The sequence below is a fragment of the Castor canadensis genome, chromosome 6 (genome assembly GCF_047511655.1).
Source record: "Castor canadensis chromosome 6, mCasCan1.hap1v2, whole genome shotgun sequence".
NCBI classification, from domain to species: domain Eukaryota; kingdom Metazoa; phylum Chordata; class Mammalia; order Rodentia; family Castoridae; genus Castor; species Castor canadensis.
The window spans coordinates 130,739,793-130,883,971 of record NC_133391.1 but is presented as its reverse complement, the minus strand read 5'-3'; the positions used below and the strand labels follow the sequence as shown (position 1 = coordinate 130,883,971).

Genomic DNA, 144,179 nt, shown 5'->3' with positions numbered 1-144,179 from the left:
GACCAAACCTGGGAAAAGGAGTCCCAAGCCAAACATCTAAAAATAAATCCCCCATAAAAGCCGAAGGATCAAGGGTTCATGGAGAGTAGCACACAGATTAGAGAGTTGCACAAGTGGAATGAAAAAAGAACCTTGCATTAAAGGCAGGGTTGAGAGGAGGGAGAAAGGAAGAGTGTTTCCTTCCTGACTTCAAACACTGGCCTCCTCTTTCTGCCTGTGGGCGGTGAGTTCGGTCTCTGGAGGACAGTTTAACCTGATGGCTAAACACATGGATTTTGTAAATCCTGAGTCCATATGAGCTCCGTGACCTGGGTCAGGCCAACCTTGCTGGGTTTCAACTTTCCCATCCATAAAATGGGTGAAAATAATAACTCCTTTTGAGTTGTGAAGAGAGTTAAAATTAGAGTCAAAACATATGAAGTTTGGATCACTATGTGGACATTGGCTGTTATTACTGAGGGTGTTCTTTGGGAAACTGGAGATTGGGAATCTGTCTAGTTTGGTTTAGAAAGAAAGACAAGTAGAACTTTCAAAACCTGGAAGCTGAACTCTCCTTGTAGTCTGGGTAACTGGTCCCTTGAAGCTAAAAGTTGTGCAAGAGTTAGCCTTCCACCCCCGCTTACCTCCTGGATGCCCCCACATGGTACATAGTTTTCCTCCTTTCTGCTAGTTTCAGGGAACATTAAAAGAAGCTATGTGGGTTACAGTTTGGCAGCAATGAGACAACGTGAAACTTGTAAGACTACCAGTGACTTGAGAAAGTGTCACTGATTTTCTGTGTGCAAAATGCTGTATCAAGAACCTTCACTTCTTTTAAGGTGAGAGCAACTTAAATTCCCTACCTGGGAAGAGGTGACTGACAAAGTATTTGGGGCTTTTCCATTTATCATCTCAGTTAGTCCCTATCACCACCCCAGGAGAAAGGAATCATTATTTTCACTTTGTAAATGAGGAAGCAAATCAAGCACCGATCTAGGGATAAAAAGCTAGTAAGTGACTCCTACACTATATCTCCTATAATGAAACCATTAAAAACAATGCTTTGTTCCCCTCTCTCCATAAAAATAGTTTTTTTTTTTCTCTTGAAGTATTAAAGGACCTGGGTGATTGCTCCATCTATATTCTAAACCTCCACCTTTGTGAGGTAGTAGCAAGTCACTTTGAGCCACCTAGAATGAACATTCATAAATTAAGGGGATAGATATCACAACTGTCATTCCTTGCCTGTGTTAGCTTTTTATCACTCTGACAAAATACCTGAGATAATCAACTTATAAGGAGGAAAGGTTTGTTTTGAGTCAGTGTCTGAGGTTTCAGTCTATGCTCAGTTGGCTCATTGATGGGGAAGTATGTCATGGAGGAAATGCATGGCAGCCAGGAAGTGATGAGCAAGAGAAAAAGAAGTCAGAGTCCCAATGTCCCTTTCCAGGACCCCCTACCCCCTATGACCTAACTTCCTTCCATGAGGGATTGCCTCCTACAGGTTCTGCCACCTTCCAATAGTGCCACTGTCCAGCAACTTAGCAGATGGGCCTTAGGGGGACATTTAAGACCCAAACCATAGCAGTGACTGTGGACTGGAGAAAGCAGATTTCACCATGAGGCAAGCTGGTGTTGGTGTGTGAAGGTAAATCAGTGTGCTATGGCCTGAACTAGATTCTTCTCAGGACCAGTTCATTTAGAAAATTATGCAGGCATGAGTATAGATTTTTAGTGCAAGAGCTAATGCCTCATTCAGACAAAAAAGTATTCTCTGCCCAAATCCTCATCTTTCAGAAGTTTTGCACTCCTGACTGGGCAATAGTCTTAAAGGATTCTTTATTGATTGTCTGTATCATTGAACCAGGTGAGGGAGGAGAAACCCTTGGACCTGGGTTTCCCTTTTGGTGACTTGTGTCACCTTTGTCCCAAATGAGAGAGTGACAGCTCAAGTGCAGTTTGCAGCTTAGCTCTGGGGCTTGATCTTCCTCTATCCCATCCACCTTCATACAAAGAAGGATGGGTGAGCCTGGGCAAAGGGTGATCTGGAAAGGAGGTGTGGAGGGTATTTTACCTTGGGTTCTCGGGGCCATTCATTGCTGACATTCTTTGTTGAAGGCACCAAATATCCTTTGTTCTACCAAACAATGGCTCCAAGTTCATGCTTACAAGCTGAAGAATATCTTTCAAAATGTCTGTTCTTAAGTTTTTGACAAGGATATTCAGTCAAGGCATTTTACGTTTATTCCAAATGTATTTGTTTGGATAGGAAACACATGTTCTCAGAAAAATAACTAAAGACTGCAAAGGCACATCATATAAGAAGTACACACCATATCATGCAGACCCATTTCCCATTCTGGAGGTCATCACTCTTACCTTTTTGTTCATTTTCTAGCAGTATTATGAAACAAACAAGACTGTATGGATGAAGACCTTGTTTTATTTTCTTTTTTCTAAATGTGTGTGTTCTTCACTTCTTTCTGTTTAACAAAATATCTTGCACAGAAATTTTTGTAGACCTGTGTATTTGTCCAGAATCTCCAGAGAAACAGAACCAAATTGTGTGTGTGTGTGTGTGTGTGTGTGTGTGTGTGTGTGTGTGCACGTGTGTGTGTAAACCGTACTTGGTAAGCTAAGGAACCAGGAGAACCAAGGGTCTAAGGTAGGCTTGAAACTCTTCAAGAAAAGCCAATGCTTCAGTCAAGGCTGAAGGCCAGAAAAGACCAGTGTCCCAGCTCAAGCCTTCAGGTAGGAGGTGTTCTCCGTCACCTGAGAAGGGTCAGACTTTTTGTTTAATTCAAGCTTCAGTTGATTGGCTGAGGCCCCCTACATTCAAATATTAATCTCACTCACAAACACCCTCACAAATATGCCAGGGTAATGTTTGACCAAATATCTAAACACCCCCCTGGCCCCGTCAAGTTGACACATAAAAATTAGTTATCAAAACCTGTATTATTCTTTCTTTGTTACAGGTTTTTTAAAAAATATACTTTTTGTTTTAGAGTGTCCTGCATCAGAGTGGTCCATTTTTTTTTTTTTTTTTGGCAACCAGTGATCCTACCTTGACACATCATTATAACCAAAGTTACATTATGGTTCACTCTTGGTGTGTATATCACATGGGTTTTGACAAATGTAAGATGCCATGTATCTACCATTATTATAGGGTCGTATAGAGTGTTTTCACGAAAAATCCTCTGCTCTCCACCATTTATCACTCACTCCCCCTGGCCCCTGGCAACCACTGATCATTTCATTGCCTCCATCATTTCCTGTTCTAGAATGCCATATATTTGGAATCATATAGTGTGTAGCCATTGCAGACTGGCTTATTTCACTTGGTCATATGCATTAAGTTTTCTCCATGTGTTTTTATGACCTGATATCTCATTTCTTTTCATGGCCGAATGCAATTCCATTATTTGAATATACTACAGTTTATTTCTTCACTCACCTACTGATGGACATTCACTTTGACATTTCTGAAATTATGAATAGAGCTGGAATAAATACTTGAATACACATTTTTGTGTGAACATGTTTCCAACTCATTTAGGAAAGTATCAGAATGCAATTCATTGGATTGCATGGTAACAGTATGTTTAATTCTGTAAGAAATTGTCAAAATGTCCTCTCTCCTCTGTGTCTCTCTCTCTCTCTCTTTTTCTTTCTTTCTCCTTTTTTCTTTTCTTTGTTTTTTTTTTTTTTTTTTGGCTGTACTGGGGATGGAACTCAGGGGTCATGCCTGCTAGGTAATTACTCTATTACTGAGCCACATCTTCATCCCTCTCCTTTTTCTTTTCTTTTTTTTTTTTTTTGAGGCAGGATTTCACTTTGTAGCCCAGGGTGGCTTTGAATTCACCATCCTACTGTCTCCACCTACCAAGTGATGGAAGTACAAGCAGGCACTACCACACCCAGAAAATCATTTTCTTATCTTGAGATTTAAGAATTCTTTGTATATTTTGGATAACACTTCTTTATCAGATATGTCTTTTGCAAATATTTTCTCTCCATCTGTGTTTTATCTTCTTGCACATTTGACAGTGTCTTTCACAGAGCAGCAAATTTTAATTTTAATAAGGTCCAGCGTAATAATTACCCTTTTCATTGATTGTGCCTTTCATGCTGTATCTAAAAAATTGTCATCACATCCAAGTTCATCTAGACTTTCTCCTGTGAGTTTCTCATAGAACTTTTATAGCTTTTTATTTTGCATTCATTTCCATAATCCATTTTAAGTTAATTTCTGTGAAGACTGAAGTAAGGACTTTTGTCTAGATTCATTTTTTTCCATGCAGATGTCCAGCTGTTCCAGCATCATTGTTGAAGCGACTGTCTTTCCTCTGCTTTATTGTCTTTGCTCCTTTGTCAAAGATGAGTTGATAGTATTTATGTTGGTCTATTTCTGTTCTTTTTGTTCTGGTGCATTGATTTATTTGTCTAATCTTTTGCCAAAACCACACTGTCCTGATGATGGTAGTTTATAATAAGATTTAAAGTCAAGGAGCATCAGTCCTATGACTTGATACTTCTTCAACATTCCCTTGGCTAGTCTAGGTCTTTCGCCTGTCTTATTCAATTTAATTATTGCATAATGCTATAATCTACATATAAACCATAATTTAGCTGATCTATTGATGATATTTATTTTGCATTTAGTTATTTGCTCTAACAAATGGGCCAATAGGTAATCTTATAGTTATTATTTTGTGAACCTCTGCGTGGTGTCTGTTTAGGAAATTACTAATTACTACCCAGTTGCCCTCATTAGATGTTATTCTAGTTTATGCTCCCTACACCTTCAATGACACAGAGCATCTGAAAGCATTTTTCTTTTTGCCAGCTTAGTGGTTGAAAAATGGTATTTCATTGTAGTTGTTTTAATTTCCATTTCTCTTCTTAGGATCATCTTATTATTTGCTTAAAAGCTGCTGGGTTTCCTATTCTGTGAATTGTTATTTTTTGTCATTTTTCACTTGGGTTGCTGATCTTATTTGTAAATGAATTGTAGGATTTCTTTTTATACTTTGAGATTAGGCAGATCCTTGTCTGTCATATGAAAGCTATTTTCCTTGTTTTTTCTGTCTTTTGGCCTTAAAGTTTTTTTCTCTTACGGAGTAGTTTTTAATTTTTAAGTAACTAAAGGTGTGTGGGAGGGGGTTTTCAAATGTGGCTTCTGAGTTTTGTATCCCAACAGAAAAAATTCAATGTTTTCTTTCAATTTTTTATGGCATTATGTTTGTAGGGATGGTTTTGGATTGAGTGGTAATTTGAGGAATTATTTTGTAAGACTAGGGCTAGAATTAATTAATCTCAGGTCCTTCTCCTGAGAGCGCATACTTGTAATATATTTATCTGTCCTTACTTATGGTTTCCATTCAGGAGAAAGTATCTTTCTGTTGGAGCCATCCAAAAATGGAATTCTGGATGGGGACATGGCTCAAGTGGTAAAGTGCTTGCCTAGCAAGTACGAGGCCCTGAGTTCAAACCCCCTTACTGCCAAAACAAATACAAAAATAGAATTAGCTGCGTCTTTGGAAACAGCTACCTTTCTGACCCTGAAAATGTTCATGGCTAGAGAGGGGCCTCTTCCTTGCACTGGTTGGGATAAAATCCAGACCATCACTGTCTAATAGAAATATGCAGGCAGATAATTAATTCACACTTTGCAGTAGCCATGTCTAAAACAGATAAAAGAAACAAGTGAAATTAATTTTGAAATACATTTCATTTAACCTAATCTCAAATGTTATTTCAACATACATAATAAAAATTAAAATTAATAAGATATTTTACATTCTTTTTTCATACTAAGTCTTCAATATCCAGAGTGCATTTTGGCCCCTAAGCACATCTTAAAAGATCTTGTCACATTTCTAGTGTTTCATAGCCAGGTGTAGTGAGTGGCTTCTGGCTGCCACATTGGTCAGTGTGGGTCCTGGGAGAGCCTGTTTTTGTGCTGAGCCTTGTCTGTGATGTTATTCAAAGCCTAGCTCAGTAAATGGTGCTGGATCATTTAAAAGACGGCCACATATGGATGAATGGAGAGAGCTCAGGGTGAAAAATAAGAGACCTGAACTCAGTTCTTGATACCACACAAACTAATAGAGTGAAAGCATGCAATTTATTCTTCTATATTTCAGTTTCTTTCTTTTTTTTTTAAATTTTGCTTTATTTATGTATTTTGAGTCTGGGTCATGTGATGTAGCCCAGGTTGACCTGGAACTCACTGTATAATTTAGACTGGACTCAAACTCATGATCTCCCTGCTTCTGCCTCCCAAGTGCTGGGATTATAAACATGCACTATCCCATGAGGTCCAGGGTGTTCGTTTTTAAGATGAAACTCACAAAACTTGTTTTACTCACCTTGCAGAATTGTTTTGAAGCTCAACAAAGATAAAATGTTATTTGAAGAGTTAAGAGCATATTAAATACGAAGCTGAGCCAGTCATGCAGCAGTGGCTCTTCTGCTTCTGTGTCAAATCTCCCTATCTCCTTTTTATAAGGACATTTGTAAGTACGTTTAGGGCCCTCCAGATAATCCAGGTAATCTTCAAATATCAAAGTCCTTGCTTTAGTCACATCTGCGAAGTCTATTTTGTCATGTGTGGTAACCGGCACACGTTCCGGGGATTAGGACCTGGGCATCTCTGAGGAGCATTATTCAGCTCACTACACAGCTTAACTTTGTTTTAGTTTTACCCTTTCTCTACTTTCCCATCCTCCCAAAGCAATGATTCAGTGTTGCTGCAGAAGAAGTAGAATGGGACATGACTCACATCTGATTTCGTGTAACCTCACGTTTCATTTCCTATCTTAGTTTGGACAGTTACCACTATTTTCTACTCTAGAGCTTTCACTCATTTTATACATATTTACTGAGAGCCGATTATAGTGCTAGGAATTGAACAAAGCAGACAGAAATCCTACCTAACCTTGTGGGACATGCAGGAAAGAAAACATAAACAAAACAATTTTATATACATTGAGCTATGGAAGATAATTGCAGGCTATTTTGGAAGTGCAGAGCTGGACTTCCAAATTAAGTTCCAACTTAATGTTTTTTATGTAATAGGCATAGGTATGTTTTCTTTTTTTATATGGCATGTTTAGTTTGTCCCCTGAAAGCTAAAGGCCTGGTTGTCAGCAGATGGGCTTATGGGAAGTGACTGGATCATGAGGGCTCTTATCTTGTCAATCGATTAGTCTACTTATTGTTTCATAATTGAATATACTGTTGGGAGGTAGTGGAAATTGACTAATACAGGAAAGCTTGTAACATTGGGTGGACATTCCTCAGCCCAAGAATTTGGCAGAAATTCTTCATCATTATATTTAAATTTACCTAAGAGTAGGAAACTCACTTTGGTATGTCTGAAAATGGCTGTTTTTGGTGAATTCCTTAAAATGGCTTATCAAAATAGGAATCAAGCAGAGTTGGTCACCACTCCCACAAGCAAGAAATATTTTGATGGAACAAGTTATTGCATTTTTCTTAGAAACTTGGGGCAAAATGTGAACATTGCTTTCTCTTGCTTTATATGTGATGAACTTAAGTTTAGGGAATGGTCCACGCTGGGCCCAGGATTAGTGTCAAAGAGAAGAGTGCCAAAATTGGAATTTGTGCCTTAGGTTAAATGCTATCAGGGAGATAAATGATACTTTTAAACCATTTTTCTAAGATTGCTCAAGAAATGAAAATGCTACCTTTATATACCATTGCTACAGGTATCCAGTGGAAAAGAGTTTTGCTATTTTTCTGTCTTCTTCTAAAACCTGGAGTAATGGTATGAAAAGATAGCTTGAGCAGAGCAGATCTACGATGTTGGCATGGAGATGTGATGGCACAGTGTTCAATACACATGCGGGGAAGAGAACAGTTTTTATTCTCCCAAATACATTCTTGAAAGTTGTCTTTTCAATAATTTTAAGGCATTTCTGAGGAGACATTAAGAAAATGGAGATGAAATATAGAACTGAGAGGCATGCAAAGAAGGTGTGTTAGTTCTGTCTGCTAAGAAGCAGACATCAAGATGCAACTAGATATGCAAGAAATTGGTTGGAGGGGGAAGCAGAAGGCAGGGGAAACTTCAGCCCACAATGCAGCTCTTCCACTTGTGAGGGACAAGGGATGGAAAGAAGATTGGGTACAAAGAATTTTATACTGCAGCACAATTCCAAAATAGTTTTGGCCAGGCTGATGGGGAGACCCCCATGCCAAAGTGACCCATTAGATGAGACCTATGTCCCTTTGGAATGGGTCTGGCTCTGTACCCTCACCAGCAGCCCTCAGGGACTATGACCTCTGTAGGAAGGATGTGGTGGATTTAGACGGTCAGCAGCAGGTCAAGTTTACTCCCTGTAGAAGGTGAACTGAAAGCGCGTTTCCATGGTTTCACAGGGTAACTGCTAGGAGAAATGGCTCAAGTCTTATCCATGTATTCTGCATCCAACCCTCCAGACTCAACTCCTCTGATGGTGGAACTGATTTATAGTTTTGATTGCATTCAGGGAAGTGCAAGTTTTGAGATATATGGAATGTAGAGAGTACAGAAAGGTACAGGAGGGATGAGGTTGGTCATGACAGTTCAGATAGTAGAGAGAAGGTGGAGGTCAAAATTTAAAATACAGGAACAACTTGATATTTTAGAAAATCAAAGGAGAATGATGGAGGGTGTGAATTCAGCTATGATATATTGTAAGAACTTTTGTAACTATCACAATGTACCCCTAGCACAGCAATAATAATAATAAAGAGAATTACTTTGCTTATTGGCAAGGAATGTGGATTGAAGTGATCCAAGGCTGAACAAAAAAGACCAGCTAGGAGGCCTTTTCAACAGTCCAAGAAATGGATGATGAAAACCAAATAAATCAAGATGGATGGGAAGAAAAGAATGAATTTATTAGTGAAACTGAGAGGATGACGGGATCAGTCGTCAATAATGGCATGAGTGGTGGTGGGTGATATTTAGATTTCTGGCCTGGGGAGGCAGATGGATAGATGGTGTCACTAAGCAAGATGGCACATGGTTGAGGAGAAACAGATAGAGAAAAGGATAGTAAGTTAAATTTTGCACATGTTGGATCACAGGCCCTGTCAACTATGCTTCTTGAGATGGTTTGTAGCCCCTTCAGATGCTGCTTGTTCTCCCCTGGATACACTCCAATATACATCTCAGGTGTGTTCCAGATCACAGGAAATCCATTCCTGGATATATTCAGGGTGCAAGAAAAATGACAGCTACATTTCTTTTACTGCATCCTCAGGCTGTATTAGCCCCTCTGGCAGCAGGCTGGGGCTGGAGGCATATTTTGAGCTTCTATCTACTCAAGCATGAAGGTCTTTTTCATATCAACCATTTCTAAGGCAGTTATTTATTCTGAACATTTGCAATTGATTTTTTTTTTCAAAAAAATCTGTTCCATTTAATTATAGCTCACGAGTTTGGATACAGTGTTCTGGCCTATTACAAATTGTAAAATGTTTTCATTTAGGATACCTCCAAACTATGTTATCTTTGTTTGTGAAAGTTATATTTTATCCTAATTATAGATAGAAACAGAATAGGACCAACTGAGAGCCTACTCAAGGCCTCCTTCTTATTCAACAGACATCTACTAGTTAACTCTATTTGGGAACATTTTTTGTCAACTAGCCATCTCTATGTATTATGATATTTAGACTATTAAGGTGGATGTTGCCTGTGTGTTCTTGAACTCAGACACCTTCTGTCTCCATAATTTCCCTGATCTGTCATTTCGGTGACTCCATCAGAAGGCAAGACTTAACTTTAATGAGCCTGGGCTGGTACTCAGAAATTAATGCTTTCTTTTCTAAGTGCTTAAGTCATCTGTTTAGACAAGTACTTCCTGGAATTTGATGTCAGACTCAGGAGGATGTCTTTTTCATAGCCTTATTTGATTTACAAAAGAAGAATCTTTGACTTGTCCAGATTTGACACTTAGTCCAGTCTTACGTACTTTCCCTTGTAGAGATTGGTGCCAGTGTTTCAGTTCAGGTTCCTTTGGATATCAGTATAAGACAGTGGTGAAGTGCTGGTGAACTGCCTGGGCAAGAATCCTGGCTGTGAAATTCCAGCAACTTATTTACTCCTCTGAACTCTCATGCCTTATTTAGGAAGCATCATTAATAATGCTACTACTTATGAAGTGAGTTGTTACAGAGGTTAAATGAGTTAACCCACGAAGGACTTAAACATTGCCTGCCATGTAGTGGCATTCAGTAGATTCAGTGACATTATCCCTTTAGAATTTTATTTGGGTTATTTGGGTGGACTTCTTGTCCTCCTTATTTCCTCAGCCTGTCTTCTCTCCAGTTCCCCATTAGCCATGATTATTCTCTGAGTTTAAAGACTGCTCTTTTGATTAAAAAAAAAAGATGGAGTTTTAACAGTAGAGTTAAACCAATTAAAGGCAGGTAAATTTTAACCAAATGGCTTGGGCTTCTTTTGGCCTCTATGGTGCAAACTATTAACCTATTTTCTTTCATTAAAATTATCTTTTGCTTGGTTATGTTTTGGAATTAAGCTCTTTCCATTTGCTTCTGAACTTCTGAGCTCTTCTGAATTTCACTTGTTTGCAAAAGTAATGCATACTCCTCTGTCTGGGAGACATTATTAGGTGGCAGGGAGCAGTGGTAAAAATTTAGGAGTGTTAGTTCTATAAAACAAGGACCCTGGAAGATGATCTCCAGGGTTCCTTCCTGTAGGAACATTTTAGTGTGCTATGATTCTGTAGATTGGTTAGCATTCCTGTATAAGGCCTAGATATGGGGAAAGGTATTACTTAAGTGTGCTAATCCTTGATTTCTCGGGGAGAAAATTCAAGGCTTGAGGAGTGGGAAGTTCTATGAGAGAGCCCAGGAGACTTCCAGCACTAAGGGGTGCGTGCAATCCACTCTTTCACATAGTGCCTGCATTAAGTGCAGTATCTAGGATTATGTCATGGTTTCTTAAAACTGAGCTGAAACAACTGACCAATTCTGTGGAATAAAGACTCTAGACTCTCAGTTTATAAAACTATCTCTGTAATCCATCCATTCTAAGCAAAATTCTTCCTTTCTGTGGATAAATGAATGAATGGCCTTGCTTGTGAACTAGTCAAGTTTCTTATGTACAAGGCCTTATGGAAGGGGTAAGCTTGCCCAAGAAAAACCAGACCTGGATAATAAAATACTCAGTACATATTTTACTAGCACTATGGCGATAGGTGAAAAGAAATCCCATGTGAAACTGGTCTCAATTCTAAGATGGACAAGTGGGAATTGATAGCCAAGTAGAGGGCAGATGATGAATGGAAAATTACTAAGAGAAAGCATCAGGGGTAAGGGAGACTCTAGCTAAATCCACTTTCAGGATTCTTGCCAAAGACAGGCCAATTTGGTCAGATATTGAGGTTGATCAGATATGGAATGTGAAGAGTCTCTCTAAACTGATGTAGTTGGGTTCTTGAAAAGACAAAACAAAACTGGGCTGTTTAGACATATTGTAAGATGGAACCTAGTCTCAGAGGAGCCAGAAGAAATTTGGTCAAGGAGAGTGTGTCTTGTCAACTTTCCCTCAAGATGGTTTTTGATGAATTTTCCTTTTCCCATCCATTTCAATGCATTCTGGGTAGACCTGTGGAATCTGACCACCGAGGTAAGCTGGCAAGGGATGATTCTTTGAGATGAGATGATAGGACTTTAAAATTTTTTTCTTTTATCTTACCTCCTTGTTTCTGAGTGACCTTAGGCTGCTCTTTGAACAAACAGCTCAGGAGAAATTCTTGGACAATGAGACTTCTAAGTTTAAACTAAGCCACAAAGATCTAAGACACCAAAGAGACATTAGAGAAAAACTTAGTGAGACTGTTAAAATTTAATTTTTCCTATTTTTTTGCTTGGAGACTTTATTTGAAGAAAGAAATCAGATGCTTCTGGAAAAATAAAGGTGTGGTATTTTCCCTTTTGTCTCTTAGATTTATTCAAGGGTCCCAGGAGAAGATGAATTTAATGAGAGCAGCAACACTTTGCTTAGTTAAAAGAGCAGCTCCATTTTCTTACCTCCACACTGCACTGGGAGGGACCCCTTGCCTTAAGCCCTCAGGGAGCCATGTCATTAATGCTCATTTAGAACCCAGACATACCTCCTCCTATGCGGCCTTTGCTAAAGGAAGTCATAAAACCCTTTGCAGTGCACTGTAACCCCACCTCTGCCTGGGGAATCTATGGACACCTTTTTACTCTCTCCCTCTACTTCTCCAGAAAAGATCATGATGGCAGCCTAAGTTTGAAATGGGCTTTTGTCTTTTTAAGTGCTTGGATGGGAGCCAGTTACTGCAGCAAAACCTGAACTACAAAGAGCTGAGCCAGCTGGTGAAGCTTATCCCTAGAAAATTTGAAAGTGATCTCCCATTTCTCAGCAACTGAAGACAATGGATTTTAAATCCCACCCCCACTTTTCTTTTTTTTGGTAAAAATGTGATCTTTGCCATTTCTGGTTTTAATTTGAATGGAAGGGGGATTTCCCTCTCAGGAATTTCATTAGAGTCGAGGGAGAACAGCTCCTTCTCTGAACCTCACACCGCTCACTTTCCAGTTCCTTAAAAATTTCAGAAAACACTGATTTTAATGTCATTGTTCTGGGCCTCAGAATCTTGGTGGTAAAAGAGGAAGGTAGCCTGGTTTGCTACTGAAGGGGAAGGGGACATTGGAGAGATACTTTGCCTAGGTCCTCAACCAAAGCCTCTGGAAGAAGCACCTGGCTTCTCACTCAGTTCTTGTTTGTACATTTAATTGGGTAAATGCCTGGAGACAATCTTTCCATTTGTTCTAAGAATTGATTCATAAGGCCCACTAACAAGCTCATTTCCCTCCAACTTGTCTGCTAGGAAAGTACTGATCTAAGTCTGCTCTTCTTATTTTTCTTAACCCATAAAAAATGTCAAATAAAATGGATAAATAGCTATGATTTCATTTCCATTATGCATTACTATTGAATTATAGTTGAAACTTGAGGCTGATTTATTTTAGAGTACCTTGCAGATCATTTATCACCTCTGGTCCCCCCTTCTCATAGTAGCCTCAGTAGACTTCTCTGTAGTATATGTCAGTGGGCTGTGTATCAGTGATTCAGAGGAAATCATATATGCAGAAGTAGATTGGTTGGTTATGTGGTCTAAGTGGCAAATATCAAGGCAAAAAAGCAAAAGCAATGTCAATAAATTGAAACAAAAACAAGCCAGTTGTGGTGGTGCATACTTGTAGTCTCTGCTAGAGAACAACAAAAGATAAATGCAGTGTATGGAGACAATATATTGTTGTAGTTTTAGATTTACTTTGCCCTTTCATGATCTTCTACTTTTTTTACTTTTGGGTACACCAAACTCTAGCATCATACAGAACAGGCTGCCTAACACAATACAGGCCCATATGTATTGATTAAATAATACCATCTCTATTTAAAGGTGTTCCTTGGACAGTGATTCAAAATTGGATGCTTTCAACCAGGTTCAGATAGCTCTCAATAAATTATGGACATTGGAGAGATATCAATCATATTTAAATGTTAATTAAAATTTTTTTGCATTAAAGAGATATGAATTATATTTATTTTAACATATGTATATTTATATAACTTTTCCAATACTTCATGTGGGTATGATTTAAAGCCAATAGTTTTCAAGCCATGGTCTACCATGATTGATTGAATCTGAGATCCCACAGAGATGCCTCAGGTAAGGTGCATTATAGGCTGAGAGGGAATTGAGAAGACAGGCTTCTAGGCTTTTCTGAACAGTTGATTAGACTTCCTTTTATCTGTTAATACTGGTCTGTAAATGAGGTTTAGTTGGAAGACTTCTCTTGCTCATAATTTAAAACTACTGATTTAAAATGTCATTTCCAGAGTCTTTACTTCCATTTCTTGCATGGGGATTATTAAATGTTTCTCTCCTTTTCCCATTTCTCACCACCTTTATCTTGTTATACTAGATTTCTTTTCTAATAAACTTTGATGGTTACTTGTACTACAAAAAATTAAATAAAATGGCATTCCTGTTCAGCCACCAATCTCTTGGTGTCAATCTGTTACTCTTGATGTTAAGGTATCAGCCCCTTTTTGGCTCTGGTCCTGTTACTGGCTCTGTCTCTTTTCTTGTGCTAAACTTTCTATTGCAGAAGTCTTCTATACTAGAAGAACTTCTACAACAATCCTAAAGTGTGTTTTAAAAGCCACAATCCCTCTTCCATGCAAAAAGTTTCTAATAGAAATAGATGGTCATCAGAACATGACCTTTGGAGATTTCAAGATGGCAGCTAGAGGGAGGAAGCAGAAAGCGTGCCTCCTAAAGTAAAACCTTGGTGAGACGCTGGAGATACACCTTACAGGAAAAACCACTAGAAGAGGCAAAACATTGACTCCTCCACACCCCCAGCCTGCGCATAGCATCTCCACTTCACATTAAACAGAGATGGCAGTGCCCAGATGGCTTGGGAAGATGCAGACCACAAGGTGAGCTAAGTGGCACTCGATACTCCCACAGACAATCCTGGGCCAGATCAGCATAGGCCCCTGGCAGACCAACCCCCACCCAGTGAAAAAAGAAAAAAAAAAACTGAATAATAAGCAATAGCAACAAAAAAGACACTTAGCAAAGAGGGCGGGGTGCCCTGAGCACCTAACAGGGAGCGAGGGGAAATCCCTCACAACAAGCTGGCTGGAGAAGGCAGGAGTGGTGGCACATGCCCAGCAACCAGTAGCGGGAAAGCTTGTAAAAGTGGCAGTGGGAGGAAAACTCCACAGGAGAGTGGGGAAGACCCACTTCCCACATGAGCTGTAAATAAACACACAGGTCTGAGAAAGCGGGTGCAGTGTCACCTCCCCCAGTGTGCTTGGAAAGGGGAAAGCTTGTAGCAGTGGCTGTCGTGCCCAGGAGAACTCTAAGTAAACAAAGCCTGAGGAGCAAGGTGAGTATTAAGCTCACGCGTGAAATCTGCATAAATAAAACCTCCAGCAACAGCAGGCTGACAGCAGTGGGCAGGTGAGCCACAGCCTCAGATAGCCATTCACAGAATGTCTCCAGGCTCTTTTTTTTTTCTCCCTACCATTGATGAGACAACAACTGAACCACACTTGCATGCTGAAAAATTTACTGAAACTGTATTGCATTTGAACTTGGGACACTTTGTGGGTTTTTTTTTGTTTTGTGTTGTTTTGTTTTTTGTTTTTTTTAATTTTTCCCCCTTGATGAGACAATGACAGAACTACTTCTGAGACACCATCTCCAGGATTGGAGGCTGAAGGACTAACACCAAAATATTAAGACTGAAACTTTATTGCATTTGAACTTGGACTTTTTAAAAAAATTATTTATTTTTTATTTTTATTTTTATTTATATTTTATTTTCAGTCCTCTCTCTGTCTCTTTAATGCCTGTTCAGCTTACAGTTGATTAGTACACTATCTCTCCCTGTTTATATCTTTGAAACTTCTTTTTGTTTGTTTCTTTGTTTTGTTTTTTTACTTGTTTGTTTATTTGTTTTTCCCTTTCTCTTTAACTTCTTTGCTTTCCATCTCTTCTCATCCTTCCATTCTAAATATCACCATTATTATTATTACAAGCTAGAAAATACTTAATTGCACACAGTACAGGAACAATAACAACACCAAGGGCAATGATGGGAAGACAGAAAAAACAGGGAAACTGGTTTCCCCACAGCAAAAAATTAGTACAGGAAGCAGAGGGAAATGAAGAAAACAGATACTCAGATCCAGACTCCAACAAAATGAAGATAAAGTATGCCAAAGAAACCAATGAAACCCACAAAAATAATCTAAAAGAAGAAATACTATAGGTACTCAATGAGAATTTTATAGAGATGATACTGGATATGGACAAACAAAATGTACAGGAGACACTAAAGAAATTCCAAGACAACAAAAATAGAGAATTTGAAAAAGCACAAGAAGAAATAAAAGAAACCATAGAAACATTGTATAAACACCAAAGTGAAACAAAGAACACGATTAATAAAGAGATAAATGAATTCAGGACAAGAATAGACAACATTAAAGAGGAAGTAACTCAGGATATGGAAAACCTCAGAAAAAAGAATGAAATAGAATTGCAAAACAAAATGGAAGGTCAATCCAGCAGAATAGAACAAACAGAAGACAGAATCTCAGAACTCAAAGATGAAATGGTAATTAAAGGAAAAACTGAAGAACTATTAGTTAAACAACTCAAGACCTGTGAAAAGAAAATGCAAGAACTCGCTGACTCCATCAAAAGACCAAACCTGAGAATCACGGGCATTGAAGAAGGAGAAGAGGTGCAAGCAAAGGGAATGCATAATATATTCAACAAAATAATAACAGAAAATTTCCCAAATCTAGAGAAATCTATTCCCATACAGATGAAAGAGGCCTCAGAACACCAAATGGACCAGATCAAAATAGAACTACCCCACAGCATATCATCATTAAAACAACAAGTACAGAAACTAGGGAAAGAATATAGAAGGTTGTAAGAGAGAAAAAACAAATAACATTCAAAGGTAAATCCATCAAAATCTCAGAGACTTCTCAACAGAAACATTAAAAGCAAGAAGAGCTTGGGGTGAGATCTTCCAGGCACTGAATGAAAATAACTTCAACCCCAGGATACTCTACCCAGCAAAATTATCATTCAAAATAGATGGAGCAATAAAAGTCTTCCATGATAAGCAGAAACTAAAACAATATGTGAACACAAAGCCACCACTACAAAAGATTCTTCAAAGGATTCTGCACACAGAAAGTGAAACCCAACATAACCATGAAAGAGCAGGCAGCACTAAATTACAGGAAAAGAAAAAGCAAGAAAGTAGAGAGTAACCTCAGCTTAGGTACACACAATCAAACCTTCAAACAACTAAGACAACTAAATGACAAGAATCACCACATACCTATCAGTACTAACACTTAATGTTAATGAACTTAATTCCCCCGTCAAAAGGCACCATTTGATGAAATGGATTAAAAAGGAAGATCCAACAATTTATTGCTTACAGGAGACCCATCTCACTGACAGAAATAAGCATAGGCTTAGGATGAAAGGCTGGAAGAAGATTCACCAAGCCAATGGCCCCTGAAAACAGGCAGGAGTAGCAATACTTATCTCTGACAAAATAGACTTCAAGCCTACATTGATCAAACGAGATAAAGAAGGACTTTCCATACTAATAAAAGGGGAAATAGACCAAAAGGAAATAACAATTATCAACTTATATGCACCCAATGTCAACGCACCCAATTTCATCAAATATACCCTGAAAGACCTAAAAGCATATATTAACTCCAACACAGTGGTTGTGGGAGACTTAAACACCCCATTATCATCAATAGATAGGTCATCCAAACAAAAAATCAATAAAGAAATCCTAGATCTAAAATATACCATACATCAGATGGACCTACTTGATGTCTACAGAACATTTCATCCAACTTCTACACAGTATGCATTCTTCTCAGCAACCCATGGAACCTTGTCCAAAATAAATCATATTCTAGGGCACAAAACAAGCCTCAGCAAATATAAGAAAATAGAAATTATACTGTGCATTCTATCTGATCACAATGCAATAAAACTAGAACTCAACAACAAAGTAAAGACAAAAAACATGCAAACAGCTGGAAACTGAATAACTCATCACTTAATGAGCAATGGGGCATTGATGAAATAAAAGAGGAAATTAAAAAGTTCCTGGAAGTCAATGAAAATGAAAACACAATCTACCGGAACCTATGGGACACAGCTAAGGCAGTCCTGAGAGGAAAGTTTATAGCCATGAGTGCATATATTAAAAAGACTGAACAATCCCAAATCTATGACCTAATGATATATCTCAAACTCCTAGAAAAACAAGAACAAGCAAATCCCAAAACAAATAGAAGGAGAGAAATAATAAAAATAAGAGCTGAAATCAATGAAATAGAAACCAAAAAAACCATACAAAGAATCAATGAAACAAAAAGTTGGTTCTTTGAAAAAATAAACAAGATCGACAGACCCATGGCAAACTTGACTAAAATGAGAGAAAAAAACCCAAATTAGTAGAATCAGGAATGCAAATGGGGAGATAAGAACAAATACCATGGAAGTCCAGGAAATCATCAGAGACTACTTTGAGAACATATATTCAAATAAATTTGAAAATTTAAAAAAATGGACAGATTTCTAGATACATATGATCATCCAAAACTGAACCAAGAGGAAATTAGTCACCTGAATAGATCTATAACACAAAATGAAATTGAAGCAGCAATCAAGAGTGTCCCCAAAAAGAAAAGTCCAGGACCTGATGGATTCTCTGCTGAATTCTATCAGATCTTTAAAGAAGAACTGACACCAACCCTCCTTAAACTGCTCCATGAAATAGAAAGGGAAGGAAAACTGCCAAACACATTTTATGAAGCCAGTGTTACACTTGTCCCAAAACCAGGCAAAGACACCTCCAAAAAGGAGAACTATAGGCCAATCTCCTTAATCAACATTGATGCAAAAATCCTCAACAAAATAATGGCAAACTGAATTCAACAACACATCAAAAAGATTATTCACCACAACCAAGTAGGCTTCATCCCAGGAATGCAGGGGTGGTTCAACATACAAAAATCAATAAATGTAATAAACCACATTAACAGAAGCAAAGACAAAAAACCACTTGATCATCTCAATAGATGCAGAAAAAGCCTTTGATAAGATCCAACACCATTTCATGATAGAAGCTCTAAGAAAACTAGGAATAGAAGGAAAGTACCTCAACATTATAAAAGCTATATATGTCAAACTTACAGACAGCATTATACTTAATGGAGAAAAACTGAAACCATTTCCTCTAAAATCAGGAACCAGACAAGGATGCCCACTATCTCCACTCCTATTCAACATAGTACTGGAATTCCTAGCCAGAGCAATTAGGCAAGAAGAAGGAATAAAAGGAATACAAATAGGTAAAGAAGCTGTCAAAATATCCCTATTTGCAGATGACATGATCCTATACCTTAAAGACCCAAAAAACTCTACTCAGAAGCTCCTAGACACCATCAATAGCTATAGCAAGGTAGCAGGATATAAAATCAACATAGAAAAATCATTAGCATTTCTATACACTTATAATGAACAAGCTGAGGAAGAATTTATGAAAACAATTCCATTTACAATAGCCTAAAAAAAAAATCAAATACCTAGGTGTAAACCTAACAAAGGATGTGAATGACCTCTACAAGGAAAACTATAAAGTTCTGAAGAAAGAGATCGAGGAAGACTATAGAAAGTGGAGAGATCTCCCATGCTCATGGATTGGTAGAATCAACATAGTAAAAATGTCTATATTCCTAAAAGTAATCTACATGTTTAATGCAATTCCCATCAAAATTCCAATGACATTCATTAAAGAGATTGAAAAATCTCCTGTTAAATTTATATGGAAACACAAGAGGCCACGAATAGCCAAGGCAATACTCAGTCAAAAGAACAATGCTGGAGGTATCACGATACCTGACTTCAAACTATATTACAAAGCAATAACAATAAAGACAGCATGGTAGTGGCACAAAAACAGACATGAAGACCAGTAGAACAGAGTAGAGTACCCAGATATGAAACCACACAACTATAATTAACTTGTCTTGACAAAGTGCTAAAAATATACGATGGAGAAAAGACAGCCTCTTCAACAAAAACTGCTGGAAAACTGGTTAGCAGTCTGCAAAAAACTGAAACTAGATCCATGTATATTATACCGTATACCAATATTAACTCAAAATGGATCAAGGCTCTTAATATCAGACCCCAAACTCTAAAGTCTGTACAGGAAAAGTAGGAAATACTCTGGAATTAATAGGTACAGGTAAGAACTTTCTCAATGGAACCCCAGCAGCACAGCAACTAAGAGATAGCATAGATTAATGGGACTTCATAAAACTAAAGAGCTTCTGCTCAACAAAAGAAATGGTCTCTAAACTGAAGAGACCACCCACAGAGTGGGAGAAAATATTTGCCAGCTACGCATCCGACAAAGGACTGATAACCAAAATATATAGGGAACTTAAAAAACTAAATTCTCCCCAAACTAATGAACCAATAAAGAAATGGGCAAGGGAACTAAACAGAAATTTCTCAAAAGAATAAATTCAAATGGCCAAAATACACATGAAAAAATGCTCACCATCTCTAGCCATAAAGGAAATGCAAATTAAAACCACACTAAGATTCCATCTCACCCCTGTTAGAATAGCCATCATTAGCAGCACCACTAACAACAGGTGTTGGCGAGGATTTGGGGAAAAAGAAACCCTCTTACACTGCTGGTAGGAATGTAAACTAGTACAAACACTCTGGAAAAAATTTGGAGGCTACTTAAAAAGCTAAACATTGATCTACCATATGATCCAGCAATACCACTCTTGGGGATATAACCAAAAGAATGTGACACAGGTTACTCCAGAAGCACCTGCATACCCATGTTCATTGCAGCACTATTCACAATAGCCAAGTTATGGAAACAGCCAAGATGTCCCACTACTGGTGAAAGGATTAAGAAAATGTGGTATCTATACCAATGGAATTTTATGCAGCCATGAAGAAGAATGAAATCTTATCATTCGCAAGTAAGTGGATGGAACTGGAGAACATCATTCTGAGTGAGGTTAGCTGGCCCCAAAGACCAAAAATCATATGCTCTCCCTCATATGTGGACATTAGATCAAGGGCAAACACAACAAGTGGATTGGACCTTGATCACACGATAAAGCAAGAGCACACAAGGGAGGTATGAGGATAGGTAAGACACCTAAAAAACTAGATAGTATTTGTTGCTGTCAATGCAGGGAAACTAATGCAGATACTTTAAAACAACTGAGGCCAATAGGAGAAGGGGACCAGGAACTACAGAAAAGGTTAGATCAAAAAGAATTAACCTAGAAGGTAACACACATGCACAGGAAATCACTGCGAGTCAAGTCCCTGTATAGCTATCCTTATCTCAACCAGCAAAAACCCTTGTTTCTTCCTATTATTGCTTATACTCTCTCTTCAACAAAATTAGAGATAAGGGCAAAATAGTTTCTGCTGGGTATCGAAGGGGTCGGGGAATCTGGAGGGGGTAGGGTGGGTTAGGGAGGGGGTTGGGGGAGGGGGAGAAATGACCCAAACATTGTATGCACATATGAATAAAAAAAAAAGAACGAAAATGGAAAGAAAAAGAACATGACCTTTGAGTAATTTGGATTCTTCTTGCTTTCTGTTTGCTTCTTGCATCTTAATTTTTTTGTTCAGACTATATCTATGTTGAATTACACTTTCTTTCAGATTATAAAGTTACTAGATGCCATAGAAAAAAGTGGAAAATATACAATCTGATAATAGACCATTTTTAGGGTTTAGTTTGATGTTGTTTCTTTGTTTTCTCTGTGTTGTCTTTGAGTCTGAAAATATTTGCTCTTTGTTTTTGGAATGTACTTCTCAAATTCCCTTTCTTGACTGTTACTTAAATGATATTATTTTGCCTACATAATTAGAGTATCAAAGACTCCTTTTTTCCTTCAAGTTTTAGATCCTCATATTTTCAAATTGATCTTTCAATTGGATCTGATACACTTTTTTGTTCATCCTATGCTATGGATCTCTGCTGTATTTTGGATCCAGTCATGGAAATGACATTTTTTTTAGTCTTCACCCATTCCTCATAGTTTGACCCAGTGTGGTTTCTCCTCTGAATGTTTTGACTTGCCTCTCATCTCTCACTTGACAAATTACTTTACTCTCATTCTCTAAATCTCTTTTAAGAGTTTTGTTTTGCATTGAAGTAGTACTGGAAATTTTTTTTTCTAATTTGGTTTTTGGTTTTCATATCCTATACCTCATTTCTCAGGTATTCTGTAGTGCATTAAAACAAACAACTAAAATAGTAAGAATATTTACTTTGGTAAAAAGTAACAAAGGTATTTACAGAGGGGAGACCAGACCCTCAAAGCCCACAAATTCTAGTTCTACAAATTTTCTTTAAACAATGGTGCTTGTCACTATGCCCCTAATGGAAAACTAAGGGCCAAGCAATAAATTTTTGGTTATTTTTGTATAACATGTAGTACTTACTCATAGTCATTAAAATAATTCATTATGATGTTATTTTTAAGTGAAGATCAGAACAGAGTGATCAAAATGAAGAATGGACTCAAGTATTTTCCAACTCTGGGAAGATATACACAATATAATATTTTCAATGTTTTTTATTATCTTATCATTGAGGATCCTCCCTCCCCATTTAAAACAGAAATCCACCATCAGGATTTCCATTTTGATGCACTAAACATTTTGTTTATTGTTGGTTTTTTCTCTTATCCCATTCAAACCCCTAAAGGGCAAGAATATTTGTCTTTTTGTTCACTGCTGTATTGTATCTTTTGCTTCCGCATTCCTTCCAACTGTGCCTGGAATATAATGGGTACTCCATAAAGACTTGATAGAGTGGAAAGATCAACGAATGAACAATAAAGACTCAGAACTAAACTAAGCAGGGTAATCTTGTTACCTGCTGCCATATAACAGATGGAAGAATCAGTTTACTTTGAGGTCATGCAACTTAGCCAAGATATAGATTCAGAATCCTATTTTCATTCTGTAAGTATGTTTTGCAACCAATGGAAAGATGCAGTGAGGAGAGTGTAGTTCATGGAATTTATTTTACAACTTTGACTCTAGGCCCAGATGTTTGATGAAAACAATTCTTAAGACTTCACTATATGCAAATTTGGTTAGATCCTCTAGCCAAATGATAACCATGAGCAATTGAAGCACATACTCTGTGCATTAGAGCAGCGTCTGACTGCCGGCCCAGACCTCATGGGTCTGTCAACACTTGCACTGGTCTGCTCATTTTAGAGATCCCCAGCAGCATTTGTTACTGGGAACTTGGCAAACTAAGTCTCCCTGTGGGAGCAAACTTGCTTTGGTTTCACTCCAGCTGATTGTAGCCCATTACCTGCTAAGTCTGTTAAATGTGGTTGCTGTTGTTCCTTTGCTCCATCTCCACACACTGGCTGTACTTTGAATATCAATTGGTATGATTAATAACCATATAAGTTTTATTATTTTGAATCAGAATCATTTTTTTTTTTTTTTATCACAATAAGCGTTTCCTTAAGTTCTGAAATGTTAAGGTAGATCTCTATGTCAACCATCCAGAGATGACTTGTCTATTTACCCCAATGAAGACATCTGGTGACTTCCATTTTTAACTTATCTTTTCTTTTTTTTTAAATTTGGGGACTACTCTAGTTTCAATTGTATAGGTCTAGTTTAAAAGTAGTATTTGGTAGATAAGAAATACTAGAGCAGAGACAAAAAACAACAGGTAAACTTCTATACTATCAGTAACAAACCCTTTTTGTTTTAAAAAGCATATTGCTTATTTTTCAGAAGCAAGGATGTGAAACCATCTGACAACATATAGTAGTGTTTGTTACTACCTATAGGTAGGAAAACCTGATAGGATTCCCAGTGTTAAACTAAGACAGTCGTTAGGAAGAGGTTATGAAGACTCTCACAATTGTGTGAATTTCCAAGAAGCAGGGGAGCAGATAAGCTTAGCTCTGAAAATAACTTGTGAAATTAATAATACCTACTAAACCTGTGCTAGATCAAATAATGATGGTTCTTTTTTATGTTCTGCTCTTTTGCCAACATAGGGGTACACATAGACATAATGCTTGTATGCTTTTTATATTCAAATGTATACATATGTATATATTCCTGAACACAGTTCCATTTCTCCTTTCTGGAAGCAAGAGCTTATGATGGTATATGGATGGAGATGTCCAGACCTACAATTTAGAGATCTTGGCTTTAGGTTCTGGCCCTCTGTATATGATGAGCCAATTAATTCTCCTAAGTCTTAGGTTTGTTATTATAGAATTTTGGCATTTTCTGTTGTACCAACCTCACAGGACTATAGGCAACTCAAAGAAGATAGTGTAGATATGAAAATTGAGAGTTCTGACTGTTGTGTAAATACGATAGCACGATTGGTTGTGATCACAGTTTGGTCCAGCATACTTAGAACGTTTCTAAGAAAGCAAAGGTCTGCTGAGCTCATACCTGTAATCTTAGCTACTTGGGAGGAAGAGATCCAGAAGATTGCTGTCTGAGGCTAGTCTGGGTAAAAAGCTCACGAAATCCCATCTCAATAAAACATTTAGGTGTTTGCAGCATGTGTCATCCCATTTACATGGGAAGTGTAAAAAGGAGGATCAAGGTCCAGACTGACCGAGGCATAAATTCGAAACCATGTTCATAAAATACATAAAATAAAAAGGGTTGGTGGCAGTGTGGACCCAAGTGGTAGCACTCCTGCCTGGCAAGTACAAAGCACTGAGTTTAGTGCAATGGAGTTTTTTTTTTATTATTATTATTTTTTCTAAGTTCTCAGAGGTACAATGAGGAAATGAGACTAGAAACAACACACATCTTCTTTAGACTGAAATGATATATGTTTCAGATTCTTCTCTTAAAACTGAACAATGTGCTATGATTCATAAAGAATAGATTCAGCCCACCTATGTTTGTTTATTTAGGATATTGGATGAGGCCTTGCACACGTTAGGTGGTCAGTGAACAAAAAAAGTCATTTATCAGTTTTTGATTCTATCTTGCACTCCCTACTCCTTCTTACATTTCAATATACTTTTTTCAAGAGGCATATATGTCAGTAAAACTACTATTACCATCTAACCTACTTGGATAAACTTCTGCCATCCTTCCTTATTTTTTTCATTTGATCCCCAAGATATAAGTAAATTTAGAATCTAGTAGGTTGAAGGGAAGAATGTCATGGGTGTATTTCTTAAGTATTACAAGATGAATTAAAAGTAGAAACTTTAATCAGTGTGTATGTGGTGGAGAATGTGATGGTTAATCCAATCAAGTTGGATTAAGAGATTATGAGGAAGTTAATAAAGCACACCTCTGGATGTGTCAGTGAGGAGTTTCCAGACATGATTAGATAATGAAGGCTCTAACCTAATCAATGATTTAATCCATTGATAGATTCAAAATTTGAAAAGACTATTGGGTGATGATAGGCTTGTGAAAGGTGGGGCCCAGTTGGAGGAAGTGGGCTAAGGGTGTGTGTGCATTTGGCCCCTTCCTTTGCTTCTCTTTGCTTCTCTGCTGCCAAGAGGTGAGCAGCTTTCCTTTGCCATGTCCTTCCTCCATGGTGTTCTGCCTTGCCATGGACCTAAAAGCAATGGAGCCAGTTGAACATGGTTTCACTATGCTATTTTCATATATGTATATATATATATATATTTCATCTATCTATCTATCTATATAAAACTTTGGTTATATTTACCTCCATCACCCTTTTACACAGTTATTTCTTAAGATTTTTTTTCCCTGTAGGGCATGGTGGTGCACTTCCATAATCTCAGCATTTAGGAAGTGGAGGTAGGAGAATTATGAGTTCAAGCTAGCCTGCCTAAGCTACATAGTGAAACCCTGTTTCAAAAAACCATAAAAGAAAAAGCAATTCTTGTTTCTTTTTGTGGAAAACCATGAAATGTTTGCTTAATTATTGTGTGTTCTTAGGACAGAGAAGGCAGTGATGATCCATCCAGAATGCATTGGCTACAAAACTGGGCTTCAATTAGGTGAAGTACTCTGAGTGACAGAGAGAAGGCGGGGCGGGTATGGCGATAATGGATGAGCCTTATCTCCTGAGTGGTTTGGGGAATAAGGCTTGTTTTTCTCCAAGCCTGCCCTATGAAGAATTTCTAGTCTGTTTTGAACAGGCAAATTAAATACATATGCAAGTAATTGATAACAATACTGAATTATATGGAAGTGTGTAGTCAGGGCTCAGGCTAAGATGTTTCATGTAATGATTAAAAAATGCAGTGACTCAAATAAGGTTTGTTTCTCTCCAGGGGTGAATTGTCAGGCACTCAGGGGCAACAGGGCTCTGCGGAACCAAGGTTCTTTTCCTTGCTGTTCTGTTGTGGTTGATGCTGGTTCACATCATTCGCATGTCAGCTCACAGCAAGGCAGAAGACAGGAAGTGGAGCATTTTATAGTTTATATAAAATAAAATGTACCTATTTTAAATGTATAATTGAATGAGTTTTGACCAATATTTGCACCCATTTAATCAAGACACGGAACATTTCCATCACCCTTGAAAGTTCCTTCATGCCCTTTGTACAGAATACCATCCACTCATGGCCTAATGCAGTCACTGGGGTGCTTTTTGTCACTATAGTTTTTCTTGTTCTAGAATTTCACATGTATGGAATTACAGAGCAAGCAGTAGCGAATTGCCAAGGGTGAAAATTAAAGCTGTCACTCACACTTGATTCTGTGAGAGTCATTGTGGAGTGCCAACTCCACCACGTACCTGCATGTTCTTGTTTCTTTTGCTTAGTGTAGTGTTTTGAAGATCATTTATTTTATTGTTTATATCAGTAGTTCATTCCTTTTTGTTGTTGTGTAGAATTCCATGTTACAAATACAGTACAATTTAGTTGAGTGTGATGCTGCATACCTGTAATCCTAGCCATGTGGGAGGTAGAGGTAGGAGGATTGTGAGTTTGAGGTCAGCCTAGGCAAAAGTAGTAAGACCCTATCTCAAAAACAAATATAAACAAAGGGGCCAGGTGAATAGTTCAAGTAGCAGAGTGCTTGAATGGGTTAATGATGTTGTGAAAAGGGCTTGTGGGGTGGGTGTGCAGTGGTTCATACCTGTAATTCCATTTTGCCCATTAAAAATTTAGGTTATCCTCTTAATATCAGGAAGAACTGTTTTTACTTTCTGATTCATGCTTTAGGTGATCTAAAACATCTTCACAAAACTCAAAAGTGTCAAAAGATTGTCTGTTTTCCTTTAAAATTATTACAATTTTAGGCATATGATACATTTTGAGTTACACTGACACTTTGTAAAAATTGTTCATATGTATTAATCTATGTGTATTGCAACCATCTCCGTCCGTCCTTACACCAATACCACACTGTCTTTTAAAAAAGTTTTTATTCATTTATTCATACATACATACATTGTTTGGGCCATTTCTTCCCCTACCCCCGCCCCCTCCCTCTTTCCCCCCACCCTCCCTCGCTTCCAGGCAGAATCTGTTCTGCCCTTATCTCTAATTTAGTTGAAGAGAAAGTATAAGCAATAATAAGAAAAACAAAGCATTCTTGCTAGTTGAGATAAGGTAGCTATACAGAGAGATTCCTAGCTTTGCTTCCATGTACAAATGTGTTACATAGAAGTTGATTCATCTCTAACTTTCCTTTTCACTAGTTCCTGATCACCTTCCCATATTGACCTCTGTTGCTTTAAGGTTTCTGTATTAGCTACTCTCAGTGGGGACATAACACCACACTGTCTTGAATACTGTAGCTTTCTTTATATATAAAGTAATTCTTGGAAGTTGAAAAGTATAACTCTCTAATTTTGTTCTTTTTTGGTAAAATTGTTTTGGCTATTCTAGATCCTCTGTATTTCCACATGAAGTATAGGATCACTTTGTCAGTTTTCACACAAAAAAATGCTGCTAGTATATTTATTGTGATTATGCTAAATATTTAGATCAATTGAGAGGAAATATTTTCTTAACAATATTAAGACATAGTAAATGAAGTCTTCTACTCCACATACACGGTGTTAATTAAAATATTCTTTTTATTTAATATTTTTAAAATTTTTATTAAAAGATTAGATGCTTTGTAGTTTTCAATGTACTCATCCTTGCTAAGTTAGTCTCTATATATTTTACATATCTGCCATTATTTTAAATGCATTATTAAATTTTTCCATAGTTTTTTCTTACATAGAAAGGCAATATTCATGTATTAACTTTGTATTTTGCAGATTTGATAAATTTACTTATTCTTATATCTGTTAAAATAAAATTTTAATGCTTTCTATCTAGATAAACAGTGTCAAAATAAATATTTGTAGCCAGGCTTCAGTGACTTATGCCTATAATCCTAGTTACTTGGGGGAGTGAAGATTGGGAGGATCACAGTTCCCAGTCATCCTGGGCAAAAAGTTCACAAGACCCCCATCTCAACCAATAGCTGGGTGCAATGGCATGCACCTGTCATCCCAGCTAAGGCAGGAAGTGTAAAATAGGAAGATCAAGGTCCAGGCTGATCTGGGCAAAAAGGATTGGAGGTGCGTCTCAAGTGGCAGAGCACCTTCCTAGCAAGCATTTAGCTCTGCATTCAAATTCCTGTACCACCCAAGAGAATTTTTTTGAGTTTTCTATCTAGGTAAAAATCTTTAAAATAAAATTATAGTTTTATGCCTAGATAGAAAACTGTGACTAAATATTTCCAGTCTAGGAATAAATACTGTTTACTTCTTTCTTTTATATTTATGTGCTTTTAATTTATTTTTCTTGCCTTATTAGGCAGACGAGAATCTTCTGTGCAATGTTGAATAGAAGTGATCAAAGAAATAGCGTTGTTTGTTCTTAATCTTAGGAGGAAATCATTCAATCTTCAATGCTTCTGTACAGTGCTAGCTATAGGTCTTGCACAGATTGACCTTTTAAAGCTGAGGAAGATTCTTTCTACCCCTAGTTTGCAGAGAGTATTCATCAGCAATAGTTGTTTCATCTTTAAGTGCTTTTTCTGCAACTCTTAAGATGATTATATGGTTTTCCTTCTTTTTTCTGGTAATGCAGTAAGTTGAACTGATTGGTGATAAAATGTTGAAGCCCCTTATATTACTGGGGTAAGCAACCCAGCCAGCTCCTGGTCATGGTATTGTACCCATTTTATGTGTCATGGGACTCAGTTTACTAATGTATTGTAAACAATCTTTATGTGCTTGCTCATAAAGGAGACAGATCTGTAGTTTTCTTTCATCTTTTTTCTTTGGTATCAGGGTTTTGCTGTCTTCATAAAGTAAATAGTGACATGCTTCTAAAAGCTCTTCTGAAAGGTGATATTATTTTTTCTTATGTATTTTATAGAATTTACCAGTGAAGCTATTTGGACCTGGAGTTTCTTTTATGGAATGGCTTTAGTATTTTTATTATAAATTTATTAAAAATATAGCATAGGACTCTTCTTATGCTATTTTTTTCATGTTTATTTTGGTAATTTGTTTCTTATGAAAATACTTTTTCTTATTTATTTATTTTTAAGTTAACACACAAAACTGTATATATTTATGGCATGCCCATGTGATGTTTCTATATATGTGCACATCGAGAAATGTTGAAAATAGAGTGAATGTATCTCTCTCCTCAAATATTTATCATTGTTTTTGGGGTAAACACATGCAAATCATTTCTTGTAGCTTTTTTGAAATACATAATACATTATCACTATATACAGTCACCCTACTGGGCAATAGCACACCAGAACTCATTTCTCTTATACCTACCTATAACTTAGTATCTATTGGCCAAGCTGTTCCTATCCCATCTTCCCTCCTGTACTTTCCACTCTCTGGGTACCACTATTCTATACTCAACTTTTATTAGATCAACATTTTAAAATTCTACAAATGAGTGACATCACATGGTATTTATCTTTCTGTGCATGGCTTATTTCACTTATAATAACCTTTAGTTCTGTTGTTGCAAGTGACAGGATTTCATCCTGTTTCATGACCCAGTAGTATTCCATTGTGTGTATATCCCACATTTTATTTATCCATTCATCAATTGATAGACACTTTAGTTATTTTCACTTTTTGGCTATTGGGAAAAGTGCTGTAATAAACATGGGAGTGCCATGGCTGCTGTGGTGTACCTGTGAGCTAAGACTGTGGCAGTCAACTGTAGGTAATGCTGGCTGGAACACAAGTCTGTCTGATTGGATATGTAGATCTCTGCTTGGCACTGAGGTAAGTTCAGAAGCTTCATCCATGGGCACTGGTCTGGAACCACAGCTGCTGGAATCCCCTCATATTGCATTTTAATGGCTTTGTGTTGAGTTCCAAGTTAAAGTTCTGTGCTAACTTCCCTATCCTACTCCTCCAATGAAGTCTTTATGCTCTGCTGCCTGAAGTTGAGGGATGGATGGTAGAGCAAACTCTTGGCCACCAGGCCAGAGCAGGTCCAGAGGCTCCCTCTGTGGGCATGGGTCTCAGGGCAGAGGCCACAGAGCTCTGTGGGTGTCACTCTGGTGGGCCTGACTAGTAAGGCCTGGACCCCCTCCTCTGGGAAGTAAGTACTTCTCTCCAAGTTGAGCTGTTCGTAGTTGGGGAGGAATAGTTCAAGCAAGTCTTTCCTTCCTGCTTTCTTCACTGTGTCATGGTAAAAGCAGGTACTATAATTTCTCATCTAGCTCCTTTAGATCTTGTGATGGTAGTGTGCATGAATAGCTGTTCAAATTGATATTTCAGTGGGAAGAGAACTGTTGGAGGTCTTACTCTGCTGCTACCTTGCCCCTTGCTTTGGTAGTGTCTTTCTTTTTAGGAATTTGCCCATTTTACTCAAGTTGTTGCCATTATTATAAAAATGTTGCTCACAGTATTTCCTGTGTGTCTGTCGCAGTGTCTATAGAATCTGTAGTTGTGTTCCTGCTCTCGTTACTGATAGTGGTAGTTTCTTCCTGCCCCCCTCTCCTTAAAAAATTGCTTTTATAAGTCCAGCCAGAAGTTGATAAAAGTTTTTCATTTTCAAAGAGCCAGCTTTTGGTTTTATTTATTTTCTCTACTGTTTGCTTGTTGTATGATGGATTTGCTTCTATTCTTCTTATTTACTTCCTTTAACTTAATTTGAGTTTAATTTGCTCTTCCTTTTCGTGTGGTAACTTAGATCACAGAGTTTAGGCTTCTCTCCTTTTCTAATATGTGCATTTAAAGTCATACATTTTCCTCTAAGCATCATTGTAGCTGTCCTACAAACCTTGATACATTGAATTTCATTTTTATTCAGTTCAACGTAATTTCTACTTTCTCTTCAACTCATCCACGAGCCATGTTTTATTTAATTTCCAAACACTTAGAAGATACTTTATTTTTCATTTGATTGTCTTGTGATCAAACTACATATTCTATATAACATCATCCTTTTAAATTTATTAAGAGTTGTTCTATAGCTAAACTGTAAGTGATCTGTCTTGGTGAATTTCATAAGCACTTAAGTTGAATGTGTTTTTGGCTGTTAGTGTTTCATAAATGTCAATTAGGTTGAATTGGTTTATGGTATTTTTAATTTTTAAATTTTTTCTATATATTTTATTTTTGATTTATCATACATTAATAATATGAGGGGATTTCATAATGATAATTCATTATATGCATACAGGGTTTCTTGGTATTTTTAAAGTGTTCTTGTATCCTAATCGTCTCTCCTACTCTCCAACAATTACTTAGAAGCAAATAAAATCTCCAAAAAATGTTAGATACTTTTTTTTAACAAAAGTTGGAATGTGAAGAAGAAATTGTGTAATTGATTTTTGCTTACATTCTAGAGGCAGAATTTAAGTTCCACACTCATAGAAGCTAAGAGATGTAGTCCTTATCTGGGAGCTCTTTGCTTAGTTTAAAAAAAGGGGGTTCCTACTGCTCAAAAGAAAAAAAGAGAATGATAGAAACTGAGAAAAATTATAGTCTTTACCACAATGATTAAATAGAAACATACCTGGGCCACCATAAATTCTGTAGGAGTTAAGAGGCATTACTCCTTAGTGTGGGATGAAATTGTAGGGTGGTGGGCTTTTAATGCAGAGTAGAATTTACAGATAGGAGAACTGATGAAGGTCATTCTTCATGCATAGAGTAGTATGGGAGCTTGATAATGGCAGAAACGAGCATATCATACATACTACATAGTAGGGTTAAGGGGGTTCAAACAGTGAATTACAATTGCTTCAGCAAGCAGGAATTTAGGTCTCTGAGCAGGAAATAATATGACGGAAGTAGTGCTTCAGGCTGAGTTGTCAACTGCTGCACGTTCTGAGGTAAGACATGATCGGCATGGGCTGGGGACATAGCTCAGTGGTGGAATACTTACACATGTGAATCCCTGGATTTGATTCCTAGCCTGGCAAAAAACCAAAAAGGTGAATAGCTGGTGTAGGAGTCCAGATACAAAGTGATGAAGTGTCAGTGAGAATGGAGGGAAAGCAGAACTTTGCCTTTTCTGTGTGCTGGACAATTGATGTGTGCATCAGCAGCTATCCCCATGATTGTTACAATGGCAATATGGCTTAGAGAGACACATGGGGCAGAAGGAGCACATGGATTAGTGGGTCCAGGGGACCACACATTGATAGGCAATGTGTCTTCTTAAGTATGAAAGTATGAAGATGCTGGGTTTTTTTTTGTCAGGGGAGACAGTGCTCTTTTACAATCACAGGTGCACAAGCACAGAAAGTTTTGTATGACTTAATGTCTAGTTTATCTCCAACTATGAGCCTTTTAACACATAAAAATGCTATCAGCCCATCAGAACAGTGAATAAGCCAACAGAGCCAAGTTGTCTGCCCTGCCTCTGGGAAGTAGTAAGCTTTTGCATCCTGGGGAGCACTGGGCCAGATTCCTTCCACATGGACTGGACTCTGACTGCTGCTGCTCTGCAATCTTCCCACCACTCTTCCCAGCCATTCTTCCTATCTGCTGGAAGGCATCTCCAATTCCATGCTTGGTATCCAACATTGGGGTTGAAAAATAAGGGAAATGGGAGCCAGCTAATGATTGCATCATGGATGAGTCAGAAGCACTTGAGAGCTCAGGTCTAGTTAGTGTCTCTAAGGGAGGAATGGTCTCAATTAGGTTAGGAATGAAGTAGGAGGATGGAGGAAAGACACAGCTTCTCCTTGATCTATGGGTTCTGGGTGGGATTCAAACCCACATCTCTCTCTAGACCTGCATACTGAAGTCAAAACTCCCTACATGAGTCATCTGTGGGCTGCTGATTTTGTTTCCCAGAGTTTAATTTCAAGGCTGCATTCCCTTCTTTCCTCCATCCCTTACCATATCAACCTCTTAGAAAACTTTTGGAGAATATGGTGTGGATGTATGTAAGGAAGGAAACAAAGAAGGAAGAATAGTCTTCTTTTATCCAGAAAGTTGCAAAAGATATGTCATGGGCAAAAGAAGAAGATAAGACATGAAGGCAAAAGATATACATATAATCTCTTCCACTTGTATTTCCTTCCCATGTCCCTAACATTATCTTAATCTTAAGTAGACATCATACAATTTGGCTGTGTCTTTTCTCTTTCTCAGCTCTACAGATTGCAATGTCACTTTATTGAGTTTAGGCAAAGATGCCATGGGAAGCAACAAGACCTCAACATTCCACTTTTGACCTTAGTCTTGACGCAGAAGCTCCTTTATCATACGCATGCTCTTTGGTCCTTAGGAGGTTTGTTATGGAATGGACCTTTCCCTAACTGACCTCTAGCTGATCAAAGCCAGCTTTTATGGGAAAACATCAAGAATAGCAAACTAATGAGAGCAGCACACTTGGTTAAGCAATTTTTCTCTTGGTTTTGGGGAATCTATTTTATAGATGCAAAGGAGTTCATATAAATACTGTGTGGCTCTGATTTGCTGGCATTTGGTTAACCCAAACATGCAGTTAAGCAAATGAGATCCAGCTTGCCTTCCAGCCCAAAGCCAGCTTCCTCAAACTCTGGTGTTAGCAATACCCCTAGATTCAGAGGGTTTTGCTGTGTTGAGTTAATTTATTTAAAGATGGGTTATTGAGATGAACTTCCCAGAAATGCAGCTACATGCTGGGGATCTACATATTGAGCAAGAATCAAACACATTAATATTTTTCCAAGTCACCAAATTATGCCTGTGAGCAAAGCCATGTGGTTAATTAAGTTGATGAAATAAAACATCTCTAAAAGTGAGTAAGAGAAAAAGCTATATTTTAATTTTTCCTAGTGAAATAAATCAAAGTTGATGAAAAATCATGAAACTCTCTTTGTGACGATAGAGCTTAGTGTGACAATTTTTTTCTTCTTTTGGGATGATAGTACTCTTCTCAGTCTCCATGTTATTGTTGTCTGGTGAGTGCTTTTCCTTTTCATATTCAGCTGTGATAAAGGATGTGGTCAGTCTGCACGTTCTATCCGTCTGAACTCCTATAACAGGTGGAGGCTGGAGGATCACAAGTTCGAGGCCAGCCACAGGACAATTACATAAGCCTTGTGAAAGTTGAGGGAGTGGAAAGTGCTGTGGTTTATTACAGTGAAGTTGAGAAGAATGAGATCCAAGGTCAGAGATATGTGATGAGGCATATGAACTGGAGTGTGTATGGTGGGTTCTATCTTCACTTGTTTCTCATTCTAAAACATTTTGCTTGGGCACATAATTAACTGCTACAAACAGGTTGATCACTACAGAAGGGAAGACATGACACTACAAGCCTTGGGACTAGATCGACCTGAATTTAAATCTTGGCTTTGTCACTTAAGTTATGTCTTTGGGAGAGTGATTTAGCCTCTGAGGTTAGTTTCTTTATCTGTGAAATGGGTAGAATGATAAACCTGGTAGGCTGGTATAAGGGGAAGTGGTATAGTGTACAAAGATCCTGGTGCAGAGTAGGTACTTAAGGAATGGCAGTTTTAGCTAACATGTGAGTTGATATTGTCTCCCTGTTGCAGAGACACGAACTAAGAAGCAGAAGTTGAATTAATGGCCTTCAGTAGTCAGTCCTGATGGTGAGAATGCCTTTAGCATCCTTGGCAGCAGTGGGCTGGGTTTACTTGTGTTAAAGAGAATAAAAGCTTTAACACAAAGCACTATTTCAGGACTACTTATGCTTGTCAGCTGTGACACAAGTACTGAATACAGTGAAGTGTGTGGGATTCAAGAAGCTGCTGTGCCTGCTTTTTTGAGGCAAAAATGTCTGAGTGTGGATGAATTTTAAAATATTATTTTATGCACATTTGAGTCTTGTGGATGGCATCTTGAATTGTATTGACTTAGAAGTCACTGTTCCTTTGTTTGTCCTGCAACTGCCTTACTCATGTGTGCCTGTTTGGTGTTCATTGATCTTCCTACCTATATAATTATAATTCTCCCAGGTTATAGAGTATGGAATAGGGGATTTCCTTTGTTATTATCTTGCGAAAACTTGCAGAGTACCCACAAATCTTACCCCATCTAATCCAGTCCAGCTTCTTTCAGAAAGTTCTTGCCATTGAAAAAGAAAATAGTTTAAAGTTGTAAGAGATAGTGTGGCTTCAGTGTTTGAGAAGCCCACCTTGGCTGAATTGCTAATACCGTGAAGTAAGGAGAATAAGAAACTCACTATAGCCACAGCAACACTGCTCTGAGATTTGTTGGGCAAAACATGACCACTTGAGCAACAAGTGCCTCAGGGAGTGTCGGACCCGTGTGTAGAGTTTCCTAGTGAGAGCTTTGGGAAGCCCCAGCAGCTTCTAGGGGAACAATTGTGCAGAAAGACAGTACAGCAGGAATTCTGAGAGGGTCAGTAGGGTGTCGGGATGCAATATGAAGAAGTTTGATAGTAGAACTAGCACTCTACTAAGCTTGAAGAGATGGATAAGTATATTTCATCCATCCATCCATTTGATTTCTCTCTTTAGAAAAGGCAAAATACTTTGTTACATTAGTAATAGATTGTTCTCAAGCCAAGTGTGGTGGCACACATCTGTAATTGCAGCTACTCAGGAGGTAGAGGCAGGAGGATCACAAGTTTGAGGCTAGCCTGAGAAAAATTAGCAAGACTATGAAAAACAAAATAAAAAATTGGGAGAAGGGCTGGGAGTATGGATCAAATGGTAGAGCTCTTGCCTAGGAAGAATGAGGTCAGGATTCAATTCCTGGTAACACACACACACACACACACACACAAATTGTTCTAAAGAAAAGAGATGGCATCCTTGAGTTGAAAGACTTGACTCTCTGAAGATAGGCTTATTTAGTTGCCAAACACTTTGGAGCTCAAAATCTGGGCTTTATAAAATGCTGGTTTAGGAAGAGATGATACTTCTTAGAGAAATTAGGTTAAGTGAGCTACACAAGGTATCCTCAGAACACCATCTGAGGTTCTCAAAGTCTAATCCTTCTTGTGATTTGCAAATGACTCTCATCCTTCCATTGCTATGTTCATCATTGGTTTTCTCTGAAACAAATGACATAAAACAAATACTTTGGAAAATCACTCTCACATGAACACTGAAGTTTTGAAACTGAAATTCTTTGATAAAACTGAGACAAAGAAAGGCTCACCCCTGAGTCCATTACATTAAGTCTTTGGTTCCTAGTCACAGACTCTGCTTTGAGATCTACAATGATTCTTCTATGCTATTTGGTCCCAGGTTCAGTCCATGAACAGCCATGGTGCTAAAAGTCCAGTTTACTTCCCTGCTCAGGAATGGCCAGCCTCTTTCAAAATAAAGTTAGAATGTCTCTATTTGGTGTTTTAGATCTTCCCCTTCATGAATAAATGGAACTATTTACATCAACTTCTACTGAGCCATAATATCCTACCACTTCTCATTCTAGTTTCCCTCTGGAGTGCTTTTCTCCATACTTCTCTAGCATCATTTCCTACCCGTCTTTCAAGATTGGATTCAGACAAGGGACTGATAACCAGAATATATAGGGAACTTAAGAAACTAAACTCTTCTAAAATTAATGAACCAATTAAAAAATGGGCAACTGAACTTAATAGAAATTTCTCAAAAGAAGAAATTCAAATGGCAAAAAAACACATGAAAAAATGCTCACCATCTCTAGCCATAAAGGAAATGCAAATCAAAACCACACTAAGATTCCACCTCACCCATTAGAATAGCCATCATCAAAAACACCACCAACAACAGGTGTTGGCGGGGATGTGGGGAAAAAGGAACCCTGATCCACTGCTGGTGGGAATGCAAGTACAACCACTCTAGAAAAAAATTTGAAGACTTCTTAAAAACCTAAGCATAGACCTGCCATATGATCCAGCAATCCCACTCCTGGGGATATACCCAAAGAAATACAACGCAGATTACTCCAGAGGCACCTGCACACCCATGTTTATTGCAGTGCTATTCACAATAGCCAAGTTATAGAAACAACCAAGATGCCCCACTACTGATGAATGGAAAATGTGGTACTTGTACACAGTGGAATTTTCTCAGCCACGAAGAAGAATGAAATCTTATTATTTGCAGGTAAATGGATGGAACTAGAGAACATCATTCTGAGTGAGGTCAGCCAAGCTCAGAAGACCAAAAATCTTATGTTCTCCCTCATATGTGGACTTTAGATCTAGGGCAAATGCAGCAATGTAGTTGGACTGGGACCACATGACAAGGGGAGAGCACATTTCAGTGATAAAGAAATAGGTAGAAAACCCAGAACATGAAAGCATCTGATGTCCCCACTCTAGAGTAACTAATACAGAAACCTTAAAGCAACAGAGGTTATCATGAGAAGGGGATCAGTAACCAGGGTAAAGATCAGTTATAGATGAATCAACATAAGTCATAACATGTGTACACGAAAGCAATGCTAGGAATATTTCTGTATAGCTATCCTCAGCTCAACTAGCAAAAACACTTTGTCTTCCTTATTAGGCTTGTCCCTTTTCTTCAACAAAACTAGTGATAAGGGCAGAACATGACTTGCCTGGAACTGAGAGGGTAAGAGGGGAGGGTGGGGGAGGGGGACGGGGGGAGAAATGACCCAAATAATGTATGCACATGTGAATTAAAAAAAAGATTGGATTCATAGTTATCCCACTGGAAGCTTGCTCTGACCTCTGTGTTGTAAAGAGTCTCTTCTTTTTCTCAAGTCACAGAAACTCTGTTTTCCATCTCTCTTATAATAGTTCTCTTTATACTTATCCCATAGTGAGACTTACCTGTAAGTACTTGTTAAAAACAATCTGGTTCTAATTCTGGACAACCTGAATAAAAGTCCTCAAAGGAGGGGCCTGGGGAGCAGTATTTTAACAAATGCTCCAGGTGATTCTTTTACTTTTTTATTTTTAATTAGCATACGTTAATTTTATAAGGGGGTTTGATTTTGATATTTCTATAAATGTATATACTTCACCTTGAACAAGTTTGCTCTCTCTACTGTACTGCCTTATTCCCCCTACCTCCTCTCTTCCTTTTCAAAGAGTATTTAGTGGGTTTCATTATGCTATCTTCATATATGTGTGTGTATTGTGTATATATATAGATATGTATGTGTACATATATATATGTATATGTATATATATACACATCCATATGTAACATACCTCAATCCTGTTCACTTTCCCAGTACCCTCTCTTTTCCCCTTGGCTCTTCATTCTCTGCATGGTAATGTAAAGTAGTACTACCATTATGGAATTCAGTATGGAGGTTCATGGAAAAGCTAAAAGTAGACCTACCTTATGATCATGCTATACCACCCTTCAGATACCACATATCTGAAGAAGTGTAAATCAATATACATGAGAGATACCTGCACACACCTGTGTTTATCACAGTACTGTTCATAGTAGTCAATCTCTGGAAGAAGCCTAGGTGCCACAAAACCAATGAGTGAATGGATATAGAAAATGTGCTACACACACACACACACACACACACACACACACACACACACAATAGAGCATTATTCAGCCATAAAGAAGAATGAAATTAAGTTGTTTCACAGGAAAATGGACAGAACTGGAGCTATCACATTGAGAGACATAAGCCAAGCTTAAAAGGCTAACTATTATGTGTTTTCACTGACATGCTGAATCTGGACCTGAAGTGATGATAATGATGGTGGTGATGGTGGTGGTGGTGGGACATAAACATAAAGGGAGGACTGCCTAGGTGATGCTCATTATCAGAGAAGGGACACTTCTTATCACTTTGCAATTCCAAGTGTGGTTCCCACACTAGTGCTTTCACCATCATTGGGTGCTTGTTAGAATTCAGCTTCATGGGTCCCTCACAGAACCACTGAGTCAGCATCTGCATTTTAACAGGATCCCCAGGTAATTCCTATTCACATTAAAATTAGAAACACTGTCATACCATACTTATTACTTGCTATTTTGGTTAGAGTTAATCATGCAATCAGAATTCTTTACACTTACGTCATCAGTTCCCCAAAGCAACTATTATTGTTCCTATTTTTTTCAGAAAGGTGAGACCTTGATTAAATTAACCCATAGTATGGAGAGGTGAAGAGGTGGGGGTATGCTTCATACATACATGGAAGACAGCATCATGAAACCCACCAAACTGTTTGAAAGAAGGGGGGGAAGGGAGAGTGGGAATATAATGGAGGTGGTGAATTTGTTCAAGGCATACTGTATGCATGTATGGAATTATCACAGTGGAACCCCCTCATGTTATTAATGTATGATAAGTCAACAATGAAGAAAGAAATTATAAGTATTAAATTGTTTTTTGACCTACTTACAGAAAAGGCAATTTGATAGATCTCATTTTAATAGCTAGTAGTGATGACACTGAGATTAGAACATGGGTACTTGACTGGACCCTTTCCTGAGCTTTATTTTGTTATAATGATTATCATATATGCCAATAGCTGTTGGTTTTCAATGGCAAAGAAACCCTCAGATTAAAATACATCATTGAGTTCCAAGGTTAGTATGTGATAGAATTCTGAAGAGAAACATGTGTTTAAATAAACAGTATGAACATGAGATGGATATGTGGATATGAAAGGCAGTGTGAAGAGGGAGTAAAGGAAGCAAGTGAAATTACATGGGGTCACCTCCATAGTTCATGTGGAGTTGGAAACTACAGGTATTAACTCTAATCTTCTTCCAGACTGAAAGTTGAAATAGCTTTTGTTCTCACTTACAATTTTCAGTGTGGTTCCAATCTCAAGATCTGCAATTTTAGGTTATGGTTGGAACATGGAGTTGCTTCTCTCTATTTGTTTTTAGACTGAGTAAGTTTACCCTAATAGGTTTGTACAGTTCTGTGTGTTCAAGGGCCAAAGTTTATGAAATCTGTGGGAAATTGGAAAAGTAAGGAAAGATTTCTTGCCAAAATGTTTGATACATTTGATCCTTTAGAGTGACTTAAATATGCAATGAAGACACAGCAAAGAACAGACTTTCTTCAAGGAGTCAATATATACCTACTTCCCTTCCTTGAAACAGGGTATAGAAATATTTCCTATTTGAGGGTTATAATCAACTAATTTTTAGTGTGTGGTTCACAAAAGATTGACGGTTCTCAAAAGAAGTATTTACTTGTGATTTTTGCTTCAGTTCCTGGTTTTGACAAAAGAGCTTGCTATACTTTAGCACGATAAATGTGCTAAGTGTAATGATACGTTTAGGTGTAGGAGAAACAGCAAGGTATGCCTTAAAGATGTTTAGAACTGCTGGAATAGGCTGGCAGGGGTGACTGTAGATGACAACTTCAGTGACTGGTGGTTGGAAAAGAGTATGAAAGGCTCACTGTGAATGTTCACCATGTCGCTTATTTAATAAAAGGAGGTTAGGAGTCCATGTGTCTGAGTCACTTGGCATTCAAATGCCCAGCTAACAATGTACCTATGGAGGAATAATATCCTGAACCTGTGGTCATTGTTCTGTGATGTTTTTTCCTTAGTAATGCTTCTTGTAAAATATCTTGCAATTCCAGAAAATTGCTGTGAAAGAGTTTAATTGCAACTCATTTATCTAAGTATCATACAGTTCCCTTAATACATTAGCTTTACATAACTACACATACATTTCCATAAGAATATGCATTTGTAAAGGTTATAGAAAATGGTAATAATTTCTTTAAGGAATGTAGCCAGTATTTACTTCTTTTTGTATGGTTGACTTCTTCTAAATATGAGAAAGAAAAAGCATGACTTTCAGTTAGTTCAGATTGCTTTAGGACAGTGTTCTTTAAATGCTTTTGTATTTTTATTTTGCTTTTATATAGTGAAAAAAAGAATGCATTATACATGTTTTCTGAGTGCATTTTTGAATATTAATAACTATTTCATGTAATTCTCCAGGCTTCACATTTTGTCTGGGCCCCTGCTTACCACTACCTCACTGTAAAAATTAAAGTGTACCTTTTCTGAACTCTTTAAAAGTCTCTCTTTTTTTCTTGTAATATTGTAAAATCAATTTTCCCTCAGAAAGTTTGGAAGGAATGAATAAAACCAAAGAAAGAATAAAAAGTTGGAAAGTACATTATTTAAAAACTTAGTAACTTAAGTTCCTATTCAAATTTGGATTTTGGGGAAAGGAACATGCCTCAGAGTATTTCTGGTTCTGAATTAGTCACATGACATTGGGTTTTCCTGACCCAAGAGTCTATTATTTCTTCTACTCCATGCAGATAGCCTGACAATATCATACCTTTGTTCCAGTTTCCCAGGATTTGATGAATAGTAATACACAATTTGACATTACCAGTTCACTGTAATTCTTAATTTTTAAGTCATAACAAGTGGAAACTAGAGGAAAATCCTCCATTTGTTCCAGTTTCTCAGGATTAACAGGAAAAGTTTCCCAAAGTAATTCTTCCTATTCCCATTGTCATGAACATTAAAAAATAGAGCAAATACTCCATCAGGTCATGTTACGGTTTGGATACAAAGTGTTCCCTCCAGAAATGACCCAAACATTGTATGCACATATGAATAAAATAAAAAATAAACAACAACAACAACAAAAACAAAGTGTTTCCCCCAAAAGCTCATGTATTGAAGGCTGGGCCTCTCATGCTAGCTGTGTTCAGAGGTTGGACTTTTAGGTAGTGATTGGATTGTTGTGGCTCTGACTTCATGAAGAATTATTTCATCTGTGGATTCCATCCATGGATTTGATGGCATTATTGGGAAAAGACTGAAACATTAGGAGGTAGGGCCTGGTTGGGGGAAGTAGGTCACTGGGAATGTGCCTTTGAAATATGTGTCCTGTCCCCTGACCCTTCCCCTCCATTGGGCTTTCTGTTTCCTGTCCATCATGAGGTGAGCTGCTTTGCTCCACCCGATGCTCTCCCGGCCATAATTCTCTGCCTTAACCACCGCCCAGAAACAATGGTATCCGATGATCATGGACTGAAACATCTGAAACTGAACCAAAGTAAATCTTTTCTCCTTTAAATTGTTTCCCTCAGGTATTTGTCATAGCAACAAAAAAAATCTAACACAGGTTAAATGAGTGTTGTTTCAGATATTAGCACAAGAGAAAATGGACTACTTTAATAGTGAAAACCATGGCACATAAACCTATTTGAGAAGAATGAAAAGTGTGACTATCAATAACCTTCCCTTAGAATGAATAGTTTCTTCCCCTGCCCTACTCCTTGTGTTGATGTCACAGGGTCTTTGAAGAGGTGATCAAGTTAAAATGGTGTCATTAAGATGGGCCTTACTCTGATATACCTGTCCTTATGGAAACAGACAGTCACTCAGGTAGAATGCTATGTGAAGATCAATGCAGACATAAATTAGGATGACACTTCTATAAGTCAAGGAATACTAAGGGTTGCTGGCAAATCACAAGACAGGGAGAAGCCTAGAACAGATTCCTCCTCCCAAGAAGGAAACAACCCTGGGGACACCTTGACTATGAACTTCTAGTTTCCAGAATGGTGAGAGAATACATTTCTCTCATGTAAGCAAACCAGCTGTGGTATTTTTTTATGGCAGTTATTAGCAAAGTAATGCATCAGGATAGGAGGTAGACCTTGATATTTTATTTATAGGGGTCAGTGCTGTGATTCCAAAGACCACTGAAAACCTCCATTCCCTGGACCTTAGTAAATAAATCTCAAGAACTAATAGTCTTGGAACTAAGAGTTCCAATGATGCTCTAATTTAGCGATGCTGAAATTAAATCTTGCCTAATTTCCTTTGCTGTAGAAAGAAAGCTAAAATGATAAGAATGATCTTTCAGTTTACCAAAAAAATGTGTGTTCTTATTTGGCAGTGAGATGTAGGCCACTTGAAAAAGAAGGTCCTTACTGATTGTTGTTGCTCTCATTTTTCTAGGTTGCTAGGTCACAGAAAGAGGGGCCAGTTCAAACCTAAATTATAGAAATTTGCATAATCTAATGAGATTGCAACTTAACCACTATTGTGAAGAATTATCTAGTTCATTATGCTGACAGAAGTAGGGCATGAAAGAAGGCACAAGACTGCCAGTCTCCTGGAAAGCTCTCCTGTAGGAGGGAATTTAAATGTAGTATCATCTCAACCACTGGGAACAAGCAACACCCGGACAAAAATCCATGTAAGCCAACATTAGGAATTTGTCTGAAATGCAGGTAGCCACTGAGGTGGAAGCAGAGGACAGAGAGGAAAATATAGTGTTTGGTTCAGCCCAGGGGCCTCTGGGGCAGATCCCTAGATGTGAGATGATCCTTAGATGTATGTAAGCTATATAGTTGACAAGAAAGAGGCTCTGGCCTCATTATGCCTCCTTTTTTGTGTTTTGCAGCTTCTTTGGGAAGCACACCAGCAGAGCTTCCCGGTCTTTAAACCCTTCCCTCGGGATGGATGGGAAAACATACCCCACCCAGAAGCTCCCACTCAGCCCCAGCTGGCCACACACAGAGATGAGTTGTTTCTGGAGAAGGTGAAGACCCAATTCTAGACAATTGGAAAATTTGGACTGATTTTTCATGGAAAAGAAACCTAAAAGCCTAGTAAAAGAAAGTTTATAAATAACTTCTCTTCTCTTCCTCCATCCTTCCATTCTGAGAGTTTTCTAAACACTGTCTCTTCCTCCCCACTAATAATGTCCAGGAGTAGATTCTGATTTGTGATGACAATGCCCTCCGTTGTGAGGTTTTCCATAAAAAGACCCATGTGATAAATGCTTCATAATGCAGTATATTTTCCAAAGCAATCCCCTCACCCCCTATCAACTCTATCAAGACATTAAGATGTACAACAACTTTAGACAACTAAAACACCCCAATTCTGGGTGTTCTCATTTATTTCTTGAGAACAGTCTCTTCAGCCTTCACCTTTGCAGTTGTAGTGGTCTAAACAGTGCTAGAGTGTAGCATTTTGGATCTATGCAAAGGCTGGACACAGAAATTCAAATTCAATGAAGGGTGCAAGCCCCCATATTTCAGAACATGATACATTATCCAGCCGGCTTTCCAGCAAGAGCCTCTATGGTCACCCTCTGTTTCATGCACCGAGAGGGCTGGCAGAGGAAATAATGTGAGTCATGGATGCATTTGCAATTTCTCTGAGTCTCTGGAAATGAGAGCTTTAGGAGAGACATGGCTAGGATCATGAAGATCTTGGCCTTCATGGATTCTTCACTTGCTCTAACTTATTACTGATATTGTCGATAACCTCTTGGCTTGGCTAGGCAGGTCTTCTTTTTTTTTTTTTATTATTCATATGTGCATACAAGGCTTGGGTCATTTCTCCCCCCTGCCCCTACCCCCTCCTTTACCACCCATTTCACCCCCTCCCTCTCCCCCCTATCCCCTCAATACCCAGCAGAAACTATTTTGCCCTTATTTCTAATTTTGTTGTAGAGAGAGTATAAGCAATAATAGGAAGGAACAAGGGTTTTTGCTGGTTGAGATAAGGATAGCTATATGGGGAGTTGGCTCACATTAATTTCCTGTGCGTGTATGTTACCTTCTAGGTTAATTCTTTTTGATCTAACCTTTTCTCTAGTTCCTGGTCCCCTTTTCCTATTGGCCTCAGTTGCTTTTAAGGTATCTGCTTTGGTTTCTCTGCGTTAAGGGCAACAAATGCTAACTAATTTTTTAGGTGTCTTACCTATCCTCACCCCTCCCTTGTGTGCTCTTGCTTTTATCATGTGCTCATAGTCCAATCCCCTTGTTGTGTTTGCCCTTGACCTAATGTCCACATATGAGGGAGAACATAGGATTTTTGGTCTTTTGGGCCAGGCTAACCTCACTCAGAATGATGTTCTCCAATTCCATCCATTTACCAGCGAATGATAACATTTCGTTCTTCTTCATAGCTGCATAAAATTCCATTGTGTATAGATACCACATTTTCTTAATCCATTCGTCAGTGGTGGGGCATCTTGGCTGTTTCCATAACTTGGCTATTGTGAATAGTTAGGCAAGTTTTCTTAATCTAACTCAGACTGTGAAGGTCTGCAAGGAGACAGTGGAAATAGTGTCTGCTAATTGCAGAGTCCCTGTCAAGGCATACAAGCATCATGATAGGCAATGGGATTTTAAAAAGCTAGGCACGCATAGTCCAGCTCCCATGTATACTAGTAAGATATCAGAGCTTTGGTGAGGTTAAGGAACATGGGGCATTTTGTTTGAAAGGAGGGAGTGAGAGGGGAAGAAAGAAAGAGAGAGTGAACACATAGGGAGTCTATTTTTGGCCTTATTGGCTGGGGGTGGGCAAGGGAACAGGCAAAACCTGATGATAACAAGTAGAATCTGGAAACAACACTTTTCTATTGGACCTTTAAGGGTCAAATGCATGTTCCTTCTTGATTACCAAGGGGCATAGGTAAGCAACCAAAGAGCTACATACAGTCTGGCTTAGTGTTCTCAAGTCAAATGGGAATAAATTGGTACCATTCTGCTACAGATGTGTACTTATGGTTAAAATAGACTTTTGAAACTACTGATTCTAAATATTTTATCTTAAGATATTTATTGTGCCTTCTATACCACCCAGACCCTAATTTTACATGAAAGAATGAAAGACTTACTCAAGTTCGGGTATAACAGTGCTTTTTTTTTTTTTTTTTAAAGTAAATTGGCTGGAGGCAACTGTGTTACCATGACAGCTAGATTGTAGATGTTAGCACCTGGTTCCCCAGGAAGAACCAGCATGTGGTATATAGTAGTGGGGGTGATGTGATATGTTCAGGGGAATGTAATAAGGGTGTTATAGAAATAAATTATGGTCTGTGTATTCTTTAATCTTTATTTAGGCAAGAACCTAATTCTCTCAAAAAATAAAATCTTTCTGAAACTTCCAGCTTTTGTTCGATCTACTGAGTACCAGGTCTGTATTTCCCCATTCATTCTGGCTTGTCTTTGACATGCAGAATGTGCTGTAGTAGTCTCAATATTGAATGGGAATTCAGAGAAAGTCTAAAGTCAAGATAACCGTAATAAAGCAGTATAATTTATTGGCTCAAATAAAACAGAATGTGTAAAAGTGCTTAAAAATATACATAAATATTTTTAGCTTAAAATAAAATATTTGATAGAAGGATGCTTCCTGAAGTGAGGAAACAATGAAAATATAAGAGGTTAAAACCAGCATATCAACTTTACATTTTAACTTTTGGCAAAATTCATGTAACATAAAATTTACCTTATTCATCACTTTTAAGTATGAGCTCAGTTAGTGTTAAGTTTATTCACATAACCAATTCGGAACATTTTCACCAAAACTGGAACTCTGTATCTATTAACTGGCCATGTGAGTAGTGCAGCTATGAACATTAATCTATAAGTACTTGAGCATATGTTTTCAGTTCTCTTAGGAATGGAGTTGCTGGGTCACATTGAATCTCTATACTTAACTTGTAAAAGTGCTCAAATCTCTTTCAGAAGGGTTCAACCATTTTACAATCTCACCAGCCATGTGCAAAGGTTCCAGTTTCTCCCTAACTTTCACAGTGCTTCTTATTTCCCATCAAACAAAATGATAGCTATTGTAGTGTGCTTGAACTGGTGACTCATTATGGTTTTAACTAGTCACTTCTGAGTGACTAGTGATGTTAAGCATATGTTTGAGTCCTTATTGTCCATTCGTATATCAATTGAACAAATGTCTATATAAGTCCTTTGCCCATTTTAAAATTCAGTTGTTTGTTTTTTTGTTGTTGTGTTGTATGAGTTTGTTATATATTCTGGATATCATTTGTAACCATTTTCTTCCATTGGTAGGTTGTCCTCTTGATAGTGTCCTTTGATGCACAAATGCTTTAAAATTTGAAGAAATTTAATTTGTCTGTCTTTTCTTTTAATGTTCATGCTTTTGGTGTTATAACTAAAAATCCATTGTCAAGTCTGAGTTCATGAAGATTTACCTTTATGTTTTTCAGAAGAGTATTAATGTTTTTGCTTTTCTCTCTAGGACATTGACCCAGCTTGAGTTAATTTTTTTGTATGGTATGAGGTAGGAACAACTTCATTCTTTTACATATCAAACTCCCATTTATGAGAGACAGGGTTGGGATCATGAAAGGGTGTGGCCTTCATGTGATAACTCTCTCATGAGTGGTTTCTAGTTGTATTAATGAGAAAATTCTCTTTTCTATCCTTGGCTTCTGAACTTATTGTAACTGTGTCTAGTCACAATATTATAACTAGAGTAAGAACATCTCATTTTGCGTATTTTTGGGAACATATATAAAATCTTGTAGGCCAGCATCCTAGACTTGCAAGATGTGGTGCTATAACTTTTTCCCAGATGCCATAATTGAGTTTTTAGTAGGTCATTTTATCATTCTAAACCACCAGCTTCTTCTGGTTGATGGTGTACAGAGTAAGGCCAATGGATCTTGATGGTGTAAATCTGTTTCCTCTCTTGAGCATTCCATCTCTCATAAAATTCATCACATGGGTTGACCCTAACTGTATGCAGAATCTTGATATCAAGGAAGTCTAAGACATGTAGATTACCTGCCTCTTTTATACTGCAGAGAGTGTAGAAGTAGAGAATGGGAATGAGTAGTGATTACAATTGAAGTGCTAGTATGCACAATTTTCTCTGTTATACAATGTGGGTCTCTGCACAGATGTAACTTCTATAAAAAGAACTTCCTGACCACATGATTCAAAATAACACTTCTCTTCCTTTATATCTCTTTTCTTTGTTTTAAATGATGTTTAGTTACATGCTTACTTTTTTATTGCCAGTTTCTCCCACTATTATGCAAGGTACATGGTCCTACAACAATTCTAGAAATATAATACTGATTTGTTAAATGAATGGAAGAGAGGATGATGGTCAGAGGTACAATTATACTAATCGTTAAGCAAAGTTAAGGTATTGTGATTAATCAAAGTTTGATTCCAGATGATTTTAACATTGGAGACAAAGGGAAATGCAGAAGGGACTGAAAAATATCCTAATATTTTTATGGTTTTTTCCTTTTCTTTATATGTAGATGTGTGTGTGTATGAGATATAAATACTCACTAATGCAAGAGACTGAAAGAAAAGTAAGTTTAACCATGTCAAATTTCAATACTAAGACGCTCTAGCAAAAGTTGGTGAATCAAACAAATTCATTAGCCTCCACTCTCTTTCAAAAGCTTATTCCAATGACAGGAAAAGTGTTTTTAAAGCTGTAATCTCACAAGGAAAATAGCCCTGGAGAGGAAACAACAGCAATGACACGTTAGGAACTGGAAAGCAGAAAGCTGAGTGATTGTTGACCCAATAAACCAACACAGTTGAATTTTAAACTGGCAGCAGGAAAACTGAAGAAGAAATCTGATATACAGCATGGAACCTTTATGTTTAGCAATCGGCAGCACTAGGTGCCCCTGGCAAAGGAAGGTGAAGGTAGGACTTGATCCAGCGTGGTGGGCTGAAACTCTGTGTGGAAGTAGTGTCCTCCTAGGTCCTAACCCCCTCTATGTGGCTGCAGACTGTCCTATCCCCTCCAGGAAGTGGCTAAAGGCCACTTCCAAAGTCTATAAACTCTGGACAGGGATGGGGGGGCACCAGGGACAATTTAGGGTGGGGTACCACATTGGAAATAAGAAGAAAAGTATAAGTTTACTTCCTGAATGTTAAAACTGGCAACCTTCTTTCCCAATGGTTGCCAGAATTTTTGGCTAGAGTTATGCCTTCCTAGCACAGCATCTAAAAAGTGCAAGCACAGTCCAAAAAAGATCTGGAAAAGACTGGTACTGGGGCTTCCTCAATAAGATGGTGTAGCCAGAATGCTTCACAGTGAAGCACTTACACAGAATATATACCCATTTTTGTAGCACCTCACTCTTAAAAATAGGTAGGTGGCAAGAATCATTAGACATTTAAGAAGAGCCTCTGATATGAAATCAGAGTCCAGGAAAAAATAGAAGTGACTTGAAGAAAACAGGGTCTATTGCAGGAAGATGGGAACTTAAAAAAATCAAAAAGAACAAACTTCCCTTCGTTAATATCATTGGAATTGATAAGACATTCCATTTATGAAATAAAAGTCAAGAAGAAAATCTTTCTCCCAGAAACTATGCAGCAAAAAGACTAAAAGATAGAATAGAGAGAAAAGGAAATTAATTGAGAGGACCCATTCAAGAGTTTTAGATATTCCAGAAAGTGAGAATGTAGAAAATAGAGAGAAGGAAAGTCTTAAATAATTCGTTTTGTAGTCTTGTTGTTTGAACTCAGCACTTTATTCTTGCTAGGCAGACACTCTACCACTTGAGCCAATCATCGTTTTTGAGATAGGGTCTTGCAAACTATTTGCCCGAACCTGGCTTCAAATTGTGATCTTCCTGATCTCTGCCTCCTGAGTAGCTACAGGCATGAGCCATAGGCACCCAGCAGACTTTCCATTGTTTCAGTGTGGGTATGGGGAGGGGTATGAAGGAATGTACACTCTCCCACATAAGGTAGGAGTACAAATTATTTTCAAAAAGAAATTTTATAGTACCTATTAAAACAACATATGTAAGTTACTGTGTCCAATCAGATCTCCTGAGCATCTGTCCTATGGAAGACTCAGAAATGGTTACAGAAATATATTTACAACTATGTTCAATTTGGCACTGTTTATATGGTAAAATGATAGAGGAAACCAAGTGTCCACCAAATAGAGGATTAATTAAATAACTATGGTAAGTTTATACAGTGAAAGAGTGTGTCCTCATAAAATAGGAGGAAACCTCTTTGTTTGTATTAGGTCTCTATGCAGGCAGTTCAAGGAAAATTCAAACAGTACAAATAGATATTAAGAATCCACAGTGAAAAGCAGATACCTTTAAAGCAACTGAGGCCAATAGGAGAAGGGGACCAGGAACTAGAGAAAAGGTTAGATCAAAAATAATTAACCTAGAAGGTAACACACATGCACAGGAAATCAATGTGAGTCAATGCCCTGTATAGCTATCCTTATCTCAACTAGCAAAAACCCTTGTTCCTTCCTATTATTGCTTATACTCTCTCTTCAACAAAATTAGAAATAAAGGCAAAATAGTTTCTGCCCGGTATTGAGGGGGTTGGGGGGAGAGAGAGGGGGCAGAATGGGTGGTAAGGGAGGGAGTGGGGGCAGGGGGGAGAAATGACCCAAGCGTTGTATGCACATATGAATAGTAAAACAATAAAAAAATAAAAGAATCCACAGTGCCTTGCTGATAGCTGTTATGGAAATTTAAGTAGTCCAAAACTCCTCAGGGTAATGGGTTAGTCTAAACAGGCTTTCTTGAAGATGTGAATAGGTAGGAAGTAAATGTTAGACTAGAAAAGGATATCAAAGAACATTTTAGGAGGGTAAAAAAGGCTATAGTTAGTGTGCAAAAGAGCAGAAAAGGATGGTCTAGAGCACTGGCCTAGCAAGCAGGAGACCCTGAGTTCAAACCTCAGAACCCCCCCCAAACAAAAAACAAACAAAAAGAAGCAAAAAAACCCCAAACAACAACAAAAAGGATGGGATGGTTTAGAGGTCTGATCACGTAGGGTCGAAAATCTTGGTTGCAACCTATGGTTGAGACAGGAAACCATGTGGAGAATGTTGCTGACCTGCCATTCCTTTTCTCTTAAGAGGATCAAGAGACATATATAGAATATTTTTTGGTGAACGAATGATTCAGACAGAAGGAAGAAATTCTTGATTCTTCAAATCATGGCAGAAAATCATGTAGCATTCTGTAATTTCTGCTATTACAACATAATTTAAAACAGGATAGTGAATTATCTCCCTTACATTTCTGAGATCAGGTTTTGGAAACCTTTGAACATAGTGTGCCGGAATTCCAACTTCTTACCTATTGGCAGCAAGAGGGCAATGAATCACATCCTGCCTCCTGACTCCCCATGTAGATGTGTGTCCGGAGTGGGAAGGTAAAATGAGAGAAGTTAGATCACTTATCCATTGTCATCCTTGAATTCAATGAGAAAAGGACAGTGACAGGGTATCTACTGCGCTTCTGGATTCATGGCTCCATTTTTAACCTGCTTTCTTCTCTGGGAGGCTGACTTTTGTAGACTATATCATGACTGCTATCAAGGAAAACCCTGACCTTGCACTTCCAATTAGGTTTAAGCATCTTCAGGAGATTGGCAGAAGGGCAGAGAGCAAATCTGAGGTGTTACTTCAGGTTCCCTTCCTGTTGGGTTGACTCAGGTTGGCCGGGTCTCTTTAGTACAGGCCTCTGCTCCTCAGAAGGTGGGCTATCTTTGTAGAAGAGCTTTCTCCTTTGGCTATTGCTTAGTTTTGTGTGTGTGTGTGTGTGTGTGTGTGTGTGTGTGCATGTGTGTTCCTTTTTAAATCCCTTTTCATATTATTTCTGCTATTTCTACATCTGTGACCTTCAATAAGTCTCTAAACTTTTCTGAACCTTAGTTCCCTTATTTATAAATGTGTTTGTCAACTTACTGCTGCATAACAAATGTCTGAGCTAATCAGCTCATAAGGAGAAAAGGTTTATTTTGGCTCACAGTTTTAGAGGTTCCGGCTCTTGGTTGGTTACCCCTATTGCTCTGTGCTTGTGGTGAGACAGTGCATCGTGTAGACGTGGCACACAAAGCCATTCCTACCGTGAGGAATGAAAGAGAGAGGAAGAGGAAGACACCAGGTGTTCCATGAGCCCCTCAAAAGCACCTCATAGACCCCACCTTTTATAGTTTCTATCACCTCCCAATAGCATCAAGATGGGGACTAAGCCTTTTAACTCATGAGGTTTGAAGGACATTTAAGATCTCAACCATAGCAGTAAAAGAGGTTTTTTTGGTTGTTTTTACAGAGGTGCCTGTCTCCTAGGGTTCTTGTGACAACTAGATGGTATTGTCTGTGAAGGGTTAGGATAATTCTGGAGGTACTGGCATGTTTCTTATGACCTTTAAGCTCTAGCTGTCTTTATCTCTATGACATCATTTCAACTCTCCATTCTCTCCCTGCTGATCACTCTAGCAGTTTTAGAAGTGAATTCTGCCTTTTGTTAGTTTGTATTAACAATATATACTTGTAGTATTTATTATTATACTTCAATGTTTTGGTTAGCTTTTCACCAGAAAACTTCTTTTAATTCACACTTCTAAAATATGCAGGCAATGTAGATATGCCAGCTGAAAACCTGAAAGATGTTGTCACTTATCTAATTTTCTTTATTGGGGTGTTTAATATCAATAGTGATACAGGATGGGGAAAACTAAGTTGAAAGGGGGAAGATTAGGTTGAAGAGGACTTGTTCATTATTGTGCAATGTTATCTAAATGCTGTGTTTGGGGTACAGTATTAGTACCTCAATGACTCATTTAAATATCCAAGAAAGGAAACTTGCATTTTTAAAAAAAAATATTTTAGTTAGCACAAATAAATTGTACAAAGGGGGTTCATTGTCACATTTACAACAGGTATATAATATACTTTGATCAAATCCATCCCATCTATATTACTCTTTCTTAACCATTCTCTCTCCTGTCTTCCTTTTTAACAGTTTTAGTGGGCTTCAGGGAACTCATATTTCTATGTGTCAAAGATTGACAGTTGCTGTCCCAAGTGCATTCTCTGCTTTTTCCTAAGCTGGCCTCTTTGCTGCCTGGCAAAAGGCTATCTTCTTTTGCTTCCTTATGATTAATGAGTGGCAATGTAACTAAATGTGGACAATGAAATGCGATGTGGAAGAGAGTCTGTTGTGATTTCCAAAGTGTCCTTCAAAGGAGTGGCATCTTGCTTCTTTATTCTTTTCTTTTCACTGTTTTTTGGAATTTAGACATAATAGCTGGAGTTTAAGGACCCATCTCAAGTCAAAGTTGGCAAACTAAGAATGGAAAAGGGGCAGAGAATGGGCATCTGGGCCCTGAACTGTGGATTTACCATATCAGTCTTTACCTACCTGCCTCAGGTTTCAATTATGTGTTTATGTCATTGTTGTTTTCATTTCTTTCTCCTCTTCCATTTTCTTTTCTTTTCAGTTTTTAAAAAATAATTCAGTGCAACCTCATTCTAACTAGTGAATTATGTTTCTGAATTTTGGATATAGGAGATAAGAACCTAAGGATGTGTTTATTTTTCTTGGATCCCAAGCACTTGGAAAAGTGGAATTAATATTCATTTCTGAATTCTAGTACATTTTTTTTTGCCAGTGATCCATCATACTTCCATAATATTCTCTGTCTTTCTCTTCTTATTATCTTCCTTTTTCTTTTTTCTACAAGCTGAGGTTCATGACTAAGTATTCAAAATCTGATCCTTATTGGTGTTTGGATTACAAGTACTATTTGAAAGAGTCTTTAATGCATTTCCAGAGTGACTGCCTACTTGTGGAAATGAAGTGTCAAAAATTAATAGAACCCTGCTGTAAGCCAGGGTTCAATAAATTATTCAAAGTTTTTAAAAGGATACTTATCATCATATGTTTATAGTTTTAAGGCCATAAGAACACAGAACAGAGACAGAACACAAAAGAGCCCTTCAAGTCTTCCTCTTGATGATGGTGAAATGTTGTTACAAGCTTTGCTATTGCTACCCTCAATTGTCTGTTCTCCCTGGGATTTAATGGAGATGGCAATTTAATTATTGCCAGAAGCCCACCCAGACTGTTAAAATACACTTCAATAAGAATCCTGTGAGAGAGGGAGTTGCTACAATACAGAATGGTGAACAATGAGCCTTTTTAAGACTGCAGAAGGACTAATATTATAACATGAATTCCTCAACTACGACATTACCATTTTCTCTAAGTCATCATAAAATAAGCCAGAATCTATGGGAAGTAGTGAGATGGGTGCAATGCTGCCACACAAAAGATCCACAGATGAGTGTGGATCAAGCTGACTATAATGTGTAACCATATGGTTGGAATATCAAATTAAGCAAAAACAAGAAGAAAAACAAACCCCCTAAACTCTACCAAAACAGTGGTGTCATAAATATTTGAGATGTAAAATGACTGTGTGTTTCCCATTTTGCAAGTTTTAGTGAAGGGTCTGTGTGCTACAGCTTGAAAAGCAATTATTTACAAATGATCAAAGCATTATCTCCATTTGTAATTTCATAATATCTCTGCATCTTGACAATTAGACACAGTTATAAATAAGCACTGCTTTGTGAGATGGAAGGAAAATGGCTGGAGATGGTCCCACATTGATTATTTTTGATGTGTGGGGTATATGGAGGGAAAAGAGGAAACTGAGAAAATTAAGTAGTCTGAATATCCTAAGTAATTTTTGATTTGTTAGCAGAGAATCTGCCCTGCTCTCTCAACGATTCTTTGAGATCAACCTAATGACTCTGGTTCTTGAGTTCATCATACATTTTAATCTACCCTTATTAAGTTCCTGTATGTGCCCTAAACAGAAGGCTGTAGAGTGAAGTGGTTGAGAGATGGATGCTGGAATTAGACTCCTTGAGTTCAAAACCTGGCTCCCACTTCTTAGCAAGTGAGCTTGGTCAAGGTTCCTCTCTGCTTCCGTTTTCTACCTATGAAATAGAGAAAGTGCAATCCATTGGTTGTGGTGAGCATAAAATGAATTATTTGCAAAGGGCTTAGAACAGTGTCTGACATACAGCAGATGCTCTGTAAGTGTTTACAAAATGTTTAAGAAGACAAATTGTTAGGAATTTCAGAGTTATACACTACCTACTCAAAATGGATAAATGGGTGGAGTGTTACCATATCTCCAACTGAGGCAAAAAAGAACATGAGTATGTGTGTAGTTGAGGGGTGGAGTTAGGACTTGTGAGATGAAATGACTAAGAAACTGCAGTCTATGTATCTTTATCAGCATTTCAGTCATGGCATCATAGCAGTTAGGTCCACAGCAAAGTCCCCAGACCTCAGTGTTACCTGTTGGATCAGGAGAAAGAGGGTGGGCTTTGCAGTTGTTACATGGCCTAAGCAGAGATGGATTCTACTTTTCTGAGGCTGAGTGGTCAGAGCAACAGTTTTAGAAACACAGTAAGAAACAGCTTCAAAAAGTTGACTTTGCTGGTAAACAAACCCAACTGCAGGATACCACAGTGGGCTCTATACAGCATCAGGGGTGATCTCTGAACTACTGGCCAACCTGAGGCTGGGCCCTGGTAGGCAGTGGGCAAATGCCACCCAACTCTTGTGATCAGCACTAGAGATGCTCCCATTGAACACTTGATGTGGAAGGACCAACCCTCCAGCCGTGGTCATGCCACAATCAGCATATTTTCTGAAGACAGAAAGAATACGAACTCTCTATTCTTGATTCTCCTTCAATTTCCTCATGGTAAATGGAGAATATAGCAATAATAATTTCCACTTCATATGTTTGTAATGATTAAAAAATGAGCATAAAAGTACTTAGTAGTTAGTAATAGATACTGGTATTCTTTATCCTTATGCAGATGATATATGTCATGTTGGTTTGTTTATAATGCAGGAATGGATGCTTTCTGAAAAGCTGTGTAAATAATTTCTTATGTACTTACAGGCCCTTTGAGAGAGAAGACCATGGTGTATTAATTTTGGCAGTCACATTCACTTCTCTGTCCCAACACAGTAACTTGTTCTTGTTAGATGTGGAACAAGAGAGTATATTACTCTCTAAAGAGATTGTATAGGAAATAATAATTTACAGAGAACTTATCAGTGCCCTATTAGCAGTGTTTAAAGGCTAATTTTTTTTTTACATGAAGTTTGCTTAAAGTGAGATGCTAGCATATGGCAGTGTGTGTGAATTTATACACCTACCTGCTCATACCCACTCACTAGCTCCTCGTCCTGCCTCCTGAGACCGCAGCTCTCTCTTTGTGGATGACAGTGTAAGTAGCTAGCTTGCCAAGGTTTGGGAAAATGTCTCATTTTTAAAATCATAGAGACATTTTATTTAAATAGTTCCCTGCATTTTCTGGAAATATCCCTCCCACTTTTTTTTAAAGCACTATACAGCACTATTTCTTATAAGACTCCTCTAATTATTGAGTTATTTAATTACTCAATATTGACAAAACTAAGATGGATTCAAGTTTATAGAAAATTAATGATGTGGGAGCCTGGGGCAGGAGGATCATGAGTTTGAGGCCAGCCTAGGCTACATAGTGAGACATTGTCTCAAAAAAAAAGGTAAGTTATTCTGAATAGCCATAATTTTTTAATGGTTTCTTTCACAAAATAAAATCAGAAGACTGGACAAGACCCAAAAATTCTGAAGACATTGAAGACAAACATCTGCTATGTTGTGTTTCTTTTTAAAAAATATGAAAGAGGAGTGGAGCTGTAATCTATGCCAGATAAAGATCAATCACCAGAAAGGACCACAAAGGCTTCTATTTTGTAAAAAGATTTATGAAGTTTAAAAAGTAGGAAGAAAGAATAGAACAAATCTATCAAATATCCTCTTTGCTGGTTGGAATAAAGCTTTTCTTTTGGAGTTGATTTTTAAAATAAATTAACTTTTAATTGACAAATAAGATGGTGCATATTTATGGTGTACAACAGTGTGTTTTGAAATATGTTTGCATTGAGGAATAGCTAAATAGAGTTAATTAACATATGTGTTACCTCAATATTCTCAAGTATTTGTGGTCTTAGCAATTTTTGAGTATAGAATATATTATTATTGATTATAGTAACCATGTTGCACAGTAGATTCCTGAGCTTATTCCTATAACTGAAAATTTATATCCTTTAACCAACATCACCCCGTGTCTCCTTGACTTACCTAGTCCATGGTAGCCACCATTCCACTTTTAGCTTCTCTGGGTTTGACTTCTTAGATTCTGCATATAAAGGAGTTATGAATGACATCAAAGTACAAATGATGACATGAGTCCCATTCTCATTTTGCTAGGAAGAGGAGCTTTAAAAGTAAAATATACTGGGCCACTGACAGGAAGTTGGTAATAAGCCACTGATGTTGAGAAGATATGATAAAGGAAGAGCTGAAGATACCTTTGATGGGCTTTGCCATTTTGTCTCACATTGAATCTAGTCCAGTTTCTCCCCATGTAAGAGCAGGCAGAGCAGGACTGGAGACTTTTATGTCTCAGCTACCAGCACTGTGCTCTTTGATCTCCTTCAACCTTCTCCAAGCAAATAACCACTTCAGAAGCTGAACCTATAACTTGTGCCCCAGGACTGGTTGGTATAGCTATAAATTGCTTCTAATTGTCCAGATGCTACCTATTCACCTTCCACTCCAGTCTTTTCCAGAACACTTTTTACTAGTCAATTATAAGTACTTACTATAGGTTCTGACTCCTTGCCCTGAAGTGTTGTTAAGTTTAAATCATTACTGGCAACTGAACAGAAGAATATTGACTTTAAGTTGTGTTAACTTTTGTGATCATTTATGTTCAATTGTTTTCTTCATATGGAATAAATTAAGACTGAAAATATGCATTCTATATTTAGAAAACAAGTGTTTTTTCAAATGTAATAACCCATGATTAGCTCTGGTAGTTGTCCTAAAGTTTTGTCTCATTATGTCCAGCATTTAGCCATGAGTTTGTCCTCTAGAAAATCGGAAAAATGTAAAATGAACTCTATTTTTAAATCACTTCGGCTTTGAGATTGTACAGTCTTTCAATTAGGAATAGAACAAATGTCTCCAATTAAGAATAAAATAGAATTAACTATTTCTTTGCTCTTTTACAGAAAGAGTTATGAGGCTTCACTTAGCTTTGGATGTCTCCTTTGGAGTGCCTGTGATGTTATGATCAGAACGAAAAGTAAGTGTGATTGTCAAAGTGTATAAAATTGGGGAGAAAGACCACCATGAATTAGAAGAAAGACTGAACCATAGTATATTATAAATAAATAAAATGACTTCACTTTGAACATATAAAGTGCATAGAATAGAGCTTATAGCCATGATGGTTATTCTAATAGTAAAGTTGTAATGGCTGACACTGACCTGGTATTTATTATGTTCTAGTCACTGTTCTGGGAGCCTCATGCAGACCAGCATTTGATCCTCACAGCAAGGCCATGGGGAAGGAACTGTTGCTATCTACATGCTACAGATTAGGAAGGTGATATGCTGAGAGATGAAGCAACTTGCCTAAGAGGATAACTACACAGTGAAGGATGGTATTTATAACCTTACTTTTAACGAATCAACACTTATTTAAAATGAATATTAGAAATGCCTTACTTTGGTTGTTGCTGAAATGAAACAAACAGGCATTTTCAAGACCAAATTTAGCTTGGATATTCATGCAGTTCTGTGAATAAACCTTTCTCAGGCTATGAAACATTCTGAAGGAATACATTTCTAATTCTTTCCATATCCCCCAAAAGACAATTGCTAAAATTTAGAGCAATTGTCATTGACATTTATCTTTCTTCTTCTCATGGATTTCAAATATAAAAGAATGTCTCAAACATAAGACACACAAATAGTTTTGGGAATGCTGCAAGAGGCATCGGTTGCAAAAAATTGATCTGCAAATTTTAAATAATACTTTATTTACACTGTTAGTTTTTTTAGTCTCTCTATTCAGTTACAGAAAAAGTTATTCTTAGTCTTCAAGTTCATAGAATTGTTCACTCACTGTCCCTGCATTGTAGTCTTTTCTAGAAGAAACGCAGAAGTACTCAAAGTGTCAATATGTCACCATATATTCAGGGTCTGTTATAGCCGAAATGTAATAAAAGAAATTTGAACTGTACGGTCATAGGTGCCTTGAAACATAATTTGAGATAATGCCAAGCTCATTTACATATAGTTAAAACTTACCCATGGAAAATATAATAATAAACTATTACTCTACCTTCAGTCATTTGCAGTTGTTTGAGTACATTCAGCACACATTTGGAGCGGGATTTGAGTGGGATAATTGACTGCTGTAGTAGAACCGTGAATCTTGACATGCGCCTCCTGCATTCCTACTAGCTAATGTGCTGTATGTGTGAACTGGAGCATGCACAAGAAATACTACGAACTTGAGATTTACAGTGGCTGTGGCATAAAGCAGCCCACACCATGGGATGATTGTATCACCATCATCCTGAAGTACTTAGAATGCAGCAGAAATCACCTTTGTATTAATTAACTAATGTAATCATCACCCCATAATTTAATCTATGGAATAAGAACTAATATCATGGCCACTTGGTAAAAGAGACAACTGGTTCCTAGAGAGTTTAGGTAATTTGGCAAATGAACACGAACAGATTCTGGGTTCCAGAGATATGTCCTTCAGGGTTATAATCACGAGGAACAAGTAGAACACACAGAAAAGCCTTTGGAAAGCATACAGCAGGTTCTCCATAAGTGTTAACTAGATACAAGTAATATAAAAGATACTAGTGATAATAGTGAGTGGATTAACAGTGAACATTTTGAGTTCTCTTAAATTTGTGGAGAATTTCACATTTTAATGATAATAAATGTAGCCCTTACCTGTAATCATCAAGCATAAAGATGCACCACTTGTCTTGGTTTTCCCAGGAAGTAGGCTCTGGGATGGAGAGTTGGGTGTGGAAGGTTTGGTGGTGAGTGCTCTCTGGAAATACAGTTGTGTGGAAGTTAGGAAAAAAGGGGCAGACAAAGAGGCTGAAACACAAAGTTGTCAGCAGCTGAGGTCTTACCCAATTTTACTGGGAGCTGAGATTACATTTTGGAGTTGTTCTAAATTCAGGTCAGGGGAGCAGAACTTAGTGTTACCCACTAATCAGTTAGTCAGTTGTTGGTCATGGGCTTCCCCCTGAGATGGGGAGTAACCTTCAGTGAGACAGTTCCCTGTGGGTGGTGGGAATTTCTTATGAATCGTATGACTAAGCCATCAGCAGCTAATATTCCCAACAGCAGGGAGATGAATGTCTAACCCCGAAGATGGGATATGGGTGGAACACCAAAGTATTCACTCCACCACTCCACCCAATTGGAAAATTAGGAAAAGTCACAAATAAAAAATTTTTACATTTCTAAAACTATAGATGGTAAAAGAAATGTGAAAGATGTAGTACTTACTATTCTATTAAGTTAGCATAGATAAAAAATACTCAGTTAATGCTTAACAATAATGAGAATGCCTCAAGGTAGGAATATTTTTTAAAATTAAATAATTTATTTAGACATAATTTCAAACTTATGAAATTCACAAGTCTCATACCAAAAATCCTCATATCCCCTCACTCAGATTCTCCATGTACTAATATTTCAGCACATATGCATACATACTCTCTCTGTGTGTATAAATATACTTTTGTCTACATAATGTCTACATAATCTATGTCTATAGCATAGGTTGGCCCCTGTAAACAGAGCTTGACCTTATGATAGTGACGTGGAACTAAGACCTAAATCTGAGTCTTACTTACTTAATCTTTGTGTCCTTGAGCAAGACGGTTTTCTCTGCTGCTTTGGTTATAAAGTAAGAACAATGACAGTTCCCCTGTATTCTGATTTCTTTTGGTGTTTATGTTAGATTCTTCACACAAGACTCCGCACTTGGCAAGTACAGTAAAAGTTAGTGGTTTTTTAATTGTTATCATTATTATTGGCTCCTTGAGAGTCAGGATTCTACCTAATGCATTGCTCTGAGCCCTCAGTGCTTAGCTCAACACCTTGCTCCTGATGAGTCTTCAGGAAATGTTATGTATTGATTTTCTTCTTTGATATTATAGGACTAAGACCCATGAGGATATGGATCGGGGGCTGATCTGAGGGCTGAAGGCAAACTTCAGACTTCAGTCTGAGAGACTTGTAGGGAATGAAAACAAGACTCAGAAGCTGGAAACTTTGTTAATGACTCTCTGCTGGAGCCAAAATAGCAATTCATTGGCTGACTGAATAAAAGAGCATTATTCTCTTCTCTCCATGGCTCTTTAACCTCATCATGAATGTTTGGACTGTAGATATCTGCCATCTAATATTCTGGATCAAAACAATAAAAACTGGGAAAACTGAGAAGAGGGGAAATTTTGTCTTGAGCAATCCTTAGAGTCCCTAAAAGGAAATACTGATATTTAAAGAAATGCTTGCCACCTCTGCCTGTCTCCTGCAGCTGGCTGTTCTGCTCTACAACCTGTGGCCTTGGGGACATCAAAAATGTGGCTATGACAAGACTCAACATCAGAGCTGAGGCCAGTAAGGTGCTGGAGTGAAGTAATGAATACAGAAGGGAAGGGCTCAAGTTCAGAGCATATGGTAGATGAGATAAAGCAGAGGCCTGATAATGCTTTGCATTGCTTTTTGCTCATTGGCAGATTAAGCCATGAGAGAGCTAATGATGTAGTTTACTGAACCCAATACATCAAGGTGTCTCCTGGGACCACTGAGGGTTTGAGTCTGCCAGGAATCTTCCATCCATCTTTGCTTCTTTCTGAGGTTTGACATCTTGTTCCCTATTCCACTTGTAGGATAGGAGTAGGGAGTGTGACTGCTGGTAACTTGGGTATTATTTGGCACCAAAAAGACAGATGCTGTTCTCTCTTATCAATTGTCTGAAGCATCCCTGGGAAAGGACCCTGGCCTGGCTGGAATTAGGTACCCTCCCCTGGTACAAAGCCTTGTATCCCAGTCCACCTGTGTTCAAGGAGCCAGGTCTGTTCTCAGATCAAGGTGAGAGTCAGGAAACCACCCTAACTTGGGCAGTGATACCTATTTCTGCAGAGAAAACTGGGAGCTTATTCTTTATCTCTTTTATATCAGTACTGTTCTTCCTGCTATATTTTGACCCAATAGTTTAAGACACAAACTTAGAGGCCTTGTCCTTGTCCGCAACCTCTTCCTTTAGACAGATGTGCCCTGGCTAATTTGTCTGTCTTTAGACTGGACACGCACCCATTCCCCTGGACATGGTTCTAAACAAACCTTGGACTTCTCAGTCCCCCACAGGACAAAAATCTTTGTCCATCTTATTCTCCTTCTGTCTTTATTTTAATCCTCCTATTCTATTACAGGGCTTTCTGCCTTCTGACTCCTTTGACTTTTCTCTAAATTCTCATTCCGCTGAGAACCCAGAAGGCTTTCCATACAAGTTTGTACTTCTAACTCCCTTGCTCAGGTACAGGGGCACAACCATCCTGAAGTTCAAAGGCCACAGCTTTATCTATGCATTCCCATCATTCATCCTTTCTAGAAAGAGTTCTTGCCTTTGATTTTTCTTATATGTGCCTGGTATTGTGCCAATTCCAGCATGAGGGAAAACCTAACCAAGAAGTTACAAAACCACAAAGTTAGAGAGAACTGTCATTGGTTCCATGTGATTTAGGAACGAGCCAGTGGATTTTTAGATGGGTCCCCAATATTTTATGCATGTGTTTTATTTTTGACTTGCTTCTAGATATATATCAGATACATTCCTGTGCTTGGGGCTTCTTCATGCTAGGCAAGCACTCTACCACTGAATTAGCTATACTTCCTCATCTCCCAGCTAGTAGATATTTAGTAAATGATTTCTGTGTGTCAGTAATCTGTGAGAGGTGTTATTTCAGATGAAAAAGGGAAAAGATAGCTCTACCCTTCTGATATTCAGAGTCTGGACAGATGGTTAAAAACCAAAAATATCCTGATACTGTGGTGGTAAGTACTGAAGAAGAAGGAAACACAAATATCTCAGTGGGTGGCAAGTATTGGGGGGAGGAGTCATTACAAAATGAGATGATGGGGTATATTGCTATCCTATGGCTGCTGTAACAAAGTACCACAAACTCAGTAGCTTAAAGCAACAAAAATTTACTGTCTTACAGTTCTGGAGCTCATCAGTCTAAACTCAAGGTGTTGCTGAGCTGTATTCTTTCTGGCAGCTCTAGGGAAGAATCTTTTTTTTTATCTTTTCCAGCTTTTTTGGTTCTTGTAGTCCTTTTTTGCTCATAGTTCCTTCCCAGCTTGCAATTGCATTACTCTGGCCTTTGCTTTTATTAACCTTTCATCTCATCTCTAACTGTCCTGCTTCCCTCTTTTGCTTATAAGGACCCTGTGATTACATTTGGCCTACCCAGGTAATCCAGGATAATTTCCCAGCTCAAATCCCTTAATTTAATAGTATCTGTGAGTTCCATTTTGCTATGAAAGGTAACATATCCATAGGTTCTGAGGATAAGAATATAGACATTTTTGGTGGGGATCATTATTTTGCCTATGACAGAGGGCTAGATTGTCTTGAAGGTCTCTTTTAACTCAAAAATTCCATGGGCTGATTGGCGCTATGTCAGCGTGATTTGTTTCATTTAATTACTAGCCCTGACTCTGTGCTTTCATTGTGTTTCATTGTGCTCAATGAAGAGACAACTTTGTGGAGCTCCAATTGCTTCTGTATATCTTGACCTTTGGGCTGCTACAGAAGGAGTCATGTGGGGGACTTAGAATATGTAATGCCAAGGGTTTCAAAACCCAAGCTGTTTTTGTGATAAACACAACAGTAACTGAAGGACATCTTTTGTCTCTTGCTCAGTCACAAATTGAACCCTGAGTCTGCAAGCTTATACTTTCCTCTGAGGTCATGGCTCATCTGTATCAAAGGAGGCCTGAACAGCAGTCACAAGAGAAGTCATGCTCACTACTGTCCCAAAGTGTGTGGGACAGCATAAGGCACAGATATAGAGCATAAAGATGGATCTGCTGGAAATGGAGTGAGATGTTGAGTAAGAATTATTGGATTCTTTGCCATTTATATAAAGAAGTAGAGATAGTACCAAATGGCAGATGTTTTGAAGGTCATTGATATTCATCTTTGAAATAAAATCTTTGGTTTATAAAGCTTTAACTTTCAGAGTGGTCTATTGCTTTGGCCACTTAAAATCAGATGGTTTTCCCTGACCCCAACCAGGGAATGTGGAGATGATGAGAGGCTGAGGGATGCTGGCTCAGGATTGAATAATTGGAAATACGATTCACCCTTTTGTGTTTTTAAGCTTTCCCCTATCAACTATTGCTTATTTGTATTTAAATGTTTGTGGATCCTGGGAGATTTCCTTGCCCTCCTCCTTCCTAACAGAACGCTCATTTTGTTAGATATCCATCCTGCCTCCTGCAGCATAGGTTCCTCAGTATAGGTTATCTTCTCCTCTGGGAAAGGGAAGTTGATTAGTCCAAGTGTAATCCCAATACCCTGACAAGTGACTGGTTCCAGAATGGGCTGTGGCCCAAATCTGGCCAATGAAACTCAAGGAGAGTTTGCAGTTAGCCTTTGAGAACTTTATTTGCTTTCAAGAAAGATGTAAAATGTCACTCTCTTTCCCTGTATGGATGAGAAGAAAGAAGCATGTAGTTCTGAATGCCACTGGTGACAATTATACAACCATCACAAACAAGTAAAAGAAAATAAGTAAAACCTAACACTACAAGAACTCTGGTAGTGTGTATGCAGGAAAAGAGAGACAAGAGAGAAACCATTGCTTAGTCGCAGTGCCAGATTATACCAAATGTATTATCACTTCAATATGCAATCAATATAAAAGCTATTTATGAGATATTTTTACTTTATTTTTTCCAAACCAAGTCTTCAAAATCCCTGTGTGTGTTTTTCCACTTGGAGCAAATTTCAATTTGGTCCAGGCACATTGCAAGTGCTCAGTACCCAGATTTGTCTACTGGCTGAGGTATGCATTGGACAGCATAGCGCTGGAGTCTGCTGAGGTGCTTCTCACAGAGGGAGTTTTTCCTTTGTCTTTCAACTCTGATTTACTGTTTAAGACTTGTGTCAGTAAGTTTTAATTCCAATTATGAACACAGCCAGGGTTCATTTTCTTCCCTGAAAACTGCTAAGCTCTCATTTAGATAATTGAATTTAATTATTTGCAAATAGAGCTGAAGAGGTAGGAGGCACTGTTTATGAATGCAGACATTTGTTTGCATTATTTGTTTGAAGGGAAAGGTATTATCCAACTGAAATTTCTATCACCAAGACAAACTATTTCTTCCTTCTTATTAAATCCAATAAATATTTTAAATTCTTTTTTTATCTGACCCATCTATTGACCTTGACCTATCCATTGACTATGTTGAACATTACTTTCTTTCCAGAATTCTCTCTGCACTTGGCTTCTGTGGAAGTCACTTCCCTTGACTCGTCTACTTCTCTAACTGCTCCTTCCTTGGGCTCCCCACTTTTTCTGCCCTTTCCTTAATGGTGATGGTCCAGTAGTTAGATCTTTGCTCTTCCTGTCCTTTGTGCTCCATCTATATTCATTTTGAATGCTTTCATCTGTCCATGATTAACCACAATTTATATACTTTCTTTTCCTGGCTTATCCTAGCAGTTCTTAAATTTTTAGTCAAACAACTCCTTTAAACTGTAGAAATTATTGAGGACTCCAAATAAATCTTGTTGGTATAGGTTATATCTATCAAAAGTTGCTGCACTAGGAATTAAAAGTAAGAAATAAAAAAATATAATTATCATCCATAAATGAAATTTTATGAAAATGGCTTTATTTGACAAGACAAAACAATTTGGTAAGAAGAGTGGCATTGTTTTACATTTTAGTAAGTATCTTTAATGGTTGGCTCAATAGAAGACACCAGAATTTGAAACCAGTTTCTGACATCAATCTTTGCAATGTGTTGCTTGGTTGAAACATGTGAAAAAGATCTGGCCTCAAAAAGAAATGCAGTTGGAATACTAGTTTGTTAATGTTGCTATAACACACATCCACAAACTGAGGGACTTAAGCAACAGAAATTTGTTGCCTCACAACTGAGATCAAGGTGCCAGCAGGGCTGTGCTCCCTCTGAGGGTGGCAGGGGAGACAGTTCTTCCTCCCTGCTTCCAGTTAATCCTTGGCTTGTAGCAGCTTAATTGTGGTGTTTACATGACATTCTCAGTGTCAAGATTTCCCCTTTTATAACAATGCCATTCATATTTAATTAGGACCCAACCTAATGAACTCATTGTAGCTTGGTGTCCCCTGTAAATGCCCTATCTCCAATCACATTTGGAAGTACTAAAGGTTAAGACTTTACCATATATTTTGGGGGGAACAGTTACAGTTCAATATCAGTGTGAGAGGCAGGACTTCATAGTCCCCTTCTTAAGTGGGTCTTGGTCTCCCAGATGTTATTGGATCACACTTTGAGAAACATTGCTCAAACCCACCCTTTATGTCACAATTTAGAAGTTGCTGCTCTGCAAAGCTCTTCTGACCAAAGTGCGTGTACAGTGCTTCTGTGTGCACAGCAGCACTCCAGGCTGCTTCTCCTTTAGAGTGTTTAACATACTGTTTGAGGACTCTCTGTCACAGAGTCTCTGCTGTTATTGGACCTAACCATAAAAATGGGTTGTCAAGGGGTCTTTTTACTTTACTGGATCTGACCATGTGAAAATTGGTCATCAATTTACTAGCTGTTAGGAATCACTATTTTCTGTTTTGTGTTGAGCAATATGGCAAAATATAATTTAAGTCATGCCTGTATGTTTTATATCTTTTATTAAAAAGTCTCTAAACTTGACTGATTATTTAAAATAGTACTCTTGGTATAGAAGTTCTCTGTTATATCTTTTAAAAAATTTTATTACATCCTTGTGGCTGATGTGGATGGGAGGACATTCTGTGCTGTATCAATTCTATCCTACAGGAGAGAAGTCTTCACACATGCAATTATGACAGAATGTGGTGAAGTACTCCATCCTGTCCACTGGGTTGTTTTGAATTCCTTTTTTGCTGCCAGAACAATATGGCAATATGGAGAATTCTGGAAAAGATTTCATCAAATTCCTGAAGTCTGAGACACTGCTTATTCCCTTCTCTCTTCTTCTCCAGTCCAATTCCTTGTATTGCTCTCCCATATGTGAGTATTCTTTTCCTAAAATTATTTGTCTGTTTCTCTAAGTAGAGAAGAATGCCTGAATTTATGTGATATTGGTAGTTATTATTTTAGATGTTTGGATTTGGAATGATTTTAATAATTTTTTTGATAGTTTTGGACTCAGGGCCTTGAGCTTGCTAGATAGGTACTCTACTACTTGAGCCATACCCCTCCCCCCCATCCCTGGAATTCTTTTCTTATGTTTTTTAATTGGTTGAATTAAAAATTGGAAAATTTGAATTAATGTATTTTTTCAAGCAATGTTTACTAAAGGTTATTCTATTAAGTATGTCTCCTTGAGACTGGCTGGAATAAAGCCATTTATTCTAAAAAGCATTGACACTTGTTAACCTATATTTTTTGAGAGATTTAATTAATGAGAGCATTAAGTTAATTAAAGATAAAAATAGCGGCAACTAATGCAAATAGTAATTGAAAGATGTTCTCAGGGTTTCTGTGGGATTTTACTGAGTAGGTAATAATGGTTATACTACCATACTAGTTCTTATTGATTTCCCTTGGTGGCAGGTACATTCAACTCTCAGGACAATCCCCTGAGATACAGTCTAGCATTTTTCCCATTATATACCAAGGCAAAGCACAGGGTGGTTAAGTGACTTGCTGAAGGTTACATAACTAGTAAGTGGTGGGACTGAGATTCAAATCCCAACAGCTGGGCTCCAGTGTCAGTGCCTTTAGAAAAGAAAACTACCAGGCATCCTTCAGAGGCACATTTGGTTTCTTTTAAATTTTACTTTATTGTTTTTACATTTACTTATATGTGTACACATTATTTGGGCCACCCCTCCCCCCTACCTCCAGGTAGAACCTGTTCTGCCCTTTTCTCTGATTTTGTTGAAGAAAAAAGAAAAAAAACATAAGATAAAAGGAAAAACAGCTTTTTTGCTAGTTTGAGATTAGGATAGATATACAAGGCGATTCCTTGTGTTGTTTCCATGCATATGTGTATTTCAATCCAAATTAGTTCATCTCTACCAGACCTCAGAGGCACATTTGTAAGAATCACATTTTGTTTCATGTCCCATTATTTCAGTTTGAGGGGTTATTCCTTTTAAAGATGCAAGGCCCTCATTCTGACTTCATATTTTCTAGGCAGCTTTCCCAGGCCTATGCTACAGGGCTGTATGTATTCTTCCTTCTTACTTTCCTGTCATCAAAATTTGTCAGTCTTGCTTCTCAGTCATCATAGTTCTGACATTAGTGGCTTGGTGTTGATAAGCATGTCAAGTCTTATAACATATTACCAGAGACAGGCAATTGTTCTTAAACAGATAACAGTTAAATAGTAGGAATTATGAAACATTAGGATTTCGGGTCATATTGGTAATTGCTGTGAATAGGCACTTACTAGCTGCTGAGAACTTCTCATACAGGATTTCTAATCCTTTTCCCATATTGTGAACTTGGTGTAACAGTCTGTAAGCAGAAAGCAGGCTCAGCAACCAAGTTTCTTGCATATGATCAGAAAGGTGCAATGAGTTCTCTGATTCCCAGGTCTCTCCTTGTTCACTGTTACCTTCTGGCCGCTCTCACAGAGCTCCTGAGACACGGAGTTTAAGATCTACACAAGGTCTGGGGTTTAATCTTGTGTGATCGCTAGTCTTGCACCACTCGCCTCCCTCTCTGTCTTCCACTTTTCTTTCTTTTAGTAAAATATTTATGAAGAGGGTTCTCAGTACATTGTTATTCTCATTTTGACATATTATCCTCACATCTTATTGTTTTTTAAATTCCCTATGGAATTAATATTCCAGAAATGGTGCTTTGCTTAATAATTTTAGGTGTTTTATTGTTTGATTGCATTTCTTTGAAGCAATTGCACTTACTGCTTTGGAATTTGATCAGTCTTACAGATTTTTCTTCTTCTTCTCCTCCCCGCACCCACCTCCCTAGACGAGTTCTTGTGTTAGTTTTATTTGAATGATGTGTTTTATCATGAGTGATTAGAAACTTTCATATCTGAATTCAAAATTTGTTAAGATGTCAGATTTTTTTTTTTATTTTATTGTTGTGCTGGGGGTACATTGTGGCATTTACAAAAGTTCTTACAATATATGAAATATATCATATATACTTAATTTACCCCCTCCATCTGTTCGGTCCTTTTTAAGTACTAGGGTAACCAGGGGAAACCTTTGCCTGGGGCAAAGGTCAGTCATTCTTTAAACGATGAATGAGTGTTATCTAAACTTCCCCTTTCCTCTCTGTGCCCTTTATTGATTCTTAATCTGGTGCATCTGAAAACAATGCCTGCAGGTCATTTCTAAATGCTGACCCTCTGAGAAAAGTCAGCTGCCTTTATGTGTTTAGTATCTGCTGAGCAGAAAATTGAGGTATTCTGGAAAATGAAATTCCTTGCTTTTCAGTAAGATCACCTATGCCCCTCACTTTTTAATACTCACGATAACAATTTTCCTGGAGGTTGGTTGTCTTATAACTCAGGAATGTTGAGAACATGTGACCATTCATCTTTACATGAAGAGATAAAAGGGGTGGTCCTGGGCAAGATGGTCCCAAAGCACAGTGATCAAATTTCACTGACCCTCAACTCTTCCCTCAAATACCTGTTGTTTTGGTGTTTCCACTGGACTCCGATATCCTATCCTAATGTATCCTTTCCAATAAGGCTTTACTTTGATGCTCACTCATTGGGCTTTTAAAATTTCTCTTCCTGGCCTTATTCCTTCCCATCTGATAGTGGTACAATTCCCAGATTATAGTCTGGATCCTTACCATAAGGATCCAGTGGGTCATTGTGGTTCAGAGTCATGGAACACTAGAATTGGAATAAACTTCAGAATCATTTTAGCCCAGTCACTGAACAAGTGGGGATTGGACTTGGAAATATAAGGTGAACTTGCCACACTGGATCTCCACTTTAGTACTCCTCAACTGAGTCACTTTATGTTTATCCTTCCAACATTTTAACAGGACCTTCAAGACCAGTGTTTTCTAAACTTGGTCAGTCATTCAAATCATCTCCTTCATGCTTTGGATTTTCTAGGTCTGTGCTTAAAACAGAAAAACTGGACTTTTAACAGGCCCAGGTAATTGTAATGACTAGCATATATCGGAAAACTGCATCAATCCTAAAGACCGATGTAGTAGCATTGCACATCCCAGCTAACAAGTCAGGTGAATTAGGATTATACACATATAGGATATTGAGTTTTTCTAGCTCAGATTGGCCACTCATGAAGGTCATTGTGGATTGTAAAACAGAAGTATGTATATTGCATTGAAAATGGAGAGAGAAGAATAGTTTCTGCACTCAGGGGGATGTTGCTACAATAACAGCTGCTTCTTCAGACCTTCAGCTAAGTCAGCTGCACCCACCTGAGCCTTGTATTGCTTTTGTAGACAAAAAATAGAAGAGATGTACATCTGAATTTAGATATGCAGGACCGTGACAGAATATGTAGGTTTGCAAGTAGATCAAAACAATCTAATGAGAGAAAGAGCTTGGATTGAGGGTGCCCATGGGTCACAGGGAAGACGGGCATCCTGTATCTAGTAGACATGTCTTCGTATTTCATGATTTTTGTCCTGAGATCTGAGTTTGTCAGGATGTCCTTTATTCATAATTTTTGCAATAAATTACAAAATTCCTCTGCTAAACTATTTTTCAAAAAATTTTTTGTGGTGGCACTGGGGTTTGAACTCAGGGCCTCGTGCTTGCTCGGCAGGCACTCTACCGCTTGAGTCACTTTGCCAGCCCCCTATTTTTCAAATTTTACTAGATGCCTTATATTTCTATTTGCTAAATCCAGCTATCCTACCATAGAGCCACAATTATCTTTGCAAATTTGCAGAAATTTTGGGGAGGGCATTGAATTGTCCATAAATGGCAAACAGTGTTCCAGATAATCTTATCTGGATTATTTAGGGCAAGGTGATTTCAGTTGATGTTGAGGTTACAATTACAATCGGCTAGTCAAATCCAGCTTATATTAAGGGTCAACTGGAAGCTATACAAATCATGTCCAGGCTACATACCTAGAACTTTTTTTTATATGATGTGTTGTGGAATCCAGTCTCAGCATTGTAAAAATTTGGCAGAGGATCCTAAAGTGAAACCAGGAATGAGAACTACTTGTCTGTAGAGAGCCATCCTTTGTGAAGCCTTAAGCATATACAGCTATGATGGGCAAATGTAAAAGAATGGGGCCTTACATGGAAAGGGGAGTGGTGAACTCCAGTGAGAGGACTGGTTCCATTGGGGTCTGACAAACTTCTGGGATGCTGGGACCTGACATATATGTTAACCAGAAATATATGTTAACCAGAAAATTATTTCATTCTTTCCTATTGTATAATTCTACAGAAAACAGGGAGAAAAGCCAAGTGTCTCCTGTCTCCACTGTGTTAGGGTTTAATCAAAGAAATGGACCAATAGGAATTATGTAGTAAGAGATTTATTGAAAAGAATTGGTTTGTATGATTGTGGGGGTTAGTAAGACAAGATTAAAATCTAAAGGAAGTCCAAACTCCATGGAGCTGAATATCAGGAAGGATGAACTTTGGGACATGAGCTGAAGCTGCTGCCATTGGCAAAATTTCTCCTTCAGGGAAACCTCAGCTCTGCTCTTAGGAACTTTCAACAGATTGAATGAGGCCACCCCAATTGTGTTGGCTAATCTCTGTTACTGAAACTGATGTGAACTCTAATCATGTTTACAAAATGCCTTTGCAACAACACATAGACTGGTGTTAGGCTGAACAACAGGCTAACCTAAAACATCACACCCACTTCATACTTTCAGTGGTACCATGAATTGAACTCAGGGCTTTGCACTTTTTAGGCAACTACCCTACTACTTGAGCCATACCTCCAGTCCCCATTTAGTACTTTTAATCCTTTCTTAAAAGTCAGTGGTGACTGCTAGACTGTAACTCTTCACAGCAGAAAGAGGAAGTAGATTGAGTCATTTTAGCCAAAGTGACTTATTGTTACTTATTGTTACTAATCAGTGTGACCCAGGAATGTTGGGGAGACTCAGACTTGGCACTCATTTTCTCAATTGGTTGTGGAAAGATGCAAGGGTAGAAAGAGAGACAGGAAAGGAAATGAAGGACAAAGAGCCAAGTTCCTGCCCAGAGCCTGTGGACTTGAGAGGAAACAAGTACACAAAAGAAGCTAGAGCTCCATTTATAATCTTGGTTGAGCAGTTGGGTGTGAGGCCTCAGTTGCTTCTTATTTAAAATGTACTTCTGGTTCCTTTAATTCGCAGGTGGTGCTAATGAAATTGAGGTTGTGAGTGTGATTTTTCTGAGTCATTTAGCTTTAGGGTTTCACAAGAACAGATTGCACCCCAACCCTGTAGAGTCCTCTTAAAAACTGCCACAGCTGCTGGGTGTGGCAGAATGCAAAGTTTATTCCTATTACTGAAAAAAAAAATCTCTCTCAAATTCACAGCCTCATTATGTACAGTCTTTGCATCGTGATTTGGCCTTGGGCCAAGAGTGAGGAGACACCAATGCCTGTGTCTGGCTCAATCATCAGGTAGTTGTGCCTCAGTTTCCTCATCAGCAAAATGGTGAAAGTGCTTAAATAGGACAGAAAAGTCATCAACTCTCTGAACCTTGAGATTCTGTGTTTGCATATTCTCAAAATAGAAGCATTTGGTAGCTTTCTCAGCTGAATCCCCTTACATAAGGCTAGGGCAGTCTGAGAGACGAATTGGGTAAATGTTTTTGGAGATATTTGGTCCTGGGATTGTATCATTAGGACTTGTAAAGCATGTCTAATTTACCTAATGGATTATAATGTCTTGGAAATGGCCATAGTGATCTATTTACACTGAATGCCTGAGTGCACAGACTATTTGTATAAATAAGCAATTATGTTCCCTGATGTAAGGTTATTTGTGGTCTGCAGATCAGTTGCCAGCTGCCTTTAGTCTATAGTGTTAATTTGGGTAGTGATTATATCCTGCACATTATAAATCCTCAAATAATCATTATGAATAGCAGCTGCTTGAGTCTTGGTTGTTTTTACCTAGATCTAAAGGCCAGCCTAAAACAAATCTCATGTTTAAGATGGGAAGTTATATGGAGGAGTCCAAAAAACATTCCCAGATCTATTTTATGTGCAGTGTTGAACATGACCTGATGTATGTTTGTGTACTTTTCTTTTTCAGGAAAGGAATGAGAAAACTTAGATTGGAAACACAGTCAATGGCAGGGACCACATCTGAGTGTATTTTTCTATTTGTTGTTACATTTCTCTTCAGCCTGGGATTTCCAGTGTCTGCAACTTGTGGCCATACATTATCAGTAATCCTTCTTTACTGTCTGTAGTATTACCCAGAGATGTGATGGAGACCTTTGCACATCTTTATCATAGGAGACAATGCAAAATTCTTTCCTCCTTTATCTGACTGGCATATTGTAAATATATGTCCTGATCTAACTGGAAATAAGCTTATTCCAGGGCTGTCAAATTCACTTCTGACTTCATTTAGACCTTTGGGCATTTATCATTCATGACATTCTCTTCTCCCATTTTCTCTTGCCAGTACCATACATTATTGATAAATGATTTATTCACTCACTTATTTACTGTCTGTCTTATTTCAAAAGGATCTTAATTTTTATAAGCATGTAATGATAAAGGACAAATAAATTTAATGTAAGAAATCCAAGTAAAGGGAAAATGGGTAAGAAAAATGCAATGAAGTCAGAAGTGACTTTAGACCAAAGGGGGCATATCATAAAGTCCTATACTTGGTCAGAGGTGGGCTACAGTTTGGCCTTAAATCTTTTAACAACCACTGGGAAGGGAAGCATGACTTGAAAAAACTTCACAGAATCAATTTGACAAAAATCAAACCAGTCTGATACTGAAGTAAAAGAAAAACCCACTTGTGTTATCATAGAGAGGACATTATGAAATGTGATAAAAGGCACTTTGATAATATTCTTACACTCCATTATTGAGAATGTAGGCGTTTTACTTGCCATATAGCTTCTGCATTAATATTACCCCTCATTTATATTAGGACCACCACATCTGTGCCCTTTGAGACCAGTTGTGGAGAGTGATTGGTCCTTAACTAACAGATGACTTTTCTCATCTCTTTTGCTCCCCCATAAACTCATGCTGCCATTTATTTTTTCCAGGAATTGCTACCATTTCTTTTAGTGTTCCCCAGTCCCTAGTTTGTGTTCTTCTTAGACAATCCTTGCAGGATGTCTATATCCTATAGTTCTATATTACTGTTATAACAAATTAGACCTAACAATGCAAGTTTATTAATCTTACAGTTCTAGAGTTCAGAAGTTCTGTTTGGATTTAGACTAAAAACAAAGATTAAGGAGGGCCTTGGAGATTCTAGGGGAAACTTTTCTTGCCTTTTCCAGCTTCTATGGCCACTTGCATCTCTTGGCGTCTGCCTTCTTCCAGTACGTCATGTCATTTTGATGTCTGGCCTTGTGATTACACTGGGCCACCTGGGTAATCTAAGGAACGCCCTCCAACCAAGACCCTTAATCTAATTTCATCTGCAAAGTTCCGTTTGCCATGTAAGATGACACATTCACAGATTCCTGGGATTAAAATGTGGATATCTTGGGTTGGGGTGTACATTACTCACCACATAAGAGAAGTGGTAACTGGAGGAATGGGCTGTGTGCAGTACTATGTTACATGAGCTTGTTCAGTAAGTGTATGAAGTGAGGGTCCAGGCAGGAAATTTGGGCAGTGCCTCAGATTCAGTAGAGGGAATTAGGTATGGGAACCTCTTTACCTAGAGAATACATAGCTGAAAGCAAGGGAAGGTGAGACCACTCAGAGAGTAATAGCAGGAGGAAATGGTGTTACCAGAGTTGGGGTCACCAGGCTGGATCTGAAAACATAAAGGAGGCCTTGTCTGGCAGGAGCTGAGATCATGGAATATGCAGAGCTACCATTGGAGATGCTGCCTCTTGGGAGAAATGAAGAGGGAATACCGTGCTTTCTCCCTCTTCCTCACTGCCTGTCTCCCACCAGTGCCTTCTGTTTATGGCTAAACTAACCAGAAGCTAGTAGGCAAAAGAATATGAATGCTGTTGTTGGCAGGGCCCTGTGAAATATTGCCCAAGAGAGGAGCAGCAGGCAATGGATGTGAGATCAAACTGGTGACGGTCTGCACTGCTCATGTGGTGAAACAGTGCATATGAAAAACAGGAGGCAGACATCCAGTATGCCTTTAGGTCTGTCTACAAGCACTGTCTGTCAATTTAGTACGAAAGAAAAAAGGTGTTTGAGTATATGTGATGGTGGGTGGGAGTAGAAGCAACTGATTGACGCTTTGGTAGGATTTCCCCAAGGAAGATCTGAAATGATTTTCAGCCACTTAGAAAAGAGCAAATGCTCTTTTCTTTATGAAACTGAATGGATGATTGTTCCCTCTGCTTTTTCATCCTCCCTTTTCTCCCTTTCCCCTCTGGCTCCCTCTTTTCCCTTCTCCTGTTCCCTCCCTCCCCTCTTTCTTTCCTGCCTCCCTTTTCTCACTTCCCCATGTGGCCTCCTTTCTTTCTTCCTTCCTCCTCCATTACCCCTCACTCCTTACCCTTTTCTTGTATTCATTTAAAACACAGCTTTTTATCAGTCAACACATACATTTTTATTCACAATACCTGTGAGTGACAGGTTCCTCCGTCTTACCTTGTCTACCATTGTGTTGATTGACTATAGTGCTCTTAAGACCAGGGACTTCAGAATTATTTCATTAGCATCACATTTTTTTGTACTTTTCTTAAGGAACATTTTTAGGACCGCTCCTAGGATCCAAATCAATATGTGGTATTGAACCTCCTTTAATCCCAGTTATCTGTATTCCTCTCTATCTTCTATTTCCTGTCATTTCCCTGGACACACTTTTATTTTGTCTTTATGAGATCTTAGCTCATTGGCCTTAGGGGGCCACTGTTCCGCTCATATGGAAGGCTGTATAGCCAACAATTATGATGCTAATTCTCAAATAAAAGAAGCCCACAGCATAAGACCGTGTGCTTCTGCTGAGATTCTAACCACTGCTTGACATCACTGTACACATACCTAAAAGATTTGTGCTGAGGGGAAATGAGGAAAATATTTTTCATAAAAGATGAGCTTCTGCTGGGAAGAAATTGAGACTATAAATGCAGTCAGCCTGCATTTGGTAATATATAGAGAAGTTGATTATTAGTTTTGAGACCACAGGAATAGAACATTGAATTAGTCACACTCCTGAGCATCAGTACTGCTGTAACAGAGAGGCCACACAACACAGATTCATAATCCAGATTTCCTAGGATCCAATCCACTTTCTAGCCGTATGACCTTGAGCAAGTTACTTAACTACTCTGTGCTTCAACTGTAAAATAGGGATGATAGTGGCAGTTTCTTCTTAGCTCTGTTGAGAGAATTAAGTAAGTCAGTGTAAAGAGCTTAGAGCAATGTTGAGAAGTTAGTAAGAGCTCTGAAAAAATTTCCCACCTTTTTATTTGTTCTCCTTCTTTCCTGACAGCCATTTCTATAGGTAACTGTTTCTAATGTGTTTGTGTTAAGTATACATATATACATATATATGTATGTATTTTTGAAATATGTAATGTGTATATGTGTATATATATATGTCTGTGTGTTTGACTTGGCTTCAGTCTACACATTCTGCTGTTTCTTATTTTTATACCCAAGGCTGTACTTTAGTAATGGATACAGTTGTCTATATTTGCATCTAGTTTATTACTTTCACATACCTTGTAACATTGGCCCAGTGATTCTCATGTAAGTTGCCTTCAACTCCCAGCTACGGACAATTCCACGGCAACCATACTTGGACAGAAAGTAGGATCACAGGTCATATAGGGCATTCATAATCTTACTAGGACTATGCCAGGTTGCTTTCCAATATGACTGCAGCAGTTTGTACTCCTATCAATAGGGCACAAGAGGTCCTGATTTGTCACAGCTTCCCTATCAGTAGACATTAAGTACTGTTCCTAATTAGGTGCAATTTGGTTTTCGATTTTCTGATTATTTGTGACACTGTAATCTGTTCTTTTGGTTTTTCAATAAATATATTTCCTCTTATGTGCATTATTTGTGGACCACAAGCTTCTGCTTCCAGGTATGGTTGAGTGCTTGCAGGAGACTGATGTTTCCATCAAAGATTACAGGATTTAGAAAAGGTAGAATAAAAATATTTTTTAAAGGTATTGGAGAATCTGTGAGTTTAGGGACAAGATCTAAGGATAAAGTGAAGTTAGCAATGTTCTGCAGCCACTTTTTTTTGTTTTTTTGTTTGTTTTTGCATTTCTTTTTTTTTATTGGGGGGAGGGGTTCCAGCATAAGCCAGAAAACCTGCTGGACAAATTCCAAAAGAGCTGTGACACTTATGTTTTTGCATTTCAAACATCTGCGCTCTGAAGGGAGAAAGAAAGATTGTGTTTGCACAGACAGCACAGTAGATTTGGGACTGTCTTGAGTAGAGCTTACCAGGTTCTTAGACCAGCCAGTTTCCCTGGAAAGGAGAAAGGAAGGGAGGGGAGAGCCCAGAATAGAAAGTACAGAAACCTGATTATGGAGGAAGTACCCTGTACCCTGTTCCCTTACCATAACTCCTACCTCTATCTTCATATGGATCCTAGAGTAAGAATGGAGAAAAAAAGAGATGAATCTGAGTACATTGGATTTACTTTTATAGGAAGAGTCCAGAAGGACAATAAGAACCTACAATGGGCCAGGCACCAGTGGCTCATGCCTGTAGTCCTAGCTACTCAGGAGACAGAGATCAGGAGGATCAAGGTTCAAGGCCAGCTTGAGCAAATAGTTCCTGAGACCCTATCTCGAAAAAATCCTTCACAAAAAAGGGCTGATGGTGTAGGCCCTCCTTCCACAAAAAAATAAAAAAGACTCTAAAATGGTAACAGCTGCTTGATAAGCCCAGGCAGATGGATCCTAGACAGCTAAGAAAATCATACATGTATGGGAATAGTAGAATGACTTTCTTGAATACCACGTGGTACCCAGCACTGCAGCCACTTTTTATCTTTGGGGTATTTGGCAATTCTAGGTGTGGGGCAAGAGGTTGAAAACCTGGGAGTGTGCTCTTGCAGAGAGCTCCTACTAAGTGGGAGAGAAATCAGCCATCTAGTGGGGCTTAAAAGGCAAAATTTAGATCCTTGAAGGGTCAGAATGTTTTTGATAAGGGAGGGGGTGGAGAAATGAACTCAGCACACTTGCCAGTTTCTTTCCAAGACATTTGTTAAATACTGGTGCTAAGTGGGCAGATTGCTAAGAAAATTTCCAAAGTGAAGGTAAAGTGTCCATTTTTCACCAGACCATTGGATTAAGAAGATGGTATTAGACTTCTAGACATACCTAGAGAAGAGTACCTGATGAACACAATATGTTTCCACACGGAATTCCTAGGGTGCTACATCCTAGATGTAGAGGTGTGACAGAAGTAATCAGAGCCTTGCCTAAAACTGTCATTCAGCCTTCACACAGCCCAGTCCATGATTGGATTATGCTATGTAGCCACTAGGAGGAATATGAAGAAGAGGAGAAAAAGAAGGAAAAAGAGAAGGGAATGAGGGGGAAGACAAGAAAATAGTCTAGAAATAGAATTTCATGTCTTTGTTTCAGCTTTCTACTTCTGAAAAGATATAAGTCCCTCTGAGACAGCCCTTTTCATTTCTACTCCATGTCTTTACTTCTTCCCTTTCTCTTGCTTTAACTTTTCTAGAGATAATTAAGAGTTGAGAGCAGTGTAATTTCAGCTTACATCTTTTTGAATGCAAAACTTCATCATACAGTTTTGTTAAGTATAACATGAGGTCCTAAGCCATAATTCCCAAGGCTTGTGAAATCCTGATGGAATTGATAGAATCTGAAACAATTGTCATTTTAAAGATGCACAAAAATTTAGTAGAAATGTGACTATTCTTTTGGGGTAGACATCTTCCTTTGTTCAGAGAAAGTAACTAAATAGACACTTTAACTAAATACAAGCACAAAAGTAATTGTCCATTTGGGGATAACTGAGAAGAAACTATTAATCTGATTCTAATGGTTTGGATGGTTTGATGCTATAAATTATTTTTTACAGCTGAATGAAGTATGTTTCTGTGGGTGCTTTTTTCTAAGAAGAAATGCTTCTATTCTAAGTATGACTTTAGATATTGCTACATGAATAAATTGGTTTTTGTTTTAATGGAAAGGTGCATAGGGATGTATGTACACATGTATCTTGTTTTAGTGCTGATAAACCAGAAACTGGGCTGAAATAGATAGCAGGAGAGACAAATAAATCTAGTCTTCATCATACACTGACAGAACCATTATGTGAAGAAAAGGAATTATTCTAGGCAAAGTTCAACTTGGACTACCTTGTGGTTGAACTTCTTATATGGCCACTGGAGTGAAAGCTCAGGTGCTTTGTGGAAATTATAGGTGGAAGTTGCCAGTCCTCTTAAGGTAAAAGTCACCAGGGCCTGGAGCTGGCACAATGTCACTTTTGCTACTTTGGTCAAAAAACCAAAACTAGACTAGATTGAAGATGTAGAGGAATATTCTCTACCTCTCATCATAGGATTTATGTGCATAGACAGGAAGAAGAGGAATTGCTGGCAGCTGACTTGGAGACAACTTTTACAGTCCTAAGTGAATGACTGCAAGACTGCATATCTCAGACTTCAAGAAATGAAGTGATGTTGGGCAGATGAATTCTGATGTCCTTGGCTTTAGGGGCTTATGAGTGAGGTTATAGGGGGTGCAAGAGGAATTAAGTCAGGTCCTGCCATGTGGAGCTAGACAAGGGAGCTGGTTCTGCAGGGGACTTCATGAGAAGAACCTATACAGGATGCCAGCTTTATATGTTCCAAGGGGTCACCTTTCATGTGGAAACAAAGTAAGTGGTCCCTTCTAGGAGCAAGTGGGCTCTGAAAAGTACCATCTCCAGTAATAGATATAAATTTTCCTTTGCCTTATCTTCTGACATTGACAGTAGTCATGTCTGAAAAGGGCAGTGGAATTTTTGCTTCCTAGGACAGAGACAAAGGAAGGCATTTTTCATACTTAAGAGATGGTAATAGGAGGCAGATGAAAACAAAAAAACCTCATTCTCAGCACATAGATAAGATTTTCTTGGCATCTTCAGGAATATTTAAGGAAGAAAGAAGTCCCCTCCATCCACAAAAACACTAAAATGCTTGTTAGAGGAGCAGATGTGTGCAATTATTGCATACTTTGCAATTATACATTAATATCATCTAGATGATTTTGTAATTATAGGTAAGTATTAGTTTCCCATGGTTGCTGTAGCAGACCAGGTTGTTTCAAACAACCTGGTTTAAATTAAATTAATTTTATCATAGTTCTGCAGGCCAGAAGTGTGAAGTAAAGTTGTTAGCAGGGTTGACTCCTTCTGGAGGTTCTGAAGGAGAATCCATTCCTATGCCCCTCTTCTGACTTCTGATGGCTATAGGCAGTTAATGGTATTCCTTGGATTATAGACACACCACTGCCTGTACCTTCACATCTTCTCCTTTGTGTGACTTCTCTCCGTCTCTTATAAGGCACTTGGCGGCATTGCATTTATGCTCACTAGTGTGGCTAGAACAATCTCATTGCAAGAGCCTTAATTATATCTGCAAAGAGTTTTTCCCCAAATAAGATCACATTTATAGGTTACAGGTAAATCATGTCTTTTTGGGGGGCTAGGCCACCATTCAACCTATTTCAGCACATAAACACAAGTAATTGTTCATACTGAACTTTTGAAGCTAGATATTGACATTCCTATCGTATGTGTGCTAATTTGGGGGTGCACAGTTGAAAGCATTTATAAGTTACAGATTACTAAAATAAATGGAGGTGATGTATATATTTTTGGGTGTATATGCCAGAGAAATTTCTAAGGTTTAGATGTCATATCTATGAAAGTTTCTCAAATCCTCAGGATCTCATACTCCTTCCTTTCTGTCTTATCTTGAGAGAGAAGAAAAGTGGATGAACAATGAAAAAAGCTTACAAGAAGATTAAGAAGAGGGAAATGAAAATAGAAAAGAAGACTTTAAACAGGGAAAAGAGAGAGGAATTCATAGTTTACTTAGCTTAATAGTTTGTTGATAACCCATTGCTGTTTAATTATTTATTTCATTTCTATAATGTAGTATCTTACTCTCTAATGATATTCTGTCCATATATTTTGCTTCACCCAGGTAGGTTCTGTAGACCGTGAATGCAGAAGCCAGATCATAGTATTCTTCTCAGTACCTAAGAGAAATTTAGGTGTGTGGTCAGATTGGAAACCAAGGGCCCAGGAAGTGAAGAATACAGGTAGCTCAGATCCCCCTATATCCCTAGAAGAAAAGCTTCCTTAGACTGCTCCAGCCTAAATATTATATGCCCTCCTCAAGGCATCTGCTCATTCTACATTATCAATTCAGTCATGATAGCACTCATTCAAAAGTTTCTGTTTTGACCTTCTGTTTTGGCCCCATTTATATTCATATATTTGCTTGGTATGTCTATCTTTTTAAAATTTGTTGAGGCATCCACTGAACAAACATTTTTAACATTGCGGCTGTGTGCCAGGTCCTGTAAGGGAGGGCAATGATTCAGAGAGGGGGGATAAGACATGCCTTGCATACAAGAGGCTCACAGACACCTAAACAGTAATGATTGATGTGATGGTGTTAGGAAGAGACACTGGCAATGAAGAGCCCACGACCTCCTTTAGCATTAGGGATTCAGATAAGACTCCTTGGGATAGAAGTGGGGAGTGAGCAAAGGACATTCTTGGCAGAGGAGATGACAATAACAAGGGTATGGAAGCAGAGCACCCCACTTGGAGGGCGCAGGAAACAATAAGCAGCTTTCCTTATCTAGAGCCAATAGTGAAAGACATGGCGAGATGTGAGGAGGATGGGATTCACTGAGGCCAGATTTTAGGGAGTCCTTGTCTGCCCCATGGAGGAGCTTGGACTGCATGCTTATGGCCATGAGGAAGGGTGAGTGGGAGAGGACATGGTTCACTTTGCATTTTAGAAAACTCTATGGCCACATGGTTTTGAGGCTAACAAGCCAGAGATGGGAAGGAACATGCAAAGTGATGTGGGACTGCATCAAGGCAGGAGTGGCAGAGTTGGAGAGGAGAAGATTCAAAAATACACTTAGAATGTGCAGTTGGTACATCTGTGTGGGTGGCATATCTGTGTATGGTTTGAGGGATCAAACATGGAGGTGAAGATGTAGGAAACAGAGAACTACTGAGGGAATAATTCCAAGGTGGTCTGGGGGAGATGGCTCAGGAACAAGGCAAGGAAGTTTGCTTTGAATGGGAGAGTCAGCTCTGCCTTGGAGTACTAGCCTCATCCTTTCTCCTGCCTGGGCTTCTGGTTTGAGATATTGGGTAGACTCAATTGTTTGCCCATAGAAGCCCAAGTTCTGTCTTCCTTGTAAATTAGGATCTGCTGTTGTATAGCCACATATTATTTGTTCTGTTTGCCCTCAGTTTTCAGAATGGGGACACATAAATAGAAGTTTTGGGGAAGTTTCACTGTCAGCCTGTGTGATTTGGTTTGGATCTCTTGGGAGGATAGGATAGGATGAGGAGAAAGTTGGCAAAATGTGGGAGGAGTGCTTACTTATAGTTTCATTCCTATGTGGAGATAGAGTTTCTGTAAGTGTACTGTGGGGAATATGAAAGAAGGATGTCTGAATAGTCATCAAAGTTGGGTCTGAAGTTGATTCCAGGAGTTGTGCTGCTGAGCCTGGGATTCAGAGAACCAAGGAAGGCAAGGTCATGGAACCCTAACTTGAAGAAGTACATGAGAGTGGGTAAATACAGTGTACCATAGACTGGTAGTGGGCTTTGCCGTATCTTTGGCATGTAATACATAGACAGCAAAGATTGTTTGCTAGATGTAAGATAGCAAGGACACATAATGGTATGGACAGTCCCTAAGTATGCCATCATTGGGCGTTATCAATGTGGTCTGGGTGGTCCTCTTCTGTAGTTATTGGAGAGAGCTCCAGTATTATTCAGAGATGCTCTGCAAATGGGAGAGATGCCTTGATTCTGTGATGTTCCAGGAATAACTTAGGGTGTAGCCTTTGAAGCATCCTTGTCTATTGTATCATTTAGATCAGGGCTGGCACAGAGATTGGCAGCAAAGATTTGGACTTGGTTTTTCCTTCTAAGTTAGGGGAGAGAAGTAACACTGACTAAACTGAGCTTAAGTTCCCTCCAACCATTATTAATAGAACAGGAAAATGAAACGTTTTGGCTTTAAAGTTGTGCAATTCAAAAGGACTCTTAAAATTTGTTAAAAATAATTTTAGCCCCGTGTCATGAATGTACTATTTGAACAGCAATTACCAAAGTCAAGATTAGAATAAATGTATGTTTAAAGAACATTAGTGAGCTTTACTGCAATTTCACAAACTTAATGAGTTTATTTCATAAGAAAGGGCTTTCAAAGAGGTTTAAACTTTTTCAAAGTGTCTCTAAGCTTTAGGAAAATTGTTTAGGTTATTTATTGATTGTTTAAGGGTACTTAAGTCTTACCCCTCAAGTCACTTGTGTGTATGGAAATAAGTAAATTTTTAATGACTCACCTTATTCCATTAGTTGAGATATTCTGATAAATTTAAATAATACATCCAACTATTCACAATGAAACTGCAGTTAATCTTAGGAGATTATATATACACACATATATGGAAATATTTGTACAAAAAGAAGCAGATATAAAATAAACCCTTTGTTTAAAGGTAACAAGTATAGTCAAACTGTAGGGACAGAGACTTATTTGGAAGACTAATGTTTTATCCCTAAGCTCACGGCACATTTTCATTCTGGTTAACTTGGCACAGAACAGTATCACTTCTGAGTATTATTTATTGTGTGTTCTCTGAAGAGATCACTGTATTAAGCAAGATAGATGAGCTGGAATTTTATATCAGCTCCAATTCCTGTTGTCAAGATACAGTGTTTTCTTACTGGAACAACATGATTGCCATTGTTGCATGAAGGGCATTTGGCAGAGCCATAGAGACCTGTGCTTTCTGGTGAATTTGCATAATAAAATTCTTATTGCATTATGGTTCAATGAAGGGGAAAGTATGAGCCTAATTTGATTCAACATTTATATACTAAAAGTTTCTGAAATATGTCTCCTCTATATTGTCAATTCTTATTTTCACACACAAGTGGTCTGACCTTCTCTACAGCACAGATGTAGAGCTTAGACATACTTTTCCTTAAGTCAAAAAAAAAAAAAAGAAAAGAAAAGAATATTCCCATATAAACTTCATGACTTGGTAAACTTAAGCTAGTATGCATATTCTTTGCTTTAGATTGCCAGGGCTTGCTAATATTGTTGGATGTTATGTGTCTGTCATTGAAAAATAAATGAGTTCCATCTTTTTATGGACTCACCACAACCAGCTCTGTTCTGCTTCATTAGAGTGCCTTGCCTCTTTCCACAGCTGTCTGAATGTTTAGCCTCAGCCTATACACAATTTATCTCCATATACATGAGCTGGTTGAGTTAGCAAGCATCTGTCATTCTATGAAGACCCTTCCATGGTTTGAATGTGTTCCTTTCAAAAATTAGATGTTGAAACTTACTGGCCAGTAAAGATGGGGCTTTTAAGAGGTGATTAAGCCACAAGTGCTCATCTTCATGACAGAGATTAAGGCACTCATGAAAAAGAGGCTTCATGCAGCATTTAGCTTTCTTGTATTTCTACCTTCTACCATGTGAGGACAAAAGCATTGCTTTCCTCTGGATGATGTAGCCCTCACTCGACAACCAAACCTACTGGCGACTTGATTTTGGACATCCTGTACTCTGGGACTCAGAAATAAACTGTTCATAAATTACCCAGTCTGTAGTATTTTGTTTTAGCAACACAAATAGATTTTGACAGGCTCCTTATTATTCTAGGTTCCTCAATGAACACCTAAATTTGGTAATATGTATCATATCTTAAATATGTCTCACAAGTATTTTTGTTTTTTTTTTTTTTCTCTTGTGTTTGCTTATCTTTATCCTGTAACAGGGACTCTTTCAGCATGGTTTCATGTTCATTGGGTTTAATCACTTTTGTTGATTTGTCTGAATGCTTTGAAGAAGTTAACATCTTTGCACAGCTAATTAATCCTTTTAACTATCCATTAAAATTGAGTTTCCTGATCTAAAAATCCAAAACAACAAGTACCAATACTCCTTTCCTTTGAACCCAACCAAGATTGTTGTGCATTGAGTATTTATGAAGGAGGGTCAGACCATATTTATAAGATTTTATAGCTAGTAATACCATATCTTAGGTCCCTAGAGACTCATTTCAAGGCCTCTTTTATATATATTTTTTTTCTGGGTGAGTACAATGTACTTTGTACTTAACATATTCTGGAAATATAATTAAATACCCTCAGTGTTAGACTTCCTTTTCTGGTTCCATATGTAAGCAGGTTGGAAGTCACCACTTTGTCCTAACAAGTGAATGCCAGACAGACTGACAAACCAACACTTCTTGGCTCTGTGAGGGAGGTCAGGAGACAGGAAAAAAATTACTGCCCTGAGACTAGAAAGAGAGACCTGGGGATTATAGTTTATCTGAGCAGAGACTCATGATGGGAAATTACCTTAAGAGCCAGTGCTGACATAGGAAAACTAGGACTGTAATTGAGAAATTGCTAGAGGCTCAGTTTAGACAACTCTGAGTGCCAAAAACTCTGGGGGGACCCAGTTATAGGAAGTTAGAGAAAAAAATGTCCTGTGCTTCCAATAGCAGAAGTTTGGGGGTGGGAAGTGGGGGAAAGCAATTTGGAAATATGTCAAAGCACTCTGTTTTTCTTAACAAGCTCTTCCCTCAGGAGAAAGTATTTACTAGAACTTAACCTGATTGAGTTCTATCAGAGCAGAAATGATCTGGAGGGAAGGAAAACATCCAACTCCACCCAGTTCTAGCCATCTTGCTCCTACCTAGTGTGAGAAGACTGGGGAATACTCGTGTAGTTAATAGCCCAGAGATATATAAGCTCATAAAAAGACTGACACGCAATTACTAAACCATAGAATGCTTCCCTTCCCATACCTTACCACTATTTATAGAACTTTCCTTTTCTTAGTACATCATATATGGCTATTAAGAAAACCATGAGTAACTGGATGTGGTGGTGCACACCTGTAATCCCAGTACTTTAGAGGTGGAGGCACCAGGTTGGGAATAAAAGGCCAGCCTGAGACTACGCCAAGAAACCAAAGGCTGGAATGTACAGCACTTGCTTAATACACACAAAGCCCTTGGTTTGATCCCCAGCAGTGAAAAAAGATGACAAGGCATTCTAAAAATCAAACAACACAACAATGACAACAAAAATCAACCAATCAAATAAACCCCAAAACAACAGCAACAATAAGACCCCCAAAATATAAAGCGACAGAATAGGTGTCAGAACCAGGTATGGCAAGAATATTAGAATCATCAGACTAGAAATTTAAACAACAGTAGTTAATGTGCTAGTACTGTATTGTCAAAAGGAGGCAGCATTCAGGAGCAGATAGGCAATGCAACAGAAAGATGAAAATCCTAAGGAAGAGCCAAAACAAATGCTAGAGATAAAAGACCAAAAGAAAACACTGTAACAGAGATAAAGAATGCTTTCAATGGGTTTATTAGCATATAGGCATAGCTGAAGGAAAAAATTTTCTGAGCTTGAGGATATCTCAATAGAATCTTCTTAACTGAAAAACAAAAACAAAAAAAAGATTGAGAACAAACAATATCTAAGAACTGTTATACTTCAAAAGTTGTAACATATACATAATAGAAATACCAGAAGGAGAAAAAATGAAAGGAATAGAAGAAACATACAAAGCAATAATGGCTGACAATTTTCCCCAAACTAAAAAACTCAAATTGAAAAATAGCTAAACCTCACAGACAACATATTCAGGAAGCTCAGAAACCACCAAAGAGAATAAATGCCAAAAATTCAAACAAAAGGTATATTATATGCATGTATGCAAATAACCCAATGAAATCCCTTTGTACAATTAATGTATGCTAGTAAAAATAAATTTAAAAACATAATAAAAGTCAATAGAAACAATAGCTAAAACAAAAACAAATATCACTTCAGTATTCATATCATGTTTAACCTTTAGAAAATCAAATATGAAGGAAAAAAATCCCTCCTGAATGAAGGCAGAGAAAACTTTGCTTATTAAAAAAAAGATTATATCTAATTTGAGCATTGATGGACTAAATGAAACAATTAAGATACAGAGATAAAAAACAGGACCAAAGTCCTGTTTCTAAAAGAAACCCATAAAAAATTAAAAGCAAATGATGGAGACTTATGTAGTGTATATTATATATTATGTACATATATGTATAATATATATATACTATATATATATAAAATGGAATACTATTCAGCCATTAGAAGGATGAAATCCTGTCATTTGTGAAAACACCAATGAAGGTAGAGGTCATTGTGTTAAGTGAAATAAGCCAGGTACAGAAAGATAAGTTCCACATGCTGTCAGTCATATGTAGAATTTAAAACAGTAGATCATAGAGAAGTTTAGTGTAGAATGAATGATGCTTACAAGAGGCTAGGGAGTGTGAAGCAGGGAAGGAAGGGATAGGGAAAGGTTGATCAATGGGTATGAAATTATAGTTAGATAAGAGAAATCTGGTTTTCCTTTGTACAGTAGGGTAAATATAGATAAGAACAATGTACCATATGTTTCAAAAAGCTATTAGAAAAGATTTTGAGTGTTTCTGCCACAAGGAAATGATAAACGTTTGAGGAGACAGATATGCGTACCCTGAATTTGAACATTAAACAGTGTATACACACAACAAAACATCACATAGTACCCTATAAATATGTGCAATTTTATGTGTCACTTAAAATGAATTTTTTAAAACGGAGAAGCACACATACATTTCAGCAACTTATTTTGTGAATGTTGGCTAGCTTATTCCCAAATTTATACGCAGAGGCAGAAAATCCAGACTAGCCAACACAACATTGAAGAGAACACAGCTGAAGGACTAATATGGACTTCAAATCTCTGTGTAAAGCTGTGGTAATCAAGGCAGTGTGGAACTGGTGAAAGAATACCCAATAGGTCAATGAGACAGAACAGAGAATCTAGAAATGGAGCATTAAATGAAGTCAGTTAATCCTTGATCAGGGAGCAAAGGCAATGGGATAGAGCAATGGTGTTCACCTCAATGAACGGTGTTGAAACAGCTTGACATCCACATTCATGCTGGTGCACAAACACACCTCCCCCCAAATTTAGACTAAGATCTTAAATTTTTCTCAAAAACATTAACACAATATACCTGAGCATGAAACAAAATGCTATACAAGTCCTAGAAGTTAATGTTGGAGAAAAGCCTAGATATTATTGAATATGCTGATGACTTTTTAGATACAACATGAAAGGTCTGAGACATGAAAGGTAGAATTGATAAGCTGGATTTTATTAAGTTAAAAACTTCTAAGGTTGGGGGGCAAGTGGCAGAGTGCCTGTCTAACAAATGTGAGGCCCTGAGTTCAAACCCCAATACTGCCAATAAAATAGGAAGTTCAAAACTTCTGCCTTATGAAAGACTTCCAAAAGAATGAGAAGATAAGCCATAGACGGGGAAAAATATTTCCAAAAGACAGATCTGATAAAGGATTATTACGCAAATGTATAAACAGCTCGAAAATCCCAACAATATAAAACAAATAACCCAATTAAAAAAGTGTCAAAGACCTTAACAGACAACTCATCAAAGAAGATACACACATGTAAACACGCAAATTAAGACAACAAGATACCCCCAATGACAATGTCAAATGCTGGTGAGAATGTGGAACAATGAGAACTCTCACTCATTGCTTGTGGAAATGCAAATGATAATAGATACTTTGTCAGATAGTTTGGATGTTTCTTACAAAAGTACATATTCTCCTTACCATATAATGCAGTAATTGTGCTCTTTGGTGTTTACCTAAAGAAATGGAAAACTTATATTCACACAAATGCCTGCATGTGGATATTTATAGCAGCTTTATTTGTATTTGCCAAAACTTGGAAGTTACCAAGATATCCTTCAGTAGGTGAATGAATAAATAAACTCTGATAAATTTAGGCAATGTAATTTTATTCAGCAATAAAATGAAATGAGTTATCAATCCTTGAAAGGGAGCCGAAGAATTTCAAACGCATATTACTAAGTAGAAGAACATAGTGTGAAAAGGGCACATATCATATAATTTCAACTATGCGACATTCCAGAAGAGGAAAAAAGTAGAGACAGTAAAAAGATCAGGGTTTGCTGGGGTGGGGGTGAGGGCAGGTGGGCAGGAAAGATGAATTGGCAGAATACAGAGGATTTTGGCGTAAGGGTAATATGAGGGTGGCTATAGGTCATTACACATTTGATCAGACCCATACAACATACAACACCAAGAGTGGTCCATAATAACAACTGTTCACTTCAGGCGATTATGTACTCACATAGGTTCATCAGTTGTAACATGTATGGACCATTCTGATGCAGGATGTTAATAGTGGGGCAGCATGCATGTGTAGGGACAAAACACACGTGGAAAATCTCTATCTTCCTATCGATTTTGCTATGAACTTAAAAAATAAAGCCTATTGTAAAACTCTATCCTAAAAATATTTAGTTTTCTTTCTAATTAGAAGAATTAGTCCAATAAGAAACTTCTTTAGGAAACAGATCCTTGAAAAATGACTAAAATTTTTCAAAAGTCTTCTTTTCTGCTTTCTCCCTTTCCAATGATCACATTAATGATTAGTACTTTTTAACCTGTTAGTATCTATCATGGGGTATCACACCTATTAGCAATCTGATATTTCGCTATCCATTTTATCATTGAAAAGCCTAGTATGAAGCAAAAAAAAAAAATCAGCTCATTGCTCTCAGATATCAAGGTCAGGAAATGAACTTGGAGAGTGATCAAAATTGGAATTAGAAGTAGATTTAGAGGCAAAATTTAAGCAGTGAGATGATTCAGCCTGGAAAGGGCTAGCAAGGACACTTAGGATATGTATCTGTAACTACATCTATATAAAATGCAAATGCTTTTCAAAACTCAAGACAATGCCAAAATTGCATTCGCCTATAAAGTTTGCACTGGCTCTGCCCTCAGGCATTCTTTCTCTTGCTTTCCATCATTTAAAATCCAATCTCACATTCACCTAGTCATTTGACCTTTTCCTGGAAAGGCGAGCATCCCACAGAGCCTGGGATGTGGTAGTAGGTGGCTCTCAACTGAGTTCCAAAGCCATGACAAAGCAGGGTAGTTGGGAATTATGGACAGAGCATCGGAAATGATTTGGGTGGACGGAGCCAGGGCATTTACCTGGATGTTTACTGGTGGGCAGAGTAAGCGAGAAGCTAGATAAAGATGGAGTGAGTCTTAGTTGCTCTCTCTCTTTGCATGTTTCCTCTTTACTCTTTCTCACCATTTCTGATCTTTAAGAACATCAGCTTACATATGACTCCCCCTTCCTGTGATCTCTGTGGCTTCCCTCTGCCATGTGACCTGTTTTGATGTCCCTTTTGACTTCTGTCTCTATGTCCTATGTGTTCACTGTGTTTTCCTCCAGCACCGAATTCTGGAATTTGATTAGCAGAGGTCATCTTTTCCCATCAGGCCAGTCTTAAGGATTGATTGCTCTAATTTTAAAGGAACACACTGCTAATTCAACTGATTTGGGCTGAGTGTAAGTCTTGGGTCACGTGGTACAAATGTGGTGAGTCATTCCATAGGGGCTGCGGGTGGACGTTTTTCCTCTGGATGGTGTATGGCTGGCAGGCCTATACATCTAGTAGCAGCCTAGGGCCATGTAGTTGTAAATGGTGAGAGGGACTCGGGTTTCCATACCAAGGCTTTCGCTTTTCTACCTTAGTGTTTCTACTGAAATGAAGTTGTATCGGTCAAAATTCTTCAGTTTACTTTTCCAAGGATGAAAAATAGCCTTTCCATATGTAGAGATTTTTCAGATGTAGCATACTCCGTAAAACAAAATGTCAGGGCCAAAAGGAAAAAAACAACCAACCCAAATAACAACAATAAACCCCCTAAAACTCATCTGTATCTGGGCGTGGTAGTGCAAGCCTGTGATCGCAGCACTGGGGAGGCAGAGTAGGAGGATCCTGAGTTTGACACAAGCCTGGACTTACAGTGAAACCCTGTCTTAAAACACACCCCCCCAAAAAAACCCCCTCATCTGTACTATAAACCATGAAAAATGATAGTTGAAAATTTAACAGCTTATTTGATTTCTCCTACTAAGTTCTCTTTTCTTCTGCTCTCATACCACAGTGCATTGGAGTTAGGATTCACAGAAAGAGACTTCTAAGTAAGGCAAGAGGAAAGAAGGTGGAAGACTTTTTTTTTTTTTAGTTTTAGGTTTCTAAGAAATTGGTTTTAGAACCATGGGCTGCCTTACTGGTATCTTGCAAATCAGTATGAGGAGCATCATGTTGTAACAATAGCACTGGGGCCAGAGCAGCGCTCATGCTTCTTAGACACACTCCTGCAGTTGGCACTGCTGCTGCAACAGGCTGTAGATGAAGGGTTAAATACTGACAAGGGTTTCCACTGTCACATGTGAAAAATGCCTTAATTTTTCATTGCTACACTTCAGATTAGGCCCAGTTTTATGTACAACAAATATTCTCAGGACATCATCATAATAAAAAATAGTAATTACTCCTGTCTATCGAATGCTGCCCTCATTTATTAAATATGTTTTATGTTCCGTATCTTTGCCACCTCACAAAAAACAGACAAGATGATACTTTACCCATTTTATAAATTAGGAGACTGAGAAGTCTTTTAAAGGCAAGCATACTTGTCTTAAAATGTCTCCCAGCTTGACATTTTGCTCTGCAGTTAGAAGAAACTACTGAAATGTATCAGGTAACAGCGTTGTTTAAGAGGTCTTTGGTCCATAGGCTGGAGGGGGAAGCTGAGTGAAGTAGAGAGCATAGAGGAAAGGTAAAAGGGGCATTACTTAATCTAGCACATTCCTTTAAAGAAGGCAACCTCTCTACTTATGTTTTTGCAAAATTTTCATTTATTTTCTCATTCTGAACCCAACAATTCTGTTGCTCAAGTTAATTATTCTGTTTTAGCTGACACAATTCACTAACTGCATTCTGTGAAGGGAATGATTGTAAAATAGCACATCCACAATTATAGACTGAACTTCCTGTAATTCAAAAGGGATTAAAAAAGAAAAGAAAAAAGGGAAGGGATGGGAAGGAAAGAAGGGAGGTAGGAGGAAGTGGAGAAAGGGGGAAGAAAGAAAGGATGGAAGGGGGTAGAGGGAGGAAGGAAGGAAGGGTTGACTTTATATTTATTTATTTATTCGTGTGTTTGTTTTTTGAGATAAGATCTTGCTATACAGCCTAGGCTGGCCTGGAACTCTGAATCCTTCTGCCTCTGCCTCCCAAGTACTGGGACCACACGTGTCTGCCCACCATACTGTACTGCAAGGATTGATTTTTGACTACACAGATTAACTGATTCATCCTCCTTTTTTCTTCAAAAGTAATTTGGAAAGATTTCATAACTCTTCAGATCATAAGAGGTCAGAAGCTCTAGGATTATGTTTGGTTCTGATCACATGATGTCACAAATGATAGGAAGTAGAACAAATCAATTCTTGTATAGCAGCAGTCCATCCATATGAGAGAAGAAGGGACACTAATTTTTTACAGGGAGATACTGAACACTTGGGGAGGAGAAGGATGGTTTGATTCCTTCTACAGGGGTAACTTAAAAGGGTTTCTCCCCCTACTGGGCTATGGAGAGCAAATTTCTATATGATGGGATATTGATGGGGGAGCAGAAGATAGGACAGATACATTATGGTCTTAATTTGATTCTCTTTTAGAAGTAAGGCATGGGAGTTTGATTTAGCAGGCCATATGCCACACTTGAGGTGTCCTCTTTGCCTTTTTTGGTGCTGACAACCACCTCCCCTCTGGTGATGCTATAACCTCATGGTATTTGTCCAGGTCTTTGTTTTCAGGGTCACACTGGACCTCAAACACTCCAGAGCCCTTGGCAATTTCTCTGTAAGTATCTCATACTCCTCCTTGCCAAGAGAGGATTCTTTAGGTTCTCTGGGATTTCTGTAGTGTGTATATGCATGTGTGTGTATGTGTGTGTGTGTGTGTATGTGTGTGTTTTCAATATGTTCAATATGGATGAATAGCCTTAGCAATATTTAACTTTATTGTAAGTTGTTGTGTATTTTTTGTAATTGTGATTTGGGTTTATTTATATCTATGCATTTGTTTATTTTTCTGAGAGATGATACTGTTCTTTGGAAAAATTCATAAACAAAATTGAACTTGTGTTACTCAATTCCTTTGATTGGAATATTGTTGACTTAAAAAGTAGTGGAAAGAGCAGAGAATATAACAGACGGATGAGAGTGGATGTACAGGAAGACAATTCTCACACTTGGTGAAGGTCTAACAAGTGATATTTCACGCTTCTACTAAACACTTTATTGATAAATGAACCATATCCAAACCATTCTGAAGTTTTGAGGAAGTCACCAAAGATAGAATAGCTTCACAGATGACTGTAATTTCATTTATCATCCTTGTCATTTGCTGATGAGTCCAGACATTTTTCAGACTTACTTTGAAAGTATGGTTTCTTCATCAGCATCTAGGTAATAGAGAGCAAACCAAGAGGGTGCTCACCTTCCTTCACGAAAATAGAACTCGAGAGAGATAAAAATTATTTTGTAACCTTTTAAAAGAAATAAAGTCTCATGAAAATGTCTCTTAAAATATGTAGTAACCTCATCAACAAATCAACTTAGAAACTTGATTAGGGTTTTGAAATTTGAAGAAAAATCAAAGAATGAAAGTTAACTGCATCAGAAATCATTAGATCTTTAGGCAAACAAAGGTACTCAGTGGAAAACAGAGATGATTTTTCATTTAGATGGAAAATCAACTTAGGAACATCATTCACTGTGGGAAGACAGCAGCACGAAACATTTCACTGATTAAGTGCGGGATGTAGGGTGGGTGGAAATCCTCAAAGAATTTAACTTTACCTCTCCCTGACTTTCCCTAGTCTTCAGCAAAACTAAGTACATTTTTGTAATTGGTATGTACTTTGTACTAATATGAATTTGGAATATAAATGAACAATTTGGATATCTTATTGATAGAATTGGTTTCACAAATTTATAAGAAATCATAAATATATATCTCAATTTATCAAGTATTACTAGAACATACTACATTTACTTAGTGGTAGAATATAGGAACTGTAAAAATAAGGATAAAATCGGATGCTTGAAGTATTCAATTTGCGGGTGATCTTTATGATATTTTAGGTTAGATAGTAAAGTTGCCAATGTAACAGCAGAGGGAATTCAAAGTTACAATAGTAAAAGCTATGTTCATCGGTTTCTTGTCACTGTGACAAAATATCTGACCAAAACAACTTAAAGAATAAAGGTTTGTTTTGTTCACAGTTTCAGAGGTTATGGTTCATGGCCTGTTTGCTCCATTGTTGTGGGCATGTGGTGAGGCAGAACATCATGGTGCAGGAACACATGGAGGAGGAAAGAAGTTAGCTTGGTGACAGCCAGGAAGCAGAGCAAAGAAACAAGGCAGGGCAGGGAAACAGGGGGGCCTAAGGCATTCCCCCAGTGACCTATTTCCTCTAACTAGGTGCCACTTCCTACTTTCTACTAGATGCCAATAATGTCATCAAATTATGAATCTATCAATGAATTAATCCATTGATTAGGTCAGAACTTTAGGATCTACTCATTTCCTAAAAGTTCATTAGTTGGCAATCAAGATTTTTTTTTTTCCCCTTGGTGGTACCAGCACTTGAACTTGGGGGTCTCACACTTGCTAGACAGGTGCTCTACCAGTTGAACCACTCTGCCAGTTGTTTTTTTTTTTTTTTTTTGTATTGGGTGTTTTCTGGATAAGGTCTCACAAACTATTTGCCTCAGCTGGCTTTTAACAGTGATTTTCCTAATTTCTGCCTCCCAAGTATCTAGGATTATAGGTGTGAGCCAGGCTCTGGGCTGAAAGTTAATTTTTTTAAGTCAGCCACTATGCCAAGTGTACTGTAGACATAATATTATTTAGAGGAAGGGAAGTCTACTTTATGAGGTGGAATTAGTAGGAAAAGGCTCCGTGAGACAGATGTTTTGTTTTTTGTCTTGAAGTAACTATAGGGTGGAGCTTAATAAGGGTTTGAAGGGTAGTCTTCTGAGTTAGGGTATAGTAGAAAGCAAGACCTCCAAGCAAGAAAGAAAAGGGGACACAGATGTGTATGCCAGACAAGGGCCCCTTGCTGGGAGGGGTTTGGAGGAGTGTGAGGTGGGTATCTAATGTGGGCAAGATTTGTCAAGCTACTGATTTACAGTTGAATGAAGTCTAGAATAATTCTGCAGTAAAAAGCCCCATCTTTCTGCTGATGACTTATTTCTTAACGCCTTTCTCTTTTCTACTAAACTGTTCAGCATGAAAAATGCATGAGAGAAACACACAATAGCAAAACAAAAACAATTTGCTTGTGAACATGTCAATCAAGAGAGAATAAACAGGTAACAATCTTAAAGCCTTATCAAAAATCCAGAGTTATTTTGTGAACAATCAACGCAAAAGCTGCCATTTTCTTGTTTTCCTTCATAGCACCTCTCAGTAGACTATTTTTTTGGGGGGGAAGTTGTCAAAGTTTCAGCCATTTATATTTTGTTCTATTTTATTCTTACGAAGAATTATATACTTTATTCAGAATGCTTACTTGTTTATTTTTTCTAGTTACATTTCTTCTTTCTGGAGGATGGAGAAAGCAGGAAGGGGAAATGAATGAAAGACATTTTCAAGAAGAAAGGGGAAGAGAAGTTGCCAAAATGTAAAAATAAATATCTTATATAACTACTTATTGTGCTATCAAATAACATCTTCTACAGTAATAGTCAACCAAGTTCTAAGTAGGGGACCTGCTTTGGAGAGAAAAAGAAAGAATATTTCAGAGAAAACAAACTTCTATACATCATTGGAACTCTTATTCTTTCCAGATTGTTTTGTGAAGAACATGCTGTCCCTAAAACATTTTTCTTCTTTAACTGTTTCTTTTGAAACTCTGTTCTTTTTTATTTCAAGAATGTTTATTAACTACTCATTTCTTTTCTTATTGACTTTTTGAATTATGAACCCCAATGCCTAGATGACTGGGACCATTAGGTTTCATATTTCCCAGATGCAAGTAGTTTTCCAATATATTTTTCCTTTTTTTTCAGAGTTCTTCAATAACATTTAATCTCTAGGTCACCTTTATTTGGTTATAAGAAATGTAAGATGTTTCTTGATAGTTTTTCTTCCCCATCTTCCTTTAATAAGGTTGATCTGGACTTTTGTTTTCAGATTTGATTGCTCATTACTAATAAGTCAATTATGTATTAGGCATTGTGCATTTTCCCTGTTTTTAAAAAGGTAAAATACAAAATGTTATTAAGAATCACTATGCTATAATAATAAAGTTGATAAAAAGCAAAAGATTTTTATTCTGACAATTTCTGAGTCATGTTGAGGACTTTCAACTTTCTTTAAGTCATTTGTTTCTTTAAACCCTAGGGATTGGGTTTATGAATTTGTATTCTCTGCAATATAGTGGATGCTGACTCACAGGTCTGCAATAAAAGTACTGAAACATCATCTGTGAATATAATGCTCTGATCATCTACAAAATTACCTTTTAAACAGAAGTGCCATTTCAAATTTATATGGATATCAAGAAACATAAAAATATTAATATTTTTAGCTCTTTGCTCATTTCAACTTATAGACAACATCCCACTTTCCCTAAAATTATTACTTGGAAAAGCTAGGCATATAAAATTTTAGGATCTATCCAGATGGTTTGCACAAATTCCTCATCTTTGAAGATGCCTGGACACTGCAAATAATGATGAAAGTGCTCGGCATTGAAGTCTGTTTGCAGATTTTTAGTGATAACCTGGGCTGAAAATCTAAATAGTAGCAGAGACCATAAAAGGGGGGGGGTGTAATGTTTTCTTACTACCAACCAGGTTAATTGAATAATGAACAGATTCAGGATCCAGATAGGACATCATCAACAAAATAGCAAAGTAACTAGGCTTTGGGGTACGACAGGACCAACTTGTTTTAGGATGTAAGGCACAGTGACAGAAGCATAGAAAATTTAACCAGCACTTTGCTTGTTGCGGATATCAGATGTAAAGACATAAACAAAATTGAGTGCCCTCGGACAGCTGATTGTAGTGAGCATATTCAATTTTCCTATAATATCATATGTGGTGCGATTTATAGTCCCCATTCCTAATGACCTCGGCTGCTAGTCTGTTATTGATAGTTGGAATGCAGTGTAATTACTTAAGGTAGTTTTGAAGGTAGATAACAGAAAACCAAACTCAAATTGTTTTAAATATATTATCCCATATAGACAGTGAAGTAGTAGAATAGGCATTAAGATTTGTTTCACAGGTTAGCCGTAAGTGATCAAGACCAAATTATTACCATCATTCTGCACTTCTTTTATTGGAGTCCATTTGATTTTTGGTCTGTCCTTTATCTTTGATGAGAGATGGCTACTTTTGAATGTTTGCCTTTGGAACTCAGCCACCATGTAGATGAGAAAAACCAACCCAGGCTGCATGGATAAGCCACATGCAGGTATTCCAACTGACAAGCTAAGTTTTAGCTGCTAGCTATTATCAGCAACTAAAGCAAATGAGCCTTCAGTGGAGTCCAACTCCCAGTCTTAGGATCTTCCAGTTGAGGCCCCAGTCATTACAGAGAAGAGATAAACCATCCATACTATGCTTTACTCAATTTATGACTCAGAATGTCCAAGAGATGACAAATATCTCTTGTTTTAGCCCACCAAGTTTTAGGATAATTTGTTATGCAGCAATAGATAGCAATTTATGTAGGTTTCAATGTTCTTGTGGTGTGTGTGTGTGTGTGTGTGTGTGTGTGTGTGTGTGTGTGTGTCTGAGAGAGAGAGAGAGAGAGAGAGAGAGAGAGAGAGAGAGAGAGAGAACTATCCACCAATATGGAATAATTTTCCCTTCTGTTTGATTGAACCAACTTGGTCTTATTTCCATTCTTGGACCAACATCAATGATCAGAAAAAGCATACATTGGTTGGTTTGCAATACTTAGATTTCTTTGAAGCTGGGAAAAGAGCCAGCTCCTCTGGTATCATGAGCTGACTAGAGCTTTATTACATACTTGAACCAGACATATTTAAAAAGAGAAAGGGAAAATGAAAAACGATTTAGGAGAAAAGAGTGTCCACTACATGCATAACCTGATGAGTTTATTATGACTACATAACAAAAATGTAATGATAGAAATATTTTAGTACTAAGCTTAAATTAAAATTTGTAAAGTAAGTTCTATATAGAAGATACTGTACTAGCAATTCTAATCTTTCCCTCAGACATCTTATACCTCAGTTGTTTGGGAAAAAAATGAAAGGAAAAGAAAGAAAAATACAGATTAAATGTCAGAGGAATTCAGAGAAGAGAGTGAACACTTCATAGGACAATCAGGGAAGGATTTTTGGAGATGGATTTGAGAGAATGAGTCAAATATGGGTCTATGGAGAATTATAGGAAAGGGATTTTAGGCAGAAGGAAGAACATATGCAAAGGCATGACAATAGGAATCAGGTGGTTGAAGTCTGAAGATTGCACAGACAAATTTTTATTAGAAGTTATAGCAAATTAAATCATGATAGATAATACTGATAAACTTGATTCAAGTTATAACTTTCTGAATGACAGTTGATATCACGGAGTAAATAGTAGCTACCACACCCAAGTCAAAATGCTACACAGAGTTGGGAGAATGTGTGTGGAAAACATATAACTGATGAAGAGTCAATTTTCAGGGTGTGTAAAGAAACTTTAAAATCATGGTGGAAAAGGTAGTCAACTAAGGGAAAAATGAGCAAATGCAAAAATCATGTGATTCATGAAGGCATAAATCAAAATACCCAAATAACATTTGAAGAGTTGCTCAAGCTCACAGATTGATGCAAAACAGATAGATGCAAACGAAAGCTACAGGATTACATTCCTTCTTAATCAATTTGGAAAAAATGAAAATATATGAAAACTCCAAGTGTTGTTGGTGATATATGACAAACAGGAACTCAAACACTTTAAGGACAGGAATGCAATTACTAGAAACAGTCTGGAGTGCAATTTAGTAATTGTCACTAAAGACACTTTTATCATACCTGGCAGTACTTTTACATATGTATCTCTGCACTTACCTCATACACAAAAACTAGAAGACTTGAACAATGATATTCAGTGCAGCATCATTTATAATATTGAGTGTGAAAGAAGGGGCTAGTTATTGACTTCTGTGTTTATCTAGAAAGAATTAGGTAAGTAAATCATGGTTAATTCATACAAGAAAATGAAATAGAGCCATTGAAATTACTATACTAGATCTACATGTGCCAAATTGGACAAATCTTAAAAAGATATATTTGTTTGAAAAATATTAGTTGCATGCTCAGGGTATATTACTTATGTAAATTGTAAACATATCTCAAACAACACCACATATTTCTTATGGGTTCATGTGTAAGGTACCAAAATAACCCTTGGATCATTAGCACTGTGCATGTCCATCTGTATATAAAAGTGTGAAATAATTATGACAAAAATCTTAAATCTAGGTGTTTGATACATGTATCTATTATATTGTCTGAATACATTTATCCGTGTTTGAAGTCTCTTATTTAAAGTAAAAATAAATTAAAAGGTACGTTTTTTAAGTATGCTTTTTTGTCTTCTCATATTAGTAAGTATGCAAAGAAATTCTTCCAATCCTTAGAGACAATGAAAAAAATAACCTGGAGGAGAGATAGTCAGCAAAACCTAAAATTGACATTTGTTTTGCACCATCTCTAGGCTTTGTAGCATAGAGCTTGGGTTTTAATAGGCTACAAGGGGCATAGAAAGCAAAGACTTGACCCAGATAACGTGTGAAGTTGTAAGAGACCCTTGTATAAAGGTAGGACCTCTAAGAAGACATTACCCAAAATGGATGGTCCAGATATAAACATGCTTATAGATGAAAGTAATAAGAATTCATATCTATCACAGTCATCTCTTCTTTGAAGTCGCATATATGAGAATAAAAAACAGGTACACATACTCTGGGTATGCAAGTATACTCAAGTATACACATACATCACAAGGTATAAGGAATTTGCCTTGGAACCCTTGTTAATAAACATAGAATTTCCTCTCAGCTGAGAAAGCTGCACTTATTTTGGTTATTTTTGTCTTTTTTCAGATTCTCTTGGTCTTTTGTGTGCCCCACCCTACTCTTGGCATGCATTTGTCCTGGTAGACCCTTTGATTACTATTTCCAGAAATCTATGAGCCAGTTTTTATGTACTTCCTCAAAAAAGACAGTCTATAAACAGAGTTTAGTTTTGCTCCACAAAATACTGTAATAGCACCAGTGTTCTACATGCTGTATCTCTCTGTCTGCCTTGTGTGGTGTATGCTCTGGTTCTTCACTCGAGCCAGCTTTGTGTTTGATGTGCTGTGAAGAGGTTCAATTATGACTTGGGTGTTAGAAAGAATGATTCTTTAGCTGTGATCTTAGCTGAAAAAAATAGTTTGTGATTGGGCAGAGACGTGTCCATTGTTGGGCTATAATACCTACTGGGTATCTCTGTGAAGTATCTTTGTAGAGAGAAAGTAAAGTGTTCACAGGTTGAGCAGTGAGATCCTAGCCATGTAGTCACTTCAGAAAGCAAGAAAGTAAATAATCTATTTTCTATGTTTTCCTACATTCCTACTATTTTTTATGCCTCAAATTTATTGGGGAAGGGAAATACTAGTTCTACAAAATCTAGACAATTATTGTCACAAAGATTTTAAGAAACCAATGATAAGAATAGATCTTCAAATAACATTTAAATGATTGGCTGTCTTCAAATGACAGACTCTCTTTTGCCATGGGCTAGTGTATGACCTCCCAGTCTTCTGAATGTCAGCTCAAGAATGTGAAGAATGAAGAAACTCCAAAGTGTTTTACTATTAAAATTCGATAAATTGAGCCATTTGCACTGTCAGTGAAAGATATAACATTCAAAGTTTATGGTATTAAATGATCTATGAATCAAATGCAATGACATAAGCTTGATTTTTCTTTATCCAGGCTACCTTTTAGTAAAGACAAGTAGAGTAGACGTTGCCCAAACATCAGCCCAAATAGCACTGCTGTTTGTTTTGGTAAATAAAGTTTTATTGAAACACAACAACATTTGTTCCTTTATATATTGTCCATGGCTGCTTTTGCACACAATGGCAGAGTTGAGTGATTGTGGCAGAAATAGGGTTGGCAGATAGAGTAATGGAAGCCCAGTTAAATTTGAATTTCAGATAAATAACAAATATATGTGGGACATACTTACACTAGAAATGATTCATTACTTATTTGAAGTTCCAGGTTAACTATGTGTTCTATACCTATCTTTGATAAACCTACTAGTTCTGGGCAGAGACTATGTGGCCCAAAAAGGCTAAAATATTTAGTACTTGGCCTTCTATGACAGCAACAGTTTGCCAATATGGAGGAAAGATTTCTGGACTGATACAAAAAATATTCCTAAGCTTTAGACCTGGTTTAATTACTAATTTATTTTATACTCATTAATTAGATCTTAGTTTTCATATCTACTGAGTCTAATAATACTTACCTGCTTCTCAGGGTTTTGTAGGAATAGCTGGTACATTAAGCTGAGAAAGCACTGAGAGAGGGGCAGAGATGGACTGCAGACAGGTCTGGTGTATTTTTAGCATTGCACTATGGATCCTTAGTTTTTCTTCCTCCTACTGTTGAGCCCTATTGTTTCTAGTCTCTATATTCTGGGTGCAGAGACAAGAAGAAATAATAGCACAAAATAGCTAGAATAAAGGGTCATAGCCAGGAATTATTCACAAATTCCAGTTGACTGACTAGATGTTAGATTCAGTTTCATGGTGATGTCTGTTTATTTTTTTGGGTATATGTTTGTGCTAGATAGTATTGTATTCCATAGGTTATGGATAAATGCCGTGTTTTCTTTCTGTCTTAAAAATCACTCTTTAGTAATTATACATAGGAGTGATCAATCTTATTTTCCATTTCAATAACTTTAGTGTTAGTGAGCGCAGAGGCTGAATTTCCAGCGTGTGATAACCTAAGAATTCACTTCTGTGAAAAGCAGAGTGAAACAATGTGAAGAACTGAATAAAGAGGAGACAGTGCTACTATCATGCCACCTTTAAAGGAACTTTGCAGTTACCTGACATTCTGCCGTAAAATGTTTGACTAGGTGTTTGCCAAATTACTATTGCACATTACATTAAAAAATTGTGACTGAGTTTTATTTTCAAAATCTATCCTAATGGGAACTTTACCTTAGGCAGAGTTGAATATTATCTTTTGTGCTTCTCTGATACTTTAAATATAGTTCTATTGTGGACTAAGAATTTATTGCTCATTTGTTTTCCCAGTGGGTGGTGATTATCTTGATGTCAAGAGTTTTAAATCATCTCTATATTCTCAGCATGTAACTTTGTCCTAGTAGGCTCCAAATAAATGGTGACTGAATAAACTCAATAAACATGAAACTTATAGAAACATTTTCTCGCCCTAAAATTCTGTTCTGTTTCACCTCCATTCCAGTGAAAGAGGTTTTAAGCATAATTTGTTGTAAGATTATTTATTTGGAATTAAAATCTGATTTGTGTTCCTCACAATCTAGTTCTCCTCTCTCCTTCTTTGGCCAACTGATTCACTAACACGGATGCCATTCTTGTTTCAATGTGAATAATTCCAACTTCAGAAACTTTAAGCTTTTACTACTTTTCCAAATTCCAGTCCCAGATAACTCTACCTGTATGTTCTACCAACATTGCATATCCCATTTGCAAGTTTACCAATCAAGTGGGCAGATAAATTGCTAATTCTCTCACACTAATTGGCTGGGTGAACTTGAGAAGTCATTTGATCTCTCTAGGAGCCAATTTCCTCAACCTAACATGGCGCAGAGGCTGCAAGAATATGTATGGTGAATCTGTGTAGAATTCTGAAACACAACCAAAGTCATTAAATGTGTTTAACATTGACTATATGTTACTTATAGAAGGTTGTAAAACTACAGAAGGTAAAGGAAATTGGTAAAAATGCATTGTCATTCTCCTAAGCAGTTTTCATAAGCAGTAAAATGGAGGCTTTGTTTAGAAGGAAATTGATTTGAGTTTTGCCATCACAGCTCCAATGGTAATGAAATAGATCCACTGTATCACAGAATCTTATGGAAGTCAGTGCAAACCACGCAGCCAACTCTCCTAGGAATGACTTATGTTACTGCTTGGGCTAATTTTTAAGGAAATCCCGTGACACTTTCTGTGATTGTCACTATGCCTTACTGAGTTGCTTCATTTGGAATAGCCTGCTTTATTTATGTCAGGACACTCTGCTCCTCATTACAGTTCCCCAAAGCCCAGGGGCCAAGGCCAAAGATACTATGATGTGAGCGCAGGGAATATGTTGTTATCCCAGCATGGGCCTAAGGCTCCCCTGCCTTTAGGTCAGGATGGGTGGTCTGACTTGAATGGAACTTGGCATCATAGCATGTAAAGTTATAAACTTCCTGGAGCAATTACTAGGAATATAATGTTATGTTTTGATACTAAATGTGTACCATTTGTTTTTATGTATAATTTTTAGGTCCATTTCCTGATTTTGTTTTTCTCTAAAGCAATGAAATGGAAACCTTTTACACCCCAGGCTAACTTCAACATTTCTAAGCATGATTCCTGCCTATTCAATACCTGATCATTATTATCAGGCCAACCAACCACACACTGTAAGTGCATGCCCATGGGAAGGTCACAGACACTTTCTAGTGCTCATGGGCTTGTATTCCCAGGAGATTTGTAATCCTACTTTTCTATTCTTGCCTGGTTACCACAGTGATCCTAGCACAGCACCAATCCAAGTTTTTGGCTTTGTAGCTTGAATTCAGGAACAGATCTGGCTTGAGTGTTGTTTTAGGTATGTGGATTTGAGGCATTTATGAGATCCACAAGTGGGATGCCTTGCCGGAATTTGGAATCATATCTCTGGAGCTTGGGGGGGTGGAATATAAGATATAAATATGAAATTGTGTTTCAACACCAGTTATTGAGATTACTGGAGTAGAAGAACTAACCTCCTCATGTGAGAAGCCTACTCTACAAGCGTAGAGTGAGAAGGCATCTGAGAAAAGTTTGAGAAGCATTTAAAGTATGTCTGAACATGAGAAGACTGAAAGTCATCCAAGTTTACATTTTGAATATGGAAGTTTAGATTTATCATGTAAGTAAAATGGTGCTTCTCCACCAGGAAGAATTTTGCTCTCCATGGGACATTTCTCCAGTCCTAAGACATTTTTCATTTTCACTACTGAGTGTGTGTGTGGGACACTATTGGTTTGTAGTGAGTAGAAAACAAGCATGCCATTAAACAATTATAAAGCACAGGATAGCACCCACAGCAAAGAATTATCTGGCCCAAATGTTAATCTTGAGAAGGTTGTAAAATCTTTGTGTGAAGAGATGATACTGAAAGAGTTTCAAGCAGGAACTTGTACCCTGATTTGCATTTTTAAAAATCACTTTGACTGTTGAAAGAAAAGTAGATTGATGCAGACTTGGGATGAGAGAAGAGTAGTAATCAGGTGACACTATTGCAGAATCTGAATCAGGTGAATTAGTTACTTGAGCTACTGTGGTGGGAATGAAGGCAGAGAGAAGCAAATGGATTAAAATATGTTTGGGGTATAAAAATGTCAGGATTTATCAGTGATTGAATATGAGTCTTGAGGGAGAGGAATTAATTAGGCTGAACTTTCACATTTCTGTCCTGAGAATCTAGGGGGGATGCTTATTAATAAAATGAAGAAAATGGGCAAGAACTGAATGGGAGCTGAGTTCACTATTAGACTGTTAAGTTTGAGATCCTGTGTGAAATTTAAATGATGTAGGCAATTAGATACACATGAGTTTGAAAGTCATAATACTTAGAGTGTGACTGCACAGACCACATTTCTCTGTTGTAAAAGAAGATGTAACATGTTTAAGAGGCAAGCACCTTGAATAACAGGTAGTTTCCAGTGCCCCTTTACTGGGATAAACCTGTACAATTCATTTCCTCTTTCTGAAATGACCAGTTCACTATGTGTGAAAAAAAAGCCATTAAAGTAGGCAAAGGTTTTCAATCAATTCATCACCAACAATTTCTTCTATTAATTTTCTCTCATTAATCCAATGTTTTGCATTTTTATCACCCTACTATATTGCATTCATTAAGAAATCATACATAAATTTCATCTGTGTCATTAATGTTTTTCCATATAATGTTGGATCAGTTTTAAAAGAATTTATAGTTAAGGCTTATTGGCAATGACAGTGTGGTGTTCCAGACATGAAGTTCATATGCAGATATATTAGTTTGTTGACTTGTGCTGATCATTATCTTCTATTCCTTCCAATCCAGCATCAATTATGTACCAGATGTGTTCAGTTTGGGTCTTAAGATCTTCTGCATATAATTATGTTAGTGACTCTGAACCAGTTATCACATACAACCAGTCAAAACTTTTACCACTAATAGGTCACTAGTACTACCTTACTTTACTACACTGTACTATACACATGAGATAAAATTTCATGCAAAAGCAGGCCTTGAGATAGCCTTAGTGTGTGTAAATGTTTCCATTTTTTTAGTATTGAAAGTAGCTCATGAAAGCTGGGCATGGTAGTATGTGATTGTAACCCCAGCACTCAGGAGGCTGAGGCAGGAGGATCATGAGTTCAAGGCCAGCACTGGCTACTTGGAGAGAATGTATCTCAATCCCCACACATAAAAAAAGAAAAAAAAAAGGAAAATAGCTCATGATTTTTTCTTGCTAAACTCATTGGCCTCAGCTTGGAAATCACTAGAGTTGATAATGTTGAGTGCTTCAGCCTTAACATACTTGGATTCATACTACTTTTTATAATGCGTTCTGGTGCCTACTCATGAGACGTCAATTGCCTTGTATGCACATATGAATAATAAAATAAAAAAAACAAAAACAAATTACATAGCCTTATATTTGCTTCGGCTTACTAGACACTGACTTTTAGCATTGCAACTCTTTGGCAGTGGGACTTTATGAATAATTTCAAGGTAATTTGTCACTTTCTTCTTGTGTCAAGGCTTTATAAAATTACTTAAACATATTATGAAAGGGTGATAAGGAGTGAATAGTATAGAAACACATTATATATAAGCAGGAAAATAGCATAAAAAACCCATCAAAAACTATTAAAAAGTAGGAGGAGGAGGGAGGGCAGTTAAGAAAGAGTAACATAAATGGGGTGAATTTGATCAAAATATATTATATGCAAGTTGTAAATATCACAATAAAAACTCTGTTCAATTAATTTATGCTAAAACAAATTAAACAAATGAAGTAAGTTATACTTAAAAAGACTCGTATATTACATCTCATATAGCAAACAGGTATGGAAGAGTTAACTGCACAGAGAAAGGACAGAGTTTTAGGACTGTAATCTGAAGATAATTATTGCTTGGGAAAGAGGCAGATACTGGCAAGGTAACAAGGACTTATAGCCCTTGCTAGTGGTGAGGAGAAGAAATTCAGGTAGGTTGAAAGAGAGAAAGTGACAATATAAATAATTTCCCAGTAAGTTCAAACCTCAATACCACCAAAGATAGAATTTCTTCCCAAAGTGTCAGGAAACTTTAACAAGCAGATCTCCAAAGTTTCAGGTACCTGGTCATCAATCAATGAATCTGCGGTGTAGTTATCAGGGCCACAGTCTGTGAGCAACTGACCTCTGGGCAGTCATCATGCATTGGGGGTTAGACACAGTAAAGAAAGCTAAAGAATGAGGATGACAGGTGACATCTCAGCCTCTGGAGAAAGTGCTACTTATTAGAACGTGGATTCAAGATCAAAGCAAGAGAAGGAATGAGTTTCATACTGCTTAGTCTCTTAGTGTTAACAGCAAGTGACAGAAATCCAGTACAATATAGTTCAAGAAAAAGTAGAAATTGTAGAGCTATCTAATTTAAAAGTCCAGAGTGTGGTATGTGGTTTTAAGTGCCCACAAACTCTCTATGGACAGTGAATCAAATTTCCCTGTCCTTAAGTGGATCTAGTGGCTGGATCTAGTGCCTCACTCCTAATGAACAGAATACAGTAGAGATACAGTGTGTGATTGTGGGGACTATGCCATAAGAGGTACTGTGACTTCTTGCTTGCTCTCATTGTTGGATCAGTCACTTTGGGGTTCATGTCGTGAATATGCTTAGGCAGCTCTGCAACAATGAACAGAGACCTTCTACCAAGTCATTTTTCAAGTGGATCCTCCAGTACCAGACCAACCTTCAGAAGATCACAGCCCTGACCTATAACTTGACCATACTATGTGAGAACCCTGAACTAGAACCACCCAGTTAAGCTACTCTGGAATTCCTAACTCTATAAACTATGTGAAATAATACACTGTTATTTAAATGCTAAATTTGGGGCGGGAGGTAATTTGTTAGCATCAAGAGATAATGCAGGAGGATACAGTTTTAGCCATAGTCTGGTCCTAGGACTCCAATACCATAGTCAATAGAGCATGTTATTCTGTTTCTTAGTTCTACTTTTCCAATATGTGCACAGAAGCTGGCTGTGGCTAATAATAAATTCACATCCTTATTGATCATAATTTGGGAGAGAGTTTCTGTTTCTCCCAGGGTCCATGTATGACATCTTCAGAGGGAATTTCTATTTGGCTGTAATTAGTCATGTGTTGACCACATGTCCACTCTGTGGTCTATGGAGGTATCTATCTCTAGGGAGCTATCTATCATAGAATGATTGCTTGGGTCTGTGCTTGTGTCTACCCTTGGAACCATACCTGAGACTTCATTGTTAACAGTCTTCTCCTAACCACATAGAATGTAGGAGAGGAAATTCTCTTATGGAAGGATATTATTGCCAGAAGAAGGGAGTTAGGAGAAACAAAAGATGTCCAGCATAGGTGAGATTCTGCTTTTGTTCATCTGTAACTGAACATTCACAAAAAATCAATTATGTTAAATAACTGACCCACATGCTAAAATATTCTTAATAGCAACTTTTAAAATATATTAATGCCATTGCTACTGTCTAGTAATCTTGCCTATCCCACAGAAGTGTAAGAATCAAGAAGTAAACAGGCACAATTGGAATGAATTTCATCCATAGACATGGCCTCTGGTCCTTTTTTCTGAGTCCTGCTTTTCTTTCTTTCTTTCTTTTTCTTTCTTCCTTCCTTTCCTTCCTTCTTTCTTCCTTCCTTCCTTCCTTTCTTTCTTTCTTTCTTTCTTATCTATCTTTCTTTCCTTCTCTTTCTTCCCTTTCCCTTCCTCTCCTCCTCTTCCTCCTCCTCCTCCTCCTCCTTCTTTCTTTCTCAGCCCACCATTCTTACAAGCTGAATGCATGGCTCAGGGTCTCCTTCTCCTTCAGCATAATTTCTATTAATAATTATAATGGAAAAAAATCTGCTCTTAGCTGGATGCTACAGATCCTCTTTTAAGTGTTCGTGTCAGTCAGGTTCAACCAGATAAGCAGAAGGTATATAAACATATATATATGATTTAAGATAAAAATATATAAAGACTTGTTTCAATTAATTGTTTTATGTGATTGCAGGGTCTGGCTAAGCCAATGCTGAGTCTTTAGGGGAGGCGGTCAGAAGAGAAGAGGAACCCGTGCCATGGGACAAAGCTGTTTATCACAGGCAGAGTATTTCTCTCTTCCCTCAGAGAAAGGCTAAGCTCCCTTTCAAGGTCTTTTGATTAAGTCTACCCAGTCTACCCACCTAGGATAATTTCCCTTCCAATTCAGAACCACACAGAATAATCTCTCAGGCTTCAAGTCAACTGATTAGGGACTATAATTATATCTACAAATCCCTTTATAGCATTAGTTTGATTGAATAATTGGGTGCTGTAGTTCAGCTAAACCAAGTGGACACATCAAAAAGCCATCATAGTGCCTTAAACACACATTGTATTTTACTCCTTGCAGTAATAATGACCATTATTATTTCCATTCTATAAATGAATAGAGGCCCAGAAATGTTTAATAACTTGCCCAAGGCCCACAGTAAATGGCATAACCAGGTTACCAAACCTGGCTGGGCCTTACAGGCCGCAGGCCACAGAGGAACGGTCACTCTGGAAGTGGTCTGGGGAAATATCTCTGTTCAGATAAAATAGCTCAAACTGGTAGTGATTAACACACACAGATTTTCTGTGTTGGGAGGCAGACATAAAGGTTGTAGAACCAGTTCACACAAAGAGCAGTAGCTGTTAGCAGGAAATGTGGGATGATAGAAACTATGCACAAGCAAAACCAGACAAAGAAGGATGGTTAGGTAGTAACATGAAAGTAAGAGGAGAAAGAACAAGTAACTGGGACAACATAACTGAGGGGAGATGGTGCATGACAGCGATGAAGACTTACTGCTGAAGGGATGGGTTGGAAGAACCTTGGATCCCATAGATGTGTACTTACCCAGTGCTCACTCAATACTGGCATGGCAAATGCAACTGACTTCATCTGAGAAGCACAGGGTCAGAATTTTAGGGAAAGAGCCTACAGGAATATTAGTAGGCTAGAGGAGCCATTCATATCACCCTGGTAGTCCTACATATCTTCCATCACCATCCAGTGGTACATCCAGGCCTTCTCCAGACGTGAAGCTCACCTTAAAGTGCTTGAAGGTGTGCCAGGCACTAACAGACCATGAGCAAACACAATCAACAGCCTTGTTTTTTCAGTTTGTCTGTCATAAGCATCACCTTGTTGCTTGTGGCCACATAGACACTAAGGTCTTACCCACCCCCACTGACTCAGAACCTGCATTTTATTAAGCATGCCAGTCAATTTATATGTACATAAAAGCTCAGCAAAATACATTATTTAGTTGTGGTGGGATACATCTGAACACATTCCAAAATCTTTTACCTGGTAAACTGTACTAAAGAGTTTAATTTCCCCCCACCCACTGCGTTCTCCCACGCTGCCTCCCCAACAGGAAACAGCCTATCTGGGTCAGAAGAGCTGGGCTGTGTACTCTGAATGATGTTCTAGTTCTTGATGGGGTTGGCTTTGTGAATGATGATCCTTCTTAAATATTTCGTGCACTTTTATATTATCCTCCATTTACTGAGGATCCTGAGTGCATGACTATTCCTTGCAAACTAATGGATTGTAACAAATAGCCTGGGTGATTTAATTTGCAAAGCCAGGGGATGATCACAGCAGTAAATTAAACATGAGAAGGGCTTTTAGAAATAGACACATTGAAAGCAACAGGAAGCTGTTGACAACAAACAAATGACCCAAAACATAAGAATATGTGCCATTTTATGTGGGTGAAAATAGCCCCTCAGGCCTCAAAAAGATATGAGGCTGTCTCTGTGTTGCAGAATGTACAGTGCATGGTGATGATAAGGATGGATGAGTCATAAGGGAGAGATTTAGATGCTCACAGAATACTGATTAGGAGGGCAAGGAAGCTTGATATATATGTTTTAAAGATTTTCAATAAACACCGTGTCAGTAAAACATAATTCAGGATTCATGTAAAATCTCAGCACAACGAAAAGTAGTTTACAGGATGACTCATTCTCCCTGCTGTTGGAGTGCCAGGCATATCAGAAATCACTCCTTTCCATCCCTAGGGGGCGTGTCTCTCTCACAACACCTGAGGAACTGGCCAGAGGTGCTACTTGACCGGACTCTTGTGTGCCTTAGTTAATTTGACCAGGCTGAGCCCATCAAATTCTCTCTCTCAAGAACCTGAAACCATCCACATAACCTTTGGTCAGTTGCATTGAGAAACCATAGAAAAGTGAATCTGGGTCTGCTAAGGTTTGCTATAAAGCAAGGAAAATTGTCTCCAGAGAGAAGTTAAAATAGAAGATTCTCAGGCCCATGAACCTGGAGAGAAAAACTTCTTTTGCTTTCTGACAGTCATTCTAATCCTTCTTGATACTCTTTGTATCACCTGGACTGGATACCATGATGTACCCTGTATTGTCCCAGAAAATCCCATTATTTTTGGTTACACTAATTTGAAAGGTCTATTTCCTGGAAAACAGTTGAAGATTGCAAGTTTCTGCTACTAAAATCCCTGGTGATCCCTGGTGGTTTTATAGCAACATGGGACAAAATGAAGTTCAGAAGACAGAGCATGGAGAAGGAACTCACCACAATCATGTGGACCAGAATGGCAGCAGAAGGGATGAAGGATTTTGGTAATGAGATAGCAGGCCAAGAATGACAGGCTGGCATCTCAGGCAATAGTCAGTGGGTGAGAGCCTATTATAGGCCAGGAGGACCAAAAATAGGTCTGAGCTCAAGACTCAAGCCTGGCATAGATAATAATAAGATTAAGCTGGATTTGGAACCAGTACTATTAAAGTTGATATGGAAGCAGCACTTTAGTATCTGGCACAGTACAAGAAGGTTTACCTCTTCAAGAGCAAATGGAACTCAGTGTTGCCCTGATCATAGCAGCAGTCCTAGTGATGTTGAAGAGGAAGGGATCTTTAGGTACTGGTGGTCACAGCCAAGTCTTGGACCCTCTCAGGCCCACCAGAAACACCAGAAATCATGATTTGCACTTCCTGGCTGTGCTGTTGAGCAAGCATTTTCTTTTTGGACCAGCTGTATGGAAGCCATTCAGTAGATGTTTAGGATCGCTCCTGTAACTTTGAAAAATATGTAAAAATTGTTTCTGTACATTTTCCAAGGTGAACCTAAACATAATTGTGGACCATTTGGCTGTGTGGTCTAATTGGTATCTCTCATGCCATGGATAAAGATGACGAGCCATTTTTTTCTAAAATTCCTGGGATTGTACCAACCAATTTCTGAATAAACTATTGAGAATCCTTTTAAATCAATGCTAAATAGTTATTGTAATTCTTAAGCACTTTTTCCCATAAGGTGTTTTGCTCCATAATAAATAGGATGTGTATGTGCTGGGTGGTGTGTTTGTGTATGTGCGTATGTGTGTGTGTGTATGTATGTAGTATCATATTCAGGGAACCCAATTTCTCATAAATGTCAAATTTAGGAAATTAGATGCATGGGAATACTCAATGTTATACAATAGGAAGAGGAGACTAATTTCAGCTTTCTGCTGTGCTCTTTTGGATACTTTAGGATTTATCTATGCCTGCCAACTTCTTGATTAATACATTGCCCTGAGTTTCATGTGATAATAAATTAAATTGACAATTTTTATGTTTTCAGAAACAGAATTTTTGAAACTCATTAGAAAATCATTGTTATGGAGAATGACGAAGGGGGTGAATTCAACTATGATATATTGTTAGAACTTTTGTACACATTGCAATGTACCCCAGAATGACAATAATAAAAAATTAAAATAAAAATAGGTAAATAAAAATAGAATAAGAAACCATCATCATGTGTTTTATGTATCAACATCACATGCCTGCATGTAAAAGTTATGAAGGTAAAATAAATTTGTTTTCAGATATGCAAAGCCTCAAGAAATTTGTCTTTGACATACCATTTCTTAGAAACATATTTGAACATGGACTCTTCCAACATAATGGCAAAAACAAAGAAAGATTAGTTATGCAAGAGGAGTATTCAGTACAGGAAAAGAGGGTAAGGAAAGCTACAGGATGTTGGGAGGCAAGTTTTGAATGGCACCTCTGCAGCCAGCTAGAGGAAAACTAGTCCTGATTGGAGAAGCAGGCTAGAAGATTCTAAAAAGAATGTTTCCACATTAAAGGTGAAATTTATAGGCCATTCAAGATGCTCAAATGTATTGAGAAGAGTCATTTTTTTTTGGCAAAAAGTTTGTGGATAATACAGTGATAGATATGTAGAAAAGCAAATGAACAATAACAAAAACAAGAGGCAACCTATATAACTTTAACAAAAATAAGCCAATTGTACAAGAAAGGAGTACATTCATACTACACTGACAGGCTCAATATGAATAATATTTTGGTATAATTACATGTAAGAAAATATATTTGCATATAATGCATAAGCTGAATATTTATCAAATGATAATAAAAAAATCTATGACAAAATTATTGAGAAGATGCAGATGTATCTTCTAAAGTAACAAGTCTAAGTTAAATGACTAAATTGACAAATCAAGCAATAGTGTTGTGAGCCTAGTCATTAAATTAGGAGGCAATTGCTAAATAAAGAAGTTAAAAGAGTGGAAAGAGATTGCTTCCTAGGGTTGTGAGTCAAAGTAGGATAGAGGAGGAGTCCATTTTTTGTAAGCCTGCTATATTATAGTCCATGTTTCATTTGGTGTACATGTCATTTTGGGGCTTCAAACATGTTTTGTCATAGCAGGACATTGTGCATGGTGGTTGTCATCATTGCATGGATCACAGTTAGTGATGGCATGCCTGCAAATTATTTTTCATGATTCAGTGGAATCCTATCATCACATAGAACAGCATTTAAAGCAGAAGGCCCTCTCCATCAATAGGCTGCTCTTTCATTCTTGCTTACAACTGAGAAATTGTAACTTCCCAGCTCAAATCTTCTGATAGAAGTACAGGTTTAAAAACAATAGGTAATTCATGGTTCAGCAGGAGGGGAGAGCAGGTAAGGAAAGGATACTGAGGAGTGAAAAGAACTGAAGTACACTTCATATATACATACGATGATAGCTTAATGGAACCTACCAAACACTGCATGGGAAAGGGGAGAAGAGGGGGAAAGAATGAAAATGTAATGGAGGGGTAGGCTTATTCAAAGTACACTGTACACATGTCTGGAGCTCTCACAATGAAATCTCCTCATATTATTAATCTATACCATTTCAAAAATTAAATAAAAATTTACAAAAGTAGATGATTCATGAAGGCATTGGTTGTGGAAGGCAAGGATCAGGTCTGTTGTTTCCACAACTTAGGGGAGAGAGCCTGGAAAAATAATTCTGTGATGAGAAAGGAAGTCAGGGTGAGAATGAGCCTGAAGGGTCAGGAGCCACTTTGGGGCAAAAAAGTAATAGGTAAATTTTTCTCTTTTTCTCCTCTGCTTCTAACTTATATTTTCTCCTCCCTTCTCTTCTTCTTTCTTCTCTCTTCCAGGACAAGAGAAACAGAGTTAGGGGTCTATGGTAGTATCAGGATAGAATTTGCCCTCCATTCCCTTTTCTTTCATCTCACTCTGCAACAAAGAAGTAGGAAGTAAGGACTGAGCCTTGAGGCCTAGAAAGGGAAGAATAGGGGTAGCCTAATGTGGGAGAGACATCTCCCTTCCAACAACTTCTATATTATGCATCTGTTCATCAAGCAGTGCAGGATGTCAGTGGAGAATTGTTGATGCTAACTTGGCTAGAGGTGCCTGAGGAGCTAAAGTCGGCATGACATACAAGAGGATGGATTTCCCCATCAACTTGGCAACTGTGGAGAGGTGGTAAGCAAGAGCTATTTCTGGTTTCAGTTGCCAGACTGTGACATGCGTTCTTAAATAAGCAAGATACATAAAGAAGGAGTAGGAAACTTGGGAGTATCTCTCTGAATGTTTCTCCATCATTCTTCATTCCCTCCTTCTTTAATTACTAGTGATATTGGCTCTTCTCAGGTTTCTTCACATACAAGATCATATAAAACCTGGCTTGGTTAGAGGTATCCCTTTTTTTAAAAGTAGCAACCAAAATATAGTACATAGACCAACTGCTAAATTCTTAGGCAGCTCCCAAATAGCTAATAGCTTAAGAATTCATTTATTTTTTTTTTCTGCAGCAATGCACAATCACAAATCACTAAAATGTAGAATATTTCATGAAAATGTCTTATTTCCTTCTTTGGTCTTAGACTCCAAACTCTTTTTTTTTAGTGAAAGTGGTACAGTGGGCAAGTGTAGTTAGATGTGCAGTATGGGTTGTCTAGGATTTGGTATGTTAAACATTTGATGTTGTAGGGTGCTGAAATATTCCTACCACTGGTTACTCTCTGGTCTTGCTTAATTTGTGTGAGAGTTCATAGTAATAACATAGTCAGAATGTGGTAGGTGACAGCAAATAGTGTGCCAGTTTTCTTAAGTGGAGTACAAATGGGTTTCAAAGTATGTCAGTATATCCTGAGTGATATGGATAACAATTAGAACTCTTCAAGATCCTACTATCTCTGTGGTTGAATGATTTGATTTCAAGCATGGCTGCCTAGACTCTCTTAAGCAGTAAGGTATGTCCTTGGCTGTGCCTCATGGATTCTCCCCCTATTGTGGTACTCTAGTATTCTAGGGCCTGTGGGCATCATCTGATAAGTCATCCCTTTCAAAATAAAGGACAAGTTATCACTAAGGAGCCATAGTATGTAGTAGTACGTACGTAGTTGGGGGCTTGGAAATGACCTTCAATTGATACAGAGGCTTCCAGATTTGATCAGGACTTAGAAAATAAAGACTCTGCTGTAGGGGCAGAAGGTGGTGCCAGCAGATTGACCTCCGGCAGCATGTACACAGACCCTCTGTGTTAGAGATGTTAGTGGTGAGACAGATATGTGGGGTTTATGGCAAACTCCAATGGAAAAAGTGCAGCATCTCCAGGATTGGAGACTGAGATGGACACTAAAATTATTAAGACTGAAACTTCATTGCATTTGAACTTGGAGTTTTTTTTTTTAATATATTTTTCATTTTGTTTTATTTTATTTATATATATGTATTTCTTCACTTATTTTTTATTTTTATTCTTATCTTTATACTTTTTATTTTTTATTTTCAATCCTCTCTCTGTCTCTCTAATGCCTGTTCAGCTTACAGTCAATTAGTACACTAATGCTCCCTGTTTATACCTTTGAAACTTTCTTGTTTAATTCCTTGTTTTGTTTTCTCCTACTTGTCTGTTTATTTGTTTTTCCCTTTTCTTTAACTTCTTGCTTTCCATCTCCTCTCACACTTCCATTCTAAATATACCATTGTTATTATTACAAGCTAGAAAATACTTAATTGCACACAGTACAGGGACAGTAACAACACCAAGGACAATGATGGGAAGACAGAAAAAACAGGGAAACCAGTTTCCCCACAGCAAAAAATTAGTACAGGAACCAGAAGGGAATGAAGAAAACAGATACTCAGATCCAGACTCCAACAAAATGAAGATAAACTATGCCAAAGAACCCAATGAAGCCCACAAGAATAATTTAAAAAAAGACATACTACAGGTAATCAATGAGAATTTTATAGAGATGATACTGGATAGAATCAACCAAAATGTACAGGAGACACTCAAGAAATTCCAAGACAACAAAAATAAAGAATTTGAAAAAGCAAAAGAAAAAATAAAGGAAACCATAGAAGTACTGCATAAACACCAAAGTGAAACAGAGAACACGATTAATAAACAGATAAATGAACTCAGGATAAAAGTAGACAACATTAAAGAGGAAACCACCCAGGATATGGAAAACCTCAGAAAAAAGAATGAAACAGAACTGCAAAACACAATGGAAGGCCAATCCAGCAGAATAGAACAAACAGAAGACAGAATCTCAGAATTTGAGGATGAAATGGTAATTAAAGGAAAAACCAAAGAACTATTAATTAAACAACTCAAGACCAGTGAAAAGCAAATGCAAGAATGCACCAACTCCATCAAAAAACCAAACTTGAGAATCATGGGCATCAAAGAAGGAGAAGAGGTGCAAGTGAAGGGAATGCATAATATATTCAACAAAATAATAACAGAAAATTTCCCAAATCTAGAGACAGATATTCCCATACAGATGCAAGAGGCCTCCAGGACACCAAACAGACCAGATCAAAATAGAACTACCCCACAACATATCATCATTAAAACAACAAGTTCAGAAACTAGGGAAAGAATATTGAAGGCTGTAAGAGAGAAAAAACAAGTAACATACAAAGGTAAACCCATCAAAATCACAGCAGACTTCTCAACAGAAACATTAAAAGCAAGAAGAGTGTGGGGTGAGATCTTCTGGGCACTGAATGAAAATAACATCAACCCCAGGATACTCTACCCAGCAAAATTATCATTCAAAATAGATGGAGCAATAAAAGACTTCCATGATAAGCAGAAACTAAAACAATATGTGACCACAAAGCCACCACTACAAAAGATTCTGCAAGGGATTCTGCACACAGAAAGTGAAACCCAACTTAACTATGAAAAGACAGGCAACACCAAACCAAGGAAAAGAAAAAGCAAGACAGTAGAGAATGACCTCAACTTAGGTACACACAATCAAACCTTCAAATAACTAAGACAACTAAATGACAGGAATCACCACATACCTATCAGTACTAACACTTAATGTTAACGGACTTAATTCACCCATCAAAAGGCACCGTTTGACGAAATGGATTAAAAAGGAAGATCCAACAATTTGTTGCTTACAGGAAACCCATCTCACCGACAGAAATAAGCATAGGCTTAGGATGAAAGGCTGGAAGAAGATTTATCAAGCCAATGGCCCCCGAAAACAGGCAGGAGTAGCAATACTTATCTCTGACAAAGTAGACTTCAAACCTACATTGATCAAATGAGATAAAGAAGGACATTCCATACTAATAAAAGGGGAAATAGACCAAAAGGAAATAATAATCATCAAACTGTATGCACCCAATGTCAACGCACCCAATTTCATCAAACATACCCTGAAAAACCTAAAAGCATATATAAATGCCAACACAGTGGTTGTGGGAGACTTTAACACCCCATTATCATCAATAGATAGGTCATCCAAACAAAAAATCAATAAAGAAAACCAAGATCTAAAATATACAATAGATCAAATGGACCTACTTGATGTCTATAGAACATTTCATCCAACTTCTACACAATATACATTCTTCTCAGCAGCCATGGAACCTTCTCCAAAATAGATCATATCCTAGGGCACAAAGCAAGCCTCAGCAAATATAAGAAAATAGAAATAATACCGTGCATACTATCTGATCACAATGCAGTAAAAGTAGAACTCAACAACAAAAGTAAAGACAAAAAATATGCAAACAGCTGGAAACTAAATAACTCATTACTTAATGAAGAATGGATCATCGATGAAATAAAAGAGGAAATTAAAAAGTTCCTGGAAGTCAATGAAAATGAAAACACAACCTACCAGAACCTATGGGACACAGTAAAGGCAGTCCTGAGAGGAAAGTTTATGGCCATGAGTGCATATATTAAAAAGCCTGAAAGATCCCAAATCAATGACCTAATGATACATCTCAAACTCCTAGAAAAACAAGAACAAGCAAATCCCAAAACAAATAGAAGGAGAGAAATAATAAAAATAAGAGCTGAAATCAATGAAATAGAAACCAAAAAAACCTTACAAAGAATCAATGAAACAAAAAGTTGGTTGTTTGAAAAAATAAACAAGATCGATAGACCCCTAGCAAACCTGACTAAAATGAGGAGAGAAAAAACCCAAATCAGTAGAATCAGGAATGCAAAAGGGGAGATAACAACAAACACCATGAAAGTCCAGGAAATCATCAGAGACTACTTTGAGAACCTATATTCAAATAAATTTGAAAATCTTAAAGAAATGGACAGATTTCTAGATACATATGATCATCCAAAACTGAACCAAGAGGAAATTAGTCACCTGAATAGATCTATAACATAAAATGAAACTGAAGCAGCAATCAAGAGTGTCCCCAAAAAGAAAAGTCCAGGACCTGATGGATTCTCCACTAAATTCTATCAGACCTTTAAAGAACTGATACTAACCCTCCTTAAACTGTTCCATGAAATAGAAAGGGAAGGAAAACTGCTTAACACATTTTATGAAGCCAGTGTTACAATTGTCCCAAAACCAGGCAAAGACACCTCCAAAAAGGAGAACTATAGGCCAATCTCCTTAATGAACATTGATGCAAAAATCCTCAACAAAATAATGGCAAACTGAATTCAACAACACATCAAAAAGATTATTCATCACAACCAAGTAGGCTTCATCCCAGGAATGCAGGGGTGGTTCAACATATGAAAATCAACAAACGTAATAAATCACATTAACAGAGGCAAAGACAAAAACTACTTGATCATCTCAATAGATGCAGAAAAAGCCTTTGCTAAGATCCAACATCATTTCATGATAAAAGCTCTAAGAAAACTAGGAATAGAAGGAAAGTTCCTCAACATTATAAAAGCTATATATGACAAACCTACAGCCAGCATTATACTTAACGGAGAAAAATTAAAACCATTCCCTCTAAAATCAGGAACCAGACAAGGATGCCCACTATCTCCACTCCTATTCAACATAGTACTGGAAGTCCTAGCCAGAGCAATTAGGCAAGAAGAAGAAATAAAAGGAATACAAATAGGTAAAGAAACTGTCAAAATATCCCTATTTGCAGATGACATGATCCTATACCTTAAAGACCCAAAAAACTCTACTCAGAAGCTTCTAGACATCATCAATAGCTATAGCAAGGTAGCAGGATATAAAATCAACATAGAAAAATCATTAGCATTTCTATACACTAACAATGAGCAAACGGAAAAAGAATGTATGAAAACAATTCCATTTACAATAGCCTCAAAAAAAATCAAATACCTAGGTGTAAACCTAACAAAAGATGTGAAAGACCTCTACAAGGAAAACTATACACTTCTGAAGAAAGAGATTGAGGAAGACTAGAAAGTGGAGAGATCTCCCGTGCTCATGGATTGGTAGAATCAACACAGTAAAAATGTCTATACCCTCAAAAGTAATCTACATGTTTAATGCAATTCCCATCAAAATTCCAATGACATTCATTAAAGAGATTGAGAAATCTACTGTTAAATTTATATGAAAACACAAGAGGCCACGAATAGCCAAGGCAATACTCAGTCAAAAGAACAATGCTGGAGGTATCACGATACCTGACTTCAAACTATATTACAAAGCAATAACAATAAAAACAGCATGGTATTGGCACAAAAGCAGACATGAAGACCAGTGGAACAGAATAGAGGACCCAGGTATGAAGCCACACAACTATAACCAACTTGTCTTTGACAAAGGAGCTAAAAGTATACGATGGAGAAATAGCAGCCTCTTCAACAAAATCTGCTGGGAAAACTGGTTAGCAGTCTGCAAAAAACTGAAACTAGATCCATGTATATCACCCTATACCAAGATTAAATCAAAATGGATCAAGGATCTTAATATCAGACCCCAAACTCTTAAGTTGATACAGGAAAGAGTAGGAAATACTCTGGAGTTAGTAGGTATAGGTAAGAACTTTCTCAATGAAACCCCAGCAGCACAACAACTAAGAGATAGCATAGATAAATGGGATCTCATAAAACTAAAAAGCTTCTGTTCATCAAAAGAAATGGTCTCTAAACTGAAAAGAACACCCACAGAGTGGGAGAAAATATTTGTCAGCCACACATCAGGCAAAGGACTGATAACCAGAATATATAGGGAACTTAAAAAACTAAATTCTCCCAAAACTAATGAACCAATAAAGAAATGGGCAAGTGAACTAAACAGAACTTTCTCAAAAGAAGAAATTCAAATGGCCAAAAAACACATGAGAAAATGCTCACCATCTCTAGCAATACAGGAAATGCAAATTAAAACCACGCTAAGATTCCACCTCACCCCTGTTAGAATAACCATCATCAGCAACACCACCAACTACAGGTGTTGGTGAGGATTCGGGGAAAAAGGAACCCTCTTACACTGTTGGTGGGATGTAAACTAGTACAACCACTCTGGAAAAAAATTTGGAGGCTACTTATAAAGCTAAACATTGATCTACCATTTGATCCAGCAATACCACTCTTCGGGATATACCCAAAAGAATGTGACAGAGGTTACTCCAGAAGCACCTGCACACCCATGTTTATTGCAGCACTATTCACAATAGCCAAGTTATGGATACAGCCAAGATGCCCCACTAGTGACAAATGGATCAAGAAAATGTGGTATCTATACACAATGGAATTTTATGCAGCCATGAAGAAGAATGAAATGTTATCATTTGCTGGTAAATGGATGGAATTGGAGAACATCATTCTGAGTGAGGTTAGCCTGGCCCAAAACACCAAACATCGTATGTTCTCCCTCATATGTGGACATTAGATCAAGGGCAAACACAACAAGGGGATTGGACTATGAGCACATGATAAAAGCGAGAGCACACAAGGGAGGGGCGAGGATAGGTAAGACGCCTAAAAAATTAGCTAGCATTTGTTGCCCTTAATACATAGAAACTAAAGCAGATACCTTAAAAGCAACTGAGGCCAGTAGGAGAAGGGGACCAGGAACTAGAGAAAGGTGAGATCAAAAAAAATTAATCTAGAAGGTAACACACATGCACAAGAAATTAATGTGAGCCAACTCCCCATATAGCTATCCTTATCTTAACCAGCAAAAACCCTTGTTCCTTCCTATTATTGCTTATACTCTCTCTTCAACAAAATTAGAGATAAGGGCAAAATAGTTTCTGCTGGGTTTTGAGGGGGTGGGGGGGAGAGGGAGGGGGCGGAGTGGGTGGTAAGGGAGTGGGTGGGGGCAGGGGGGGGAAATGACCCAAGCCTTGTATGCACATATGAATAATAAAACATTAATAAAAAAATAAAAATAGCTTCTGGAATGATATGGGGACCTGGTAGAGGAAGAGTGACTGAACATGAGACATTCAGTGACTATGTGGTCCAATCTTCCCATTTTGAATTAGATTCTCACAGACTCACCAAGTAATAAGGTTAGTACATCCAAGAAGCAGCTCACTGTTACATAAAATCTGTACATTTTGACTGGCAGGAACACAGACATAGGATACAATGAGCTGCATGAACAGTTGTCCAGATCCTTCCTTCATTTATAGTGGGTGTGCTGGCTATTCCTCTACCTTTCCCTCAGCTACCACCATAGCTGGGTGTTCTTTTTCTTGGACAAGCTTCTAGAGATAATAAAGGCTAATCTGGGTGCAGGATGGGTAGACTTGATATGTGAGTGCAGCTGAGCATGGACTACTGCTGTGGAAAAAACCATCAAAGTAAGAAGTGAATATAAATCTTCCCAGAGGGTGCTAGATGTCCAAATGATTTGAGTTATTACTTTCTAAATGCTAATAGAAGAAAGGTCATTTTTGGTCACAAGTAGGAGAGGGGGAGGCTTTGGTTTGTGAGAGACCAGCATGATAGAAACTTTGTTGTGACTAATGGAAACTTGCTATAAAGAGAAGTGGTCCAAAGGGGTTTTGAAGGTAGTTTCCTCTCCTTCAATATGCTGCATACTGCCAGTCTTTAAACATGAGCTCTGTTCACCATCCTAGCTCTCCTAAATCTTTTTGGATAAGCATAAAGACTAAGGAAAATCTATTCTTGGAATCCTTTATATCATTTGAACTTACCTACCTTATGAAATAAGTGCTTCAGGAAACACATAAATAATTTCAAAGGAACTTAGCAGTAAGGACAGGGCCAATGGAGGAAATTAGAGGATTTAAGAAAGAGAGGAAAGTTTAGGTAGTTATGTAGCACTCGAGTGTATACCTGTATGTGGTATTATTGACTCTTGCCTGGAGACATCATGAAGATTTATTTCAAGGATGTTTTTTTAAAAGAGAAACAGAAGAGAAAGGAAATAATTTCTTTGGAATGAAGGTAGCAATATATTAGAAGTCAGGAGACTTGTACTTTCATTTTGACTGTGATACTATTTTTATGACTTTAGGTTGGCTTTTTTTGGCTATTTTTGTTTTTACTGCTTTCTAGCCTATTCAGTTGAATTTGATGAGCTCTGAGGTTGTAACTTTTTTCTCTAAACTACTTTGATAAAGACTTTAAGACAGTCCTTGCAATTGTAAGTGGTCAGAGAACTTTTAGTTGTTGAAATACTGAAGTAAGAATGGAAGTGGTAAGAAAAAGTAATTGATTCAAAGGGTGAAGCACATTGTACAGATGAGGAAGTGTGCATGAGAGGGGGAGACCAAAAATTTCAGTTTTTAAAAATTTATATGAAAACAATATGGAATTAGTTATATTTTACAGAAATATTTTGAGGTAAAGAATATTTAGAAAGGACATTGTAAAGGAGTCATTTCCATGTGATAGGATCCAGTTGTCTGAAAATACATTTGGCGAAATGTCAGTGCTCTTGTAATCTACCTCTCATTCCCAATGCCAGAAGAGTGATGGCTGCTTTACCGTTACTTCCACCTAGGACGAGGGGCCTTAAGATGACTAATCAGAAAGGGTGATGTGTGTCCTTGGATTGGGGTAGACACATGGGGTTATTGTCAGATTGCTGTGGAAGATAGTCTTGAAATGAGAGATTGGCTACAGCCTTGCATGAAGGCAGGGAAGAGTAAGGTGGCACTCTTACTATCTCGACAAACAGGCAAGATATGCACTGTAAAACAAATCATACTGGAGCCTTCTGGAATGAACTCTACAAAGACAGGGGGCTCTGGAAGTATGAGGCTGTGGGTTTGTTGCTGAGGCAGGAGCTGATGAGGAGCATTTATGTCACCTAAAATAGACTTACCAGAGACCTCTGAAGCAGCCACAAATGTGGAAGAGGAATTAACTCTGGCCATACATCAAACAAAAATATAGTCAGGTAGGCCTTTTCCTGCCTTGTCTTTCCTCCTTCTCTCCTTACAACTAAGGACTTGGGAGCAAGATGGAAAGGAGCTGACAGAAAAACTGAAGTGTGTGTTTTCCTCACCTTGTTCACTGTGAATTTCCAGACCCAAGCAGCAAAAAGCTGAAAGAAGGGAAAATATTTAACTCAAAATGAAGTACACAGATCTGGGCATTTGAATCTGTGAGACACTCCTTGTAGCTAGACTTGACTAAAGAATTTTTATTGTCCCAAACCAAACAAAATCGTTGAGTCTTTCCACCATTTTACTAGAACAGCGAGGGCCCAGCATTGGGTTTGAAAGAATTATGTTAGTCACATGTGTATATGATTAAGTTTTCTGTGAATTGATGTCTACCTAAAAAAGGAAAGCATTTAACCAAGCAATTTCCAGGCTTATTTATACAATCCAAAAAAAAAAAAAAATTCTGGGCTGGAGTTTTTAAAAAAATGGGGCATTTCTTGAAGACAAGATTTCAGGAAGTTCATGAGGAAAAAAAGATAAATGAGTATTATGTGAAGAAATGTAAGGAATGAGAGGTAAATGTAATTAAAGAAGAGGAAATTAATAGGTGAATTTCAGAAGGAATTGGAAACCAGAGGGTTCAAGGAGAAGTATTAAAAAGGAAGAGGAGTGTGTGAGTGTGTGTGTGTGTGTGTGTGTGTGTGTGTGTGTGTGTCTGTGTCTGTGTGTCTGTGTGTGCTGGTCATGGCAGTTAGTATATCATCATCTTTCACTCTTCATAGTATCTTTTTCCCAAGAGCAAATTAACTTTGGGAAACATAAAATTTGAAAACCCATTTTATCATACTTTATCATATGTATTTTATCTTCCCTTCCCTTCACATGTTTGTTTTCAGGGCTCTTCTCTGTGGCTTGGCTTGGTTACAATTTGCTTCCATATTCTAAAAGACAATCTGAGACTATTATGGGAGCTTTGACTAGGAGACAGAGCAGGACCACCTCCTAAATCTTTTTTCTGGAAGTCACAAACTGAGCATGCACGGGCAATGAACCTAGTTCCACAAGCTTGTCAGTGTACTAAGCCACATAAAATGTTAATCTATTAGTACTAAATCTCAATTAGCTACTGGATTTTTAGAACAAGGAAAGCAGAGCCAAACAAAGAAGTTTCTTCTGAATGTATACTGGCTCCACGCAGCTAATGAACTCCATTGCTGGTTTTATGAAAAAGATACCCTAGGATTCCTGTTTATAGGGGCTGTCCTGCCATGTGGGCAAACCATGCTATCTGGTATTGTTCTTTGCTGTGTCATGGAGCTTTACTTTTGGAAAGACCAGCTCCTTTCCATAAGCTTGAATTTGGTTTTCAGCAGGCCAGCGCTGAATCCTGGAATGTAAAGCTGAGAGGGGTAAGGCAATAATTTCAGGATCTAACACAATCATTGTAACAATGGACCCTAGAATTATAACACTTATAGCTATAGAGTTAGAAAAACACCTTTGACTCCAAGTCTAGTGCCTTTAACATAAACTTAAACTGAGTGAGAGTTTTATTTTGTTTTGTTTGGGGATGGTTTTGTTTTGGATATGAGAGGGATATTTTTTAGACCATAGAATTAAATAAATTAATGATTTATAGTGATTAAGGCTTATATGCATCATTGAGAAGAAGAAGGAGATTTATAGTCTATGAGCATTCACTGCTAACATTAATAAAAACACATTTAGAATAACATTATCTGAACATCTTTGAGGGAGACAGTCCTGCCTGTTTAGGTGCAGCTGTGAAACATGTGGGTGCTTAGAAGGCATGTGACCCTACACTAGTCACTAAACTTGCCTGATACTCTTTACTGTTAAAAACTTGAGTCAAATGTGTCTATATGTAAGATTTTTTTAATGTGTAAAACATTTATGAGAATAAAATGTCAAATTGTTTCCAGTAATTGCCATGTAGTACTTGGAGAAGGGCATCCTCTATATACAGCTGTTACCAGGGCAACTGCACAGGTGTCTCTGGTGTTATGCACCAGGAGTGCATTTAGCATAGACCACAGTGCAAATGGTGAGGGGCCCCTGTTACTGCATGCGTTTGTCTCAGTGTGTAATCTCGGTACCCACACTGAGTAGTACAGGAGTCTTCTGCAGAATATTGCCCTGGACAGTGTTGTCTTCGTTGAATGCTTTTTGGTTTCCAAACTGTAAACATTTAAAGACATACTTATGTCTTAATTTGATATTTTTGACTGTTGATAAAAAATTTGTGTGGAATGTCTCAGTTTATATTTTAAATTCAAATAATGGGAAGTCAAAATTATGTCAAGATGATTTGGAAATGCACCAAAGGCCAACATGGGAAATTTGTAAGTCTTAAAAGAGGCATTTGGGGCTGGATATGGTGATGAACATCTATAATTCCAGCACTCAGGAGGCTGAGACAGAAAGAACACGAGTTTAAGGCCAGTATGGGCTATGTAGGTAGAACTTGTGAAAAAAGCAAGCAAACGAACAGAGAAAAAGAGAGACATTTGGATGTTGATAGTCCTAAGAGACATCACTGCATCACGTATGTGTGAGGCATTCACTGCCGGGTGCTACTGTGTTTGACGGATCCTGACCACATTTCCACCATGATTGACATTCCATATTCAGTGACACGTTCCACACTTAGTGCCTCTGTGTGAGTTTTTTCAAGAGGTCTCTGACAACTTATTAATTCATCTTTTCAAAACCAGCTTCCTATGCAAGAGCAACAATTTTCACTTTGGCTTCAATTCCTTCTTCAAAGCCTTTGACACAGGCCACAAATTACAGGGTTAGTTTCTTACATGAAACCTTAATCTTTTGTGGAGAAACTCTAGAATTATCCCTGACTCATAAATATTTGATTCTGTGGTTTGTAGCAAAATATTAAGCTAAATATTAGAGAAATGAGTTTCTCTTATAGGTGGAAGGTAGCCAGGTGAAAGAATTTTAGCCTCTGAGATGCCAAGAGAAGTTGATGGAGAGGCTCCTGGAAAGGGAGTAGACTGTCTGCCCTAGCTTTTCCTCCTTCCTTTTGTCTGAATCATGAACATGATGGCTGGAGCTTCAGCAGTCATCTTGATAACAGTAGACTATGAGAGTCACTCCCAAAGGATAGTGAAAGAAAAACTAGAGCTTGGATCTTTGATGACATTAAGGAGTACTCCACCAACCCCAGATCAGCTACTTTTGATTGTGTTTACATGAAAGAAAAATACACTCCAAATATACTCAACATATTATTTTGGGGGTGTACAAAGCAGCTTCTAAGTAATAAATATACCTCGCCTATTTTTGTTTAACATTAGCTCATCTCCTTCCAACACTAACTTGGAATGATTTGACCTACTGCAGTCAAGCTAGATACCACATTTCTTTAAGGTCATCTTTTATACTCATCCTGTAAGACATCTTTCATTCATCTTCCCTTCTGATTTGTCTTGTAGTTAATTAAAAATGATTTGAATTTTGGAGTATTTGCTTCAATCTCTTATGTTTAATATTCTTTTTTTAATCTAGTCACTTTTGTAAGTTTTATGTCCCTCAAGATGGAAAGACATCAGGACCAGACATCTATTTTGATATGATTCCTGCCCCTTGCGGGAGACCCACCTAGTCTGTCTCTGGGCTTCTCTGTCTTCTCTCCTTTCTCCTCCCCTTTCTACTCTTCCTTTCCTTCTTGTCTTTCTCTTTATCTTTCTGTTTCTTCCTCTTAACTTTGCAAAATTCTTTTTGTAACAAGACTAAGAGTTCCAAAATTTAAGAGAAATGGTTTATAAATGCAGTCCTTTCCTAGCTATTTCTCTCGCCCACCGTCTTGTCATTTAAATGGCTCCTCAGATTCTTTTCTGGGAAGTTTTTTCAATAGATTAACAGTGTACAACAGTCTCATCTACATGAGGCCCCAGTCTCATGACCCTAATTGCTTCCCAAAATCCCATCTCCAGACACTATTACACTGGGTATTAAGGCTTCAACTTGAATTTGGGGGGAGATACAAATGGTCAATTTGTAATAGGAACCCAGGCTTAGGGAAATTATATAATATAGCCAAGGTTAATGTTATTAGGTGGCAGAGCAAGGCCTGGATGCTAGATTTCTGTCGGGAGAGGGCTTCTACGTTACTCTGAGTCAGAAAGATGAGAGAAATTAAGACCAAGACAGACTCTTGGTGCTGCTAGACATTCTGGACAGCCAAAAGCATTGCAGGTCAGGACACCTTAACCTTGATAATCATAAAAACTAAACAGATCCTCTTCTTTTCTCCTGCACTGATAATATTGGCAGTATCTTTATTTATGTGGAAAGAAATAGACCTTCTCTTTTCATCTGGTTCAGAGTCAATGAATAATTTATTCTCAATAAATGAAAGCTTGGTATCAGAAAAGGGCTATCTCTTGTAATTTTTGAGATTGTGTCTAAGCAGGGATTTCATAGAGTAGTAATATTTTGGTAAGGCATGTAGGTTCTTGCCAATATTTTCAATATTTTATCAGTTAAGATTTTGACAAGAAACAGATGGCACATTAAGACTATTATGAAAAGACTATTCACATATATGGACATGGTTTAGGAAAATCTATAAGGGATGATGTATAGCTCTGTGCCAATCAGGGTTCCTGTTAATACTACTAGTCCTGAAGGGACAAGTGGAAGGAGATTCTAGGACCCAGAATAACAGCTATCTGGAGAGGGCATCCTGATAGGCACCATGGTCTTTGGTGGAAGAAGGTGTCCGCTCCAAGTCCAGCTGGACAAATCCAGGCAATAATGAGCCACCCTCACTCTCTTCCTGCCTTTAGTCTCCTGACTCTACTTCCATCTGACCAGAGCCAATGGCAAGAGTTTGTACCGATGTACAACACGTAAGCCTCCTGGGTTGAAAATCATGAAGAATATGCTAGAAAGGTAAAGTGGGGATATCCAGCACAAATACCATATGCAATGTAGTGTAGGTTTGGGAAATTCTCTTGACTGCCAAATTATGTTGTTCAGCATCTTTCTTTATGCCTCAGAGGTGGAAGACAGCATAATGACTGGCATACTTCATTTTAGTATGTGCATTGGGAAAGAAATGAGGTAGGATGAATTTAAATGTCTTCCTTACCCAAAGGGGATGGACAAATAGCCTACTTAATCCTACTATCTTCAAGAATAGGCTTAGAGTTGCTATAAATCAATAGCCTTGTTTAAAATAAACTGCTTTCTATTTTTGGACAATAGTTGTACTTAAGGTTAAGTTATTGACAAGAAATTTGAATCAGTTTGTGAAAGAGTATTTGGTGAACAGTGCTCTGACAGCCCATCTGAGGAGACGTTGATAAGCTGCGGCACCTCTGTTGGCTCTCCAGGAAGTAATAGTACCTGCGGTCAAGGGACAAAAGAACAATGTCCATCTCTGCCACTCACTGGAGCATAGCCAGGCACATTAGGTCATGTCACTTCTTCATCTTGAACTGAGAAGATAATCATTGTCTAAGGGTTGCTGTGAAGACATTTAGCATAGTGTCTGACACACAGAAAGTACCCCATAAATGTTAGACAGTCTAGCCTGAGTGAGTTAAGAAATCTGGCCAACAAGCAGTAGAAAAGCCTTTCTTAAATAAGGAAGTGATACCTCTGTTAAAATGCTGGCTTTTTAAAAATGAAAATGGGCTTTCCATGGCAGTTATACATCTTCTTCAGAAAAAAAGATTTTTTTTCGGGTATTTTGCTGGTTTGTGAAAAATAAGCCAAAGTAATTTAATCAAAGTTTACCCGGAGTGTTTGGAAACAGAGACTCAAAAGTACACTGAGATATCAAACTAGGGTGAAGGTTAAGAACAGAGAAGTAGCAAGGGAGGAGGCAAAACTGATCTATACTGACCCAGGGAATTTTGCTAGACTGTGGCAGTTAAGTCATTCCGTGAGAGTCAAGTGCAGAGGGTGTGCAGAGCCACTGCTGTCTCCCTTAACTCCACTGGACCCAAGAGGTGAATGTTTCTTGTCAGTCATAATAACTTGGTGGAACAGTCATGACCAAAGAGCTCTAATCCTGCGACATAATCAGGTGATTGATGAGCAGAGAATAAAGATTTCTTTTTCTTTTTTACTAAAAGAGATCTTTATTAAACTTAGCTAACTTGATTAAACCTCAAAACTTTAAATAATTAAAAGGAATGAAACACAATTTAAAATCTCTCATGCAGACAGTATTTCTGATTAAGTAATTCCTGACTATTGAAGAAATCTTTCAGACCCAGAGTGGATTTTTCTAAGTTGAATTTCCTCTTTTGATTTATTCTCAAAGAGTTTGGCAGTTTCCTTTCAGCCTGTCTTTGACCTCCTTGTCTCATGTTTGAAAGTCATTGCTTTCTGACTCTCTCCTTGGATTTTCTACTGAAGGACGTTCTTTTCCGCCTCACACTAAAAAAAGGAAGAGTCCCCCCTGCCCACTTTTTAGCACCGTTTCCAAAGCAATTCACCATCATGAAGACATGGGCAGATGTTCTTTTTTTGTGTGATAACTGAACCTCAGGTCTGATTCCCTTGTAATGAGGTCTTTCCTTTTCCTGCCTCTTTCCAAATTACATTGGTTGATTTATTCTTTATAGAATGAGTCTCATTACTTTCTGTATGGCTCATTCCTTTCTTAGAAATTGCTTTTCTGTGTGCAAGGAGGATTTTAAAAGCTTTGTAAATTTATGAAACTAGAAATAGGACAATATTTTTTCTTGTTTTAACATTGTTTACTTCTTGAAAAAATTCAAAATGAAGTTTTCTTAGTCCATATAACAGAGAAAGAAATTTTAGGAGTACTCTGAGTGGAGTGGTACTGAGAAGCTGAAATCTCTACTTCTATATATGGTGACCAGTGTTAATCAAGTCTAAGGGCACATGTGTCCCTTGAATAAATCATCTAGTTGATGATACTGTACTACTCGTGGTGCCTCTCAGAAACGTTGAGGAAAACATTTCCTCCTTCTCACAGAGGTAGTGAGAGATGGATTAGAGGGAAAAGAAGTGTTTGTATTTGTTATTGGATGCAGAACTGGTATCTGAAGTGAGACTTAGGGATGGAAAAAGTAAGCCAGTATTTGAGTTCTATGCAGTCATATTTAAAGTCTATATTAGCAACTACATTTATAATCTATGGCTTTGAAATGAGTTTCTTTTTAAAAATTTTTTCTTAAGTACTTTTTTTTTCTTTTATTCATATGTGCATACAATGTTTGGGTCATTTCTCCCCCTTTCCCCCGCTCCCTCCCTCACCCCCTAGCTATCAGGCAGAAACTATTTTGCCCTTATCTCTAATTTTGTTCAAGAGAGAGTATAATCAATAATAGGAAGGAACAAGGGTTTTTGCTAGTTGAGATAAGGATAGCTATACAGGGAGTTGACCCGCATTGCTTTCCTGTACATGTGTGTTACCTTCTAAATTAATTCTTCTCGAACTTACTTTTTCTCTAGTTCCTGGTTCCCTTCTCCTATTGGCCTCTGTCACTTTAAAGTATCTGCATTAGCTTCTCTGTGTTGAGGGCAACAAATGCTATCTAATTTTTTGGGTGTCTTACCTATCCTCATACCTCCCTTGGAAATGAGTTTCTTGATATTGTTTTCTGATCTGAAGAACTGAAGAAAACATTCACAGAAGAGAGCTGGATGATTATTGATCCAGAGGGCCTATAGCACTTTTTCATCACAACTTTAATAAGTCAGCCTTATTTGATCCAAACTAAAGATATAGACAAAACTGGTGTCAGGATGAGCTTCCTCTTACCACCCACCTTCATCTGGCATCTGGTGTGACCTGCAATGTCTCGAGTGTGTGCTCTATAATCTGGCTAGTAGAAGATAGGTAAAATGTTGGTTTCTTGCCAGTCCTGATACAATAGCCATGGTGGACCCACTTTGTATCAGTAACCTATTGCAGCATAACAAACTATTCCAATTTAGTATTCTGAAAGAATTTATTATTTCTTAGAATTCTGTGGGCCAGGTGATCACAACTGATCCATTTTCCTGTTCCACATGGTGTCATCTGGGATCATACATGTGGCTCCATTTTCCTGAAGATCAATGATGAGGCAAAAGAGCACTACACACATATTTGGTTGGTACTGGCTATTGGGCAAGGCTTCTCTGTACATGTCATGTGTCCAGGAGAGTAGATGAATTTCTTTACATGGTGACTCAGGAGTTCAAACAAAAAGAAAAGGAGAAGCTGCTTAGTTTCTTAAGGCTTAAAGCAGTGTGAATCACTTCTGTTACATTCTATTGGGCAAAACAAATCATACAACCAGCTTAGATGCAAGGGTAAGAGAAGTCTTGAACTTGTGATAAGCATGTGCCTATGGAGATGGGAATATTTTCTGGTGGTCATCTTTGCCCTCTACATACAGTATTACTCAAGTGTCATCTGAGTTATTAGCATTACCTGACTTTTTAATCATATATATTTAATATAAATATTAAATTCAGCTTTTCTTTGGGATATTTCCAGAACTCCTTTTTGTTGAAGGTCAGGCTCCCAAGAAGGTAGACTTTTAGAAGAATACAGTGTGCAAGAAGTATAATTAGGAGGTGACATTGAAGCGAACAACTATGGGAGAAAGGAAAGGAGCAGGATTGGGCAAATCAGTTGGGCTGTGATAGAGTCTCTGTGAAGGCTTCGGCTGATCCTATGAGGAACTCTGAGGCTAAAAAAATTGCTTTATAGCTTTCCAGAATTAAGATGAGAGTCCCATGACTTTATACACCAGTGTCAATGAGCCTTGGATACAGACTATCTCTAGGAAAGTGATGTGACTTATTTGAGGCAACTTTCTTCACTTACTACCACTTTGAGCAGTGCATTAGTCTTCAGAACACCTTAGACCCTTGCCCAGGATTTCACTGCATCTTTCCTTCAGCCTTGTGACTCCTCAAAAGAGGCAGGGAATCGGAATGGTTAAAGAAATGTCCTATCCAGAGTCTGCATCCCTCCTGACTACAGTTTGAGTTCTTAAGACCCTAGAAAGGGTGAAGCTTTCAACCAAAAATCCCAGGGTTGACTGAGAGATAGCTGTTTCAAAGGGTAGGTATACATGGTGGGGTGTCCACAAGCATTCACATGACCCTTCATACGGAGGGCAGTGGGGATGGGGGTAGAAGAACAGAGCATTGCAGGGAGGCCACTTGTACTGTATGCCCTGTACATTTAGGGATTTGCCTCTTTGATAGCTTGCCTCAACCTTCTTTACAGCTGAAGAACTGGAGACAGTTATGGATCTAGTCCTAAGTTATTGAGGTATGGGTCTGAGACACAACTAGAAGTATGATTATTACTCCCTTCATTGGAAAATGTTTATTCAGATGTGGAGAACAATTCTTGCTCTTTATTTACTTTATTTCACAGAGCTATTTGTGAGGATTAGAGTAAAAGTCTGTAAGCCCATCACAATGAGAACAATGCTGTAAAAACACAAGATGTTGTAGAATAATCCTAAGAACACACTAATCCTACCATTTGAGCCATTCCGCCAACCCAAAACACACTAATCCTAGATGCCAGGGAGCAGAGGCTTTGAATCATGAGTTCTGCTGGCTTGTTCAGATGCCTCACTACCACGGAAGCACTTTATGATTGACAGGCCAACAGCAGCTCAAAGATTACAAGCTTTTATCATTGGGTGACTATTTTCTGAACAGTCATGTATTTTATCTGATAATGCCCAAGTAAAACAGTTATTGCAACTTTTAGAAATGGTTCCATCAATAAATGGAGGTGTCTGTGTTTCAATATGTGGTGTTATAATTTGTCTTCTGCTGTCACTGTTAAGTCCTCTATTAACTGAAACACCTTGAAAAGTTCTTGCAAGGTAAACACAGTAATCCAAGCAATCCATAGCTGACATCTTGCTCCTGAATCACATTTCACAGCTCGCTCTGATGTCTTCTCCCACCTCATTGTTATGTGATCCTCAATTAAAAGTCTCCTTCAAATTAATTACCTTCTTGGCCTCTCAATGTCTTGATTTCTTGAAGATTTTGATTTAAAGAATGAATTGTGAGGAAACATGCCCTGTGAAATGTTGTCCTTGCTTCGTCTAAATAGAAAGAGCTATGCATTCCATTCTATGCATCATTCTCTTAACAGAATAGATTAATAAAACTTAAGAATTCCAGAGGTTGGGTATGTATTCTATATGTACATGAATTTAAGCAAATAATTGGGTAGACTGTATTTACCTAAATGAGCATATCTTAGATGTTATCATAGGTATTTCTTGGGATGAAGCAGTTAAAGAAAATGACAATAATTCTGTGCTCTCACTTACTGTTTTCTTGGCTCTCAGCTTCCTAAGAATAAAAATAAGAATTTGGGAGGTGAGTAAATCATTGATTTTCAACTTTGATGTAGGATGGGAGTCCTTGAGATATTTCACTATTTTGAAAATTCTAATTTATTCCAACTATTTTAAAATAAAAATTTAAAAATCCCTTGCTTTTGACTGGAATATTATCCTCTTAGTTTAGCAACTGTTTTGTTTTCATGCTAAACAGAATAAGGAAAACAATCATTAGGTTGAATTATGTAAAAATTGGTTATATTTTATAGTTTTAATCTTTAAAATACAGTAATATCATATGGTTTAATCTAATGCATTTTAGCATAGGGCGATGGTGTGTTATAAAGAACTTTGACTTTGAAATCAGACATCCGCGGGTTCAAATCCCTGTTACAGTGGCTATGTGATCTGAGGTAGCTTCAGTTTCTTCATATATGAAATAGTGAGTGATAGTACCTGTTTTATGCATTAAAATGATTGAATGAGATACTGAAATACTTCTCATAACAGTAGACACAGAGTAAGTGCTTGATAATTCATAGCTTCTAGCTCTAGTTAACAAAGCTTTGAGGGAGAATGCATTGTTGAAAAGAAAGAGGGCTTCCTGGTGGCCAAAAGTTTGGGCACTACTGGGTTTGGTGACACTGGATTCAATGTATATATTTAAGTATGCAAAATGTTAAAATGTAAGCTTCATTATCATTTTCAGTGATTCTTTCTGCTGTATTTTCATGAACTTCTTGGCAGTCATTTCTTTGAAGTTAGATTCTAGATGATCAATGTCAGCATTATTACAGGAATATCTAGTTCTTTTCAGTGCATAAGGACCTGTGATTTTTCTGTTGGAATCTATGAGGCACTAGACTTTTGCTGTCCCCAAAGGTGAATAAACCAATATCCAGGGATAAAGATAACATATTAAAATTCATTATGCATTTGTTTGTGTATGTGTCTACGAGCAAAATTTTCATGTTTTCCCTAGCCCCAAGGTGTCAAGAAGATCTCCTGCAATTATTTTTGCAGAAATTTTATAATTTTACACCTAAGTTGATAATCAGCTTTGAGTTAACTTTTTGTGCAAGGTATGATACTTACATTGAAGTTCATATTTTTGCTTGTGGAATTCCAATTGCTCTAGCACCATTCATTTGAAAAGATTAACGATTTATTTGTACCTACATCAAAATTAATTGGTTGTGTTCTTGTGACTATAATCTTTGTAACACCACACTAAGGTTTTTAAATTCATGAACATCTTATGTCTCACTGAATGTTTAGGCCTTCTTTTTTTCATCAATATTCTGTCATTTTCATCATGTAGATTTTATATATTTTCATTATGTTTATATCTATAAATTTAATTTTCTTTTGAGAAATTATAAATGTTTTTTGTATTTAAATTTTGGTTTCCACTTTTTTTTCCTGTTGTGTGTGTGTGTGTCTTGGCTCTTGTGACTTTGCTAAACTCACTTATTATCCAGGATGATTTTTGTTTTGTTTTATTTTGAAGATTCTTTGGAACTTTTTTTTACATAGCCACTCACATTACTCCTTTTTTTTTTTCCCAATTCATGTATTTATTCATTCATTTATTTTTTTGTCTCTACTAGGGTTTGAATTCAGGGCCTTTCACTTTTTAAACAGGCATTCTACCACTTGAGTCACTCCTCTGGCTCTTCTTTTGTTGGGTATTTTTGATGTAGGATCTCTCATCTTTTTGCTGGGGCACTCTTGAGCTACTATCCTCTTGATCTCCACCTCCTGAGAGAGAGGATTACAGTTATGAGCCACTGAGACTGGGCAATCAATTTTTTTAGATGTATTTTTCTTGCCTTGCTGCAGGGACTAGAACTTCTGATACTATGTTGCCTTGTTTCTGATCTTAAAGTAAAAGCATTTTGCCTTTCACCATCACCTCTGATGTTAACTATAAGGTAGTTTTTTTGTAAATGCTCTTTATGAGATGAAGGAAGTTCCTCTCTTAGCCTAGTACACTGAGAGTTTTTATAATGAATGAGTTTTAACTTTTGACAAATGCTTTTTTCTGAGTCAAGTGATATGATTCTATGACTTTTTTTCTTTAGTTTGTTAATTTGATGGAACACAATGATTTATTTTCAAATATCAAACTTGCCTTGCATACCTAGAATGAATCTCACTTGGTTGTGCTTTATTATTCTTTTCATATATTGTTGGATTCTGTTTGCCAAAATTTTTATTGAAGATTTATGCTCTGCTTCTAAGTCACTTTTGTTTAGCTTCTTAACCTTTCTTTCTGTGTTTGGCAAATGCTTGAAAGAAGAAATCTCCTACATGTAAAGCTCTTCTTAGTTTAATTGTCTGCCTATAACTAGAATCACTTTAGCTGGAAAAAAATCACACAAGTAAGTAACCTTCACTGTTTCTAAGGACAAACAAAATAAAATAATTAGAAAGGTTAAAGTGCTATTTATACAAACATCTCAACTACAACTTTCCCCATGTACTCATAAGCAGTACTTGAAGATTCAAATTTGGAACCATGTTACAGGCCCATGAAGAGGAGCCCATGAAACCCAGTAGTACATGAGTGAGTTCACTTATTATGAGCACTGATTCCATTCAAAATTCAATTCTAAGGGTACCAAGTACAAGGCCTCTTCAATCATTATCCTTTATTATGTAGTGGATGAAACTTTCTTCAGTCATTGGAATGAAGATACATCCCATGTGTTTTTCTTCAAGCAAATAAATCCGTGTAAACACAAAGCGTGACTAAAACATCAGAGATGGGTAATCAGACTCATTGTGTCTTCTGGGTATCTTGGGAGGGGAATGCTACAGGAGACCCTTAATCTGAGCTATTTTGCATGAATATGACACTAATGGAGTCTGCTTTGTAGTCATGCTAAAGTGGAGTCAAGGCCTAGAAAAAAAAAAGACCATATTTTATGATCTTTACCTTATAGTTCTGGCTTTCTCTTAGCTGCTTATAATTCTAGGTCAAAGGATTTAATGAGCCTGTACATATGAGTAGAAGTCCATCTACGCAAATAAAATATCTCTTTTAGGACTGGATGATTTACTAAGCAATCATCCTAATTTTCCTAAGAAAGTATAGGTTTGGAGGTAAATTGCTGAACATTTAAAAGAATTTTTACTGATTTAGAATTCATGAGAACATTTTGTCTGTAGAAGATCTGATAAAAAAGAAACCATTTCTTTGGCTTTTAATACAGCTGGACCTGTAACCACACAAAGATGTAGTCTTTTCAATGATATACGTTTCATGGATTTGAGTAATATTCTATTTGTCCTCTTAAAAACACGCATCATTTCTAAGCAGGACACGAAAAATGGCTTTGGCCATACTCCATCTTCCAGGCTAATTTTCTTCAAAGAAAACTGATTTCAGATGGCTTTGAAAGCTGTTTTCAAAGTGCTCACTGGATATTCTCTTTATCGTTGGACCACAGCTGACACTTTTGTACACTACTCACAATTCTGCTACCATTTTAAAAAATGTGTTCCAGGCTTACATTCTTGTGTTTTCATGTTTATTACATTTTTAATGGCACAGACACATTTTCTTTGCCATTTAATGACTATCAGAAGAAGACAACCTACAGACAAAACAACAATGAAAACAAACAACAGATTAATTTGAATTTTCCATGGTGAGCTAATGCCTGAATTCTAATTTATGTTTCTCTACATACTATGTTCTCCTCTAGACTACAAAGCAATGAAATAAAAGCTTTTTAATTTACCAGTGATGAAAACCAAGATCATTCAGGATGACCTCACTACAATATAAACATTTGAGTTCTGTAGATTTAGCTCTGTCCATGTATAATTTTTTTTTTTATGGCGGTGCTGGTGATTGAACTGAGGTCCTCGCACTTGCTAGGCAGGCTCTCTATCACTTGAGCCCACCCCAAGCCCTTTTTAGCTTTTGTTATTTTTTTTTTGGATAGTCTTATGATTTTGCCCGGGGAGGTCTTGGACTGTGATTCTCTTACCTATTCCTGCCCAGCTAAGACTACAGCAGATCTGTGCTACCATGCCTGGCCTATTTGTTGAGATGGGTCTAGCTAACATTTTTTTTTAACTTGGGCTGGCCTTGAACCAAAATCCCCCTGATCTCTGCTTCCTGGGTAGCTGGGATTATGGGTTTGTACCACCATGCCCAGCTTCTCTCCATAAATTCTTAATGAAGTTATTCCTGGAATCAAATAATGGAGTGATCGTTCTTTCTCCTTATTTCCAGGTTGAGTTGTCTTGTAGAGACTTGTACTGATAAAGAGACCTCTACAAAGAACATCTTTTTTAAATTTTATTTTTATTGTTGTGCTGGGTGTGACATTTACAAAAGTTCTTTCAATATATCAAGTATATCATACTTGAATTCACCCCTCCACCATTTCTTTTTTCTTTCCCTCCCACCACTCCTGAAACAGTTTCAACAGGTATCATTTTCCCACTTACATACATGTGTACACAGTATTTGTACCATATCCACCCTTCTACACCCTTTCCTCACCTCCTCTTCCCTCCTATTAGTACCCCCCTCCTCAGGCAGGACCAGTTCTGCCTTCCTGTTCTCCAATTTTGTAAAAGAAAAAAAACAACATTTTTGTTTGTTTAAGTTAGCCACACAGGGAGTTTCCTTGTGATATGTCCACATATACATATATTATAACCCAAATTGGTACATCTCCTCTACTTTTCTTCTTTCTACCTTAGTCCCTTTCTTATGGCTTACCAAAGCATTCACCTTGCTTTCCTAAGAAAACAAAATGAGTGCTTCTACCATTTTTTTAAGACCTTGAGCTCCTTAGTTGTAGATATTCTGTCTTCATTTGAGAGTATGATTCTCTGGAGTTTTGGTTTGATACTTTTATTTTGAAGATAAGATTTGTCACCACTCACATTTATTTAGCAGCTGTTATATACAGTCATTGTTTTAAGTGGTGAGAAGTGTACGAGAATATTGCAGGGAGCATGCACTATGTTCAGAATAATACAGATGCCCATACTTTGGGTAAATATGCTTGCTTTTATCCACGCATTAGAAATTAAGTGATACTAATAGCTTACCTTTCCCCTCCCAGTTTCCTTTCAAATTAGAAATAGATACAGGAATATAAACAAATAATTAACACAAAGTTAGATTTATTTATGGTTTAAGCAATTTCTTAGTAAAGCTGAATTGTAGAATGAAGTTATTTTCCTGCCCAAAAATCAAATACAGAGTAGAGTTTTCATAACCAACAGCTAGCGGAAAGCATAGCTGAGGACTGTTTTAAGAAACTCTAATTCCACGGTTCTAAGCCATCTGGGCAAATAGTTTGAGAGACCCTATCTTGAAAAAACCCATCATACAAAAGAAACTCTAGTTGCAAAACCATAAATAACCCACTTTTCCTTATATAATGCTGTGGTCTTGTCTAGGTTAACTTGGCCCAGCAAGTGTCTGATTTTCCTTGGTCTTGCTATTTCAGTAAACTCAAAGGAGTCACCAAAGAGAAGGTAGGAGATCAGAAACATCAGTCCTGCTTCACTGCTCTTGACCTAGAGGAGGAAAGGAGTACATGTCCTCTCAGTGGGATGAGGAGTGTGGTGGCCATGAAAATGTGCCCCTTAGATCTCCTGCTGCAGAGAGTGTTACTCAACCACTGCCTCATCTACTCTGCTTTGCAATCCATCACTATTAGTGCTTAAGTTTCACTTTCCAAAGGTTGTTCCTGATAATAAACAAATGTGACAAGAATACAAAAACCAGTTTTGGGAGACAGGAGACTCCTCTGACAGGTGACTTTGGCTTACGGGAAATTCTTTTCTGGCCTTGTTGAACTTTCTTAGAAATGCTCTGCATTCTAAGATCAACTTTCCTTCCTCCCTCTATCCTCTCTCCCTTCCTCTGTCCTCTTACCCCTTTCCTCTCTCCCACCTTTCCTTCTTTCTTTTTTCTTTCCCTCCCTCTTTCACAGGGGTCAGCCCTGAGCTGCAGTGGACGCTCCTTCAGTCTCTTCCAGCTCCCTCTTTCTCTTGTTATCTGTCATTGCCCATTGGATCTTTTGCATTTCCAATCCTGTCTTGCTTTCAGCTTCCCAGAAGATCTGGACAAATTTGAGGATAAAAGTCATAAGCTAGCTACTGCCAACAAACATAGACACATAATATAAATAATTTGGAGAAGGGCATTAATTGGTGATTTTGTTTTATCAAAAGCTACTCTTCATGACTAAAAGAACAACTGGGTCTTGTAGAGTGATACTTCCCAAATTAACAGTGGTGAAAGATCCTATCTTTTGAACTTTCTGATCTATTATAGACAGATATTTTCTTAGAAAAATGAATTGCTAACAGAAAGAAACAAAAGACACAAAAATATGAGCCTTAAGTTTTTATGATCAGAATAAATAGATCTAAGATTATTTTGTCAAATTGCAATAACAGATTCTAAATGTTTACCATATGTACTTGTCCTATAGCAGACTGGCAATAACTCTCTGCCTGGTACCAGTTTGTGTGCCATTCTTTGGGTTTGCTGCATGTCTAAATGGTACTGAGTCAAATTGTGTGTTTCTTGAGGCTTTGGTGTTTCAATATGATAAGGGGCTAGTTTGAGGAGGACAGTGAGCTGATTGGATGCACTGAATGGAAACCACAACTACTATGCCTTGGGCTTTGGAGGGGATTGGTGGACTCACTTTAGTTGCAGAGAAATATCTGGTTTGTGGTTGACCACAAGCATGTTTCTTAGTCTTTTAAGTTGCATTCAGGGTAGATACATCAGAATCCCCTCAATTTCCAGCAATTTCCGAACCTGGAGTGAACTCTGACCCTGGGTTCTTCCCTCTTTATCCTGATCCCATAAGTCCCTTTGTTGGAGTTAGAAACCTTATAAATTAATGTTCAGGGATTGCTCAGGCTTGTGTGAATCCCAAGTGGATATGAGGCAGCTTAGGAAAACACACCCTTGACCTACTTCTACTCTTGAATTGGGTTTTGAAGTTCATTTGAGTGCTAAACATAATTTATACAAACATATAATTTTGACTTTTCACCTGTGGTTAACAAAAACTGTAAGTAGAAACACATGGAAGTTTATTGATAGTTTTAAAGCATTAAAGTGCCTTCACATTGTTCCTGTGAAGTCATTGTTCTGAGTGGACTCAGAATTTGGAGCATGTTGAATTTCCACAGCGCTTTGCAGTCATTTTTACTAGTTTTTGTTCTTTGTCTAAAAGTGTCTGCTACCATCTACTACCATCTCCTGCTGTATCAGTTGATTGATTCAAGCATTTCAAACCCATCATTTCTAAATTGGAAAAGCAAGCAAAATAAACATGGAGGTTGGTAGGTTTGGAAAAGGGATGTGTTGTCGGGGGGTGGGGGAAGAGTTGGTTAGAGTGAAAAAAACTGAAGTAAAATTATTTCCCTACTGTGGAAAGAGGCACTGGTGCAAGAGTGGTCTTTGCCTGCAATTTTCTTTTGGCTTCTAATGTCTTCAGGAATGCACTTCTTCCTCAGCACCCTGAAGAGTTGATGGCAGCCTGGATCTTGTGACTTGCAGTGTACCATCCTGGGCTGCAGAGAGCTGATCTCCGCTGAAAAGCTCTTTAGTAGTCCAGACAGTTTACAACCTAGACAGTCAGCTTGCTTCAAAGCTCCTGAACTTTGGTAGGCCTTTCTTTCTGCATGCTTTTCCTGTAAAGATTACACAGCTGGATAATAACAATTTTTCCATCTTCTACAAATAACCAGTGCTATTAGGCTGCATGACAAAATTTCTCCCTTTTATCATTTTGGTGGACGACCCTATAAAAACAAATTAAACTAAATAAAAAGTAATGCATCTTGAACATCTGAATGAATGTATTTCATTTGTGGCTTCTTTATCATCAGCAGTGATAACAAGAGCTTGACTGGTTGTTGACCTTACAGTTTCTCACTGAAGGGCTCAAGTAGAGCTATCTGTATTCAGAAAAGAAATGGCAAGGGGAGAGCTGAATAATTTCCTGGCTTGTTAGCTTAGAGCATCTGTTGCATAGATGTAAAAAATCTATAGATTGTGGCAACCTAAAGATATTCATTTCTAAACAAAACTAGGGCTAATGAAATTGCATAGATTATAGACTGGTCATATTGTATTTCACCTTCCTTAAAATTCAGTACTTAAGAGAATAAACTGTGCCTAATGGGTGTGTGTTGGAGTATATATTCTGCTTGAGCTTTGATTTTCTCTGTTGGCTTTTTCTTAATGAGCTGGGTGTGTATAAGACTGAAAAAGCATTTACAATGAGTATATAGAGAGTGATGGCAAGAATAACTAACAGAGAAAGTAGCTGTGAGAATTTTATTTATAAATAGTCTCCCCAAATTTCTGTTGAGCACTCAGAATTATAGAAGAGATTATAGTGTGTGGTTGAAAATTGAATTTAAGCCAGGCATGGCCAGTGTCTTTTTAAAATTTCTTTTCTTTTATTAATTTATTTTACCATATAGAAGAACAGTGGATGAAGTGTTTGAGTAAAGTAAAGAGTACACACCACCCACCTCTGCTTGCCTGATTCCATAAAGGAGTTCTTCACTCCTCTTCTAATCTCCAAACTGTGTTTCATCACACTGAAGACTCTTGGAAGGTGGTTCTTAGCCTCCTTGCTTTTCTACCCTCACCACTGCATCCCAATGAAGTGTGATCTGAAAACAATCAAGACTTTGGGAACTTGTTAAATACTCCTGTGACATTCTCTATATGAACTCATTGAATAGTAAAATGAAATAGGAAAAACAAGTGGAAAATTGATGAAGATGATGTGAGAAGTGATGGTTGCATAAATAGGAGCCTAACTAACCTTTGAAATATGGATGGAAACACTTCAAGATGTTTACATATCTTGGATGTATCAAGTCCCAGAATTTCAAGTGCACTCGACATCTTTTAATTTTCCTCCAGCATTTTTCAAAGCTGAAAAAAACCAGAATATTATTCCTTTTCAAGGTGAGATCTAAAGCTACCCTTAGATCTTGCTCAGAGTTGGAATGTATGTTCTTCTTGACCCAGTACAGGAATTGTAACTCTCCAAAAATAGCAGGTTGTTTTCTTACAGCTTCCAGAACAAAACTCAATCACACCAGAAAAGGTCTGAAGGGAATAACTTCAGAAGGCATTTTTGAAAATGAACAGGAAGTTTCTTGATAAAAGGGAATGGGATGGATATGATTTAACTGCGTAAAACGAATGTGTGTGTGTCCTTCCCTTCTCATGTTGTTTTCCACACCTCACCTTTCTTTTACTCTCAGCATTCCAATAGATTCATTACATGCTAGTTGAAGTGTGCTACTTGTGATGACAATGAGACTTGTGTGATTTGATGCAACAAATGCTTGGTACTTGTATCCTGAAATTATTAAAAGAATATTATCCAAGTCAGCAGGCAAGAATCTTGGCATTCTCACCATATAAAAGCCTGTATTTTTCAATTAAACCATTCAAAAACGGTTCCATTTAGGAAGAGTGTGGGAAGGCAGAGTTTCAGCAAAGAAGGTAACTATTTGCCTTTTGTCAAGCCCAGGAAGCATACTAGCCCCTACCAGAAGCGTAGTAGAAAAGAGGGTGTTAGGCAGAGAGGGGACTTGTTTTCAACTATTTCCCTTTCTTCTTGGCATACAATCTATGTTTCTCAGACATTCTTGCAAGTCATGACAACTATGTGACCAGTCCTGGTCACTGGGATGGGGATAGAAGTCATAGGCCATTTCCAGGCTTGGTTAATAAATTCCATCAAAATCTTCCAATGCTCTCCCTTCACTCATCTGGCAGCAGAAAAAGAAAGATGCACTATAAGACTCTGGGCCCCCAAACAATGGAAGTAAGTGGCCTAAAGTACCTGAGTTCATAAATCACAATGTCGAGCAGAACTTCTGCTGACCCAGAAGGACTCTGATGTGAGAAAGAAGGAAAGCTGGATTGTACTAGATTTTGAAGTTTATTTTAGCAAAGTACCTGTTCTGACTAGTGTAGAGAAACAATCCAGAAATTTGTGCCATGTCCTTATAAGAAGGTATAGTAGGTATAGTAGGTGGAATTTCAAGATGGCCTCCATAATCTTTGTCTCCTGTGTTTCTCCGGTAACTATGTTTCATTACATGCTAAGGGGGATTTTTCCCTGTAAGGGTACTGATCAACTGACCTGAAGAGAGTAACTTTACCACATGGGCCCTTAAAACCAGAGAATTTTCTTGAGAAGAAGAGAGGGTCAGGGAGATTTGAAGTGAAAGAAAGCTTCAGTGCTGATTTGGAGGAGATCATGAG

At 37.7% G+C, this 144,179-nt stretch overlaps 2 long non-coding RNA genes and 1 other non-coding gene across 3 annotated transcripts; 1 reads left to right on the top strand and 2 right to left on the bottom strand.

The window, feature by feature from the left end:
* Positions 1-54,358: 54,358 nt before the first annotated feature.
* Positions 54,359-59,542, bottom strand: LOC141423929 (uncharacterized). Its single transcript, XR_012448695.1, has 3 exons — positions 59,425-59,542; positions 56,740-56,797; positions 54,359-54,526 (listed from the first exon to the last, which is right to left on the bottom strand). It is a non-coding gene; the product is annotated as an uncharacterized lncRNA (long non-coding RNA).
* Positions 57,671-95,827, top strand: LOC141423928 (uncharacterized). The gene is made up of 3 exons (XR_012448694.1): positions 57,671-57,748; positions 57,955-58,109; positions 95,645-95,827. It is a non-coding gene; the product is annotated as an uncharacterized lncRNA (long non-coding RNA).
* On the bottom strand, positions 77,097-77,156 carry LOC141424475 (U7 small nuclear RNA). Its single transcript, XR_012449390.1, has one exon. It is a non-coding gene; the product is annotated as a U7 small nuclear RNA (small nuclear RNA).
* Positions 95,828-144,179: the final 48,352 nt, after the last annotated feature.